Source organism: Peromyscus leucopus, chromosome 12 (genome assembly GCF_004664715.2).
Source record: "Peromyscus leucopus breed LL Stock chromosome 12, UCI_PerLeu_2.1, whole genome shotgun sequence".
Taxonomy (NCBI): Eukaryota; Metazoa; Chordata; class Mammalia; order Rodentia; family Cricetidae; genus Peromyscus; species Peromyscus leucopus.
Window position 1 is genome coordinate 63,876,989 of NC_051073.1, and position 108,208 is coordinate 63,985,196.

General features: G+C 47.5%; 5 protein-coding genes across 10 annotated transcripts in view; 2 read left to right on the top strand and 3 right to left on the bottom strand.

Annotated features, from left to right (window-relative positions):
* Nucleotides 1-272: 272 nt before the first annotated feature.
* Nucleotides 273-39,140, top strand: Senp5 (SUMO specific peptidase 5). Of its 3 annotated transcripts, none has more exons than XM_028894087.2 (10): nucleotides 273-457; nucleotides 10,739-12,266; nucleotides 17,868-17,973; nucleotides 18,104-18,242; nucleotides 18,464-18,511; nucleotides 22,520-22,597; nucleotides 29,882-30,019; nucleotides 32,993-33,076; nucleotides 34,651-34,701; nucleotides 35,371-39,140. In XM_028894087.2, the coding sequence occupies exons 2-10, from the start codon at nucleotides 10,769-10,771 to the stop codon at nucleotides 35,479-35,481; spliced, it is 2,253 nt and encodes a 750-aa protein (XP_028749920.1). In that variant the 5' UTR covers nucleotides 273-457; nucleotides 10,739-10,768; the 3' UTR covers nucleotides 35,482-39,140. The 3 variants fall into 3 exon arrangements, with proteins under 3 accessions (XP_028749920.1, XP_037065695.1, XP_028749921.1); XM_028894088.2 differs by lacking the exon at nucleotides 273-457 and adding an exon at nucleotides 503-832; XM_037209800.1 differs by lacking the exon at nucleotides 29,882-30,019.
* A 2,064-nt stretch (nucleotides 39,141-41,204) lies between these two features.
* Ncbp2 (nuclear cap binding protein subunit 2) lies at nucleotides 41,205-51,002 on the bottom strand. Its single transcript, XM_028894082.2, has 4 exons — nucleotides 50,829-51,002; nucleotides 45,125-45,306; nucleotides 43,349-43,487; nucleotides 41,205-42,894 (listed from the first exon to the last, which is right to left on the bottom strand). The coding sequence occupies exons 1-4, from the start codon at nucleotides 50,904-50,906 to the stop codon at nucleotides 42,823-42,825; spliced, it is 471 nt and encodes a 156-aa protein (XP_028749915.1). The 5' UTR covers nucleotides 50,907-51,002; the 3' UTR covers nucleotides 41,205-42,822.
* Nucleotides 51,003-51,039: 37 nt separating this feature from the next.
* Nucleotides 51,040-51,861, top strand: Ncbp2as2 (NCBP2 antisense 2 (head to head)). Its single transcript, XM_028894083.2, has one exon. The coding sequence runs from the start codon at nucleotides 51,140-51,142 to the stop codon at nucleotides 51,437-51,439; it is 300 nt and encodes a 99-aa protein (XP_028749916.1). The 5' UTR covers nucleotides 51,040-51,139; the 3' UTR covers nucleotides 51,440-51,861.
* A 1,090-nt stretch (nucleotides 51,862-52,951) lies between these two features.
* Pigz (phosphatidylinositol glycan anchor biosynthesis class Z) lies at nucleotides 52,952-70,461 on the bottom strand. 4 transcript variants are annotated; one of them, XM_037209802.1, is made up of 4 exons: nucleotides 69,456-70,461; nucleotides 56,603-56,803; nucleotides 55,330-55,404; nucleotides 52,952-54,780 (listed from the first exon to the last, which is right to left on the bottom strand). In XM_037209802.1, the coding sequence occupies exons 2-4, from the start codon at nucleotides 56,718-56,720 to the stop codon at nucleotides 53,225-53,227; spliced, it is 1,749 nt and encodes a 582-aa protein (XP_037065697.1). In that variant the 5' UTR covers nucleotides 56,721-56,803; nucleotides 69,456-70,461; the 3' UTR covers nucleotides 52,952-53,224. The 4 variants fall into 4 exon arrangements, with proteins under 4 accessions (XP_037065697.1, XP_037065696.1, XP_028749911.1 ...); XM_037209801.1 differs by having other exon boundaries at nucleotides 56,603-56,806; XM_028894078.2 differs by lacking the exon at nucleotides 55,330-55,404 and having other exon boundaries at nucleotides 56,603-56,806; nucleotides 69,456-70,457.
* Nucleotides 70,462-104,889: 34,428 nt separating this feature from the next.
* Meltf (melanotransferrin) overlaps nucleotides 104,890-108,208 on the bottom strand; it is a 22,932-nt gene continuing 19,613 nt past the window's right edge. Inside the window, 2 exon segments of the mRNA XM_028894109.2 lie at nucleotides 104,890-106,797; nucleotides 107,289-107,487. Of these exon segments, the coding sequence (XP_028749942.2) occupies nucleotides 106,712-106,797; nucleotides 107,289-107,487 (285 nt within the window). The 3' untranslated portion in view covers nucleotides 104,890-106,711.

Sequence of the window (108,208 nt, forward strand, 5' to 3'; positions counted from 1 at the left end):
GGGATTGAAAGCGTGCGCCACCACCGCCCGGCTTGTTTTAGCCTTTCTGACCGCAAAAGCTTGAAGGGAGCTGACGACCCGGAAGTCGGAAACCTGCCTTGGGGCGCCTGGGCTAACTCTAGATTGCAGTGCCTCCCCATTTTCCCGTGCCGATCCAGGGAGCAGCTCACCCAGCTTCTAGGAGCAGGCGCCTCTAAGCCACGCCCCTCGCCCTGGGCGTAGGCGGAGCTTCTGGCGGAAGGGCACGGAAGGAGGAGGAGGAGGAGGTGACGCGCAAAGCGGGCGCCCGGCTCGCGCAGCGGCTGGGAGGAAGCTCGGCAGCCCCGCCGGCCGTGAGCAGGCCGGAGTCCGGTCTCTGGCCGGGCTTCCCCCGGTGTGGGCGTGGGCGAGGCGGCGGTCCCGGCCGCTGCGGCGCTCGTGCAGGCCGCGGGTTCGGTGCCGGGAGCAGAGAACGTAGGTAAGCCGGAGCGGGGCAGCCCGGGCGTCCGCAGCGCTGCTGACCAGCCCTTCCCCGCGCCAGCTCAGCGCCGCCCGAGGCCCGCACGCTTCCCCACGGCCGCGCCGCAGGCCGCCGAGTGGGCGCTGGTCTCCGGGGACCGCGGCCCTCCTCCTGCCTCCGCAGCACGAGCCCTGAGGGCCAGCCAGCCAGAAAACCCACTCCTCGGGCCGCTCCTTCCCAAGCCAGGGGAAGCTTTGCCTGAAGATCCGCTGTCAGGCTCCCAGCTCCTGCCGAATCGGAAGTCGAGGGGGGTTGAGTTGATCCGACAGCTCGGCTTGCTCCTTGCTTTGGTTCCTTCCTACCGTGCTTAAGCATGATACTCTTGGGCTTTAGGTTGGTGTGACGCTACTTTTTTATTCTGTCTGTGCTGGGCAGTATTAACTCCGATTCCACTGTGGGGCCATTCAAGTGGGATGCAGAAAGGTCATGGGAGTTCGTACTTAAGAGTCTGGAGAAGCTGAATTGAAGCGTTCCCCTGCCATTTGGTATTGTTTTTAATTCACCACCTGAACATAGGCATGTTCTTATACCTATACAAATTAGTTGGAATAATTGAATGAAATTTTTGGGGGCCCTGGTTAAAACGCCGTTAAAGAATATTCAGGGCACATGGTACATTCCTAATTATGCTTTTGCCTTTTGTCCAGAATAAGCTTAGTATCGAGAAGGGTGCCAGGAGAGATACCAGAATCTTGTGTGTTTGGAACTTAACTGCAATCTGTGCTTTGAGTGTGCAGCATCCAAGAAACCTAGTCACTCAGATGCCTTGTGCTTATTGATAAAACACTGGTATTGCAAGGATAACTCGTAAGTTTCTGTCACATTTCTTTAGAAAAGGCCCGGGAGATGATTGATTGAAATTCCCTCCCATTTAGGAGGCCTTTGCACCTATATCTCAGATTGCCGATACTCTGCTCCTAAAACATTTCGTGTGTAGCTCAGGCTGGGAGGTAGTTTGCTGTGTGGATTATGCTGGCCTTGAACTTGCAGTGGTCCCCCTGTCTCAGCCTCCCTACTGTTGGGATTACTAGCCCAGTTTGTACATCTTCTCTCTTTTGCTCTCATTTCTGCCACCTCACCATCTTTTATATTAAAAACTGTACATGCATATGTTACCTGCATCTGTGTGCACCACATGCTTGTCTGGTGCCTGTGGGGAGCCGAAGAGGGTGTTGGGATCCCCTGGACCTGGTGTTATGCGTGTTTGCGAGGCACTGTGTGGGTGCTGGGAACAGAACAAGTATTCTTAACCCCTGAGCTGGCTCCCCTGCCTTCCCACCTTGTTTTTCTTTGCCTTCTCCCTCTCCTTTAATTTTATTATTGTTATTATTACTGCTGTTGTTATTATTACTTTTGAGTTACCCCAGGGCATTGCACGTGCTAGGTGAGCACTGAGCCTGGTTCCTCAGCCCCTAGTTCCCATGTCTTCTTGCTTTACTCCTTCATTTTGTCATGGTACTTCTTATCTTGTGGCTCTTTGAAAAAGGTATATGGGAGGTATATACTTTGATAAATCACCTGTCTGAAAACCTTTTTCTGTTTTCAGTCATTAGATCTTAGATGGGCCTAAAATTCTCATGTTGAATAATTTTCCCTCAGAACTTGGAAGACTTGAAGACATTTCTTCACTGTTTTCTAGTTTCTAGTCAAGTGGGGTGGGGTGCATGTGTGGGGATGCATAATGTGAAAGTTAGGATATCTTCCTGAATCACTTCTACACGCTATGTATCGAGACAGGACCTCTCACTAAATGTGGGACTCACCCATTTGGCTGACGGGCTGACCATCAAGCCCCTAGGGATCCATCTTCTGTTACTACCCAGTTCTGGGATTATGTGTTGCTGTTCTCAGCTTTTATGTGGATCCTGGGGACCCAATATCAGGTCTTCATGTTTGTGTAGCAACCATTTTTCCCACTGAGGCATCCATCTTCTAGCCTCCTTCCTTTCTTCCTTCCTTCTTTCCTTCCTTCCTCCCTCCCTTCCTTCCTTTCTTTTTTAACTGAGATAGAATCTGGAGATTTAGCTAATCCTGTGATCTGTCTACCTTAGCCTCCTGAGTACTTGGATTATAGGAGTGTAGTTACACCTGACTGAGTCAGTTACTTATTTTATTTTATTTATTTTGGTTTTTTGAGACAGGGTTTCTCTGTGTAGTTTTGGTGCCTCCCCTGGATCTCACTCTATAGACCAGGCTGGCCTTGAACTCACAGAGATCTGCCTGGCTCTGCCTCCGGAGTGCTGAAATTAAAGGTGTGTGCCACCACTGCCTAGCCACTTTTTTTTTTTGGTTTTTCGAGACAGGGTTTCTCTGTGTAGCTTTTGGAGCCTATTCTGGAACTCACTCTGTAGACCAGACTGGCCTCAAACTCACAGAGATCCACCTGCCTCTGCCTCCCTAGTGATGGGATTAAAGGCTGGGGCCACCACTCGAGGTTAGTCAGTTACTTCTTACAGAAATGGCAGATCTTATTTTTTCTATTTCTTTTATTCATTCTGTTTTTGTGTTTGTTTTTTGAGACAATGTTTCTCTGTGTAACAGTCTTAGCTGTCTTGGAACTCACTTTGTAGACCAGCCTGGCCTTGAACTCAGAGGTCCACCAGCCTCTAATCTCTCCATCCCCATCCTCAGTACTGGGATTAAAGGCCTGCACCACCATGCCTGGCTTATTCTGTATTTTGTTTAATTTGAAATTATGTATAAGGAAGATGTCCCTTCTACCAGTTTTGCTACTCTTTAAAATTGTACAGGACATAGTAATACATGTCTTTAATCCCAGCACTCCAGAGGCAGAAGCAAGCTAATCTCTATGAGTTCGAGGTCAGCATGGTCTACATAGCAAGTTTTAGGCCAGCCAAGGCTACATAGTGAAATCCTGTCTGTCTGTCTGTCTGTCTCTGTCACTCAGATTATTTATGTGTATGTTCTGGCACCACAGTGATATTTCAGGTTCATATTCTACTTTCTCTGTTCAGTTCTGAAATCTTTCTTTTTTTTTTTTGGAGACTACAGTTCAGGCTGGCTTTCCAATGGTCTGTGTTACCAGTGATGACTTGATTTCCTTATGTTCCTGTCTCAGCCTCCAGAGTGCTGGGATTTCAGGCTTGAGTCACCACGTTGCCATTTCTTGCCGTAGATGAGTATATTTAGAAACCAAGGTCTGGTTGTCAGGGTGCTCACTTTCTGCTGGGAGTGCGCTGCTTCACTGACAGGTCTGTGTGTGTACACTTCCGTATCTGTATCCAGCTGGGTCCATAGTGGTACCTCCAGTTTGTCTCTCATGTCACAAGTCATTGTTTCTCTAGTGTGGAAAGTCTAGCTTTAACTATCCACAGCATCTTTTACTTATTTGTTCAACTTTGAATACTGATAATATCAGAATTGACTCCTACTTCAATGGAAAAACACATTTGCTGTGCTTTGTGCAGTTTCTGTAAGCACTCTTTGTCTTTAGCTCTTGATGTAGTCAGAATGTTGTTTTCTAAGGTCTGTTCATTTTCTCCTTTTGTGGTGTGGTTGTATTAGTCATTTGAAATCCAGGGGCTAAGAGATACAGCTCAGTGGTGGAGCGCCTGCAGGGCATTCATGAGGCCCTAGTGTAATGTCCAGTACTGTAGAGGAGAAGTAAGCAAGCCAGGTTCATTTGAGATGCGAAGCAGCAGGTTTGTCCTAAAGCCAGACCAGCAGGAACACAACGTACAGAGAAACAGCCCTTCCCTTCTCATTTCCTCCTCTTACCCCCTTTAGAACTCACCTGAATTTCACCTTTGTCATCTAAGGATGGATCCTCTTAAAGCACTGCATGCTGGTTGCTGAAAGAATCCTCACTCCAGTGAAGCTTCATTCATGTCGATAAACTAGTTTATTTAGCCATGCTCTTGCTTGTGGGCATTGATTAAGTATTTGCTATTGTAATCAATATTGCAATAGATAGCCTTGTCATCGTTATAGCCGAGTCTTCTGTTCAGATTGCTTAAAGTAAGCTTGTCAGATTGGAGGATAAATACTTTTGTGGTTTTTATGAAACCTTACCAAATTCTCTTCCAAAATGATTATGTCAGTTTGGAATTCCATCAGCCAAGTTTGAAAATGCCCTTTTCAGTCAGGTGGCAGAGGGAGGAGAATTGTGTATTTGAGGTAGGTCTGGGCTACAGAGTGATACTTCAAAACAAAGTATCTTTTGGCTGGAGAGATGGCCAGCTGTAAAGAAAGTAACATCTCCTGAAGGAGAATGTGCTACTTTTTCTTTTTCTTTGCCAGTGTTGATCAAACCTGGACCTTTGACACATGTGGGTTAATACTATCTTTGAGCATAGCCCCAACCATGACCTCTTTCTTAAGAGTAAAGTGGAAGATATTTTTATGGCTTTTTTTTTTTTTTGTGGGGTGGTGGTGTGGGGAGTGTGTGGGGGAGCGGGGGAGGTTTCGAGACAGGATTTCTCTGTGTAGTTTTGGTGCCTGTCCTGGAACTCACTCTGTAGACCAGGCTGGCCTCGAACTCACAGAGATCTGTCTGCCTCTGCCTCCCGAGTGCTGGGATTAAAGGCATGGGATTAAACAGCCCGTAAGCTTTTTATAGAATTTTCATTGATACAACTTTTGTATTTTCTAAGCTCATCATCTTTGTGGTGGTTACAGTGTGTGTTTCTTAGTGTGTTAGTTGATGGAAGGAACCAGTGCGGTGGCTAGTATTCATTAGAAGACACTTCACATCACATTCTGAAAAGTTAATGCAGGGACTCAGTGGGCTAGCTGATGGGGTTCCAACTTGGGGGATAGCTGTGTTTTGATTTACAGATTTTCTCACAAACTAACCAACTTTTCTAGAGGATGAACCAGCGATTGCCACAGTCTCAGAGGATGAGTTGAACGAGAGTGTGTGTCTCATTGACTGTATCATTCTCCTTCAAATTGTCCTTACATCTGTTTACCCTTTTGAAGGGTAAACTTGTATTCTTGGGGGAGAAAGGAGCAGTGGAATTAGGATCTGGAGTCTAATACATTTCTTTGACGTCAGAAGACATTGAAGAATAGTTGTTCGGCCTTTTGGGGGAGCATTAGATATGACCTTTCCTCTTTAAATGACCTTCTCTTGTCCCGTTGGAGTGGTCTCCTCATGGCAGTGTATCCTTATAGTGTGGTGGTGAGGAGGGCAAGTCACAGCATGAACTCACTTATCTCAGCTCGCTCTGCACTGTGCTTTCCTGCTGGCGTGATTCTCCTGACTCATCTTCACCAAGAAAAGGAACAGGTTCTCTCTCAGGGTAGAAGGCAGGATTGGGGTGGAACTTCCTCCTCAGACTTCCTGGGACCTTCCTTTTTCAGCTCTGTCTGTATTCCTAACCTTCATAGGTATTTGTTACCTCTAATTTGGGGCCTTTCTGAGGTCATGGAGCTTACTTCATGGCATCGCCTTTTTTGACCTGCTGAGTGTGTTACTCATTATCTGCTTTTTATTTTTTGAAACAAGGTCTCACTATATGGCCTTAACTGATCTGAAACTTGCTATGTAGACCAGGCTGGCCTTGAACTCATTAGAGATTTGAATTTGGAGATTCTTCAGACTCTGCTGAGATTTTAAAGGTGTATGCCACCAAGTGTGACTTTCTTTTAGAAATTTAATTAGTCTTGTCTCCTCTTTCATTATCTTTGTCCCTGGGGCTTTTGCTCATTCATTCATTCATTCACCCATTCATTCATGCATTTTTATGATTGACAGGGTCTCATTATATAGCACCAAAACTGGTCTTTAATTTGTGATCCTCTTGCTTCTGCTTCCTGGCTGCTGGGATTATCGGAGTGTGTGCTTGCTGCACATAGTGGAGTTTTGCCTTTTTAAGATCTAACTTCTAACGCCAGCGGTGGTGGCGCACACCTTTAATCCCAGCACTCGGGAGGCAGAGGCAGGTGGATCTCTGTGAGTTCGAGGCCAGCCTGGGCTACCAAGTGAGCTCCAGGAAAGGTGCAAAGCTACACAGAGAAACCCTGTCTCGAAAAACCAAAAAAAAAAAAAAAAAAAAGATCTAACTTCTATCGGGCTGGTGGTGGCCTGTGCCTTTAATACCAGCACTCGGGAGGCAGAGGCAGGAGGATCTCTGAGAGTTCAAGGCCAGCCTATAGAGTGAATTCCAGGACAGCCAGGACTGTTACAGAGAGGAACCTTGTCTCCAAAAACCACATGAACACACACGAAACTCTAACTTCTCGCTGTGCATGGTGGCCTGCATACAACTCCAGCATCTGTGAGGCAGAGGCAGTAGGGATGGCTCATTCAAGGCGAGCCTGGGTAACTTAGAAAGATGTTGCCCCTCCCCCAGCCCAGTGTTTATCAGTGGATTTGGAGAAGGGACCGAGGTAAATATATATTTAGTCCCCCATGTTTTTTCCCCTCACAGCAAAGTGATGTCTAGAAAGGTAATGTGGCGGTGGTAGTGCACACTTTTAATCCCAGCACTAGGGAGAGGCAGAGGCAGGCTGATCTCTGTGAGTTGGAGACCAGCCTGGGCTACACAGCCAGTTCTAGGACAGTCAGGGCTACATAGAGAAACCTTTGTCTCAACAACAACAACAACAACAACAGAGCAGAGTGGGGGGTAATGTGTGTGTGGTGGTATGTGGGGGAGTGGAGATGGGCCCTTTTCTTAATACATTGTTAGCAAACTTAAATTACGTCTCATGTGTTGGTTTCTGGTTCACAATCTGCTGTTTCTTCCACTCCTCTTGGTGGCTAGTGTCTGTAGAACTTTCAGTAATAGGAGACATTATTAATTTCTGAAATTATGTGTTCGGTTTTTCTTTTTCATGTTTGGAAACAGGCTGTATACCCCAGGCTGACTTAGAACTCTGTGGCTGAGGATGACATTTTCTCCTCTTCCTTTATTTACTTGTTTTGAAATTTTAGATACATAAGCACACACAGTATACTTTGATTGTATTCATCTCTCATTATCCTTTCTTATCCCCTGTCATAGAACTCCCTTCTCTGCAAGTCTGACTCCTACTTCATATCTCTCCCTCACCCCCCTCTCCCTCTCCCTCTCCCTCTCCCTCTCCCTCTCCCTCTCCCTCTCCCTCCCCTCCCCTCTCCCTCTCCCTCTCCCTCTCCCTCCCTCCCTCCCTCCCCCCCCCTCCAGGGTTTTTCTCTTTAGTCCTGGCTGTCCTGGAACTGGCTCTGCAGACCAGGCGGGCCTCGAACTCACAGAGATCCTCCTGCCTCTGCCTTCCGAGTGCTGGGATTTCAGGTATTCCCTACCCCCACCCCCGTCCCGTCCCACTACATTTAATTGCAGTTGCTTGCAGGAGCATGGGTGAGGGGTTATTACTTGAGAAAGAATAACTTACCCAGGGGCTGCATTGCTGAAGAATATGATCCCTCGCCCAGTAACCTTTCATTATCTCTAGCTCCTCAGGGCAGAGTGGGTGAGCCTGTCCTCCATTCCTGGTGGAATGTTGACGGGCCCAGTCTCTACAGGTCCTAAGTAGATAACCATCACTGCTGTGAGCTCCTGGGGGCAGCAGCCTCGTCACATCCAGAAGACAGCGTTCCACAGCTCTTACCTTTTGTCCCTTCTTCCTCCGTGTTCCCTGAGCCTTGGAGGGTGTGATACAGATGTCCCTTGGAGAGTCACTTATGCCACTTTGGTCACTTAGGAGTCTGCATTAACTGTTGCCTGCTGGTCTAGAAGCCTCTCTGACCCAGGCTCATGGGTATGGACAGAAGTAGCCAGAAGGCAGTGTGATACCTGTGTGCATTAGTCAGAGCTCTGCTACTTTTCGGGCCTGTCCCCTCCCCAGTCCTGGACCAGGTGCACAGTACCAGGCATGAATTCCCTTCTGTGGGGCAAACCTCAGCTCTCACTGAAAAGTGAGTGGCTGGTGTCCTCACAACCTTCGTGCCGTTCCCGCTCCAGTAGGCATGACTTGCCTGGCAGGCTGTCACTTACAGGGTTCACAGCTGTGTGAGACTCACGAACCTTCTCTCACAGACCTTAAACTGATCTTCCTACCTCTTTCCCTGAGTGTTAGGGTTGATGACATGTGTGTGCCTTTATGGCTGGTTTTATGTGGCACTGGGGATTGAATCATGCTAGGCACTGGGGGCTTCATGCATGCTAGGCAAGAATTCTGTCTGCAGCCCTGTCCTGTCTTGTTGATTGAACAGAGGGCCCTGTGCATGCTAGGCTGGCACTGACTAGGCTGGCTTTGTGTCTGATTTTCATTTATTCCTCCTCACCTCTCACCTCTATGAGCTGTTCCTGAAATTCTGTGTGTGTGTGTGTGTGTGTGTGTGTGTGTGTGTGTGTGTATTTGTCTGTGGTCCTTATATTCACTTGAGAGCCAGTAGAACTGGATGAGAGCAGCGGACATAAAGTCTTCTTCCTTATGGACACTTAGACTCTGACGTGTAAAGCAGAGCCTGGTCTCCTTGAGGGTGAGGGCTATGTGGGCCAAAGATACTTTCCCCTTAAAAAAAATTGTCATCGAAAGTTATTTTTCTGTGGACAAGTTATAAATAGATGTGAAATCTGTCTGAAGTGGTTTCTGGTCCCCCTCGCTTTACTATCTTTCACTTTACACTTGAGAACACAGAATCTGAATGACTTGCTGAAAGTCACTTAGCTAATGAGAAACAGTCAACACAAGAAATTCTGTGACAGCCCAGCAATTCTCTTCTGAATCAAGGCCTGTGTGTTGTATTAGGAACTGGTGTGCAGTGGGCTGAAGAGACGGCTCAGCATTTCAGACCACTCGTTGCTTTTGCAGAGGACCCGGGTTCAATTCCCGGCACCCCGTGGCAGCTCACAACCATCCATAATTACAGTTCCAGAGGATCCAGCATCCTCTTGTGGCCTCCTCGGGCAGTAGGCACGGAAGTGGTGCACCGCATATATGCAGACAAAGTACTCATGCACATAAAATAAAAGTGAATCACAAAAACAAAGACTGGTGTATACTGAGAAATTTTTGCTTGTTTTGTTTTTGTTCATTTGTTTTTCGAGACAGGGTTTCTCTGTTTAGCCCTGGCTGTCCTGGAACTCGCTCTGTAGACCAGGCTGGCCTCGAACTCACAGAGATCAGCCTGCCTCTGCCTCCTGAGTGCTGGAATCAAAGGTGTGTACCACCACTGCCCAGCAAGTTTTGTTTTTTTGTTGCAAGGTGTCACTATACATCCCTGGCTGACTAGAACTCATATGTAGAAGAGGCTGGTCTTGAACTCACAGAGATTGAGGTCCACCTGGCCTCAGCTTCCCCAGTGCCGGTATTAAAGGCATGTGTGACCGTATCCTGCCAGAAATGATTCTTGAAACATCCGCATCAGAGACAGGTATAGAGAAAATGGGGCCTCGTTAAATGCTCACATCTTCCTTCTTCCCAGTTCTCTTGCAGTGGGAACCTCCATCAGGTAGGATTTCTTTTTCTTTTCTTTTCTTTTCTTCCTTTTTTTTTTTTTTAAAAGATTTATTTATTTATTATGTATACAACATTCTGCCTGCATGTATACCTGCATGCCAGGAGGGGGCACCAGATCTGATTATAGTTAGCTGTGAGCCACCATGTGGTTGCTGGGAATTGAACTCAGGACCTCCGGAAGAACAACCAGTGCTCTTAACCTCTGAGCCATCTCTCCAGCCCAAGGTAGGACTTCTTTATGGCTGATAGAATAAATTGGAGTGCATATGTTCTTCTTCTTTTTCTTTTTCTTTTTTCTTTTTTTTTTTTTTTTTTTGGTTTTTCGAGACAGGGTTTCTCTGTGTAGCTTTGCGCCTTTCCTGGAACTCACTTGGTAGCCCAGGCTGGTCTTTTTCATTTTTTAAAATATTTTTTAAAGATGTATTTATTGTGTACATAGTATTCTGCCTACTTGTATTCCTACACACCAGAAGAGGACACCAGATCCCATTACAGATGGTTGTGAGCCACCATGTGGTTGCTGGGAATTGAACTCAGGACCTCTGAAAGAACAGCCAGTACTCTTAACCACTGAGCCATCTCTCCAGCACCGCCCCCTCCCCTTTTTTTTTTCAAGACAGGGTTTCTCTGTGTAGCTTTTGGAGCCTGTCCTGGAACTCACTCTGACCAGGCTGACCTTGAACTCACAGAGATCCACCTGCCTCTGCCTCCCAAGTGCTGGGATGAAAGGCGTGTGCCACCACTGCCCTGTTCAAAATCTTAACTGCTATGTACCTCTATGACATATTTACATTGAAATTTAACTTTACATTTTTTTTTTCTGTATAGGTACATCAGTTCTCATTATGCATCAGAAAAATGAAAAAGCAGAAGAAAATTCTATGGAAAAAGGGAATTCACTTAGCTTTTTCTGAGAAATGGAATACTGGGTTTGGAAGCTTTAAGAAGTTCTATTTTCCTCAAAACTTGTGCTTTCTGAAAGCTAAGGTGGGAAGGCCAGTTGTTTGGGGTGGACAGTTGAAGCATTTCCAGTGTGGTAAGAAGGCTCTTCACATCCAGAAATCGTGGATCCGGGATGTCCCGCCTTGTGCAAGGGCGGGGTCTGGAGGGGCCCCTCACAGTGGTAGTACTTTGTATGCCAAAGTGAAAAGAAAGGACCCCAAGTACTTCGCTTCTTCCTCCAGCCGTCTCCTGAGACATCCAGCAGATAAGGTACTGTCGTCAGCAAAGACCTCGGACCATGAGTACTGCAGAGAGGAAAGTCTCCTGAAGGCGGTTACTGGCCTGTCAGCAAGTACTCTCTTGGGTAAGGCCAGTGGGCACAAACCTCGGACAGGCGCACAAGCGTCCGACTTTCCCATGAAGTTCAATGGGGAGAGCCAGAGTCCAGGGGAGAGTGGCGAGATTGTGGTCTTGAACAAACATAGAAAACGCATTTGCTACGGCTGCTACCAAGGGCTAGAGCACCACAGGAATGGGAAACCATTGATTCCAAAAAAGTTCCAACTTAATCAACATCGAAGAGTCAAAGTGTCTCTTATGATGTATGAGAAATTATCCATGATTAGATTTCGGTATAGGATTTTGAGATCCCAGCACTTCAGAACGAAAAACAGAGTTTGCAAGCTAAGAAAAGCCCAGCGAAGCTGGGTGCAGAAGGTCACTGGGGACCATCAAGAGAACCTTAGGGGTAACACTGAGGGCGGCAGCAGTTGCAGCCCAGTCCCTTCCCCAGAAGCTAAAGACCCTTGTCAGTGCCAGCCATACTTGGCAGACATGGACGCCAGTGTTGCGGTGAAGGGGAAGAACTCCCATGTGCCTGATGGCCACACTAAAGAAAGCCCTTTCTTGGACAAGGAGCACAGTTTAGATGAAGCATTCCCTGACCAACAGAACGGCAGTGCCACATACGCCTGGGACCAGTCCCCCTCTTCTCCTCAGTGGGGGTGCACAGAGCAAGTTCCTGAAACCCCTCCAACCGAGCTTCCTTCTAGCACCCAGTTCCCTCCAGAAACGGGCAGAGCGAGTCTGACTCTGGGTCGGGAAGGCGGGACAAGCGCTGCCGGTGACGACAGAGCTGCGCTGTCCGCGTCTGGAGCAGACGCGTCTGTGAGCCGTGTCGATGGGCCTGTGTCTGAAGAGCCTGCTCAGAGTGAGAACTGCCAGATGGAGGAGGATGGATCTCTCAAGCAGAACATTCTTAGTTCTGAGCTGCTGGACCACCCCTACTGTAAAAGCCCTCTGGACGCTCCCGCGGTGTGCAGTGAACTCAAAGGAGAGAGCCAAGTGGCGGGTGGCAAGAGCAGTCAGAAAGCTTCTCCAGTGGATGATGAGCAGCTCTCCACCTGCCTTTCTGGTATGCGCTGTTCCTTGTTGCCCTCCAGCCTCCGGCCCACGCTTGGTGTCCATTTTCCTTTCCAGAAGAGTCTTGGTCTACCTCCCACACATGGCTTTCCCTTTAAGCCATTCGATGTTGGTGATGCCTTTTACGATGCTCCACTATGGAGATGTTGCTTAGCTCCCTTTTTGGTTTGTTGATGGACAGTTGTATCGATTTTGCTATAAGGATTCAATGAACTCTCTCTTGTCCAATTGTTTAAGTTAAATTTTCATTCTAATTGCCAGTAAAGAATATTGATACTTAAACATTTTAATTGGGTGGCCAAATTACCTTTTAAACTTAAGTTTTACCAGTCAGTCTTACAGATTACAGATGAGAATGTTGTAAGATTGGGTGTCCAGGTAGCCCAGTCTGGCCTCAGACTTGCCATGTAATCGAGGATGAATGTGAACTTGTGATCCTCTCAAGTGCTGGGATTACAGGTATATTACCACCATACACGATCTGGGGGGGGGGGGCTGTGGATTGAACTCAGGGCCTCATGCATGCTAGGCAGACATTCTATCAACTGAGCTCTACCCCAGCCATGATGACTTCTGTGTGTGTGTTTGACTGCATTTTATTGGTACTTAGTTTCTCCTTTCCTAGTTTTCCTTTGCATTGTTTCTCTTTTATTAATATATGAGAAGCTCCTGTATACCAGCCAGTGTTCTGGTTTCTATGAACATAGCAACAAGCAGAATACACTGATCTCTGCTTCCATGGAACACCATATCAGTCTAATTGTGAAGATGCTAAATTAATTGTAATTGCCAAGGATTGTCACTCCCAAAATATAACATTTTTAATACCACAATGTTGTTTATTGTTGCTTTAACAGAAATTTTAGTTGTTCTTCTTGTTTTCTTTTTTAAATAGAGTATTGTTTGTTATTTCCTTGACAATACAGTGTCTTTTTTTTTTTTTTTTTTTTTTTTTTTTTTTTAGTTGGGATCTTACTGTATCTCTTGCTGTCCTGGAATTTGCTATGTAGATCAGGCTAGCCTTGAACTCACAGAGATCCTCCTGCCTCTGCCTCTCAAGTGCTGGGATTAAAGGTGTGCCACCACGTCTGGTGTTCTACAATGTACTTGATCATATACAACCTGACTTTCTCCCCAGCACCCCCAGCAGTCCCCTCTGCCCTCTTTGACCCCCCCCCCCCACTGAGTCCTGACTGGAGAGTGCTGTCTGTCGGCATGTTGACTGATTCTGTTGGCCTGGCCTTGTGCTGGTAACCATAGCTGCAGTGAGCTTGCAAGTGCAGTGGTCATAACTGGTCCAGAAGACAGCATTTCTCAGCATTTCTTCCCATCCTTTGGCCTTACTTTCTTTCCGCCCCCTCTTCCTCAGCGTTCCCTGAGCAGTAGAGGAATAGTGATAGATGTCCCAGTTATGGCTGACTGAGCACGTAAGAGACATTTATTCTCAGCATCATTTTCCCCCCAAGACAGGGTTTCTCTGTGTAGCCTTGGCTGTCCTGGAACTCACTTTGTAGACCAGGCTGGCCTCAAACTCACAGAGATCCACCTGCCTCTGCCTCCCAAGTGCTGGTGTGAGCCACCACCGCCAAGCCTATTCTCAGGATTTTGATCAGTTACGAGTCTCTACGTTAAACACAGTTCACTTCACGGCAAAAAGAATCTTCTTCTCTGAGATGAAGTTCTAATCCGTGGTTCTAAACATAAATATTTAGAAGGCACTTTGACAGCTTGTTCATTTAGAAAACAAACAGTAGGAGGCTCCCCACTAAGCCTTAACCTCCCAGCCCACAATTCCTTTGCTGTGGTGCGGGCTCAGACCCAGCCCGAAAGGCGGTGGTTACATCGTAGCCTTCCTCCGTGCCACTGTTTCACCAGTGGACACATCGGCCGCCTGTCAGTAATGTAGCAGTCAGGGCCCGGGACCAAGTGCTGGCAGGACCACTGATATCTTTTCTTTCCCTGTAGCCTGCACAGCACTCTGAAAGCAGCCAGCAGGAGGAAGTTGTCAGCACAGTCCCAGCTTGATTTCTCTATGAGAAGACTGCTTTTTTTAATTTAAGGAACATCAATCAAGATTGTAGAACCTAAAATTTAATTTTTGTTGTTGTTTGGGATATCCCTCCATTTTTCTTTAGGGTAAAATTTCTTTATGGCTTCATTTTGTAATTTAAAATATTTGTTATAAGTTAGCATACAAACTAATGGGTTTCATTATTACATTTTAAAAATATTTATATATTTTAATTTAATTAATTTTCTGGAGCTGAGGACCGAACCCAGGGCCTTGCGCTTCCTAGGCAAGCGCTCTGCCACTGTGCTAAATCCCCAACCCTATTTTTAATTTATTTTTAATCATGGATATGCATGTGTCTGTGTAAGTATATGCCATGCAAGTGTAGGTGCCAGTAGAGGCCAGAGGCATTAGATTCCCTGGGGCTGGATTCACGGGCGATTGTGAGCCACCCAATAAGGGTGCTGAGAACTGAACTGTGGACCTGTGAAGAAGAATAGACTCTCTTAACCTCTGAGCTTAGCCTTCCAACCTTATTACATTTTAAAACAATTCAAATTTTTATTTTTATTTGTATTTATTTATTTTTATTTTTTTAGAGCTGAGGATACAAACCCAGGGCCTTGCGCTTGCTAGGCAAGTGCTCTACCACTGAGCTAAATTCCCAACCCCCAATTCTTTATTTTAATTTTATTATTGTATATCCATACATGGTGTTTCTATGTGGGCAGGGCATATCCAGGTGAAGGTCAGAGGACAGTTTTGTGGAGTTAATATTCTCTTTCTACCTGTATATAATTCTCCACTTAAATGCAGTCTTTCCAAATATGAAGGTTTCCTGACTTCTGTTGGGGCCGTTCTTTCATGTAGACATAAGACCCCTGGGTAGAAACAAGATGGCTATTAAGATGGACAGGCTGGGAGCATAGCAAACATCAGTACTCCCAGGACTGGAAAACTAGGTCTGTGGTTAACAGACCTGGCTTATGCTGACACCCAGGATATATCCTCCCCCGCCCCCATGACAGCTCACATCTGTAACTCCAGTTCCAGGGGATCTGATACCCTCTTCTGGCCTCCTTGGGTGTCAGGCATGCCTGTGGTGCACAGACATATATACAGACAGAACACCCATATGCATAAAATAATAAAATAAAAATTTAAAAATGTTATGTGTTTTATTCTTAGAACCTCCAGTAGAGTGGGTGGAGAATCAGAGGTAATGCTTTTTGTAAACGTAGGGCTGGGCTGGGGAGATGGCCCCGTGGTGAAGGGTAAAGGCGTTGCCGCCAAGCCTGATGGCCTGAGAGCCATCTCCCACACGCCGTCCTTTGTCCTCTGCCTGTGCTGCTGGCAGGTGTCCCTCACTCTACACACACAGTGAATGAATGTAGTGAAGAGAGGAAGGCAGGGCTGTGGTTTGTCCAGCAGGTTTGCGGCCCTGGGTTGGGTTCCCAGCATTGCAGAAAGTTGGGAGCCACTCTGGTGGGAGATTCACAGAGTTCTCACCTGTGTTTTCCTGTGCAACAGAGTCCTGTCCATTCTGAATTGACAGCCTAGCAGAAACTGCTGTTTGGAGCCACAGGAGGAGCTGGTTACGATTTCCCCTTTTCAGCATCATCCCCCAACCATGTTTCTTCCTCTCTGACCCCCTACACCTTCCTCAGCTCTTGTTACCTGGAGAAGTAATGTGGTTCTATTTCCTGGGGCTTGCTCAGTGGCCATCATTGAAACCATTGAATGAATATATACGTAAATTGACTGGGAGATGGCCTTATAATCTGGCTGAAAGATCCCTTTTGAAATTGTTTCCTTGGCTGTAGATGTAGCTCTATTGGGAGAACTCTTATACCACAGCTAAATAAATAATAAAAAATGTTTTTTAAAAATTCCCTGTTTTAAAACAGGTCTCTTGAGCTGTCCAGCACTTGGGAGGCAGAGGCAGGTGGATTTCTGTGAGTTCCAGGCTAACCTGGGCTACAGAGTGAGTTCCAGGAAAGGCCCCAAAGCTATACAGAGAAATTCTGTCTTGAAAAACCAAACCAAACCAAAACAAAACAAAACAAAAAAAAAAATCCCAGGTCTCTCTAGAGCTAGGCCTGGTCTGTTATCCCAGGTGCCGTGGAGGCTGAGATGGGAGGTCTTAGGCCAGCCTAGGCACCTGAGGGAAAGGCCTTGCTCACTGTTAACCTTGTCAGGCTTCCCTCATAGTAGTTAGTGGGTTTGCTCTTTGGAGACAAGGTCTTACCATGTGGTCTGAAATTTGCTATGTGGATGAAGTTGCCCTCAGACTTGCCAAGATCTTTCTGCCTGGGCCTTCTTAGTGCTGGTATTACAGGCATGTGCCACTGAGACCAATTCGTTTTTGTATTAACAATGATCAATGACAATCATATTTTTTTTTAAAGAAATTACTCCTTTAATTACTGGAGGGAAAAAGGACATATTTAACCAAATGATTAGCCCTCATCCTCCCTTCCTCTTCCTGTTTAAGAGATATAACATCTTGCTATGTTACCGTGGTGTCTTAGTCGCTGTTCTGTGGACCAAGGTAACTTACAAAAGTATTTAATAGGGGCTTGCTTACAGTTTTAGAGGCTTAGTCCATTATGATGAGAAGCATGGTAGCACACAGGTAGACATGGTGCTGGAGAAGTAACTGGGAGTTCTACATCCTGATCTGCAGGCAGCAAGGCATGGCTTGGCATGGGCTTTTGAAACCTCAAACCCCACCTCCAGTGACATACTTCTTCCAGCCTCCTAATCCTTTCAAATACATGAGCTTGTAGGGGCCATTCTTGTGCAAACCACACCTGCTATCCCAGAATTCCTATTCTTCTTATTCTTGTGCACCCATGAAATTTTCTTTCTTTTCTTTTTTTTTAGAGACAGAGTTTCTCTGTGTAGCTTTGCGCCTTTCCTGGAACTCGCTTTGGAGACCAGGCTGGCCTCGAACTCACAGAGATCCGCCTGCTTCTGCCTCCTGAGTGTTGGGATTAAAGGCATGCGCTACCACCGCCCGGCATATCCCAAAATTTTCTAGTGATCCGCCTCTCCAGAGCTGGAACCACAGGAGCATTGCACTGTTTACAAGTCCTAGGAGAGGTTTCTACTTCAAGATCACACGGTGGCAGTGTGTCTCTCTTTACTCTTGACTAGCCCCTCTACGTGTGTCCGTGGTTTAAAAATAGAGTCTCTGCTGGGCATGGTGGCACACACCTGTAACCCTAGCATGCAAGGAGGCCGATGAGATTGAGACCCCGTCTGTTTTATATATGGAACCTGGCTCCAAAAAAGAAAAACAGCCACCCCCCACCTCCACCCCCACCTCCGAACTGCTTGCCCAGCTTTTCGCTAAGACCAACCGTGAAATAACTCAAAACCCAATGTGAAATAATAGTTGCGAGCATTACTTTGTGAATCGCAATGGTGAAGGTCCAAACACGCACCTTTTTAAAAAAATGACGTAACTGTATTTTTACAGATGATGGTTGTATGCTATAACAAATGTAAGTATTATGTGTTATGAGAACAACTTTGCTGAAAAAAATTTCCCATGTTTTTCTTTTTCCTTTATGTAAGGATTCCTAGATGAGGTTATGAAAAAGTATGGAAGTTTGGTCCCACTCAGTGAAAAAGATGTCCTTGGGAGATTAAAAGATGTCTTTAATGAAGACTTTTCTAATAGGTATGTCAGTGATGCAACAGTTAATCCTTAAAGATAGTTACTGCCAAAAATGACTTTTCCCTTAAGAGAAAAGAAATAATTCTATGTTGAAAAAATGCATTTTAACCTTTTCTTTCAAAATCTGTTTTAGAAAACCATTTATCAATAGAGAAATAACTAACTACCGGGCCAGACATCAGAAGTGCAACTTCCGGATCTTCTACAATAAGCACATGCTAGACATGGATGATCTGGTGACCCTGGATGGTCAGAATTGGTTGAATGACCAGGTCAGTGCATCGTGGGCTTTCAGGGTAGAAACTTGCACAGGATGTTGGCCAGCAAAGCCTATCTTTTGGGTCGCCTTTCCATTGATCTTTAGAAAGAAGGTCTCTGATTTCTACTGAAGTGACTCAGGTTTTATTACCTTCACTACTGTCAACCTGTTAACTCATACTGCTGGGGATGTTCTGAATTGTACAAGACTCATCAGCAGGTTTTAATTTTACAGGTTATTAATATGTATGGTGAGCTGATAATGGATGCCGTCCCAGACAAAGTAAGTGGGAGCTCCCTCTTCACCAGTGTGCTTGTGTTATTAATAGTGAGGTGGGTGTTGGGATTTTTTTTTGTTTTTACTTTTTTTTTTTTTTTTTTTGGTTTTTCGAGACAGGGTTTCTCTGTAGCTTTGGAGCCTGTCCTGGATCTCACTCTGTAGACCAGGCTGGTCTCGAACTCACAGAGATCCACCTGCCTCTGCCTCCCGAGTGCTGGGATTATAGGTGTACGCCGCCGCGCGGCTTGTTTTTACTTTTAAACAGTACATGATTATCTGATATCTTTAGATTAAATGGTTGGATTATGTCTTGATTGTACATTAGAGTCTGCCAAATTTTCTATGAGATCATTTTCACTTAAGCTGAGTGCAATTGTATACCACCTTGTATCCCAGCACTTAGGGAGGTAGAGCAGGAAGGTCAGACGTTCAAGATCATCCTTGGGTTCATAGCAAATCTGAGGCCAGTGTGGGCTATAAAAGACTATGTTTCAAAAAAGAACAAAACAAAACATTTTTTCGGGGCTGGAGAGATGGCTCAGTGGTTAAGAGCAGCGCCTGCTCTTCCAGAGGACCTGGGTTCAATTCCCAGCACCCAAATGGCAGCTCACAACTGTCTGTAACTCCAGTTCTAGGGGACCCGACATCCATGGCAAAACACCAATGTACATAAAATAAAGTTTAAAAAAATTTTTTTTGCTTAATATCAGTGTTCTGCCAGGTGGTGGTGGCACATCGCCTTTAATCCCAGCACTCAGGAGGCAGAAGCAGGAGGATCTCTGTGAGTTTGAGGCCAGCCTGGCCTACAAAGCAAGTTCCAGAACAGCCAGAACTGTTACACAGAGAAACACTGTTTTGAAAATACAAAAAATAAAATAAAATAACAGTGTTCATATTTTCTTCCTTATTTACTTGTGTGTGTTTATTTGCACCCAAACTGAGCTTTTTTTTTTTTTTTTAAGATATCTTCAACAAGAGTTATTACAGATTTTAAATAATAGTCTTGGGGCTAGAGAAATGGTTAAGTGCCCTGGTTGCTTTTTCAAGAAACCTGGGTTGAATTCCAAGCACCCACATAGTGTCTTATAACTGTCTATAATTCCAGTTTCAGGAGATCTGATGCCCTCTTCTGACCTCTGTGGACACCAGATGCAGAGGCAGACGGATGTCTTCTGAGTCCCCTCACAGCCAGGGCAATACAGAGAAACTGTCCCAAAAAACCAAAACATCAAAGAATAAAATAAAATCCAATGATAAGCAGAATGGTTCTTTTTTTGTTTTGGATTTGGATTTTTGTGACAGGGTCTTGCTATAAAGCTCTGGCTGGCCTGGGACTCACTATTGTAGGTCAGCTGGCATTGAACTTTAGGCCATCTTCCTGCCCCTGCTGAAATGTTGGATTGATAGATGTACCCCAATGCACCCAACTCTTCTTGTTTGTTTGTTTGTTTGTTTGTTTTTGAGACAGGGTCTTACTATGTAGACCAGGCTGGCCTCAAACTCACAGAAATTCACCTGCCTCTGCCTCCCAATTGCTGGGCTCCTAGCTCTTTTTTAAGGATATATATTTTTTTCTTTTGAGACAGGGTTTCTCTGTCTAACTGTCCTGGAACTCACTTTGTAGACCAGGCTGGCCTTGAACTCACAGATATCCACCTGCCTCTGCCTCCCAAGTGCTGGGATTAAAGGCGTGTGCCACTGCTGCCCAGCTCCTAGCTCTTTTTTTTTTTTTTTTTTTTGAGACAGTGTTCACTGTGTATCTGGATTGGCCTTGGGCTTGGGATCCTCCTGCCTCATCTTCTCCAGTGCTGGGATTAAAGGCTAGAACCACCGTGCCCAGGTTACATAGTTCTTAAAAGAATTTGCTTTAGACTTAACCTGAAGGCATTTAAAAGCAGGTTGCTGTGACCTACCCTGGAGTTTCAGCTTTACTAGGTCTTGGATGGGCCTGAGAGTTTTGATTTTTTTACATTCCCAAGTGATGTGATTATTTTGGTTTGATGACCATACCCTGAGATTCACAAGCACCCAGGGGATGGATAGTTCTATACTAGAAAGGGAGTTAAAGTTCGAGGGAACACTTTAGGAGAACTCTGTGGGACCAGAGATTGAGCTTAGTGATAGAGCTTTTGTCTACTATACACAAGAGCCTGTGTTCAGTCTCCAGCACTCAATACACGGCAACAATTGTAATGAGTATGCCCTCAGATGAGCAGATACTGCTTTAAAACAAGAACTCTAAGTTTAGCATGTAAGACTTGCTGTTTCATTGGCCAAGGTAATTCTTGTAGCTGGAGATGATTGTGCATGCCTTTAATCCCAACACTAGGAGGCAGAGGCAGGTGAATCTCTATGAGTGAGTTTGAGGCCAACCTGGTCTACAGATAGAGTTCCAGGCTGTTACACAGAGAAATCTTGTCTCAAAAATAAAAAAAAAAAAAAAAAAAAAAAAAAGAAAGAAAGAAAGAGAGAAAGAAAGAAAGAAAGAAAGAAAAGAAATGATAGTGTTCATAGGTATTAGAGAGAAATCTCCAAATCTACACCCTTCAGATTGAGTTAGTTTCATAATTCCTACCCTGGAGTTTAAGGTAATCATTAATTCTTTTTGATTGCTTGTTTGTATTTTTGAGACAGAGTCTCTCTGTCTAGCCCTGGCTGTCCTGGAACTTGCTCTGCTCGTCTATAGACCTCGAACTCAGAGAGATCCATCTGCCTCTGCCTCCTGAGTGCTAGGACTAAAGGGGTGCTAATAATCATGTTAATGAACATTTGGAATAGACCCTTCTGTTAGCTGTGTAATCTACTTTCTTCCTCTTGACAGACCTACCTACATTCCTCCCCTCTTCCCTCCCTTGCCCCCCACCTCTCTTATAGCTACATGAGAGGATCTCATGTAGCTTGGACTGACCTCAGACTCTGCTGTAGCTGAGGATGGTTTTGAACTTCTGAACTTCCTGTCTGTAGCTGGAGTTTTCTCTCCAGTCCCGCCAAACCCCGGCAGTCCGACAGCCCACTTATAAAATAAACACACAGACACTTATAATTTACAAACTGTATGGCCGTGGCAGGCTTCTTGCTAACTCTTCTTATATCTTAAATTAACCCATTTCTATTAATCTGTAAGTTGCCACATGGCTCGTGGCTTACCGGTACCTTACATCTTGCTTATCTTGGCGGCGGCTGGCAGCGTCTCTCTCTGACTCAGCCTTTTACTTCCCAGAATTCTCTTCTCTGCTTGTCTCGCCTATTACTTCCTGCCTGGCTACTGGCCAATCAGCATTTTATTTATACAGAGCGATATCCACAGTACCTGTCTCTAAAGGTTAGGATTGCAGGTGTGTGAGGCCGCACCCAGCTTTTGTGGTCCTGGAGATCAAATCCAGGGTTGTGTACCTATGGGGCAAGGACTCTTCCAGTTAGGCCACATTCCTAGGCCTTGAGTTTTTTTCTCATTTGTCTTATTTTATTTTGTTTTTGAGACAGGGTCTCTGTGTAGCCTTAGCTAGCCTGGATATCACTATGTAGATCAGGTTGGACTCTAACTCACAGAGATCCACCTGCCTGTACCTCGTGAGTGTAGGATTAAAGGCATTCATCCACACCTGTCCAGGGCTAGGTTTTTAATAAAAAATAAAACAAAACAACTTTTCATTCAAAAAAAGACAAAGCTGAGCATGGCAGATCACACCTTCAGTCCCAGCGCTGAGGGAGATGAGGGCGAGGGGCAGTGATGGGACAGAGGCAGACGATCTCTGAGTTCCAGGCCAGCCTGGTCTACAGAACGAGTTCCAAGAGACCCCACAGCTACACAGAAACACTGTATCTCAAATTTTAAAAGAAAAGGAAAGGAAAGGAAAAGAAAGAAAGAAGAAAGAAGAGAAAGAAAGAAAAACACTTTTCATTCCTCTTTTGTTCATTTTATGTTTTGCAATTCTTCAGTTCCCATTTTCTTGTGACGTTGAATCTGAGTGTGGCGTAACGTAACCTGGTTGATTGTGTTTGCTCCTCCAGGTCCACTTCTTCAACAGCTTTTTTCATAGACAGCTGGTAACCAAAGGCTATAATGGAGTTAAGAGATGGACTAAAAAGGTATTTGGTTTCCTTTTATACTGAATTTGAAATGGAAAAGCTACTCTTGGTTGGAGGGTCAGAGCTTTAATAACATTATGGTGTCAGTTAGAACCTTCATGTGACTGCTGAATATCTTTTATCTTAATGTTTGATGAATAAGACACTCTGGGTTAGAATGTGCTGTAAGGAAGGAGTACCAGTCTGGGAGTTCATGATTACAGCAATACTCTTAGCCTGCTGGACAACTTGGACAGGACATTTAACTTGTCTAATTAGATTGCTGAGTGTTAGAATAAAATGCTAAAATATCTAAAGTGCCTTCAGTGACTCTATCAGAACCTTTTTTTTTGTGTGTGGTGTGAACTAGGGATTGAACCCAGGGCCTTTTGTAAGCTAGGCAGGTGCTTTGTCATTGAGCTCCAGCTCTAGCCTTGGTTTATGTAGTTCGGGCTGGTCTCTGACTTGCAGTCTTCCTGGTCCAGACTCCCAAGTGTTGGTTACTGGTGTTCTTCATGAGGCCCGAGTGGAAACACTTTTGACAGAGTTACCAGTACATTCAAACTCAAACAATAAATATCGAAATAATTTTGTGTTTTGTTTGTTTTTTTACAGAAGGGCTCAGACTCATGTAGCTCAAGCTGCTCTGACACTCGATATGTAGCCAGAGTTGGCCTGATGGTCTTGCCTCAAACTCCTGAGTACTAGGTAGATGTGGGCCACCGTGCCCGGCATACTTTTCACTTTTAAGCTGATTGGGAGAACTCAGGAAGTAAGGGTGAGTCCTCGCTGGACTCTGTAGCCTGTGTGGAGGTAGAAAGACCAGAAGGTTGAGGCTGGTCTGGGCTGTGTGAACCTCTCTCTGTGTTTGTTGTCATTTTAAAAAGAAGCCAGGCAAGGTGACACACGCCTTTAATTCTAGTACTTAGGAGGTCGAGGCAAGTGGATTTTTGTGAGTTAGGACCAGCCAGGGCTATGCAGTGAGATCCTATCTCAAACCAACCGGACAAAACCAAGAATAACTCGATGGAAATAAGATTTATTTCTTTATTTAGACATCCCAAGCTTGCCTGGAATTCCCTGCATAGCTGGGAATGACCTTGAATTCCTGATCCTTCTGCCTCTACCTCAGACTGCTGGGGTTCCCAGTGCGAGCACCACATCTGCCTTATGTAGTGCTGGGGATCGAATCCAGGGCTTTGTGGATTTGAGGCAAACACTTTACCAAGGGAGCCATGTCCCCAGACCTGGAAATAAATTATATCAAGTACAGTGTCTGAAGTATACAAATCTAAGAGAGAGAGAATTCATATGCCAGTTTGGTGACTTAACTAGCCGTGACTTGAGCACACTTGCTTAATTATCCTGAAAGTCATTCTTCTCTGTAGATCAAGAGGCTTACAAGGTATTTATTCTGTTGGGAGAATAAATGAGATTATATCTAGCAAACCACTAAACACATTGTAAAATACACAGTAAGATGCTGATTGTCATGATGTACATGGAAACTCACCAAGTGCTCATTTCAGTTTTTTGATGATCCAATCACTAGGTCTTTATTCTAAAGAAATCTGGAAAAAGATTTGTAGAAAGATGCTTATGAGATTGCTAATTTTAGTAAAACTAAATTTTTAAATAAACTGGTACTTCAGCTTCATGGAATTTTAGTTTTTTTATGGTTTTTAGTCACTATTTCTTTTCTTTTTTTTTTTAAAGATTTATTTATTTATTATGTATACAGTGTTCTGTCTGCATGTATGCCTGCAGGCCAGAAGAGGGCACCAGATCTCATTACAGATGGTTGTGAGCCACCCTGTGGTTGCTGGGAATTGAACTCAGGACCTCTGAAGAGCAGCCAGTGCTCTTAACTGCTGAGCCATCTCTCCAGCCTCCACTATTTCTTATAGTACATATATACATATATATTTTTGTTTGGTTGGTTGGTTTTGTTTTTTTGAGATGGCGTTTCCTGTGTAGCCCTAACTGTCCTGGAACTCACTCTGTAAATCAGGCTGGCTTCGAACTCCGAGATCTGCCTGCCTCTGCCTCCTGAGTGCTGGGATTAAAGGTGTTTGCTACTGCCACCACTGGGCAATAAATATATTTTAAAATGATAAAAATTTTAACAAAGCCAGAAGTTAAAGACATGCCATTAAATCTTTTTTTTTTTTGTTTGTTTTTTTTTTTGTTTTTTTTTCCGAGACAGTGTTTCTCTGTGTCATTTTGGTGCCTGTCCTGGATCTCGATCTATAGACCAGGCTGGCCTCGAACTCACAGAGATCCACCTATGTCATTAATTCTTAAAGGTTTTTAATTTTAATTTAATTTAATTATTATTTTTAGTGGAACTGGAGCGATAGCTCAGTGGTTTGGTTCCCATCATCCACATGATAGCCTACAACCATCTGTAGCTCCTGTTCCTGGGGATCTGGTGCCTCTCTTGCCTCTGTGGGCACCGGGCATAGATGCAAAACACTTACATTATGCAGGCAAAACACTCACCACACAAAATAAAATAAATAAATCTGTAAAAACAAAGGTGCCCTAGAAGCAGAGTTAGGGGTGGTCAGGAGCCACCATGTGGGTGCTGTACAAAAGCAGTGAGCGCTCCTAATCACTGAACTGTCACACCACGTCATCAGCCTCTGTACCCTGCCTTCTTTCACAGTTGGAAGGCAGCAGTTTTATTTCTGGAATTTGAAAACCAGAGGCTAAATCACACCTCACTTGTACCTCCTTCCTCAGCCCCATGCTGCAGCTCTGTTCGCCTTCTTGAAACACTCGGCTTTGTCCCGGAGACGCCTCACTTCCTGTGAGAAGTGTGTCTGCATACACAGACACACAAACGGCTCATTCTCTCCTTTACTGTCTTCTATCTTCTCCCTCAAACTAGGATCTCTGTGTGTAGCTTAGGCTGGTCTTGAACTCGTCATTCTCTTGGCTTGGCCTCCCAGTGCTGGGATGCCAGGTGCCATCGCTGGCCACCTCCCCTGGCTCCTCTTACCCTTCACTTATTTTCCATCCCAGTATATTTCGCTGCCTGCCTTGTAGAATGCATTTATTGTCCCTTCTCTCTCTTGCGGTGAACTTTTCATGGCAGGCTTTGTTTTAGGTAGTGATGTCAGAGCAGTGAATGCCATGAAGGTAGGCACTGGTAAGAACTGAAAACACACCCAAGGTAACTGGGTATGGTGGCATGGGTCTACCTGCAATCCTAACATGCAGGAGGCCCAAAGCAAGACCTCCGTGCTCATTGTACTAGTAGTGTTTTTCTGGCTCTTACCACTGGAATTCAACTTTCAGTCGTTCAACACTGAGTGAGTCTCACTACCTTGGTTTTTGTGTGTGTGCATGTCTGTAGAGGCCTGAGACAGAATGGGGTATTGTTCTTCCAGGGGCCATCTACCTTGCTTTCTGGTTGCTTTATTTGTCGTTCTTGAGGCAGGCTGTTTATGTTGCCTTGGATGGCCTAGAACTCGGTATGTAGAGATCCACCTGCCTCAGTCTACCTCCTGGTGCTGGGTTTAAAGGCGTGCTCCTGGCCCCCTTTGTATTTTGAGACAGGGCCTCTTACTGGCCGGATCTTGTCAAGTAGGCTGAGCTGTTTGAGCAGTGTGCTTTAAGGATGTAACTCTGTCAGTCTCTCCAGCTGGGACTTGAAATGTGTCTTACACACCCAGCTTCTTCCATGTGGCCTGGAGAGCAATCTCCGAACAAGCACTTGCCTCCTGCCCGCCCCAGCTGAGGGGTGCTGAACACTTTTCTAGGAGTAGATGAGGAAAATAAAGCCCTTGCTCTGTCTCATGGCACTTACAGATCAACCAGGAAAAAAAAGCCAATGAGAGTGGGTAATGCAGTGTGATTGCCTGCGGAGACAGTGAACAGACGCAAGGGGAGTGTCACTTTGGCTTTTGTTTTTTGAGACGTTTCTCTGTGTAGCCCTGGCTGTCCTGGAACTAGCTCTGTAGACCAGGCTGACCTCGAACTCTGCCTGTGTCTGCCTCCCCAGTGCTAGGATTAAAGACATGTTCCACCATGCCTGGCTTTTTTTTTCACATTTTAAAATTTATATTTTTGTGTGTGGATAATTCATGTCACAGGACATGTGTTTTTGTTGTTGGTTTTTTTTTTTTTTTTTTTGGAGACATATAATGCTTGGCTCCTCAAACACTACCATCATTAGAGTCATTATGTAGGCATGATTGCTTAGAGACCATTGGTCATGTTCATAGGAAATATTTGCAAAATAAACATTACTTTGTTAAATGAAAAGATATTATTCTATTCTTTGAATTCTCCAATTAGGGTAACTAAAAATATTCCAGCCATATGCTAAATGCTAAGAAATTAACAAAATAATATGAAAATGAATGTTTGAAAAATAAATGACACTTAACTGATGTTCTGGGCAAACCAAAACAAACTGAAGTAGCAGGAAAGCCGGTGTGGTGATACGTGCCTTTAATCCCCACATGCCCAGCACTCAGACAGAGGCGTGCGGATGGATCCCTGAGAACTGGAGGATAGCCTTGTCTACATGGTACCTTCTGACCCTCTCAGACACCTACACTCACATGCTAATACACACACATATGCTTGTACATAACACACTCAGATACACACTAATAAAAACAAATCTTTTTAAAAAAATACATTGCTAGTGGGAGATGTCTCTCATGAGTAAACCTCGTAGAAAATAAGTTCGAAAAACTTAATACATTTAGTAGACTTGCATAGGTATATTATTAATAGATCGTTATATCCCTTAAAAAGAGAATATGTGGGCCAGTGAGATCGCTCATGAATCGCTCATGGGAAAGGTGATTACCTCCAAGCCTGACAACCTGAGTTCAGTACCTGGAACCCACATTGTAGAAGGAGAGAACTCAGTCTAGAAATGGTCATCTGACCACACATGACCTGTGACTTGCATTGTATACACACACACACACACACACACACACACAGACACACACACACACGTAAATTTTAAAATGTAAAAAAAAAAAGCCCAGCATGGTAGAGCATGTCTTTATTTTTTAATTTATTTTGTTTGTTAAAAAGATTTTATTTATCGTATGTACAGTATTCTCCATACAGGAATGCCTACATGCCAGAAGGGGGCATCAGTTCTCATTATGGATGATTGTAAGCCATCATGTGGTCGCTGGATATTGAACTCAAAAACTCTGGAAAAACAGGCAGCGCTCTTAACCCCTGAGCCATCTCTCCAGCCCCTATCAGTCAGCGCTGTTAACCTCTAAGGCATCTCTCCAGCCCTAGAGCACATCTTTAATTCCAGCACTGGGGAGGCAGAGGCAGGCAGATCTCTGTGAATTCGAGGCCAGCCTGGTCTACAGAGCAAGTTCCAGGACAGGCTCCAAAGCTACAGAGAAACCCTGTCTCAAAAAAACAAAACAAAACAAAAACAAATAAAACAAAAACAACAACAACAACAACAAAAAAAAACCTAAGATTCTCCTGGTGGAGCCATAGGGTCACACCTGTAATCCAAACTAAGCAGGTAGAAGCAGGAGGGTTATAAAGGAGTTCATGGTCGTCATCATCTGTACAGTGAGTTCTTCCCAAACACATGAAGAGAAAAAAATGAATGGCCTTAAATCTCGTTACTATCTAGTAGTCACCGAATTCAATTCCAGAAAGACAAGTAAGTCAACCAGGATTTGAACAGGTGGGAAAGAAGACACAATAAAGTAGTAACAAAATGTGGAAGGAGCTTTGAGTTTAAAGTGGTGTTTCTGTGTGTGTTCCAGTGTGCTCGTTGGGGTGCGCACAGGTGCCTGCACACTACAGCACACACGGGGAGGGCAGGGACAGCTACGGACTAGGGTCTCTTCTCCCACCTTTCGGGTCAGAACTGGTCATCAGGCCCAGCAAGCACCCCCGACGTTTACTTTACCATAGGAGTCCGCAGTGACACGGAGGTGGGGGGGGGGGGGACACGACATGTGTGTGCAGCCCCACTCCAGGCACGTGACACTGCGTCCATTTAGATAGGGTCTCTTGGAGCCCACTCTCCTGGAACTCTCCTGTAGCAGAGGGCGACTTGGGACAACTCTTGCTATCACCTCCCAGAATCTGGGATTACATGATGTGCTGATGTCCAGCTCACTCACTTTTTAAAGGTGTTTATGGAGTACCTACTACTTCGTTATCCTTTGGAATTTTTAATTACACCAATTTCTTTATTATGTGTGAGTGTGTGGGTAGTCAGAGGACAGCTTGTGAGAGTCAATTCTCTTTCTACAGTGTTGGTTCTGGATTGAACTCGGATCATCAGCTTGGTGACAGGTGCCTTTACCTGCAGAACCATCTCACTGTCTCCATCCATTGGAAGTCTGAGCAGAATAGCAATCTTTCCAGATTATAAAAGGCAGGTTTTAGAATATAAAGGGCATGTTAGGAGCTTTTCGTTCGCTTGTTTTTCAAGACAGTTTCTCTGTGTAGCCCTGGCTGTCCTAGAACTCACTCTGTAGACCAGGCTGTCCTGAAACTCACAAGAAATCTACCTGCCTCTGCTTCCCAAGTGCTAGGATTAAAGACATGCGCCACCTCTGCCTGACTATGTTAGGATTTAAGGATTTATTTGAACTAAAAGGTGTATAGTATTATCAAGAATATTTTCTCCCTTTTAACATCAGAGAAAAGACTGCAGGGTTCATGTGTGCTGAAGTACATTTGTATGTGTATTCATGTTCTTCTCGTATTCTTTAGAACTGCATAAAGTAGGTACTGTTGTTTCCTACATGTTACACTCTAGGAAATCAGGGCATAAAGGGCATATAAAACAGATAGAGCCAAAGGAGAAGAATCAGCATTTGAATTCAAGCAGATTTGCTTGAGGTTGCGTCATCTTTACTTTTTAATTTTACTTTTTAAAACTTTGTTGCTTTTTAGTACTATTTAATACTATCCCTAGTATATGCTAGGATCCCTAGCCCTGTTTTAAAACAAAAGCCAGAACCCACATAAAGGTGGAAGAAGAGAACCAACCCCACAAAGTTGTCCTCTGACACACATACGCATTACGCATGTACATTCACACATTAATAATCAATAAGCTAAGTCATATCAGACAAATGACAAAAGTGGTTTTTGTAGATTAAGTGAAAGAGGACATTTTTATATTTGTCTTACTTTTGAGTATTTTCACTTAGTGATTACAGACATGGCTTCAGATGAGGCAGGTTCAAGTTCTGCCTTACCACTTCTTAGCAGGGCAGAGGTCGGTCGATGAGTGCTGTTTGGTCCTGTGGTGATCGCTCCTTTTCTTCCTCTAATCAGGTGGATTTGTTTAAAAAGAGCCTTCTCTTGATTCCTATCCACCTGGAAGTCCACTGGTCTCTCATCACTGTGACACTCTCCAATCGAATTATTTCATTTTATGATTCCCAAGGCATTCATTTTAAATTTTGTGTAGAGGTAAGTTAATATTCTGTCTATTTTATTTTTCATCTGTGATTGACCATGATAGAGCACAGCTCTAGCAGAGCAGTGGACATCAGAGCTGCTTCAGGGTGGTAAGAGGCCATAGGTCAGGGCAGGGCGACTGAGCTGTCAGATCTGGGGCCTCCTTTGGAGACTGAGCATTTTTTAAAAATTAATTAATTAAATTTAGTTTTTTGACAGAGTTTTTCTGTGTAGCCCTGCCTGTCCTGGATCTCACTCTGTAGACGAGGCTGGCTTAGAACTCAGAGATCTGCCTGCCTCTGCCTCCTGAGTGCTGGGATTAAAGGTGTGTGCCACCACCACCCAGCTGGATTCACCTTTTTTTCAAATTTATGTGCATTAGTGTTTTGCTTGCATGAGGGTGTCAGGTTCTTTGGAACTTGAGTTACAGACAGCTGTGAGCTGCCATGTGGGTGCTGAGAATTGAACCTGGGTTCCTTGGAAGAGCAGTCATTGCTCTTAACCACAGAGCCATCTCTCCAGCCCCGAGATTTAGCATTTTTTTTTTTTTCTTTTTTCGAGACAGGGTTTCTCTGCGTAGCTTTGTGCCTTTCCTGGAGCTCACTTGGTAGCCCAGGCTGGCCTCGAACTCACAGAGATCCGCCTGGCTCTGCCTCCCGAGTTCTGGGATTAAAGATGTGCGCCACCACTGCCCGGCGAGATTTAGCATTTTTAAGGAAACACAGAAAAATTCATTTTTTTCCTGCATTTCCTTAAAAACAAAATGCATTGAGTGTGGATAGAAACTATTTTTTCTTCTTTCTCTTAGAGCTAAGGTTGTCTTAGATCTTCAAAATAACTGTTATTCTGGAACAGAATATTAGAGTTCAGGTGAAGACATGATCTTGCATAGCCCAGGCTGGTCTCAGAACTGGCCAGATGACCTTGAACTCTTGCTGGTTTTGTGTCTACTTCCCATATGGGAATTGTAGTGGTGTGGCATCATACCCTGTGGAGCTCATCTAATATCAGTAAGAGTGCAACAAGATGGGGAATCAGAAAAATCAGCTTCCCTGGGTTTTCTGCATAATGAAGAACCAGTTAGAAAAGTATGCCTGGTGCTGGGCGGTGGTGGCACACAACTTTAATCCCAACACTGGGGAGGCAGAGGCAGGTAGATCTCTTAAGTTCAAGGCCAGCTAGGACTACACAGAGAAACCCTGTCTTGGAAAACCAGAAAGAAGCAGGTTCTATTACTAAAGTACTGGAGCCCATCATTTGGGGTTTAGCACTATGGAATGTACAGAGCCTCTAGGGTGAAGAATTTAAAGCTTATTATTTGGAGGAAATCTGAGTAGCTCTAGAAACAAGCAGCCTCAGTACTGAAAAGAGATCCATTTTTACCAGACTAACTTCTAGTAATTTTCATCTCATCAATTCCCCAAGATTTTGTTTTGTCTTGTTCAGAAAAGGACTGCTGTGTAGCCCATGCTCACACCAAACATATGATCACCCTGCCCTCAGCCTCCCAAGTCCTGGGATTATAAGTATACAATACCATGCTTGGTGTTGAGATGAGGTCGAATATAGCCCAGGCTGGCCTTCAGCTTGCTACGTGCCAAGGATATCTTTGAACGCCTGGTTCTGCCCTTACCACCCAAGTGCTGAGATGTTCGGGGTGTGTCACCACATCTGGCTTATATGGTGCTGAATTGAATCCAGAGCTCTATGCATGCTAGGCAAGCACTTCACTGAGCTACATCCCCGCCCATTAAGAGAACTTTGAAAGGCCAGATGAGCTTCTAAAATTCATGTGCATGACCTGGAACTGTAACAGTGAAGGAGACTCATCTGGTAGATGTGAGAGCATGTTATCAAATTTTTAAAATTAAAATGTTACTTATATTGGCTTAGGGATTTAGATTGTTTGGAACATCCACCATCAAGAATCCACAAATAAAAGTGTGTCTGTGTGTAGAATTAATATGTGGTAAAATTGAGAAAAGACCAATTTTTCAGTTATGGCCCTGGGAAAACTAGTTGCTATTTGGAAAAGTTACAGAGGCTTGCATTGTACTGTTGATAAGAACAGATAGAACGTGCCCAAGCTGGGCATGGTGGGCCATGCCTTTAACCCCAGCATTCAGGAGACAGATACAAATGGATTTGCTAAGTTCCAGTTCAGGGCTACCCAGTGAGACCCTAACTCAAAAGAAAAAAAGCATGAAATCTTGGGTAAAATATAGAAAATGTTTTATTCATTCAGGGAGCAGGGATGGCCTTCTTACACAAAGAAGAAGAAAACACCAAGAAACCGCTTGATAAATTTAACTGTATCACAACATCTGTGTCTATGTCAGATTTGGAGTTATAGGTCAGTGGTAGAGTACAGGCTTACCATACACATAGCCCACGGTTCATAAAGTTAACAGACAAGTGGCAGACCTGGAGAAATGTTTGTGATACAAACTGAATCTCTACAAATGAGTAAGGGTTGGGAAAAGGCCTGAGAAAGAGGTAAGAGAGGGGCTGGAGAGACGGCTCAGGGGTTAAGAGCACTGGCTGCTCTTCCAGAGGACCCAGGTTCAATTCCTGGCACCCACATGACAGCTCACAACTGTTTATAACTCCAGTTCCAGGGGACCCGACACCCTCACACAGACAGACATGCGGCCAAAACAATAATGCACATTTAAAAAAAAGAAAAAAGAAATAGACGAGAGCTGTAACGTTCATTTCACTTTCATTATTAATGATTTCAGCATGTTTTTCTTCTGTCTTTAGATGTAAGACAAGGTTTGAGATGTAGCAAGTTGACCCTCATAAAATGCGCTAATACAGTGTCCAAGTCTTGAGTGCCTGCTTCAGTACAGGCTGAGTGGAAACTTGAATACAGGTGTCACGCAGCTGGAGACTGTAGCCTCCACCTTGGTTTCTGTCTGGTGGTGGGCAGTTTCCACCAACTAATGGAACACAAGATGTGTGTTGTGGTTTCTTTTTAACCAGAATATAAGGAAGTATTTGCTGACTGAAGCCAGAGAAAAAAACAGACCTGAATTTCTGCAGGGTTGGCAGACTGCTGTTACAAAGGTAAGAGTGTGATAGAAATGAAACCCCAGCATGTGCATGGGAGGCAGTGACCCAAGTGGGGGTGCCTGCTGAGAGATCTGAAGCCTGGGGATGAAGAGCCTCCAGGAGATTACGGCGACTCAGAATAAAGCTTATCTCACTTAATCATCGTGAGGCTCATTTCCCAGTACTTGCTGGGAGCAGGTAGCATAAATCATGTCATCCTGGTGTGGTTAGTCATCAAGTGGTACTCTGTGGAAAACAGCATTCGGAGGGAGGGACACACCCTGCCTTGTAGTTACATTTCCGTGTGATACATAAAGACTCGAACATACGCTAAAATGACTGTTGGGGCCCACAAAGGGACCAGGAGGGGTACTTTCCACCAATGTAGTTAAGACCCAGTGTGTCTGGCCCGGAGACAGTAAAGCAGCTCTCCGTGGAGCCGAGTGTGCCGGGGCAAATGGAACCCCTCAGTTTTTCCTTGTGATGATCTCATGTGATCCTTACAGCCCGTGTGGTGGGCAGTTCTTTAGGGCTAGGAAGCCTCTTTATTTTATAGACAAGAAAACTGGATATTGGAACTGTTGTTAGAGGTAGGTCCTTGAACTCAGGTCTGTCTAGGTTATTGGCCCAGTTTTAGAGGCAGGGTCTTGACAAATGTTGAACCCAAGCTCAAAAGATGAAGATTAGTTCATCTTTGAACTGAGCCAAATATTAAACTTTAAAACTGAGCCATAGTTTTATGTTTCTAATAATTTACATACTAGTTCACATGAGAAATGAACTTGTAGAGTTTTATTTTTGAAAAACTGTCTGATTCACACATCCTGCTTGCTGGGTATACTACATCCCTCCAGAGTCTTTCATATTCCTGCCTTAGATACAGTAACCAGTTCTTTTGGAAACACATTCTTTGCCTTTATGATTTACTTCAAAGAATAAAACAGACAATTGTATAATCTGAGGTGAAAAGTTAAGACAACAGAGAACTTTATTAGGTAATTTTTTCCATTGCTGTGACAATATACTTGTCAGATAAGGGAGAAAGGTCTTCGTCTGGCTCACAGTCTGAGAGTACAGTCTTCTCGGTGGGGGGATGCCGGCAGCAGAGGTCACATTGTGTCTCCAGCTGGCAGCAGAGGTCACATTGTGTCTCCAGCTGGCAGCAGAGGTCACATTGTGTCTCAGCTGCAGAGGTCACATTGTGTCTCCAGCCAGCAGAGTCACATTGTGTCTCCAGCTGGCAGCAGAGGTCACATTGTGTCTCTACCCAGAGGGATGGAAGTCGGTGTCCCAGCATGTGCTCCCAGATCCCCATTGAATTGAGAGCACAGCTAATTAGCTAGGTCTTTAAAATGATTTTAAAATTTGGTTTTCTCATTCCCCACATTTAAATTGTGGTGGCCACTTGAAAGATCTTTTCATGTGGCCATAGGCCTCCCTTATAAAGGTATTTGGGTAGTGGAGACATAGACCAGCTATCTGGGAGAGAGCGAGTTTTTCCATCTCTTGTTCATTTACCCATGGAAACAGTTTTCTTATGTGAAGAGATACTTGATTTATGTTAATGACCATCTTTTTTTTCTTTTCAGTGTATTCCACAACAGAAAAATGACAGTGACTGTGGAGTCTTTGTGCTCCAGGTAAATACTATTGTTTACTGTGTGTGAATTGGTTGTTTTGTTCTGAGAGAATGGTAGTCCTTTGTATACAGTATTAGGGAAGGCATCCCTTTCCCTTTGTTGTGGCTGTATTTGCATTAGGAAGAGCTCCCCCCCCCCAAGGGCCTTAGTAAGCAGCGTCAGAGAAGTACATGTGTTTATGGGAAAATATATGACCTCAGCTTTACAAGACCTTGGCGGGTAACCCCACTGTACACCTCACACCTTATAAGGAAACTCAAGTTTGCACTTTGTTTCCCTGGGAGGTCCGAGTGCAGACCCAGCACACTGCACTCGGGCAGGGAGGAAGGATGCCCGGCTGTCCACGGGCCTGGAGAGCTGACTCTCATCTGATTCTCAGGTTGAGCACAGCCGCCTAACCCTTTAAACCCGGCACTCGGCGGCAGAGCTCTGTGAGGCCAGCCTGCTCTACAGAGCTCCAGGACAGCCTGGGCTGTTATACAGAAAAACCATCTTGAAAAACAACAACATGATTTTCCAAGAACCAAAAACATTACTCTGCAGCCTTCGACTGTTAGTGTGTGTGTGTGTGTGTGTGTGTGTGTGTGTGTCTACAAGGCAGTGGCGGGGAGCACAGGCGCACATGCCACCCGGGTGTCTCTGGGACAGAGTGCATTTTTTTTTTTCCAGTACTGCAAGTGCCTCGCCTTAGAGCAGCCTTTCCAGTTTTCCCAAGAAGACATGCCTCGAGTGCGGAAGAGAATCTATAAAGAGCTGTGTGAGTGCCGGCTCCTGGACTGAGGCTCAGCAGGGACTCCGCAAGGCTGGCCGTGTTGGAGCAGAGAGCTTGTTACTTGAATCTCCAAACACTTACTGAATTTTTACAGATCTTTCGGATTGGTGGTATCGGGCCACTGTTGTTACCTCAAGTTTATTTTTGCCCTTCTTCATTTCTCCTGCTATCATGTACTTTTTTTAATGTTCAGTTTAGTTTCATTTTAACTTTATGGATTCCATACATCCCTCCCATATTTAATATTTATTATCCAAACGCATGCATATAGACAGAGCATGCAGTAAAGAGTATTAAAAAAAAAGCCTAGTAGATTTGGTGCAGCTTTTGAAACATAGTTAGATGTGAACTGAATACAGGTTTAAAATTTAACCCCAGAACTTAAAACTGCAGGATGTTTTGATGCAGTGTAGCGCAGAATAGATGTTCCCTATGGCATAAAGGGGAGCTCAGAGTGGTTGTGACAAAGCCAGTCACGTTTTACTTTCCCAGCAGCACTTTTCCTGATGTCCCTCAGACGAGTCCCTGAGCATGAGATGCATTCCTTTCGAGGGCGAGAGGGGCTGGTCTGCTTAGGGACACAGTGCTTGCAAGTGCAGTGCTGATTTGAGAAGAGTTAAGGTATGAGAGGGGAAAAAAGCGTCCTTGAAGGCCAGTTAACTTAAAGGTTTCTTTCGTTTTGTTGTTTTGAGACAAGGTCTCACTATGTAGCCCAAGCTGTCCTGGAACTCACGGTAGCTAGGCTGGACTCAAACTCAAGCTAATCCTGTCTCTGTCTCCCCAGGGCTGGTAATATAGGTACATACCAATACACTCTACAATAAGATTTCCATTTTGGTCTTAAGGATTAAAATACATGGATTAAATCTCATAAAGGCTTTTCTTGGGACACTGAATTTTCTTGGATTTTTTTCCTGGGTTTGACTTGTAGGAAAAAAAAAAACAAAACCCTTAGCATCCATCAAACTCATAAACGAGAATTTGGCTTTTCATAAAAGTAATGTGCTAGTCCCACTTGTCTTTGTTGCCTCTCACGCACGCACTCCAGGGTATTTAAGAATTACAGGAATGGCTCTACATTGAAGGTATCTGAAATATGAGCATCACAGTAGAAGACTGGCCAAGTTCTTCTGCAGATGGTGGAGAGAGAGGGGCAACACGGAGGTCGTCTCTGGGGAGAGAGCACACGAGGAATGTTTTCCTCTGTCTTCTCTGGTGGCCCAGCAGCTCGAGGGATCTTTAGCTTCTGCGAGAGCAGTCTGAATCCTGTACTCAAGAGCTCCCTGTTTATTTAACTCCGTCCCCTGGGGATGGCTGTAGAGTAGCCTGTCCTGTGGACTAGGAAGAAAGTGGTAGACCCTGCATCTTTAATCTGGTCTTTTGTAACATGTTTTCAAGAAAAGAAGTAAGATGCAGATTAAGCCTAACCAGTCAGTTTTTTTTTTTTTCTGAATTGAAGGAGGGAGAGCACTAAACTTGTGCAGAAAACTACAAGTAAATGGCAGAAGGTGAGTGCCTCGTTAGGCGCGAGCTGTTTGAAAACCAGAGCAGGTGAAATGGCTGAGCAGGGCTTGCTGCCGCAGGTGAGGGCTGAATCAAACTGCAGTTTGCCTGCAGGATTCCCTGCCGCAGCATGGACACTGGGCAGTGGCCCTGGCCCTCTCCTCTCAGTCATCCAGACTCCAAAGTCCTTCTCATAGAACCAGGCAGTGTTGTGCTTCAGGCTGTTAAAGAGCCTGAGAGTAGAGGTACTTTGTCACAGGTAAGGTGGTCACCACTTGGGAAGATGAAGTTAGATGGGGGAGGTGTCTCTTCCATTCCTGTAGTACTGGGATCGAACCCAGGGTTGTCTGTCTGTATGCTAGGCAGGTGCTCTACCACTGAGCTACCTACCACCTTAGCCCTCTTTGAGCTTTTGTATTTTGAGACATGGTCTCATGAAGTCCTCATTGGTTTTGAATTCACCCTGTGCCTGAGCCTGGCCTTGTTTACACTCCTGACACCTGAGTAGCTAGAATTACAGGCCAGCCCTGCAGGCCAGACTGCTTGAAGATCTCTCTTAGGGAAGGGGCTTGGGAAACAGGGTCTCAATGTCAGGCTAGCCTCAAACTCATTATGTAGCTGAAGATGACCTCGAATTCCCAGTTCTCTCTCGGTGCTAGAATTAGAGATTTGTGTCACCATGCCCAGCTAAAGATGTGGTCTTAAGACTTTCAGACATAATCACACCAACATGAGCATCTTCAAAATGTATATCCGAGATACAGCATGGGTTTTCGCTGCTGTGCCTATCCTGAAATAGCCAGCAATGAGGTGACGGACTCAGTGTCTTGAGTGAGGAATTATCTATCTCACTTCCCCAATAACAGACCCATCAGGAGACGTTACAGTTGTATTCCTTTGAGAATCTTGTTGAAACAGGGTCTTTGTTTAGCCCAGGCTGGCCTTAAATTTACAGTCCTTCCGCCTCAGCCTCCCTGATGTTTGGATTATGTGGGTGCACTAGCATTTTCAATCCTGGGAGAATCTTAATGTCCAGAGCCTGAGTTGCCTCTTCTCCCGACTGAGAAAGGTCATGTCAGCACTGAGGCATGCAGGAACTCAGCCGTCCAGGTCCAGTTACTCTTCCCTTCTAAAGGATAGGGCACTGTCAAGTGTCCTGTTCAGCTTGCTTTAGCCTAAATGCTGGATGTTTTGAGTATGTTCTAAGTCTTTCTGTCATTAGTGAGACTTGGTTTCAGAATACATAGTTGCTCTTTCTCTTTTTGCGACTACGTGTAAATTTCTGTTTAGCTTGCAAGTCCTAGGTTGTAATTTTTTTTGTCTTGATGTTTGCAGGAATGCTTTCTGTCACTGGCTTGGCACCGAACTGTTGATCCCATAAAGTAGGCAGACTGTGTCACTGGGATGAATGTAAACCCTGCACAGACTTAGAGCTATTCATGTAGATAGGATGAGTCTTCAATAAGCTGCCCAGTCCTCACGGCAAACTTACCTGGCTGTAGTTGCTTCTGTCCAGTGGTCTTTCCTTTTGTTAAATTTCTAGTAATGACTATAGGTTTAATTCATCTTTTAGTTTCCTTAGGCATCATGAGAATTAACTTTGAGTTGGCTGCTCAAGGAAGAGCAGAGCAGTTGCTGCCAATAACTTCACAGTGCGGGTTGACTTCGCACTGTACTCTGTTTACTATTGAATATGAATAACATGGTCATCTTGAATTGATCGTTGGAATATGACAACAGACCTAACTGGGGACACAGCCAGTACTTGCCTAATGTGAGTTATCCCTTTTCTCTGCAGTTGTGGTAAACTGCTTCGTCCATGCATTAGAAGCAATCGGGGGTCTGAGTGGGTCAGGGTCAGAAACAGTGAGTTCATACTGTGCTTTAAATACACTGATGATCTGCTCTGCTTCATTGTTAAGAGACCAGGTTAATCAACAGTTATACAGCACATGCTTCTGCTGTGTGCTAGGCTCTGCCTCCTGGCTGGTAGATATCTAAGATCTGGGGAATAGCATCTAAGAAGTGCTATTGTACTTGGGGTTACAAAGCAGGCCTAGACAAGTTGTTCACTTGAAAGATTATGATCATGTAAAATTACAGTCAGTACTCAACCCTTCTAGCAAACTATTTTTTTGAAAAATAAACTAAATGCCTTTATAAACATGTGTTCTCTCGTGTTGAATAACATGTAATGTTTGGTGGATAGTATATCTTGGGGTCATTCCAGTGGTAACGAGGCTCACTGGAGAACAGTGACCATCGGAAGCCCTACCTAGCTCTAGCCATGGAGCTGGGCACTGCAGCAGGAGCGCCTTCCTGGATGGATGCGGCCCAGTTTATCTGATACCATAGCTACTTGCCAACATGCAGCTGCCGAGTACAGAAAATGTGCTTGGTGTGACTGAAAACCCAGGGTTCAGATTCTCTCTTGGTGTGACTGAAAACCCAGGGTTCAATTCTCTTTGCTGACTCGGTTAGTTCTCTCTTGGTGTACTGACTCAGTTCAGTTCTCTTTTTTTTTTTTTTCCTTTTCATTTTTGGTTTTTCAAGATAAGGTTCCTCTGTTTAATAGCCCTGGCTGTCCTAGAACTTGCTTTGTAGACCAGGCTGGCCTCAAAGTCACAGAGACCCACCTGCCTTTGACATGTGCTACCACTCCCCAGCTAATTTTATTCTTTTTTTTTTTTTTTTTAACAGTGTGTGGTGGTGCACGCCTTTAATCCCAGCACCCAGGAGGCAGAGGCAGGAAGACCTCTGAGTTCGAGGCCAGCCTGGTCTACAGAGTGACTTGCAGGCTAGCCAGGACTAACTAGAGAGATATTGTCTCAAAACAACAAAGAATCACAACAATCATTTATTTATTTTGGTTTTTCGAGACAAGGTTTTTGTGTAGCCTTGGCTGTCCTGGAACTCAATTTTCTAGACTCACCTACCTCTGCCTTCCACTAACCCCTAGAGCTGGGATAAAGATGTGCACCACCACGTCTGGTTAAGTCATTACAGTTTCCTTATGTGTGTTCTGCCTGCACATAAGTGTACCATGGCATATGTAGTCAGTACTCATGGGGGCATTGGATCCCATGAAACTAGAGTTACATAGAGTTGTGAGCCACCCCATCAATGTTGGGAAGTGAGCCCAGGTCCTCTGGCAGACAGCAGGTGCCACTGAGCCATTGCTTCAGCCCCCATTCTATGATTTTTAAATAGCCACCCGTGATGTTCTGCCACCATACTGGGTAGCAGAGCTCTAATCCAAGTCTCAAGTTTACACCTCAGCTTACAGTGCATAGGAAGCTATTGACACTCAGGTCTCAGGACGGCTGCTCTGCTCTCCCCTCACACACTGCAGCCTACCTGTCTCTGTGGACTGTACTTCTTTGTAGTTTTATTGCTGTTTGGGCTGGAGATGGGCTGTGCCTTTTGAGATAGGTTCTTGCTGTGTAACCTCAGCTAGCCTTTTTCCCTCAGCTTCCCAAGAATTAGGATTACAGGCATGTGTCACCACGCCCAGCTTAGCATACATCTCTGAGAGCTCACTTTCTTTGATTAAAATGGGATGTAGTTCAGATACTGTGTCTGCAGTAGGAAAGAGTGTGGTGGTTTGAAAGAAAATGGTCCCCATAGGGAGTGGCTGAGGAGGCGTGGCCTTGGTGGAGGAAGTGTGTCACTGTGGGGTTGGGCTTTGAGGTCCCCTATGCCTAAGCTATACCCCGTGTGGAACACAGATTCCTGCTGCCTACGGGTCAAGATAGAGAACTCTCAGCTCCTTCTCCAGCACCATGTCTGCCTGCATGCCACCATGATAATGAACTAAACCCCTGAAACTGTATAAGCCACTCCATTAAATGCTTTCCTTTCTAAGAGTTGCCGTGGTCATGGTGTCTCTGCACAGCAATGGAAACCCTACAACAACAGATGTAATAGAAAAAGACTGTCAAAATTAGCATCCTCAAGCCCAAGAATCATCCTCTTAATTCAGCCCCATCTCCTTCCTGTCCCATCATCTGGAGTCTACATCCTGGGGAAAACTGGCCTCTCTGCCCTCCTCCATCAGAAGTTACTTGGTGCATCTTTGTCTTCACAGGGACCCACACTTCCTCTCTTGCCCTGCCGTCGTAGTTACAAATTTGAGACTGAAATGGACATACGAGTTCTGTACATTATCTCTCCCAGGGTACAGGGCATCAAAACATCCTTTTTTATAGGCAAGGAAATATACACAGAATAAGTTGGTCTAAATTTATTGAAACTTGTTACAGAAGATAAAATGTCCACTGTTTTGGGTCACAAGATTATAGAAATCTGAGTTATATTTTACTACAAAAGAATATGATAAACAGTTCAAACTACAGTACAAAAACCTTTATTTTAAAACTCAAGTGTCTCCTCATTAAGTGTTTGCAAATGGGCTTCCTAAGCTGGTCCATTACAGTAGTTACAGCTCCAAGGAAATCACACTTAATTCAGCCTCAAAGATGTTCTGCCCCAACTTTGAAAAACTAGTGAGAATTAGAAGATGCTTTAGTAAAAAAGTAACAGATGAAAAGATTCCCCCCCCCTTTTTTTGTATCTTGAAAAATTACTCATATGTAGTATTAGAAAGAAAACGCAAAATCCTCTAGACTCTCTCTGTAGAGACCTCCAGCTTACTGTTAATGCACGGGCCTCAGCAAGCACAATTTGAGGGAAAAAAAGAAAACAGACTGAAGGATGTGTACCAGTTACAACAGACATTTCCTGGAGGAGGCTTTCTGTTGTTAAACACTCCCAGTTTCGAACTCTTATTGTTTAGGCAGTCCTAAACCCAGAACCACTCACATAAGTACCTAACCACTGTGCCCCCCCACCCCTTTTCTGTTCCTATTTTGAGGCAGACTCAAAGGTGCCCCAGCTGGCCTTGAACTTTTGACTCTCTTGCTTCAGCCTCCCAAGTAGTCAGGATTATAGGCCTGGCTGAGCCCCCTTTAAAAGCCCATTCTAGTCCAAGGCAGTGTTTGAACTTTCATTCCATTCCCCGCTGACAAGTGTCTTTCCCTGACTTCTTAGGATAACAGAGGCTCTCTGTCTAACAAAGTCCTTGGGGGTTTTTGTTTGTTTCTGGGTTTTCTGTTGTTTCTTGTTTTGTTTTAAACTGTCAGTGAAACATTTGTATTTTTTGAGGAATGTGTTTAGTGACCATTCTTCAAGTCCTGATACTGTCCTGACAATATAAAGCACAGAAGCAGGTAGCATCCTAGGACCTTAATTAAGGCTGACTTTTGTGCCAGCCATATTGAAATATAAAAAGCAAATCCAGTTGAAAGTACTTGTTCCTAATTTAGAGCAAAGCTACAGACTATAGCAAAATCTCAGCAATACACATGCAAACCTAAAATGTAAAAAATGACATCACTCCCCATGAAGATTACCAGACTACTTGTAAAGTCAATTCTTTTTTTTGTCTTGTTTTTTGAACAGGGTTTCTCTGTGTAGCTTTGGTGCCTATCCTGGATCTCACTCCGTAGACCAGGCTGGCCTCGAACTCACAGAGATCCGCCTGCCTCTGCCTCCCAAGTGCAGGGATTAAAGGCGTGCGCCACCATCGCCCAGCTATAAAGTCAGTTCTTAAAATGAAGTGTAGATTCCGGCTGACAGTTTAATCAGCACAGAATGAGTCTGTTGCCCAGGATTACAGTTTTTGACCTCGTAACAGAAAATCAACCTAATAAGACCAGAATTAAAGGCATTCTTTTGGATTCTGTCTTTTAATATTTCAGAAGTGGCTTCCATGCCACAGAGAGCTGCCCGACCCCTGGGTCGCGCTCATCAACAGTCAAGAGGGAGCCGTACTGGGCTCCCTCCACTCACTGTTTTTGTGCCAGTTTGCCATAGCCGCCTCTGCCAGCATCGTAGTCTTCCCGATACTCATCTCGAACCTAATTGAAAACAAACAAGAACAGAGCACCATGGGCTGTTGATAGAACAAACAGTCATGGCAGCACAGCTAAACCCTTTCAGATGTCCACGAACGAGCAGGGCATAAAAATTAAAACTCATTCACGTACATTCTGCTCTTGTTCCAGACCTTGTTGCAGGAGGAAGGCCCCTAGCATGAGTTCAGTAACACTTAAAGAAATGTACACAATATTTCAAAGTCTGAAATTTCCTTATCATTGGCCCTGGTGCACACCCATCAGTGATTTAAAGATTCAGGAGGCAGAGGCAAGAGGGTCTCAAGTTTGATGACAGTCTGGCTACATGGCCAAGATCTTGTCTCAGGAACACCCCATCAATAGTAACAAGCACAAGCTCATAGAAGAGGACTTCCACCCATTGACAGAGCACCTGTATTACAACTGGAACCCCAGGCAGATGAGCTCAGATGCATACCTGACCCCCAGATCGTCCACGTCCATACTGCCTGCCCTCCTTAAAGCCTGCATCCCAGTCTGTGCGGATGAGCCGGTCATCCAGACGAGTCCCGTTTATGTACCGCATGGCATTCTCTGCATCCGCTCTCGAATAGTATCTTAAGTGGAAGTATTAAGGACCACCACCAGCATTGCTTCAAACAAGAGACAGGAAGCAACACATCTAATAATGCAGAGTTGCTAAAAAAAAAATTAAAAGTGAAAAGCTAGCCCAACCACACTAATTACAAAGATACTCATTTTGCAGAAGCCAGTTCAACCTTGTTCCAACAGCACTTAGGGACACACAAAGGATAGGTAAATGACATTTGTCCGGACCTGGGTCAGTCATGATTTCCTAGGTATATCTGCTAATAATTATTTGGTCCATGTTTTGATTTGCAAATAGAAAAATATGGTCAATGTAATATTCGACCACCAACTTCTTATGCTAGAACAATGATAAAGTTGGACGTAGTGGTTCATGTCCATAATCCTAGCACTCAGGAGGCTGAAGCAGTGGGATTGCTGTGAGTGTGAGACCAGCCTGGACTACAGACCAAGATTCTGTCTCAAAACAAAAACAATGTCAAAAGGGGGTGGGGGTGGCGGCTGGAGAGATGGCTCGATGGTTAAGAGCACTTGCTTTTTCTGGGGACCTGGGCTTGATTCCCAGAACCTCTGTGGTGGTTTACAACCAGAACTCCAGTTCCCAGATCTGATGCCTTCTTAGGACCTCAGAGGGCATCAGGTATGCACGTAGTGCACAGACATACATGCAGGCAAAGCACTAACATAGAAAGTTAAATATAATAAAAAGTTTAAGAACCACCAAAAAAGAAAAATCTTACTCATATACATGCATAAATATACATGCTTATACATATATAAATTAAAAAAATCCTAATTACTGACTTAAGCAATTATAATTCACAGCTGGACTTGCTGGTTTAAATTAGTCTTTCCTTGTCTTTAGATAGGGAACTCTTTGGTGAAATTCCAGCACCTGACACCTAGACAATGCCTAGCAAGCAGTAGGCATTTGATGACTTGTTTCATGAATGCTCAACAAAGAGCACACCAGTGAGCAGGAGCAGGCTTCTTTTGTCCACTTATCATGAAATTGTGGTGGCGGGGTGTGTGTGTGGTGTGTGTGGTGTGTGTGGTGGTGCGCGCGCCTGCCTGGAGGCTTATCCCAAGAGTGGAGAGCGAAACAACATAAGATGATGCCCTTTTTTCCCCTTTAGAGACGGTCTGTATCTCCAGCTGTCCTGAACTCATTATAGAGACCAAGCTGAGCCCAAACTCACAGAGACCCACCTGACTACCTTGAGTGCCAGGATTAAAGTGATTCAAGGTGTGTGTTGGCTAGAACTCTTTGGTTTTTCGAGACAGGGTTTCTCTGTGTAGCCTTGGCTGTCCTAGAACACACTAGGTGGACCAGGCTGGCCTCAAACCCAGAGATCCACCTGCCTTTGTCTCCCAAGTGCTGGGATTAGACACTTTTTCTTAAAGATTCATCTGTGAACAAAATTTCTGAACAGAATGCAGTATCAGCTTCACAGTTTACAGAATATGACTCACAGGAAGAACTGAGAGAAAACTGTAGGGATTATAGTGATGGCTAGAGTTCCAGTTAGCCAGGGCCACACAGTGAGACCCTGTCTCAAAAAAAGAAAAGAAAAAGAAAAAGGCAGATCCTCTGGCTCTTGCATCCCGTCCTGGTTCGACAGTTACATCAGATCCCCAAGGATACTCCACAAAACAGAATCCACATGCCGTCTTCTTCATTTTATCCAGACCCATGATGATCTTCTTTATGTCACCACTTTTGCTGAAGAGTTCATAAATCTGTTCTTCAGTTGTATAAAAGGAAAGATTTCCAACATATAATGTACAGCTTTTCTTCAGTAATTTTTCTTGTTCTTCATTGTCACCCTAGAATTTCAAATAGAGACGAAGTTAAACATTACAGCCTAAAAAGAGATCTGCTTAGGCTAGGGCTATCGAATGCTCAGCAGGTAAAGGCACTGGCTGTGCAAGCCTGACAACCAGAGTTTGATCCCTGGAACCCAAGTGAGAAGCTGGATGTGGTGGCATGCACCTGAAATCCCAGAACTCCTACAGCAGATTCTCCTTGAAGCTTGAGGCCAGCCTTGCCTGGAGTACACAGACAGAGCAGAGCCAAGAGTGAATCCTCAGAGAGGTGAAAGGTGAGAAACCATCCCTCAAGTTTCCTGTGCCCTCCGCAAGCATTACACATACATAAAATGAACACCAGACTTAAAGTCCTATTCCTAAGGATAATAAAGAAGCCCGTTCTGATGTGGAAATTAAAGGCTCTCATCACCCTGATTCCTAGCATACTCTTCCTTGCCATGAGAGGTGATTTTGGGGGGTCAGGGGTTGGGGTGGATGCAGAGATGACTATCCCAGAGGACACTGCTCAATTCCCATTGCCCACATGGCAGCTTATGACTGTCTAATTCCAATCCTAGAGGATTCAACGCCCTCTTCTGGCTTCTGGGGTTGGTCACCAGGCATGCAGATGGTGCACAAATGTACATTCAGGCAAATGCTCATGTACATAAATAAAATATATTTTAAAGTGCGGATTGGTTTTGGGTGGCGTTGGAGATTGAACACAAGATGTGGCATATTAGGCAAGAACTCTACCAGCCTGGAAGTATTCCCGTTCTAAAACAGCCTGCTTTTAGTGGAGAAACAGAGCATGTAACTCCTCCTACACCACACTGCCCTAGGAGTGGCATGGAAAGGGAACTCTTTTTCTTTCTTCTTCTTCTTTTGGTTTTTCAAGACAGGGTTTCTCTGTGTATCCTGGCTGTCCTGGATCTCACTCTGTAGACCAGGCTGGCCTCGAACTCACAGAGATCCGCCTGGCTCTGCCTCCCGAGTGCTGGGATTAAAGGTGTATGCCACCACTGCCTAGCAAGACTCACTTTCTTTAAAAGACAGGATGAAGCCAGAAAGCTAGGAATGGGAGTTAATTGGGCTTCAGCCAACACACAACAGTCTCCAGGGATACAGTGGTTCACTGTGGCCCAGAGCCAGTATTTGGTCACTGTGGTGATGGGAGCAAACTCAGGTTAGCATGCTGAACAACAAGCCCAGGCCCAGGTTTGTTTCTCTGTTCTCTAGGACCTTACATTGTAGCCTAGACTACTCCTGAACTTTCAACACCCTGCTTCAGCTCTGAATGCTGTGATCACACACACGAGCTACCACACTCAACTAGCAGGGTATTTTAGGTGCCATGCCTGCGCTTTCTAGCATTCCCGCTGGAAAGGACACAGATATACAGATGTGGTCAACAGGCCCACCAACTGACCAGACATTTTTAGCCTAGTGTGAGGGCCCAGACATTAGCCATATGATGGAATCCAGCTGGAGAGCAGCTGAGAAGACTCATGTTCAGGGCATTCACTCAAGAATACTCCATTTTCCAGTTAGCAGTCCTTAGAAAATGTTGATCCAGTTCCCTTTATTCTGAGAATATGAGTGCATTAATAATCACTTCTGAATTCTTTGTAGCACAGAGCTCAGGCTAGCAGTATTTATTATGTATACAGTGTTCTGCCTGCATGTTTACCTGCAGGCCAGAAGAGGGCACCAGATCTCATTACAGATGGCTGTGAGCCACCACATCATTGCTGGGAATTGAACTTGGGAAGTGGAAGAGCAACCAGTGCTCCTAACCTCCAGCCCAGAATAGTAGGTTTTATGTGAGCAAATTTAGTGGTATATTAGAGAAACATGGAAACACTGACAGGAAACTAAAGAGTCTGGCTTACTTCACCATAGCTTGTTCTAGTTGGGGCTTCAGTCTTCCAGGACTAAGAACTGCTAGAGTTTTGTTTGGTTGGTTTTTTGTTTTTAAAGATTTTTATTTAATGTGTTTTGCCCATATACGTGCACATGAACATGTACCACCTGCATGTAGTACTCATGGAGGCCAGGAGAGGGAGCTGGAACTGCAGTTAGAGATGGTTGTCAGCCACCATAGGACTGCTGGGAACCAAACCCTGGCCCTCTGCAAGAGCAGCAAGTGCTCTTAACCTCTGAGCTATCCCAAGTTGGAGTGCAAAGTGAAAGAAGAGACAGAGTAAGAAGGGTCAATTTAAATGTATGTCTGTATGTTTGTGTGGGGGAACATCCATGTGAATGCAGTGCTTTGGAGGCTAGAATAGGGTGTTGGATCCTCTGGAGCTGGAGTTACCAGCAGTTCTAACCCATGTGGTGTGCATACTGGGAACCAAACCTGGCTCATTTGCAAGAGTAGTGTGTGCTCTTAACCACTGACCCATCTCTCCAGCTTTGTAGTTTTGTTTACTTTTTAAGTTATTCCCTCGGCCAGGCAGTGGTGGCACACGCCTTTAATCCCAGCACTTGGGAGGCAGAGCCAGGTGGATCTCTGTGAGTTCGAGGCCAGCCTGGTCTACAGAGCAAGATCCAGGACAGGCACCAAAACTACACAGAGAAACCCTGTCTGGAAAAACCAAAAAAAAAAAAAAAAAAAAAAAAAAAAAGTTATTCCCCCCCCATGTGTGGGTAGCCCTTGGAAGCCAGAGGCATAGGATTCCCTGTTTGCTATTTTGTTTTTTGAGACAGGGTTTCATGTAGCTCAGGCTTTACTGAACCTACAATGCAACCACGATAACACTGATTTTCTGATCCTCCTGCCTCCACCTTCCAGTAAGCACAGGCATTCACCACCATTCTGGGTTTATGTACAGCTCAAGATCTACCCAAGGGCTTCATGTCTGCATGCCAGGCAAATATTCTACCTACTGAGCTATGTCTGTTAGCCCAATTGGTTTGTTTTGTGTTTTGAGATAGGACCATGGAGCCCAGTCTGGCCTCAAACTTCCAATATTCATGCTACCACCTCCCCCAAATGCATGGATCACCACACCCATCTCCAAGTTACGGTTTTGTGGTTTAGGTTTATTATTATTTTATGCGTATTGGTGTTTTGCCTTCTTGTATGTCTGTGCACCATGTGCGTGGCTCGTGCCTTCAGAGAGCAGAATAGGGCATCGGATCCCCTGGAATTCATTAGAGATGGTTGTGAGTCATGATGTGGGTGCTGGGGACTAAATCCAAGTCCTCAAGAACAGCCTGTGCTAACCTCTGAGCCATCTCTCTAGCCCTCCACTTTACAGTTTTAAAAAGACAGACATGCAGCTGTACATAAGAAAATAGTCATTCTGTTGTAAATAGGTATGGTCATATTCATATGGTAATATTCATATTAAGAGAGTCCTTAGGTTTGATGCAGTTGCATCAGGAGTTTACTGATTTATTTGAAGAGGTTGCATCAAGAGTTTATTGATTTAAGAAAGGGTTTGGTGCAGCTGAGGCTGCTATAGACATCTTAGACCCTTTCAGAAAGGACATTCCATCTTTATCATCCTTTACTCCTTTACTGGGGTGTGTGGCAGTCATAGGGATTGCTGTGGTTGTTCCAACTACTTGCCGGCTCTTAGTGGAAAGCTGATTCAGAGCTGAATAGAGTTAAGGATCCAAATTACTTAGAGTCAGAGAATCTAAGTTTGCTTTACCCAGCAGGGCTGCATAAGGAGATGATTTGACCACAGGCGTGTTTACCAGGTGTTTGGAAGGGTCTACACTGGGCTGTGCAGTGTGCTTTGATCTAGCAAGGGGGAGGTCTTTTGCCCTGCCCCTTGGCATTGTTATAAAAAGCCCTTTTTGAATACATTAAAAAAAAAAAAAAAAAAAAGTCATTCTGCCTGCCCCGGGGAAGGCTCAAAGGACTGCAGGTCAGAAAGCTACATATACGTTGTTTTATTTAATTATCAGAACTATATGTGGTAAGTTCTAATGCATCATTCCCTCCCATTTTACATGTGAGAAAAAACAGTTGGGTCACCTGAGGTGAAACACAGGAGTTATAGCCAGAATTTGAACTTCGTCTTGGGCTGAGCATGGTGGTATACTCTTAATCCCAGCACGTGGCAGGCAGGCAGAAGCAGGTGGGCCTCTGATGAGTTCCAGGCCAGCCTAGTTTACATGTTGAGTTCCAGGCCAGCCAAGGCTATATAGTAAGACCTTGTCTCAAAACACAAAACAAGCACAATTTGGTCTTATCCCTACTGCCACATTGCCTTAGGAGCACTACAGGACTGAACAGGTGAAGTCTATGGAACCATAGTCACTGTGTGCTCAAACAAACAAACAGCCGAGCGGTGGTGGCGAATGCCTTTAATCCCAGCATTTGTGAGGCTGAGACAGGCAGATTTCTGTGAGTTCCAGGCCAGTTGGGTCTACAATGGGAGTTCCAGGACAGCCAGGGCAGTTACACAGAGAAATCCTGTCTCAAAAAAACAAAACAAAACAAAACAAAAAAACACCAAACCAAATGAACATAAGGTCTTAGAACTTTAGATGAGCCATTAGAGAAAACAATCCCTTCACCATTTGCTTTTTACATGTGCAGGCTGGTCTCAAACTCGTTCTCTTTCTGCCTCAGTCTCCAGAACAGCTAGGACTTCAGGCGTCCACCACCACACCTGGCTAGCAGATTTACTTTGCACTGCTGCTCTTTTCTCAGATACAAGAAAAATCCAAACAGTCTACAGCGTCGGTGTAACTTAATTTCACACTCAATACAGCACTGGACATTGCATTCAGAAGACACTAGAAAAAGCACATGACAGAAATTGTTACTGTTGGAAGAGAGCTACAGGCTTTTGACAGAAGAGATGAATGATTCCTCTCCTGGCTTTAACCTTGCATGATGCTTTAAATTCAAAATGGTTAAGTGATTGATGTGGAACTGTTCAAAGTAATGAGAACTGTAAAAAGCGGTAGAAGTGAAACTCATCCCAGACACACAGTATAACATTTTCAAATCCGGCTGGTTGAGTTTCTTTTTGGTTTTGTCTGTTTTTCGAGACAGGGTTTCTCTGTGTAGCCAATGGCTGTACTGGGTTTTGCCATCCAGGCAAGCTTCATGTGACTCGTGTGGCATGTCCATCCTGATGCCTGTCAGACAGTCAAAACAGGACTCAACTTGGAGGCTCCTTACTGCCAACTCTGTAGGACTGTCTCACAACCCAAAGGACTGCAGTGCCAAACGGCAGGGTCTGGCTGATTATAAACACAAAAACGGCTATCGCGTCTAGCTCGGCCGCCGCAGGGACACCTCCTCTTCACGACAGTCACTTTCCCAAGCAAGACAAGCCCACCAAACAGCCACCGTGCTGCCCGCACCTGCCTGCCGTGGTGCTGGTACCAGCAGCGGCATTGAGAGAATGGAAAAACAGGTCTCCAGTTCCCTAGGAGATAAAGTGGCTTTGGTGATCGCCAAACACTGCTAGGACCCCCCACAAGACAGGAAGACCCAGTAAGGCAAGTGCAAGCCGTTTCTCAGCATTCGGGCCCAAGGCTTGCCCCTCTCGTGGCCCGGCCCGCCTCACCCGGAAGTGCTGGTCCCGGTACTCGCTGAGCTCCACGTAGGAGTCGCTGTGCAGCGCCTTCAGGAGGCCACCGGACATGGTGCAGAGAGAGACACGAACCACGACGCGGCCACGGCTGGAAGGACCTGGCGGCGGCAGCGGCGGCGGCGGAAACGGAAGCGTGTGCGGCCTGCTGCGGGAAGCGGACGTGGTCGGGGCCCATCCTGGGGCGGCTGTGTCGTCATCATGCGGCGTCGGCTTGTCCGTCGGCCGGCGTGGCCGGTGGGAAGGCGAGTGCGGCGTGGCCAGGGTTCCGGGGAGCTCGGAGGACGATGGTTTTCCGGCGGTTGCTGGCTGCCCTGCTGCACAACCCGCAGCTGGTGGAGCGGCTTTCCGAGTCGCGGCCCATCCGGCGGGCGGCGCAGCTCACGGCCTTCGCGCTGCTGCAGCTGCAACTGCGCGGCCACGACGCGGCCCGGCGCCTGCGGGCCCTCGCGGATCAGCCCCCGGGCTCCTTGGGTCGCCGCGTCGTGCGGTTCAAGGACACCTTCAGCCAGGAACTCCGCCGCCGCCTCCGGGACCGTCGAGGGCCACCTCCAGGTCATCAGAAGGGCCCGGGCGCCAACGCGTAAGCACAGACTGGGCTCTCCCGGGCCGAAGCCACGTCCCCTCCTCCCTTGAGTGACCTACACCGACCTCAGTGTTCATGAGTTATCTCGGGCACGGTGCACGGCTTCGAATCCTGACTCGGATCGTCAACATGCAGATGCCTACGGTCAAATGAGCCTGTGCGTGCTGGTCCTGTGACTAGACCAGAACATTGCATGACTGAGAGCCATGGATAAACAACCAGAAAGAGCGCCTGCCTTCTACTAGCGGGACTGGAGCTGAATGAATGCTGCTGCATCCGCACTGGTTCAGGAGAATACCAGGGAAGATGATGGATGGAATGACAACCCTAAAGATTGCCAAAATCTGATTAAATATGTAAGCTGGTGATAAGTCTGTAGGATCTTGCTAATAATAGTTAACACGTTAAGCGTCTGTGCTGATATCTGCTGTTGCATTCTGTGTGGTTTATGACTTAAAACCCCATTCGTGTGAGGAAATGGAGGCCCAAAGCCTTGCGGAGTGAGGTGAGCCCAGGCGTGTGACTCCAAGGCCTGTGTTCTTGATCACTCTCTACTCTTTGCAGGATTTACCCTACTCAGGAGCTGCTCTTCCATCACTGCTGAGCACTAAGGCCTCTGATACCGTGGCACATGATGCTTGGTTTCCCCTTCTCTATTTGGAGGGTCTGTCTGGGGTCCTCGCTGTGGTCAGCTAACTGAACTGTGATTAGGGAACCCATGCATGTAACCTGCCTTGTCACTGTGAGACTCCTAACTCAGTTTTTAGACCGGTTTAAGCCCCTCAGTTAACCTTAGCATCTAGAAGGCTTGCAGCTATTGGAAAAGCTTTTAAACTGAGTACCAGATTCTGGGCAGTCTGTGTTCTCGGTTCCCACTGGGGCAGGCTAAGAAGGCCTCACAACAGCACTAAGAAGGGAGAACATCTGGGTTCCATTGTGGGAGAGTGATTTTTTTTTTCTTGGTGCCGGGGGTGGTTCCTACAGCCTTGAGCATGCTAAAAGGAACTCCACCACTGAGCTACATTACCCAGTCTTTGAGAGAATGGCTGGAAAAATCCCTCCACTGCCCTCAAAGGAGCAGAAGAGGCTAGGGAGGTATTTTCTAGAATGGCTTGCTTTGCTTATTCCCAAACACTGAGTCCACAGGCTCCAAGGTGCCGTGAAATAAGACAGGACTACTGTTTCCTAGTTACAGACCCTCGTAGAAATGTGTTTATCAAACTAGGGGACATGCGCTAGAGGCTCCAGGGCTGACACTGACCTCAGGACCCTTCGATCTGTTGTAAGATTGGGTGGTGGGTTGACTGAGTGGAAGGGACTTTCTTAAGATCACAGTTTGTGTGTCACAGACCGGGGACTAGAGCTGAATGTGAGCTACCTGCTGTCTCTACTTCACACTGCCTTTGTTTAGAAAGCCAGATGGGACATCAAAGGATTTCTTGTCATGGTAGCAAGAAGCCAGGCATTGTGGGAGTTGGGAGAGGCCACTCGGGGATGTCATCAGCCGTTCATCGTCTTTGATAAGCAGTGCTACTCTGTATTTGAACCGTGATACAGCGATTGGAGGTGACGGCCTGGGAAGAGACATGTGCCAGTGGGTATTGCCAGGTTGCCTTGGGGACCTTGGCCTTGGGACCGGGACTGGTCAGATCTTTGGTGTCTAAGGGGAAGGGATGTGGGCTCACCTGGAGGAACACCCGTAGCTGTGCCGGGAAGAGACAGCAGGGGGAGGCCTGTTCGGGTGTCCCAGCACAGCAGCCCAGTGTAGAAGGTGGAGTGGCCCCTTCTATGGCTGTCTCCTGGGCCATAGCTCCTCCGTCACGACAGGCTTCCCCTCCAGCTCTATGACGTGGAGGCTAAGGTGATTCCTCCAAGCCCGGCTGAGCAGAGAGGACAGGGATGGAGGGTCCTCCAGGGTCAGGTGGGGGAACAAGAGCGTCTCATTCTTGAGAGGAAAGCTGCACTTCTCCAGAGCATGCCTGTTGGTCCCGGGAGTTACCACAAAGAGTCGGCAGAGCTGTGGCCCGCCAGCCACGCGGCAGGCTGGTTGTCTGCTGAAGTTGTTCAAGGCTTGGCACAGGACCCAGTCCTCAGCGCCACCCATGTCCACCACCTCCACAGGCGACCCCAGGCCGGAGAGGTGTAGGAGGTGCCGGGGAGGCATGTAGGTGTGAGCGAAGAGAAGCGTGTAGCGGGTGGTCGTGCCTGGCAGGACGGGCGTGTGGACTATGTGCTCCAAGTACTTCAGGCCGGGTACCAAACCTCCCTGATGCAGGCAGCCAAAGACGAGAGCCCCTAGAGCATTGAAGAGGACCAGGGTCCCCTTCCAGGGTACAGGGTGGGTTTGTGGACTGCAGAGCAGGACTAGCGGGACTAGGAGGGGAATCAGGAATCTGGCCTCTTGGTGGCTGAAGGCAGAAAGCAGGAGCAGGGGTGTAAAGTAGAGGAGGAGGAGATAAGACTTGGAGCTAGACGGTGCACCCAGCACCCCCAAGAAGCCCGTCTGCGGGAGCGCACGGAGGCAGCGGTGAAGCTGCTGCCATGCAGCCTGCAGGGCCTGAGCATGCAATACCCCAAAGAGCAGGAAGCCATTGACCGCCAGGTGAGTGAGCCGCGCATGCGTGCCGTGCCTTGCAAGGTTTTGGGGATCCAGGTTGTAGGACAAGAAGTTGACAGGCGTGAGGACAAGGCTCCCGGATGTCGAGAGGCTGGAGAAGTACCAGCTGTCCGTGGTTATAAACAGCATGGCAGCAAGGGCAGCCCCCGGCAGCAGCGCCAGGGCCTCCCGGATCAAGGCCTTGACGCCAGGTTCCGAGGCCCTGTGGATGCCCCAGAGAGAGAGGGGGGCCAGAGTAAAGGCTAGAAAGGTTGGCCGATTGAAGAAGCCGGCCGCCACGATAGCGCCAAGAAGGCAGCGGTGCCACCATGGACCTGGGGTAGGCGGCTTTGATTTGGGACTCCGTGCCACGTAAGGGGACACGAGCACCAGCAGCCAGGTGAAGAGCAGTCCCTCGATGGTGTTGGAGAAGGTCCTTGTGTAGAAGACCAGGGTGACATAGGACCCCGACAGCAGGCACATGGCATTCCAGCGATCTGCCCCCCACACGGGGGCCAAATAGTACATAGCCCAGTCCAGGGCAAAGGAGAGGGTAGTGAGGAGGAGTCGGGGCCCCACCAGCAGCATGTAGCCACTCACCAGACCAGGCCAAGGCCCCAGCTCTTCCCAGAGCCTGAGCAACCAGAAGGTAGAGCCAGAGGTCAGCAGTGGAAAGACCACGGTGCGGCAGGAGCTGCTGGGGTAAAACTCCCAGGGCCGCGAAGCCTGAACTCCCAGGATGTCCTCTGCAGAGAGAGAGGCAGGGGTGAGCCACTTCCAAGTTTAGGCTTGTGCCGGGAAGAGTTCTGAGTCGGCACCAGGATTGCACGGCCCCCTAGTGGGCAACCCCTGGAACTGCACGGGGTGGGCTTGACTCATGCTTTGGTAAAGCTACTTCGTGGGAGTCTCAGGTGGCTGTCTTCTCTTCCTAGCCCTTTAACAGCAGAGAGCCTCCACCTGCATGCAGAGGAGACAGGCAGAGACACAAAGCAGGAAAAAGGATTTTATGTGTCCCAGCTGGTTGAGGACGAAGGGGCTGTCAGCGACAATGTGGGTGACCTCTAGAAACACCTAGGGTTCCATAAGCGAAGTGAATAAAATCCTGCCAGCAAGAAGGAGCTTGGAAGCCAGGCATGGTGGCATATGCCTAGAATTCCAGTACGTGGGAGGCAGAGGCAGAAGGATCAAAAGTTTAAGGTTATTAGTGAGTTTGTGACTAGCCTACGCCGTGTGAGAGAGACTCATCTAAAAACAGGAAAGGAGACTGGATTTTCCAACTCACGGTTCAAATCTACCTGTTGAGCCCTGTGGCGGAGTTAGGCCCCCCATGCCATGGTTCTTGTTCTCAAGCTGAGTGTGCTGGTGCGCACCTGTAACATTTGGGGGCCGAGTCACGATTGCTGCAAGTTTGAGGCCTTCCTGGACTGCACAGCGAGTGTGAGGCCAGCCTTAGCCGTCTAGACAGATGCTATCTCAAAAGGGCAAGAAAGCCAAGCCAAGCCAAGGGTCTTTGAACCTTTCTCCTTTGGTCTCTTAGCTGGGCACATGGCCGGATATACAGACTTTATTTCCCAGCTGTTTCTTTAGCTAATGTGGACATGTGATACATTCCAACCAGTGGGATAGAAGTGTTGAACAGGGTCAGGTGTGTGTGATGGCTCCCAAAAACCTTGCTAGGAACAGTGCTGTGAGTTTTAAGGGCAAGCCTGAGCTACAGTCTCAAAAAACAACAACGAAAAACTGCCTGCCCATTGTGTACAAAATCCTGGGCTCAATCCCAAGTACAGCGTAAACCAGGCATGGTGGCATGATCACAGCACTCTAGAAGTGGGGGCCAGAGAATCGGGGGTTCATGGTCCTAGGCAGTTCAAAGCCAGCCTGGGCTGCAGGAGACCTTGTGTAGGAGGACCTTGTTGAGTTTGAGACCGTAGTGAGCTCCAGTACAGCCAGGGCTTCATAGACCATGTCTTAAAAAAGAAAAGAAGGGCTGGAGAGAGGGCTCAGAGCTTAAGAACACTGACTGCCCTTCCAGAGGACCTGAATTCAAGTCCCAGCACCCACACAGTGGCTCACAGCCATCTATAATGAGATCTGATGCCCTCTTCAGGCCTGCAGGCGTACACGCCGGCAGAGCACTCATACCTAAAAAAAAAATACATAAATAGGAAGAAAAAAAGAAAAGAAAAAGAGTTTGTGTGTGACTACTAAACATGGTCTTAAGGGAGGAGACACTTCCTCCTGAGCCTACACGAAACAACTTTACAACTTTCCTATGCCAGGCGAGCTTCCCTAGCCACTGGGAGAGCCTAGCTCTGAAGTCAGTCCGCTGGCAAAGTCCAGCAGAGTCATCATTCTCAATGACTTGTTGGCCCAAGCAGGAAAACAGGAAGAGGCTGGTATTTTATAACCATCCTCCAGAAGGTGAGGAAAATGTCCATCTCCCCACTTCCAGTTCTAATCCCAGAGAGGCTGCAGCTCTGCCCATTCACGCATCCCCACGCGCCATGTCCTTCCCCACCACATAGGGACCGATGCCCCAATCGTATTAGCAGGACATGGGGCTTTTACCTGCCATGACCTCGGGGGACTGGAAGAACTCATCTGGGTGTATGTAGCCAGTCTGGGGAAGGAGACACCACAAGACTCGAAGCAGGCCGAGGCTACCCCAGATCACCCTGGCTGCCATCTTCACATCAGATTGTCAAACACAGGGCTGACAGCCTGGAATGACTTCACGGCCGTCACGGGTACCACTCTGGAGATCTGCATCTGCTGAGAATGACATTCGGTAGTTACCGTGACGGAGACTAGACCACAGTCTGAAGACATCAACGTAAAAATGATAATGATAAGATGTGATTAGTACACATCTGTAACCCCAGCATGGGAGAGGTTGACAGGTTGACACAGAAGGATTTCAAGTTCCAGGTCAGCCTGGGATACATGGGAAATACTGTCTCAAACAAAACAAAACGGAAAAACAAAAAAGTTAGACATGGTAGTGCGCCCAGTAATCCCAGCCCTCAGGCAGACGTAGAAAGCTCAGGTCAGAAACCAGCCAAACAAAAACCACACTACAATGAAAATGAATGTTAGGGGTGGTTAGGAGTACTTCTTGTTCCTCAGGGGGACGGGACCCAGATTGGGTTCTCAGCACCCACAGGGTGGCTTATAACCACCTATAACTCCAGTCTCAGAGGGTCCAACGACCTCTTTTGTGTTGTTTTTGTTTTTGTTTTGTTTTTTCAAGACAGGGTTTCTCTGTGTAGCCCTGACTGTCCTGGAACTCACTCTGTAGACTAGGCTGGCCTCGAACTCACAGAGATCCACCTGGCTCTGCCTCCTGAGTGCTGGGATTACAGGCGTGCACCACCACCACCACCACCCAGTTTCAACAACTTCTGACCTCCACCATGGTACACATGCAGGCAAAACATTCATACACGTAAAAAGAAATAAAATATATAAATTTTTAAGAAAATGAAAATTAGGGGCTGGAGAGATGGCTCAGAGGTTAAGAGCACTGGCAGCTCTTCCAGAGGTCCTGAGTTCAATTCCCTGAGTTCAATTCCCAGCACCCGTATGGTGGCTCACAACCATCTGTAATGAAATCTGGTGCCCTCTTCTGGCCTGCAGGGATACCTGCAGGCAGAACACTGTATCCATAATAAATAAATTAAAAAAAAAAAAAAGAAAATGAAAGGGTTAAAATGGCAAGGTTGGTAAACTGAGGAAGGTGAATAAGAGGGCTTGTATGAGACAGACCAGGTAGGAAGGGCAAGGCTCTACCCAGCAGACTCTGGAAGTGCCACCCCCAGGAAGAACCCCCCCAAGAACAAGAAGTACTCCTAACCACCCCTAACATTCATTTCCATTGTAATGTGGTTTTTGTTTGGTTTTTTTGACCTGAGCTTTCTACGTTGCCTGAGGGCTGGATTACTGGTGCATACCATGTCTAACTTTTTTGTTTTCCGTTTTGTTTTGTTTGAGACAGTATTTCCCAGAAAGTGCCACCCCCAGGAAGAACCCCACCTCCAGGAGCAGGTACAAAACATCACTGTCCTTTCCCTAGTAAATTCTAAGCTTTTGGCGTAGTTAACTTCACATATATATATTCTGCAAGAACCCTTGCCCATTCCATAGTCAGCTTCTCCACTTTATGGCTTGTTGCACCTGTATATGTATTCCTTTAATTGTGTCAGACTGAATTGTGGGAAAGGATGGTTTCTAAGAAAATCTCCACCTCTTCCAGGAAGCATCCCCAAGACAGCCTCAGCGATGGACAATGGGAGGAGCCATGGCGTATAAAGACTTGCAAGTCTCAGCACTGGAGGCCACGCTTTGCTGTGGATTCCGGGCTGGGTCTGTCTGCCTTCCGCTGGAGAGTACACCTCCTGTTCTTCCTTCTCGCCCGCACTCTGGGTCCCCATATGAGTTCTTCAGAACTGAGGCTGCCGATGTTGGGATTAGAGGGCATTTGGGAGGGGGGCATCTCTCCATACCCACACTCCAAGTGTACTGAGTCGTTCTGTGTGTCAACGTGACCCAAGCTGGAGTCATCAGAGAGGAGGGAGCCTCGGGGCTGAGGAAATGTCTCCTCGAGAGCCAGCTGTAAGGCCTTTTCTCATTTAGTGATCGGCGGGGAGGACCCAGCCCTCATCCCTGGACCGTTGGTCCTGCGTGGGTTGAGTGGGCCAGGGAAAACAGGCCGGTAAGCAGCACCCCTCCACGGCCTCTGCACCAGCTCCTGCCTCCTGCCCTGTGTGAGTTCCTGTCCCGACTTCCTTCAGTGATGAACAGTGATATGAAGGTGTAAGCCAAATAAACCTTTTCCTCCCCAACTTGCTTTTTGGTCATGATTTTTATCACAGCAATAGAAACCCTAATTAAGACAGCAAGTCAACAGAGGAATCGGGGAAAGACTGGATTTGTCTTCTTCCTCCTCCTTTTTTTTTTTTTTTTTTTTTTTTTTTTTTTTTGAGACAGGGTCTCCCTGTATAGTACAGTCCTGGCTGTACTCACTAAGTAGACCAGGCTGGCCTCAAACTCACAGAGATGCCTCTGATTCTGCCTCCCAAGTGGAATTAAAGGAATGTCGAAACACTCTTCAGATCTCCAACTCCATTCAGCTTTGTTGACTGCAACACACTTCTTTCTCCCGGGCTGGTTTCACTCCCTGTTAGCAGCTCTCCTCGGCAGGCATCCCACGACTCTGGCATCTCTGACATCTTGGGTTCTCCAAGGCAATCCAGGCTTCAACTTCACACCTTCACGAAATGGCCTCTCTAGACCTCCATTCAGGGACGCCCCTGACACATGCCTGGCTCAGTGGCTTTCTTTAGGCGTGGAGAGAAATTCCACAGTCCGTTTCTTCTATCCTTAACTCTAAAGCCAGGATAACATGGCTGAAGCTGCCAAGTTCTGCTGCTTACTGGGGCTGGAACATGGCCCCCTCTTTCAATTACATCTTCACCAGCTTTGTGTCATTTTTGACTGTCTGGAACTTGCTTTGTAGACCAGGCTGGTCTCAAACTCAAAGATCTGCCTGCCTCTGCCTTCTGAGTGCTGGGATTAAAGTTGTGCGCCCCCACACTGGGCTCTAAGCTTTTTTAGTGCCCTTTCACAAGAGAAGAGCAGGAGAAAGAGGAAGAAGAGGACCACGAACAACAACTCAATCTCAACAAGTCAGAAAATGGCCTGCAAGTTTCCACGCCTCTCTCTACTGTAGCTGGAAGGATGAGGTGGCTGGAGACTAGTGCCCAAACCTCGTCAAACTTGAGGGAGCCTGCTGTGAACATCTGAGAGGGTCTACTGTGAACATCTGAGGGTCTACTGTGAACATCTGAGGGTCTACTGTGAACAACGGAGGGTCTACTGTGAACATCTGGGGGTCTACTGTGAACATCTGGGGGTCTGCTGTGAACATCATCTGAGGGTCTACTGTGAACATCTGAGGGTCTGCTGTGAACATCATCTGAGGGTCTGCTGTGAACATCTGAGGGTCTACTGTGAACATCTGAGGGTCTACTGTGAACATCTGAGGGTCTACTGTGAACATCATCTGAGGGTCTGCTGTGAACATCTGAGGGTCTACTGTGAACATCTGAGGGTCTACTGTGAACATCTGAGGGTCTACTGTGAACATCTGAGGGTCTACTGTGAACATCTGGGGGTCTGCTGTGAACACCTGAAGGTCTACTGTGAACATCTGAGGGTCTACTGTGAACATCTGAGGGTCTGCTGTGAACATCTGGGGGTCTACTGTGAACATCATCTGAGGGTCTACTGTGAACATCTGAGGGTCTACTGTGAACATCATCTGAGGGTCTGCTGTGAACACCTGAAGGTCTACTGTGAACATCTGGGGGTCTACTGTGAACATCTGAGGGTCTACTGTGAACATCTGAGGGGCCTGCTGTGAATGTGGTGAACATCAACTGTAGAGGAATGGGATCCCAAACATTGGAAACTGGGGGAAATGAAAGACAAAGATAGATGGTCGTGAGCTGTCTTTGCTGGTACTTTACTCTGATTAAACCGACTTTGAACTTTTTTTTTTGAGAGAGAGAGGGGGTCTCACTATGCATCCCTGGCTGGCCTGGAACTTGCTGTGTGGTTCCATCTGGTCACACACCTCTGCTCTGGTGATGGTGTCTCCTCACAACAAGGAAACCTTAAGACATGTAGGGTCTTGATATGTAATTCAGGCTGGCCTGGCCTTGGACTCATAGTCTTTCTGCCTTGTCCTCTGGTGTGCTGGATTATAGTCATTATTATATTAGTCAGTGTTCTCTGGAGTCACAGAACTTATAGAATGAACCTCTCTATGTATATATATGTATGTATGTACGTATGCTGCAAGCTGCAGGAAAATGTAGTGCAATCCAGCTACTATCACAAAAGCTGCTACTTGGAAAGGTCAAGGACTTTTCCAAAGGTCAAGTCATGGCTTAAGAAGTCTTGGTGAGCTGGGCAGTGGTGGCGCACGCCTTTAATCCCAGCACTCGGGAGGCAGAGGCAGGCGGATCTCTGTGAGTTCGAGGCCAGCCAGGGCTACCAAGTGAGTTCCAGGAAAGGCGCAAAGCTACACAGAGAAACCCTGTCTCGAATAAAAAAAAGAAGAAGAACTCTTGGTGATATTTTTAGCTTTTGTATATATATTAGCTGATTCCTACAATGGTTTTCTTGTATGCTATGTATGCTTCCAAGAACTCCTAACAGTGTATTTATCTAAAATACCTATCAAGCATCTCCAGAACTAAGGTTTCCCTTATGGAAACATGCCTGTCTCCTAGGTCAGGCAGCTAGCTTTATTTTTTGTGCAATAAGCTGAGACCCTTCTTTCTTATACAACCTTACTAACATTATAGCCTCTTAACTTCTTACCTATCTACTTCTAGGAATGTAGACTGAGCACATAGATCCCCTTTTTGATATAGCTCTCAGTTGACCTCCTCCTTCTACCACTCCCTTTTTGGGTTGTAAAGGAAAGTCTGACGGTCACTGTTGAGGACAATTCTTACCTGCCTTTATGACCCTGTAGGAATTCAAGTCTGGTGACCTAGCTGGAGGAAGAGGATTGCTATTGCTTGGGTTTATAACTGAATACCTCAGAGACTTGGGGAGATCTGAGAGGGATAAGGAGACTTAGAGGAGGATTTTGACGAGAGAACTTGAGGACGAGCCAGAGAGGAGAAAAGAGAACGGAAGAACTAGATGGGTAGGAACTGGTGAGGAATGGACTAGATGGGAAGAACTGGATTGAAGGGCTACAAGAGAGGACTAGAGGAACGAGATGGAAGATGAGGAAGAGCCAGATGGGGAAGAACAAGATGAGGAAAAACAAGATGAGAGAGAAGGAGATGGGAGAGGAGATAAGATGGGAAAGAACTAGATGGATAAGAACTTAGATGAGGCAAAATTAAGATGAGAGAATTAAGATAGAACTTAGAGGAGACAGCAGAAAGATGTAGAGAGAATCAGGCAAGAAAAGGAGCTAGGCATGAGAGCAGAATAGAAGCTGTGTAGAGAGAGAACTGACTCAGAATAAAGTGTATGGACTAGGGGGTTTCATGTACATAGATTCATTTCTTATCATCAAAGATTAGATTTTCAGCTGGTTGTAGATTCTTCCTGGACCCTGGGAGAGGATTATCAAGAAGCAGGACCCCCACAGTCTCCATTATATGTATATACATACATATGTATATATATACATATATATACATACACACACACATATATAATTGGAATGACTTCCTGGCTGAGTCCAACAATGGCTAGCTGTGAATTGAAAGTTCAAGAACACACACACACACACACACACACACACACACACACACACACACACACATGGAATTTATTGGAATGACTTACAGGCTGAGTCCAACAATGGCCAGCTGTGAATGGAAAGTCTAAGAATCTAGTAGTTGCTCACTCCCACGAGGCTGGGAGTCTCAGCTGGTTTTCTGTATGTGCTGGAATCCTGAAGAAGTCGGCTCCAGTGCCAGTGAAGGAATGGACGTGCTAACAAGGTGAGGGCGAGCAGGAGAAGAGTGAACCCTTCCTTCTTCCATTTTCCTTATATAGGCTGCCAGCAGAAGGTGCGGCCTTCCAGCCTCAAAGTCTGGGTCATAAATGTGCCCTCCATTTCTGGATTGTAGTTCATTCCAGATAGAGTCAAGTTGACAGCAAGAACAGCCACCACAGTCATTATGGCCTTTAAACCTACTCAGCCAAGAGAACCCTTCCCCCAAATCCCACAGCCCATTCAGGGAACTCACCCTTAAGTTTCTGCCCCTCTGCAGAGCTTGGTGGCACACACCTGTCATTCCAGGTTTTTGGAAGGTTGAGGCAGGAGGATTGCATATTTGAGGCCAGCCTAGTCTATACAATAAGTAACCCTGGGCAACTTATGAAGACCCTGTCTCCAACCAAATGGTTTTTTAAGGGCCTGGGGTGTAGCTTGATGAGAGGACACTTGCCTAGCAGGCACAAGACGCCAGGTTTAACCCCAGAACCACAGAGATCTGTTCTTCCAGCTCCACCGTTCCGCAGATCTGCCCTGTGTCAGAGAACCACAATAGTGAATGTACCTTCAGACTCATTGTGAGGGACCTCATTAAAAGGGACTGGCTGGACACGTCCGGATCTGTAGGACAGGCCACTGGGAAGTCAGACTGGATGCAATTCTGTGGCAGAACTAAAACTGAAGTTCACGGAGAGAACTGATTGCTGTCTTTGTTGTTGTTGTTGTTTTCAATTTTATGTGCATTAGTGTTTTGCCATGGGTGTCAGGTCCCCTGGAACTGGAGTTACAGACAGTTGTAAGCTGCCACATGGTTGCCGGGAATTGAACTCAGGTCCTCTGGAAGAGCAGGCAGTGCTCCTATTATGTAGCTCAAACTGTCGTTGAAGACACTGTGTTGCCTAGGCTAGCCTTGAACTCCCGATCTTCCTGCCTCAGCCTTCTGAGTGCTGGAGTCAAGGCAGGCGAGCATCAGCTCTTGATGACTTTTAAACTTCTGTTCTTGATTCACATGCTCCAAATCTTTCTCTCTCTAGGCTGTAGGTGTGGCAGGTCCATTCCGTCTCCCATACTCCTAACTATTAAAAAAAAGAGCTGTATCTGCTAAGCCCTGTTTAAGAAGATTTATTTTCATAATTTAATAATGTGCACATATGTATGTCTGTGCAGGGGCTGGCAGAGTCCAGAAGAGGGCATTGGACCCTGAGCTGGGGTTACAGGCGGTTATGAGCTGCCCAATGTGAGTGCTGGGAGGTAAACTCAGGTCCTCTGGAAGGGCAGCTAGTGAAGCAGGCTTGGGGCAGAGGCAGGAGGATCAGGAGTTCAAAGCCAGCTTTGGCTACACAAGAGTTCAGGGCCAGCCTGGGTTACATGAAACAGTGTCTCAAAAAAAAAAAAAAAAAAAAAAAGCTGAACAAACAAATAATGAGGGCAAAACAAGATTTTCAAAGAAACAGATCATCAAATGCAGACCTTTGACTGGTTGGTGGTGGCACACGCCTTTAATCACAGCAATGAGGAGGCAGAGCCAGATGGATCTCTGTGAGTCTGAGGCCAGCCTGATCTACAGAGCGAGATCCAGGAAAGACTCCAAAACTACACAGAGAAACCCTGTCTTGAAAAACAAAAACAAAAAACAAAACAAACAAACAAAAAAGCAGACCTTTGGCTGATTCTAAAGGGTCTGTATCAGACAGATGGAAAAACAAATTTCAAACACATCTGAGATGGAAGCAAAATACAATGATGCTGGACAGTAGCTGAGAGACATCTGGAAAACAGAGGTCAAGGGAGGACCATCCCCTTCCCACTAGGACCATCCTTCCCGTTCCTGGTGATCCGGGCACTGTTCTGAAGGAACAGTTGATGGCATTCAGCAGCTGGCTGTGGGGACAGAGGCAGCTCTGATGCTTTGCCAGTGGCTTTGGGATCTTTGAGCCCAAAGAAAGCACTGTCGTCTTGACTGTAATAGTGCCCGTGGTGGTGAGCTAAGCCCACATTCTCCTATAGGACACAGGGACCGTAGCGCCCCCCCCCCCTGTGGTATTCTAGGAGTTATTTCAGGAGATGCAGCCGAGAGAGAGCTTGGTCATCTCATATAAGTGGCAGTCCTCCACATTCATCTCCTTTATAATTGAAATACGTAGTTGCTGGCAAACAATATCAGCAATGAGAACTCAGAGTCACGCTGTGCTGCCAGGATCGGCCTCTGCATCTAAGGATCCTCTGCTGGTGGCAAGGTGACTGAACCGGTTTCACCATCCTGTGCAGACCGGACCACGTGGAAAAGAGCCTGTGCTGGAGGTTGTCCCCACCCCCCCCCACCCCTTTTGTTGTTTTGTTTTGGCGGGGTCTCACTATGCAGGCCTGACTGGCCCGGATCTCGCTCTGTAGACCAGGGTGGCCTCGAACTCACAGAGATCCGCCTGCCTCTGTCTCCCGAGTGCTGGGATTAAAGGTGTGTGTGTGCTACCATGCCCAGCAAGACCATCTCCTTTTTAAAATAGCTTCATTGGGATGTAGTTAATATACCATACAAAATCACCCACATAAAAATGGCTTTTAGAGTATTCACATAGGCTTGATCACAATGCATAAGCTGTCAGCATGGCCCAAGCTAGAGTCATTAGGGAGAAGGGAGCCTCAGTTGAGGAAAGGCTGCCCTGAGATGCAGCTGTAAGGCATTTTCTCAATTAGTGATCAATGAGGGAGGGCCCAGCCCATGGTGGGTGGGGCCATCGCTGGGCTGCTGGTCCTGGGATCTATAAGAAAGCAGTTTAGGCAAGCCATGAGGAGCAAGCCAGTAAGCAGCACCCCTCCATGGCCTCTATCAGCTCCTGCCTCCAGGTTCTGGCCCTGCTTGAGTTCCTGTTCTGACTTCCTTTGGTAATGAACAGCAATGTGGAAATGTAAGCTGAATAAACCCTTTCCTTCCCAACTTGCTTTTTGGTCAAGGTGTTTCATCATAGCAACAGAATCCCTAACTAAGACACACAGTTTTTAGCTTTATTTTAACTTTACATGTATTGGTGTTTTCCCGCATGTGTGTCTATGCGCCGTGAACATGCAGTGCCCTTGGAGGTCAGAGGAGGACATAGGATCTCCCTGAACCGGAGTTACAGACAATTGTGAGCTGCCATGTGGTTGCTGGGAATTACACCCAGGTCCTCTGGAAGAGCAGCCAGTGCTCTTAACTGCAGAGGCACCCCTCTATCCCCAAACCACCGTCTTAAATGATCTCTTTTATGTTTGTCTTGGAAGATGGTGTTTCACTATAGTGTCCAGGCTGGGCTCGCAACTCCTGCTTCAGCTCTCTAGTTAGCCGGGACTACAGGCACATGCCACCACGCACCGCTCACTATTTCAGTTTATTCTCACATTGTTTAGCCCTGTTATCATCCCCTCCCCCCTTTAAAAACCATGTGTGGGGGTTTTGCTTGCACGTGTCTATGCACCATGAGCATGCAGAGCCCATGGAGGCCAGAAAAGAGTGTGCACCACGTGCATGCATGCAGAGCCCATGGAGGCCAGAAAAGAGCGTGCAGGATGCATGCACCACAGCTGAAGAGTGTCACATGTGCAGATGCAGAGATGAGCGCAGATCTCCACAGCTGAGTTAATGAAGTGTGACCACACGGGTGTCAGGTACCCTGGACTTAGCTAGTTGTCTCATCATTTCTTTGCCCTGCTGGGCTGGGATTCCCTGAGGCCTATGATCTACAGGGATCCAGCTTAGAGCCCCCAGGGTCCTCTGCAAGAGCAGCAGACGCGAGTGTCCTCAACCACTGAGCCGTCTCGGCAGCGCGTTATTCTTTATAAAGAAACCACCGTCTTTTGGCCTGAGCTCCAACAGAACCGTTAAAGTGGTGAAACCAGGACTTGGGCCACATCTGGCTGACTCCACACAGGCCCTCGCAGTCCAGCTGCAGCTTTCTGGACTTCCTTTGAGCACAGCCAGCTCAACAGAGCCTCAGCTTCCCCAAGCAAGTCAACTCGGGCTCCTCCCCTTCTTCACCCCTCACTGATGTTGCTTTAAAGAATCCTCTAACGTGGTTCCTCATCCCACTGCCACTGTCTGAATCCAGGTGTGCTATGACCTTGTTGCACACGTAGCCCGGCACTCCTCAGCCCTGGAGATGGCTAAGCAGGGCTTTGGGTGGCTGAAGCCCTCCTGTGGGTCGCCTGGAGCTGGACTCAGCCTTCTTCTTCATGCACGGCACACAGGCTTGTGTAAGGAGAAAGAGGTGGAGAGGAGCCGAAGCAGACACCGTCCACCTCTTTGCCCTCACTTTCTGCTCCCTCTCTCCTGGCTGTGTCCTCTTTCCCACTGCAGCTAGAGACCAGATCTCTACGGGATCCCTGTGGGAAGCTCAGGGGTTGGGCACAGTGCAGAGCCGAGATTGCTTTCTGGAGAGCCCTTTTAGGTGGAACTGGTGCTCCAGCCACACTATTTTATTTTTTTTTTACAGCTTCTCTATTCTGAGACATTTCTCAAAGCTGTTTTGCTTACTGCTGCTGCCGTTGCTTGTTATACTGATAACATGGAGCATAAAAGCAGCTGTGGCATCGGCAGCTTGGGGTTCAAGTCCCTGCCCTGTCACTTGCTGGTGGTAAAACAAGCATGCAGTCTCAAAACCCCAATTTATATCTCGGCTGTGAATGAGTGCCTACCTCAGCATTGTGGAGAAAAGAAAAAAAGATAAAATAAGGCAGGGGTAACAAGCAGTTGATTTCGGATCCATTTTGCTTCAACTCTGTTAGACGCTTCAAAGCTCCCCGTGCGGAACCCTGCGGCTCACTGCATTTGCCAATCGCCTGGTCATTTCTTTGCCCTACGGGGCTGAGATTCCTCCGAGGTTAGGATCCGCTGGGCTTCAACTTAGACCTAGCCCGGAGTCCAGTTTAGGTGGACCCACTGAGGACATCTGTCAAGAATAACAGGAGGTCCCCAGGAGGAGGTGGCAAGATGGGGGGCACTGACCACAGGCGCCAGAATCTCGAGACCCGGAGCACACCCCCAGCAGCTCCCCAGGTCGACACCAGGTTACAGAAGCGGTCTTAGGGTCTCCCGCAGACATCCTAGGGGCGGAGTCAACGCGGGGGCGGGGGGCGCTGGCAAATCTCACCCAACCCGGGTTAGTCTGCTGGTTCATCGCAACTGAACCCAAACATCTGCCCGAGCTCGGGTCCCAATCCTGCGTCTCCCGTCTCCCGAAGCCCCCCCGGCTGTGAGTCTCCCAGAGAGCAGGGGACATGTTGGGTTAAAGGGACGTGGGAGATGAGACTGCAGGGCGAGAGAGTGGGTGCGTGCGATGACCAAGAAGATGGAGATAGGGCGTCAAGGTGTGGGGCAGGCAGCAGGGAGAGACCATGTTGGTGGCAGGGGTACAGCAAGCGGGGTACCACAGCGCCGGGCACGGGGTGGGGATAGGTGGGGAGGGGGGAGGGGGCTGAGGAAGAGGTCACCATCTGTAGGACCGGAGAAGGGATGAAGCAAGAGACTGCCTGCCGAGTCTGAGACCTGGGTCCGCTTCCTGGTTGGTACCTGGTGTTTCTCTGATGCCCAATGTGTGTGCGGCACCGTACCGGCTCTGGGGGCTGCAATTCTGTGTGGCTCGGTCCAGGGAAAGTCCCCTACCTTCAAACTGAATCTTCCTGACATAGCCGCTGGGTTCTTGCTAATGGGAGGGCGGAGGTCCTTAGGATGGAGCCTCCTGGACCCAGCGTTTGGAGGAATTTTCACGCCGTGGAGAAGGGCCCCAGCGCGATCACCCGATGCTCCTGGTCCTTCAAGGCTAAGAACTCGCTCAGTCTCCAGGATCCATGTCACACACAGAAGGAGACTGACTCTCCTAAGTCCATTTTCCTGTTGGCTGGCATTTCAGTCACCCTCACCTTGACCCTGAGGCTGCATTGAGCTCGGCAGGGGGGCTCTGCCTCTAAAGCCGCCTTCTTTAGGTTGCCAGAAGGGACGGTTTGTTCTTTGATTGACGCGGAACACAACAGTCCGTCTGCGTTCAACACATCAGGAGAGTGGAAGAGAGCGAGGTGGCCCCATCGACGAGGGCATTTAACTATTCACACCCTCGCAGCTCCAGACTAGAAAGCTGGGAGCTCCACTCTGTACCAGGAAAATTCAAGGCCCTGACCATCTTGACAGTGCTTCTCAATGGTTTGAGGTTAAAGGTGTCTGGAAGAGATGTGTGACATTTGAGGACAGGGGAGGATGTCCTCTTCACCAGAAGCAGCAACTGTCCCTGCCATGATGACTGTGTTTCAAAGACCTCCACGACCACCACGAAGAAAGCTTTGCGCTGGCCTACAGGGCTCCCCCTCTCCCTTGTCCTTCCCCCCAAGGGACTCCTGGGTCCCATTCTCTCTGCGGGAAAAGCAGGCTTGGCTTGATTTTCCTCGCTAAAATTAGGGGAAATCTCTCGGTGCACACAGACGCCTTTCTCCACACTTGGCAGCGTATTTAAGTTTCAGTTCCACAGAGACCTTGCTGCTGTGCTATATATAAGTGGGGACGCTGAGACTCAGTATGGCTGTGAAATCACCCAGGAACCCCGGCTCCCCAGACAAGTCTGGTAACAGGAGAGGACGCATACCTAGCTAGGCCTCTCCGGGCCCTAAGCCAGTGCTCTAAAATGGAAAGTACCCTGAGCCTCCCTTTCCAGGAAAATGTCATCATGGGTCCCCTGTTGTCCCCTAGGTTCCTGGCCGGTCAGTGCTCTCACAGCCTGCAGAGCTCTTTGGGGGAAAGCTGCGGGTGGGCTTGCCGGTTCCCCTGCTGGTCTGTGGGCTGCCAGCAAAGATCAGGGGGGATCCGCTTGCCTGCCCCATTGCGCCCTCATCCCGTCCCCAGCCACTCTTCCCAGGCCGGGACTGACTCACCCACGCGCTGCCTCGGGGCTGCACCTGCCGCGCTGGCTACCAGGGTCACCCGGAGCGAGGGCCTGCACCCGAGGAGGCCCTAAGGCCCTGCGCCTGCGGGACAGAGGACCGCGGGGCGGGGTGGGGCGATGGCCTTCCCTCTCCACAGCCGGCTCTGGACTTCCACCAGGGAATTAGGCCAAGAGATCAGGCAGAACTCGCTAGGCGGGGCGGAGAAGGATGGGGACAATTGTGCATGCCCCCGCCCCCAGTCCCGCAGTCTGCAGTGGTCGCGGTGGGGACTCCCGAGGGACTGATCCCACTTTGCCTGTGCTGTGAGTGCGCTCTGTCAGCAGCCCCTCCTCGTCAACCTGTGCCCGATAAGCTTCCTTTTTTAGTGCTAGCATGGTTACGCCAGAGCGTCTCTCGCCGTACATTCTGTTTGGCTTGTTTTGAGACAGGGTCTCGGTGGCCTCGAACTCGCCATCCTCCTGCTCGCCCTCCCGAGAGCTGGATTACAAGGCGTGCGCCACCACACCGGCTTTCGGTCGGTCACACTTCTTTGGTGGTTGGAAACAATCACCTTGTGCTGGGGGGTGAGGGTGGGGGTAGAGAGCTAGCCTAGCGTGTATGGGATCCTGGGCTCCTCTTTAGCCCCTAACAAAAGCAAATCCCACTAAAACCAAACCAAACTAAGATGAACGCCGCGGAGTTTCCCGTGCCAGGCGCGGCGATCGCCTAAGGGAACCGGACTAGTAACCGGCCCTTCCGCACGCTGCTGGTTCAGTTCTCTCAGGATGCTGAGCCCTCCAGGCAATTGCCGGAGGCAGCGCCTTCCATGAGGACGCAGGACCATGCTTGTCCCTTTGTGCATGGTGCAGGCGGGGACGTGCTACTTGCCCAACCGCCGGCTGGAGAGAAAAGGGTCGCAGGAGTCTTGGCCCCGCCTGCGTTGCGGGGCGGTGGGGGGGGGGCTTCGGGGCGACTTGCATCGGTGCCCTATGCGAGAAGAGCCGTGCGCAGAGCGGAGCCACGCGATGCGGTGCCCACCACGCAGGGACGCGTCACAGCCCCGTCACAGCTCCCCCCACCCCCACCCCGGCAGATCTATGCACCACTCGGGATCCGGTAGCTTCCTGTAGCTTCCGGGGGTCCCTCCAATCCCGGCCTACAGCTGGAGGGGCGTGTGGCTCGCAGGCTGTGATGCTGCCCCCTGGCGGCACGCTGTTTCTCTAAGCCTCTCGAGTAACTAAGCTGGTAGGGAGAGGTTGGCTCCACTCTTCCAATTCCTGATTTTGTTAAGGTCTGGACAGTGACCTGCCTGTGCTCCTTTGGTGATCCACAACAGTGTTCACATGAAAAATAAAACAAACAAACAAACAAACAAGCAAACAAGCAAAAAGCAAAGGAAACTAAAGAACTACTGTATTGAGAAATTATTTACATACAAGAAACGCCAGAAATTGTCCATATTGTCTGAGACCTGAGGCTTTTGAGAAATGCCTCAGTTCAAGAAACATGTTTTCATCCCCCACCCCAAGCTCCCTCGTGTCCTCTTTCCAGCCTTCCGACTTCTTCCACTGTTCCAGACATCCACTGCTCTGGTTTCTATTACTGTCCCGTCATTCCCAGAACGACCTCTAAACAGAAGCGGTCAGCCGGGGTAGTTTGTGCCTGGCTCTTTTCATGGAGCGCAATAGCTTTGAAATCCACCCCAGTGGCTGAACACAGCAGACGGCTGTATTCTCTTCTGACTCTGGGTCGAGGTCTGTCACTGGACAGGGTTACATTACCTGGCCTTGGCCTCGTAGAGCCCGGACTTGGACTTAATGTTTACACGGGACAGTGGAGGGCAGCCAGCTGCCTACGTGTGTGACCTATGACCACACGTCCCCATCACAGGAAATTGGTTCACACTGGCAAGTGCCCTTGTGGCTCTTCTCTTACTGGTGTCTAAATTATTCCTAGAAAGACAGCCCTCTCTATAAGAAACCTGGCCCCCTGCCCCTTAAAACACTCGGTCAGGTGTGGTAGGCATGTGAGCCGCAGGGCAGGGACCCCAGGAAACACACTGAATATGGGTGGTGTTTTATAGACCCGAGGGAAGGCAGGGGTGGCTGGACCCTTCCCCTTCACTGTCCTCAACCAGGAGACGGACAGGGAGGCCTTGACCAGAGCCAAGAAGACACCCCAAGGCAACTTCTAATTGTTTAGTTAAAGCAAGCAGACTTGAGTAGGGTACCTAGGAAGCGGGCAGTGTAGGTTAGATGCCTGGGTCACATTAAAGCTAGGAGAGGCAGAGCTGGAAACTGTCAGAGATGATCAACCCTTGCTTGGGAAGGAGTCAGCGCTGGACTCAAAATGGCCTCTGAAGCAACATACAATCTCTAGTCCTTGCTGGAGTGTGTCTCTCTGTTGTCTCCTCTGTCACCGGGGTTTTCCTCTGCCTGGAGACACCACACACTCTTACCCATTTAAACACTCCAGGCCGGTGTTGAGGCACCTTCTCCGAGCCCCAAAGTGAGATACTTGGGGGGGATGCTGTGATTAAGAATGACTTTCATATGTCTTAAAAACTCATTGTATGCACACCTGTTTTCATTTTTTTTTGGGGGGGGGAAAGTACCTAGAAGTGGGTGGGCTGGCTCGTCGGGGCGGGGGGATTTGTTTTATGTTGCAGCGTTGAAGGCTAAAGGTGCGCACTGCGCATGCGCAGACGCTCTGTCACTGAGCTATTAGCAACTCCCCCACCCCCTTTAACTATTTATTATGAGGCAGGGTGTCACTGAGCTGTCCAGGCTGAACTTAAATTCACTCTGTAGCTCAGGCTGACCTTAACCTGGTTAGCCTCCTACAGCCTCCCAAATACTCCCCGTAATTCTAATTACAGGCTCGCGCCAGCAGACCTGCCGAAGTTAGTCCTTCTCTGCAGCTACAGGAAGCTGTCAAATTATTTTGCAAAGCAGTTATACTATTTCTTTTTAAGTCTATGGCAACTTATGGCTTGGCTTTGAGTCTCTGTTCATTCATGTTATCTTTCTCTTTCTCCGTCTCTCTATCTCTATCTATCCATCTGTTGTCTGTCTGTCTATCTCTCTAGGGTCTCACCTAGCCCGGGATGGTCTTGAACTCATTATTCTCCTTACTCCACCGGAGTATGGGTTTACTGGCACTCAACACCATGCCTGGCTCACTTCCTACCTCTCTCCTCTGGATCATGCTGGGTTTGGTATTGGGCTCTGTGCCTGCTAGGCAAGTACTCTATCATTTAGCCACACCCTTATCCCTTAAAATAGGTGTGTACAAATGTGTGTGTGGGGGGGGTGTTTGTGTGTGTGCCCTTATATGTTCATGTATGTGTGTGTGTGTGCCAGGAATGTTAATCACAAAGGGGTATCTCCTCAATGGAGGAGGTAAAAAATCAAATACCCAGCACTTGGGAGGCAGAGGAAGGCAGATCTCTGTGAGTTCGAGGCCAGCCTGGTCTACAGAGAGATAGAATCAAAAAAAAAAAAAAAAAAAAAAAAAAAAAAAAAAAAAAAAAAAAAAAAAAAAAAAAAAAAAAAAAAAAAAAAATCTACAAGAGAGTATGGAATGGCCAGGGCTTACACAGAGAAACTCTGTCTTTGTCTGCCACTGGCTTCTGGCTCTCCAAGTAGGCTGGGCTAACTGGTCAATAAGTCCCAGGGACCTCCTCTTTGCCTCTCCAGTACTGGAATTTCAAGTGCACGCACCTGGCTTTTTACATGAAAAAAAAAAAAAAAAGTGGTGGTTTTTTTTTTTGTTGTTTGTTTGTTTTTGTTTTTGTTTTTCGAGATGGGGTTTCTCTGTGTAGCTTTGCACCTTTCCTGGAACTCACTTGGTAGCCCAGGCTGGCCTCGAACTCACAGAGATCCGCCTGGCTCTGCCTCCTGAGTGCTGGGATTAGAGGCGTGCGCCACCAACGCCCGGCTTGTTTTTTTTTTTTTTTTTTTTTTAAGACAGGGTCTCACTATATAGCCCTGGCTGTCCTGAAACTCACTATGTAGACCAGGCTTGCCTCCAGTTCACAGAGACCCAACTGCCCTTGCTTTCCAAGCGCTGGGATTAAAGGCTTGAGCCCCGACTCCCCTGCCGTACCTGGATTTTTACATGGGTTTTGAGGATGGGATTCTGGTCTTCAAGCTTATGTAGCAAGTACCTTATTCATCTCTCCAGGCCTAAAAATGTTTTTTTCTTTCCTTCTTTGAGACAGGATCTCACTAGGTTATTTAATCTGGCCTTGAGCTCGCTTTATAGTCCAGGCAGGCTTTGAACTGGTGATCCTCTCTTTTAGAATCCCAAGTAGCTAGTACCAGCCTGTACCTTCAGGCCTGGCTTTGAACATGCTTTTGGATTAAAGAAAGTTTTGCCTACTTTATATTTTCCTCCTATGTTTTGGTCTGTAATTGAAGAGGTTGTATCACTGTGTTTGGATGTCTGATACAAGCAAATATATTTTTCCATATGAGATGTGGAGGAGGTCAAGACTCATCTCTTCCTTATGTGCATATCTAGTTTTTTAGCTTAGTTGAAAAGACTTTCTGTTACTGTTTCATTTACATTGATAACCTTCTTAGCATCCAATCCATTAGGCCAGCACTGGTGGGACACACAATGGCCTCTGGACACCTTGAAAAGACATCTGTTACTCCAGGCAGAGGTCTGTTGGCACCTTTGTGAGTTGTGGTGTCTTTTTGTAGGTTGAATTGTGTGGGTGTGGATGTAGGGTGCAGGGGTGTCTTGCTATGAATTATACACTTTATCCTGGGGATGATGAGGGGCTGGTGAAATGCTCTCAATAACAGGACAGTGGCTTGGCCAGATTTTCAGTTCACACAGCTATTATGGCTTCAGAGCAAAGGGGGGAGGTCAGAATGTGGCAGGCAGACAAGTAGGGGGTCATTCACTATACGCCAAGTGGGTCTCCCCGTTAATCTTTTCAACTTGGGTAAGCAGTGTTGTTTTGAGATAGAGTCTGGCTATGTAGCTCGGGCTGACCTTGTGGCTCTTTGCCTCAGACTCACGGAGCTGAGATTAGTGAGTGGCACAGTGCTCCCCAGGATGTCCTGATAATGTCATTGAGAGATGTTGGGGGCGGCGTTGAAGTAGTCCATTTTTTTTTTGAAACAGGGTCTCACTCTGTAGTCCTGGCAGCCTTGAGCTCGTGGCAATCCTCCTGGTTCTGATCCTTAGTGTGGAGATTACAGGTCTGTGTCCCCAAGCCCAGTTTCTGCCATCTTCTTGTTTTTTCTTTTTTTTTTTAATTTTATGTGCATTGGTTTTCTGCCTGCATGTATGTCTGTGTGAGGTGTCAGATCCCCTGGAACTGGAGTTACAGACAGTTGTGAGCTGCCATGTGGGTGCTAGGAATTGAACCCAGGTCCTTTGGAAGAGCAGCCAGTGCTCTTAACTGCTGAGCCATCTCTCCATACCCTCTGCCATCTTCTTCGAGGGCCACTGGCATCTGTGTGGTGGCTCACACTTGTAATCCCAGCAGTATGGCTCGAGTTTTTCTCTCCGGCCGACAAGCCCCAGCAGTCCCGTAGCCCACTTATAACGGAGGTTCAGTCCATTGTCATCATGGCGGGGAGCATGGTTGCAGGCAGGATGGTGCTGGAGAAGCCGCTGGTACAGGCTGATCTGCAGGCAACAGGAAGTAGACTGTGACGCTGGGAGTAGCTTGAGCACAGGAGACCTCAAAGCCACACTCACAGTGACACACTTCCTCCACAAGGCCACACCCACTCCCACAAGGCCACGCCTCCTAATAGTGCCCCTCCCTTTGGGGGCCATTTTCTTCCAAATCACCGCAGCTCCGCAGTGAGTTCCAGGCTGAATGTAAACCTGACACTGTTGTTTAATTCTGATCTCTCACTAATGGCCCCCATCTCATCAACCTAGCGGGGTTAAATGGTTTACACAGGGGATTAAACTTTCCCAGCAACCAGATGCACGCCACTAATCCAGCACTTGGGTGCTGAAGGCGGGAGGATTGGGAGGCATTAAATGCTGTCAGCTAAATGAGACCCTGTCTCAAAAAGGAAAAGAAAGAGCAGGTAGGGCCACAGGATGGCTCAGCAGGAAAGGGTGCTTGCCGCTAAGCCTGATGACCTGAGTTCAATCCACATGGTGGAAGGAGACACCTGACTCATGCAGGCTGTCCTCTGACCTCTGTTTGTACCTGCAGGGTGACCTCTGACCTCTGTGTGCTGTTTTTGTTGTGTGGGTGACCTCTGTGTGTGCCCTGCAGGCTGTCCTCTGACCTCTGTCTGTGCCCTGCAGGGTGACCCCTGACCTCTATCTGTGCCCTGCTGGGTGACCTCTGACATCTATCTGTGCCCTGCAGGCTGTCTGACTCCTGCCCCTTTCCTCTCTGCCTGCGTGACCTCGACCTCTGGCTGCAGCCTGTCTGATCTTGCCCTGTGACCTATGCATTCCTCACATTAAATAAATGTATGGGATAGATCTGTTTAGGAAGAGACATCAGATGAGAAAAGTCTCCACCAGATTGGCCCGTGGGATGTTTTCTTATATTGTGATTGATGATGGAGGGCCCAGGCCATTGTGGGCTGGTGGTCCTGGGTTCTATAAGAAAGCAGACCGTGCAAGCCATGGAGAGCAAGCCAGTGAGCAGCACCCCTCCACCGCCCCTGTGCAGTCTCCTGCCTCCAGGCTCCTGCCCTGTTCCAGTTCCTGTCCTGACTGACTTCCTCAGTGATGGACTCCGCTGTGGCTCTGTAAGTTGCCCAGCTGGTTTTGGTCAGTGGTGATCAATCACAGCAAGAGTAACTCTAAATAAGACAAGAAATAAATGTGAGAAAAGAAAGACATTTTAAAGAACTAGAGAAACCCACAAACAAAACAAGGTAAAAACTTCAATAGCTTTAGGAGAAGACAGATCATAGCAAGGACATTCTCCTGTTTAACCCTTTGTGTGTCGTATTTAAGAATGACCGTGGATGCCGGGCAGTGGTGGCGCACGCCTTTAATCCCAGGACTCAGGAGGCAGGGCAGGTGGATCTCTGTGATTTCGAGGCCAGCCTGGGCTACAGAGTGAGATCCAGGACAGGCACCAAAACTACATGGAGAAACTCTGTCTAGAAAAACAACAATAACAACAACAAAAAACTCAACCAACCAAACAAAAAAAAAAGAATGACCATGGGCCAGGCATGGTGGTGCAAGGATTGCATTGAGATGAATTGGGAAGGCAGGTGTGCAGAGGATTCATTATCTGCCCCAGTTTATGAGCAGCCTACAAGCCTTCCCATGTTCCTTCTTTACCCTTCATCTTCATAAAAAACATGGTTCTGTGTGTGTGTGTGTGTGTGTGTGTGTGTGTGTGTGTGTACTTGTCTATGTGTGTGTGCTCTGTGTGTGTCTGTTTATCTGTGTCTCTCTGTCTGTGTGTGCATGAGTGTCAGCCGATACACGCTGTTATGTGCTAGCCAATCTCATCCTCTTTCTCACTTGGTTGTGGATATCCCATGGTTACCTGAGATGCTGACGTGAAGTGAAACTGTGCCGCCCCTGGAGAGACAACCAGCCCATCTTAGCCGTCTGCTACTTTCCCTGAACTGCTAAACTCCCAGCATGCACCAGTCCCGAAGTGGTGTGGGCCAGAAAGATTAGCTTTCCCAAGTGAGGCGTTACCTCCTACCTAGCACCCTCACAGATCCTTCCAACTCAGAGGCCCTGGTGCTGCACACAGAGACGCTTCCCTCTCCTCAGAGATCCCGTCTCTAGAGTCTGTGAAAGGGATGGCTGTGTTCTCGGGCTGCTGTTGGATCTCTTACCCAGCTTCTCCCACTGCAGGGGCGTTGTTCCCAAAGGATGTTTCACCTGAAATCCACCTCTGTGCGGCTCCCTATCAAACCTGGGAGGAATCCGTATGATTTAAACCATACGATTCTGAAAACTAAAATTATTTCAAAATAAAACTTAAGTGGTAGAACGTGCATTTAGCATTCAAAGGCTCTAGGTTCAATTCTCCAGCAGTATATACATTCTCTCTCTCTCTCTCTCTCTCTCTCTCTCTCTCTCTCTCTCTCTCTCACACACACACACACACACACACACACACACACACCCATATGCACTCACCTATGTATGCACACACAAATGCACACAGAAATAACTTTAAATATATGCATATTTATAAAAATATATTCATGTATGTTTGTATTTTAGGTAATGAGAGAACTGAAGAAATAAAGAAAAAAGTAAAATGAAAAACATTTCTTGTTAGGGTTGGAGAGATGGCTCAGCTGTTAAGAGCTCTGGCTGCTTTTTCAGATTCGATTCCCAGCATCCACATGGTGGTTCATAACTGTCTGTAACTCCAGTTCCGGGGATCCGATGCCTTCTTCTGGCCTCCATGGGTACTGCACACACCAGGCTCAGCGGTTAACAGCACTGGCTGCTCCTGCAGAGGACCCGGGTGCAGATCCCAGCACCCACTTGACAGCTCACGACCATCTGCGACTCCAGTTCCAGGGATCCACTGCCCTCTCCTGGCCTCTGTGGGCACCAGGCACACAAGTGACACCTGAGGAAAGGAAAACCCAACTCAGAAGAATAAAGAAAGGGGGCTGGAGAGATGGCTCAGAGGTTAAGAGAGGCGAGTGCTCTTCCAGAGGACCCGGGTTCAATTCTCAGCACCCACATGGCAGCTCACAACTGTCTGTAACTCCAGTTCCAGGGGACCTGACACCCTCACACAGACATACATGCAGGCAAAACACCAATGCACATAAAATAAAAATGAATAATTCTATGTTTTGTTTTATTTTTTATTTTTAAAGACAGGGTTTCTTCATGTAGCTTTTTGTTGTATTTATTTATTTATTTATTTATTTATTTATTTATTTAGTATACAGAAGAGGGTGCCAGATCTCATTACAGATGGTTGTGAGCCGTGAGCCACCATGTGGTTGCTGGGAATTGAACTCAGGACCTCTGGAAGAACAGTCGGTACTCTTAACCTCTGAGCCATCTCTCCAGCCCTCTTCATGTAGTTTTGGTGCCTGTCCTGGATCTTGCTCTGTAGCCCAGGCTGGCCTCGAACTCACAGAGATCCACCTGGCTCTGCCTCCTGAGTGCTGGGATTAGAGGCGTGTGCCACTGCTGTGGGCTAAAAATAAATAATTTTAAATAAATAAAAAAATAAATAAAAAAGACTGAAGAAAGATACAAGATAAAGGAGAGAACCCTGCCAGGCACAGTGGCTCAAGCCTGAATCTCAGCATCCTGGGGCCTGAGACAAGAAAACTGCAGCCTGTCTGGGACCAGCCTGGACTACATAGCAAGACCCCATCTCAAGAAAAAACTTAAGGGCTGGAGAGATGGCTCAGAGGTTAAGAGCACTGACTGCTCTTCCAGAGGACCTGAGTTCAATTCCAAGCAACCACATGGTGGCTCACAACCATCTGTAATGAGATCTGATGCTCTCTTCTGGCCTGCAGGGATATGTGCTGTATACATAATAAATAAATAAATCTTTAAAAAAAGAAAAAAGAAAAAACTTAAAAAGAGGGATTGCTGAGTAGATAAATGGGAATAATGCATCCAAGTCCCAAAAGCCCTTTAAAAGCTTGACATGGTGGCACATGCCTGCAATCCCAGCACTCAGGAGTCTGAGCAGACAGGTGGACGCTCAAGTTCAGCCTGAGCTTTATAGCAAGACCTTGTCTCAAAAATAAATAACTGTGCACAGTGATTGTACAGATAATATCAAATTTCTCTTCCCTGGAGTCGTCTAGCAGCTTACTGTGCACCATAAAAAACCATCCGCTCCAGCAGGGCAAGCGTCACACACCTGTAACCTCAGCCACCCAGGAGGCAGAGACAGGGGCATTGAGACCAGGCTGGCCTCAAACTCAGAGATCCGCCTGTCTCTGTTCCCAAGCGCTGGGATCAAAGGTGTGCGCCACCATGTCCAGCTCTACTTTTCAGTTTGAGACAGGGTTTTACTCTGCCGGGATCTCTAGTTTTCTTTTTCTGCTTCCCTGAGCACTGGGATTACTGGGGTGTGTCCTGATGCCAAACTTTCAATTTAGTTTTTAACTATGGCAAAATGAGTACACAGTTTAAAAGCTTTAGATAGATACATGAGCTTAAAAAAAGCTTTAGGTAGATAGTCTATGAGTTTTTGAACATCTGGGACGGAGCCTTTCTCCAGGTGAAGAGGGCAGCAGCCAGCTCTGAGGGATTCTCTAGTCAGGCAGTCCAATGTCATCTCCCGTCAATGGTCAGGACCCCTTCTTCCTGTTGGGGAGTCCCTCTCCCCTTCCTCTGTCCTCACTCCCTTTCATCTCCTTCCCAGTCTCACCAGGACTGAGCCCAAAGACGACGTGGCCCTCAGGCAGCTGGAGACTGGCCCAGAGCCCATATGACAGCTGTCTCCCACTGTACCAGGCTTTTCTTTTGGGCCACCAACCAGCTCCCAAATCACAACCCAGAGAGTTCTTATTAGTTATGAATGCTCGGCCTGGCTTAGGCTCATTTCTGGCTAGCTCTTTTAGCTTAAATTAACCTGTTTCTTTCTTTTTGCCTTGGGGCTTTTTACCTTTCTTTCCTTCTATGTATCTTACTTTTATGGCTTCTGGCCCCAGGTGCCTCCCAGGTTCTTGCTTCCTCCTCCTTCTCTTGTTCCTCTTTTTCTCTCCTGAGCCGAGATTGCTCCTCCTATTTATTCTCACTGCCTGCCAACCCCACCTATCCCTCTTCTGCCTAGCTATTGGCCGTTCAGCTTTTTATTAGACCAATCAGGTGCCTTAGGCAGGCAAGGTGAAACAAATGTAACACATCTTTACAGAATTAAACAAACGCAGCAGAAATGAAAGTAACACACCTTTACACAGTTAAAGTAATATTCTGTAGCATAAACAAATGTAAAACATCTTTGCACAGTTAAAATGATATTCTACAACATCCCACCCCTTCTTTCTCTCCCTGGTGGTACAGGGGGATACAAAGGCCTGAGTCATGCCAGGCTCTAGGAACAGCTGACCTCTAGGTTCAGGTCCATTGTGTTTTTCCTGTCTCATCCGGTTGAAAGTAGTAATAGCAGGTCCACCTCCTCCTAGAGGGGCTGGAAGGACTTGGGACAGTGTCAGACCAGGAAATAGGTCCTAGCTCTCCACCAACTACAACTGTGACCCCTAGCAAGCTGTCTTTTCTCTGGGTTCTTGATTTCCCTATCTGCCATACCACACGGTTGCCTTGAGGAATCATATGGCTCCGTGTCCTGGAGACAGACAATGTGACGTAACCCAGACTTTCTTGGGTCATTAGTGCCCTGAGGGGTCAGCCCACAGGATCGCTACAGAGACTGACATATGGCTCTGACTGGACTCTGGGGAGCCCCCTGCCCTAAGCACAGCTTTACCAGGCCGCAGGCAGTCAACCACAGCCTCTTCCCTTTGCCTCTGTGTTTCTCAGGTTGAAGAAGCAGCCACACACACAACACACAACACCAAATGTGTGTGCCTGCCATTCGGTTCAGTGAATGTTTTTTTTTTTTTTTTTTTTTTTTAATCGCCAATAAAAAAATTTCAATTAAGAACATTCAATTTGAATGACACCAAGTTCTGATTAGTCTTTTTTTTTTTTTTCCATCACAGGCAATTTATTTTGTTCTATTCATTCACAGTTAATACAGAAAATACTTGGAAACATTTCCATATAATGTTTGACACAGAAATCATCAAATAGAAGTATACAATGTTGACAGGAGACAGTACATTTATAATTTATAACCCCAAATGTATTTATAAATTAGAAATGGAAAGATCTACAAATGAAATTATGAAGGTTCACCAAAGTCATTTAATCTGTCAGTTTCTCATTCATTTTTATGTCTTAATAATATTCTATTGTATGAATAAGCCACTTTTTATTTCTCTCTAATATTTGATAGCTATTTGAGTTGTTTTAACTTTTTTACTATTAGCAACACACTGCTGTAAACCTTCATGTACATGTTTCATAGGTGCACATTTTCAGTAGTTTGAGGATATATTCCTAAGGGTAGAATTGTTGAGTAACAGAGTAACAATGTTTTGCATTTTGACCAACCACCAAACTGTTTTGCCAAAGTGGCACACCATTTTACAATCTCACCAAAACCTTGTTTTTAAAGCTCTGATTTTTGTACAAAAGCATTCAATCATTCTGTCAGACCAAACCAGGAAAAGTAAGCTATAGTTCAGAGCTGTTCTATTCCATTTACTATGCAAAGCCATTCTTGGCGTTTGCAGCTCTCAGCCCTTTTGAGTATTCTTGCAGTGTTCACCTTTTCCTCCACCACTTTTTTTTCTTCTTTTTTTCTGCTGTATTTCTATCTATTACAAATGTATAAAAAATCCTCCATCAATGCTGCTGATAGCAGCAGAACCTTGAGAAATATACCTTTGGTTTGCCTCAGAAAAGGAACACATATTGCACTGTAAAGTTTATAAAATTGGCACAAAACATTGTGATAAGGTTACAATACCAGTTTTAAGAGTTCAGTGACTAATGGGGAGCCGATGGGATACATGCAGAACTGTGAAAGCGATCTCACTTAGCCAGCTGTACACGTAGACTGTAAATCTACATTCAGATCATTTCTGAACTAAGACTATCATCTCAGTTTATCTATTGAGGTCAACCAGGAAACCCTAGAATATACCTTGATTTTTGCAAAAAAAACAAAATAGGGGGAGGGGTTTCTTCAGCATTTCAGTCCACGAGTAACAGTATCCTAATAGGCAAAGTGTTCTCTCACTGTCAACATAGAATGAACTGCTGCTGGAGGTCAACTTGGGCTTTAATTTGCATTAGCACTTACATGCATAGTAGTCCAAGTTGTTGACCTCATGACTTTTAAAAGTAACTCTAAAAAAGTAAAATGGCCCTTCTTGGAAGACTAAAGAAAGACATTCAGCCTCAGTTGTAAAAAGTCTCATCAAAACAATATACCCTTTTATGAATTACGCCTCAATTAAAAAAAAAAAAAGTAGCCCCAAATAAGAAGCAGCTCTGAAAAAGAAAATATAACTTAAAATATTTGAAAAAATCAAGGTGAATACAGGTTCAAAAGTAATTAAGATACATTTTCTTAAGGCTATCTAGAATTAGGTTTTAAAGAATTCTACCATTTCAAGTTTACCACTAGTTATTAGATACCTATTTACAAACAAGATGTTCACCTTTTTTGTTCCTTTATCAAGAGAAAAATCTACCTTCAGACTATGAGGGTGGTGATGGGGAGGGACTAGAAAACAAGATTCAAACAATCCCATGCAAATATCACATTTTTCAAATGGAAGAACTCCAAACTGCACTAGAAGTTCCAATTACTAAGACACTTTCCATTGAAATGATTTAAGTACAACTACATGGCACCAAGATTTAGGCCTAATATAGGCCTGACAACCAAGTCCTTGTTTTCTGGAAGAAAGGCCTCAAAAGTCCCACTCAATTCCACATAACAATACTTCAAAGATCAATTAGGTTTTCCTTTCCTTAATATTTTTTGTTTTTGACTTCTAATCTTAAAGACTAGATTAAAACTTAGCTCATTTCCCAGAAGGCATTGCTTCCCTTTGCTCTATGAAAGAGTCCACCAAGACCTCTTCCTCAAAACCATCTAGCCCCCAGCCTCCAGCCTGTGCTTGTGATGCATCTTTCTCAACATCCTGAAAAGGTAATGTAGGTAAAATATGCTCATAAACATTAAAAGTAGTTATTAGAAAGACGTAACTAGCTTTATAATTTAAGTTTTAAAGCATACATACTTGCAGCTTAGTCTGCACTGACAATGATTGTCGAAGCCTAGAATTTAACATTTACAAATTCTCATTCACACACACAAAACACAATATTATCACACAACTTGTGTCTTGAGAGAATCTTCTGCTTTTTAAATCTTTGGCCTCCCAGTCAATCCCAAGTTCAACCAACTTTTCTGAGTTCTGGTAGTTACCTGGACCACTGAGGCATTGCCACAAGACTTCTTCCCTTTGGAAACATCCTTTTTCTCTAGATATTAGGATAGCTAAACCAGCTTGTTTCTTCTGTAGTGTATGTTGGTGTGGGATTATCTATTGCTTGATTTTTCATGGATGTGTTTAGCTTCTTTGGGTTGAATTTTCCCTTCTAGTGCTTTCTGTAGGGCTGGGTTTGTAGACAGGTATTGATTAAATCTGGTTTTATCCTGGAATATTTTGTTTACTCCACCTATGGTGATTAAGAGTTTTGCTGGGTATAATAGTCTGGGTTGGCATCCGTGGTCTCTTAGTGTCTGCATGAGATTTGTCCATGATCTTCTAGCTTTCATAGTCTCTATTGAGTAGTCTGGTGTTATTCTGATGGGTTTACCTTTATATGTTACTTGGTCTTTTTCCTTTGCGGCTCTTAATATTTTTTCTTTGTTCTGTGTGTTTAGTGTTTTGATTATTATGTGGCGAGGGGACTTTTTTTTTGGATCCAGCCTATTCGGTGTTCTGTAAGCTTCTTGTATCTTCATATGTATTTCTTTCTTTAGGTTAGGAAAGTTTTCTTCTATGATTTTGTTGAATATATTTTCTGTGCCTTTGAGTTGGTATTCTTCTCCTTCTTCTATCCCTATTATTCTTAGGTTTGGTCTTTTCATGGTGTCCCAAATTTCCTGGACGTTTTGTGTTACGACTTTTTTGTCTTTAGTGTTTTCTTTGACTGACGAATCTATTTTCTCTATCGTGTCTTCAGTGTCAGAGATTCTCTGTTCCATCTCTTGCAATCGGTTGGTTATGCTTGTTTCTGTAGTTCCTGTTCGTTTTGTCAGGATTTCAATTTCCAGCATTCCCTCAGAATGTGTTTTCTTTATTGTCTCAAATTCATTTTTCAGATCTTGGAATGTTTCTTTCATCTGTTTAATTGCTTTTTCTTGGCTTGATTTGATTTCTTCCCATTTTTTGTTCGTTTTTTCTTCCATTTCTTTAAGAGAGTTTTTTATTTCCTCTTTAATGGAGTTTTTCATTTCCTCTTTAAGGGAAGTTTTTATTTCCTCTTTAATAGAGTTTTTCATTTCCTCTTTAAGGAAAGTTTTTATTTCCTCTTTAAGGAAGTTTTTCATTTCCTCTTTAAGGAAAGTTTTTATTTCCTCATTGAGGAATGTTTTATTTCTTCTTTAAGGGCCTCTATCATCTTCTTAAAGTCATTTTTAGGGTTGATCTCTTCTGTTTCTTCTGTCATGGTATGTTTAGGTCTTGCAGGTGTAGAATCACTAGGTTCTGATGTTGCCATATAAGTCTTTATATTGTTGCCTGTATTTTTGCACTGGCGTCTACTCATCTTTTCCTCTGTGCGGTGCAGGTGGTGTCTGTGTCTGAGAGTGCCTCTCTTGTTCTAATTTTTAGTCTTGGTTTAGTAGGGGTTCTTGGTTAAATTGGTGCTATTGGGCTGTTTCTTCAGGGACAGCTGATTTCAGTCGGTGAATTATATACTTATGATTCTGGTGATCTGGTTTAGTGACTGGGTAGCGCCTTCTTCTGTGTTCCCAGGTCACGTTTTGTTCATTTGTCAACTCCTCAGCTGATCTTGTTTCTTCAGACTTCAAACTGTAGGCATCTGAATCCTCTCCCAGATGGGTTTCAGCTGAGCAGGGTAGTCTCACCAACACCTCCAAGTTGTTGGGTTTCACAGGATCAGCAGTTGGGCCCTGGGTTGTCTCCAGACTGAGTGTCCAGACTCGCCCTGGTTCCGACCCACATAGATAGCCTCTTCCCCAGGTGTTGGGGCTAGGGGCGTCCCCGTTCCAAGCTGTGTCTGCCCCTCTCCGTCCCTGGGCCTGTCCACCCCTGTGGCCTGCCGCTGCAGGCCCACCTGCGTCCACTTGTCTCTGCCGCTGGGCCTGTATGTCCCTGTCAGCTGCCGCTGGGTCTGTCTGCCTCTGCGGGCGGCCAACAGGCCTGTATGTCTCTGCTGGTTGCCGCTGGGCCTGTATGTCCCTGTCGGCCGCTGCCACCGGGCCCTTCCACCTCTGCGAGTCGCCGACCTGCGTCTGCCTGTCTCCGCAGCGTGGCCTGTCTATTTCTGTGGGCTGCCGCCGGGCCTGAATGTCTCTGTCGGCCGCTGCCACCGCCGCCGGTCCTGTCCACCTCCGTCTGCTTATCTCCACCGCAGGGCCTGTCCACCTCTGTGGGCCACCGCTGGGCCTGAATGTCTCCGCCAGCTGCCACCGGGCCTAAATGTCCCTGTCGGCCACTGCCGCCGGACCTGTCTACCTCTGCGGGCCGCCGCCACAGGCCTACCTGCGTCTGCTTGTCTCCGCCATCTTCTCGTGTATTCCAGTGCTAACCTCTTCCTGCCTAGCTAGTGCTGTCCTAATTAGTCTTTTAATTAAAGATTTGTTTGTGTTTACCTGAATATATAAAAGAGTACCGCGTGCATGCCTGAAGCATGCAGAAGTTAGAAGGGCATAGGTCCCCTGGAACTGGAGTTACAGATGGTTGTGAACCACCATATGGGTGCTGGACCTCTGCAAGAGCATTACGTGCTCTTATCCATTGAGTCATCTTGCCAGCCCATGTTTTTAAAATTTAAAGAACATTTCCCAAGTGGTGGTGGCACATACCTAATCCCAGCCCTCAGGAGGCAGAGGCAGGAGGATCTCTGTGAGTTCAAGGCTTCAAGGCTAGCCTGATCTACAGAGTGAATTTCAGGACAGCCCAAGGTACATAGAGAAACCCTGTCTCAAAACAAAACAAAACAAACAAACAAACAAACCAGAAAACAAAACAAAAAAAAACCCAACCCAATAAAATAAAAAACAAACAACCAAAAATTAAAAAACCCACTTATTTATTTATTTATAGAATGTGTGTGTGTGTGTGTGTGTGTGTGTGTGTGTGTGTGTGTGTGTGTGTGGTGTGGTTTTGGGGCCTGGAAATCAGATAGTCAGATTTGACAAGAAACACCTTTACCTGCTGAGCCATCTCGCAGACTCTAAAAAACGCTATGAAATGGATTTATTTATTTAATGTGCACGAGCATTTTGCCTGCATGTATATCTGTGCACTACATTCGTGTCTGAAGAGGGAGGAAGAAATCTCGGAACTGGAGTTACAGGCAGTTGTGAGCTACCCTGTAGGTGCTGGGACTTGAACCCAGGTCCTCTGGAAGAGAAATCAGTGCCCTTAACTATGAAGCCATCTCTCCAGTCCCTTCTAAAGCAATTTAATAATACCTGCTTTAGGTCTCTGAGTTCGAGGCCAGTGTGGTCTAGAGAGCAAGCTCCAGGGACAGCTAGGGCTACACAGGGAAACCCTGTCTCACAAAAACAAACAGCACCCGCCTTCATGGTTCCATGTGAAGATATTCAGGTGTGTGTGCCCTCCATGGGGCCTCACAACATTTGGTGTCTGGCTTGGAAGCCTTGAGCTCAAGCCTGGCTCTGCGGGACTGGGCTGGAGGACCTGACCAGTGTCACACATCACTGGAGACTTGATTTTTCTCATCGCTGAAAGGAAACCAACAGGAGTGCCTTCCTTTACCTCAGGAAAGAAGCTTGTATCACCTAAGTGCTGTGGCTGTGCCCAGAGTCCGTGCCCTTTTCAATTAGCTTGTGAAACCCCGTTCCCAGTGGGAGTGCCCCGGGTCAGTTGTTTGTCGCCATCAGTGAAGCAGACCGTTCTCTCGTTAGAGCCACTAGGTGGCACCATGGATCCGCTTCTGTGAGTGTTTCCGTCTCAAAGGCAGCAGTGAGATCTGGTTGAATCTTGCTAGTGATGCTGCTTTTTTTTTTTTTTTTTAAATCGGCCATTTCATACGGTTCTCCTAATGCATGTCTGTCTAGTCTTCTGCCCTGGGCACTTATGTCGGTTAAATGCTGCCCCTTGTCTGCAGATTCACCTGCAGAGATTCCCTTACCAGCCGGCAGGATTCTCTGTGCAGCCCTGGCTGCAGGGTGACCGAAGGCCCAGGGCTGTGTCTGGCATGGGTGGAGATGGATGGAGGGCTCCCTCCTGGAATCCTATGCAACCTGTAACCCTCAGGTCTTGCTGCCAGAAACATGGGGACCCTTGCTGGGCGGAGGGAGCGGAAACGACGGCTGCAGAACTTCGGGTGAGAGCCAGCCAAGGTCGCAGAGGTTTGAGCCACGAAGTGAGGCCTCCTGTTTGTCATCTGGGCAGGTTTCCCTGGCTCCCAGGAGCCTTTCTCATCCAAGGGGAAGCCATGCTCACGTGACACCGACTTTCAGTTCCCTGCTTCTTGGCGCCCACAGGCAGGGCTTTGGGCCCCCAGCGTTGTGAAAGACGCTGAGATACATCAGGAAGGTCTCCAATCATTAACAGGATTGCCCATGACCCTAAGAGTGGGGTGACTCACCCCAGGGCTGGGTGCGCGGCTTCAGCCAGGTCCTCACTAAAGAGCCCCTGGATTGACCTGAAGGTCAAAAGTGCATTTGTCCTGATACAGGAGGTCCGCCGGCCGGTCTCTTCCCCGCAGAGTGGCCGGAAGGCTGAGCGGTTGGTGTTCACACAGCAAGGGCTCAAATAAGAACTTTATTTAGCTGTTGTGAGGTCTCGGTTCACTTGCTGCGGGGGTCACTTTTTCCCTCTAAGGTCCATTGAATTTCTGCTCCTGTGGCCCCCCTTCCTTTCCTTTTTAAAAACCATTTCTTCTATTTTTTGAGATTATAATTACACAATTTTCCTCTCCCCCTTCTCCCTCCAAACCTTCTCATATTCCCCTTCTTGCTCTCTCTTTCAAATTCACGGCCTTGTCTTTTCATTGATTGCTGTTATGTGCACATATGTATATACATAACGTATTACTAAATACAGAGATACAACCTGCTCAGTCCATATAATGTTACTCGTGTGTGTTTTCAGGGCTGACCATTGGCGTTGGATAACCAGTTGGTGTGCTCTTCCTGGGGCAGTCTCTTTCTCTCTCTCTCTCTCTCTCTCTCTCTCTCTCTCTCTCTCTCTCTCTCTCTCTCTCTCTCTCTCTGTTCTTTGTGTAGGGTGAGGCCCCTCGGCCTTGTCCTCATCCACTTTGACATGTCTGTGGCTGTCTTCCCTGTTCAGCTCACGTCTGGACAGTCATGCTGGTGAGACCTTATGTGTCTTCAGACATTACTAGGAGACACAGTCTCACAGCAAACTCCCTCGTCCTCTGGCTCTTCAGGCTTTCCTCCCATTCTTCCTGAGGGTTCCCTAAGGTTTTGTATCTGCTGGGACTCTGCAGCTGCTTTTTTAAGGGCTAAGGGGGAGAAACAAAATTCAATTGTTTTGGTTTGTTTTCTTTAGGAGAGGAGGTCTTCCTGCATAGTGAGGCGGCAGGACTCAGTTTCCCGAGAGCTGGGGTCACAGCCAGGCTCTCAAAGGGATTACAGGGCTCTCTAAGAAATTTTTTTAAAAGTTACCTTAGTCAGGCATGGTGATGTACATCTTTAAAAAAGATCTATTTATTTTTATTTTATGTGCAACGGTGTTTTGCCTACATGTATGTCTGTATCCTCTAGAACTGGAGTTACAGACGGTTGTGAAGCTACTATGTGGGTACTGGGAATTGAACCTGGGTCCTTCTGAGAAGCAGTTGTGTTCTTAACCCCTGAGCCGTCTCTCCAGCCCAGTGACACACACCCTTGAGCCCAGTCTCTGGAGGCAGAGGCAGGTGGATATCTGAATTTCAGGCCAGTCTGGTCTACAGAGAGAGTTCCAGGGCAGTCAGGACTACACAGAGACCCTGTCTCAAAAATAAATAAAAAATGAAATAAATAAAAATAAGTTACCTTGCGGAAATACCAGAATGGTTCAGCTGGGCATGATGGCATAAGCCTGTAATCCTAGCACTTAGGAGGCAGGATGATGAATTTGAGGGTATCCTAGGCTACATAGTGAATTTCAGCCAGCCTGGGTTATAGATTGAAACGCTGTCTCAAAAACAAAATAAAAGCTTCACTACCAGGAAGTTGATGTAATTTATCATACTACCAAATGAGTAAATAAAAGGTCAGGGCTGGGGGATGGGAAGGGTCTGCCGCACAAGCATGGGGCCTGAGTTCGGATCCTCAGCATCCGAGTAAGAAGCCGGGTGTGGCAGCAGGCAGCCTGTAACCCCAACTACTGTGGGGTGGAGGGGAGACAGGTGGATCGGCTGCTCTAGCTGATTCAATGACCACCAGGCTGAGTGAGAGACCCTGTCTCAAAAATAATGAAATAAACCAGGTGGTAGGACACATGCCTTTAATCCCAGCACTCGGGAGGCAGAGGCAGCCAGATCTCTGTGAGTTCGAGGCCAGCCTGGTCTACAGAGTGAGTTTCAGGACAGGCTCCAGAGCTACACAGGAAACCCTGTCTGGGGGGGGGGGGTATGTTTATCATAGTATCAGAGCCAACATCATGCTTTTTGGGCACAAAATAAGAGCGTTCCCTAGTCTGATGTGGGAACAAGAGAGAGATAAGCACCTCACAGGTGTTGTTAGTTAATGTTTTTCTGGATTTGGCAGAAACTAGAACAGAGAGATGCTGACGCCAAAGGAAGAAACGATCCAGACAGCATCGTCTCATACCTGGGAAACCCAAAGTCCCTGAACGAAGAAGCATCCCAAATCTAACGAGGATGAACAGAAGGGCCCGTTTGTTGTCTGTGGGAGGGCGGAATGGCACAGCCGGCCTGGAAGTCTCTTCAGCAATTCCCCACCAAAGTGAGATCCTGTCACCCTGTGGGGCAGCAGCCGAGACCCTCGGTGCTTAGCTAAATGAAACGAAATCTTCGAACCACATGAAACCTGAACAAAAATGTTTGTGTCAGCTTCATCCAAATTGCCAAAGCTTGGTAAATAATGAAGGTGCCTTCAAGGGGTGAGAAGATGGTCCGGACTCTCCAGACGACGGAATATTATCGAGTGCTGAGAAGAAATGAGCTTTCTAGTCTTGGCGACACCGAGAACTCTCGAGTGCATACGACTAGGGGAGAGGGGACAGCAAAGTGTTTGGACAGCCCCTCTGACTGTGGGACCTTCTGGGAAACCCAAAGCTGTGAGACCTTAGAAAGATGAGAGGTTGGCCCGAAGGAAGAGGAAGAGCATGAAGGATTTTTGTCCCATCGGTGAAACCGTTCTATGTGGGATCAATTTGTCCAAAGCCATGCGATGTACAATTCCTAGAGTGAGGCCAAGGTACACACCAGAGCTCAGAGGATGACGGTCTGTCCATTTGGGTCCATGGGTGGAGCAAACATGTCCCTCTGGGGCCAAGTGTGGGGGTGGGCACAGAAGTATGGGGGGGGAAGCAAGGAGTGTGGAGAAATCCCTGAAGAGAGGCAAGGTTTCTCTCTCTGTCTCTCTTTGTTCCTCTCTTCCTTCTTCCTCTCTCTTTTCCTCCTTCCTTTCTCCCTCCTTTTCCCAATATAATATTTTATTGTCTTTTGAGAATTCACGGAATATATTTTGAGCACTGTGGTGATTTGAATGAAAAGGGCCGCACAGGCTCATAGGGAGCGGCACTATTAGGTGTAGCAGCTCCTTCTTGTTGGACTTTCTTTGGACCACCAGCCCCCAAATAATGACACAAAGACTTAGTAGCATGAATTATGAAAACTAGGCCTGAGGCTTGTTTTCAACTAGCTCTTATAACGTCAATTAACCCGTTTCTATTAATCTGTGCTTTACCACCTGGCTCTTTAGGATCCTCAGCCATGTGCCTCCGACTCACTCTGCATCTCACTGGCGAAAGCCCCACGGCTCAGATCCTTCCAGTTCCTCTCTCCCCCCTCTGGAAGTCCCGCCTATCCTCTCCTGCCTAGCTATGGGTCATCCAGCTCTTTACTAAACCAATCAGAAGGCGTCCCAGGCAGATTGGGGCAAAACAGAGACCTGTCTTCACAGTGAAACAGAAAGATCACCCCACAACAGCGAAAAGGTGTGTCCTTGTTGGAGGAAGTGTGTCACTGGGGGTGGGCTTTGAGCTCAAGTCAGGTCCAGTGTTTCTCCACTCTTCCTGCTGCCTGCCGATCCAGATGTAGAACTCTCAGCTCCCCTCCAGCACCGCGTCTTGTTATGTAGTCCTGGCCGGGTCCAGATGTGCTGCAGTTTTCTTGTCTCAGCCCCCAAGATGCTGAGATCCAGGCTTGTGCTACTTGCCCGGCAGCGTTCCCTCATTTACTTTGTCTTGTGAGGTATTCACCACAGCAGAGTTCTCTGACGTGGGTTTAAGCCAATAGGAAGTCTTTATCAGCTGGCTGGCCACTACACCGGGTGTTCAGTACCCCAGTGTAGCCCTGAGCCTTTCACAGGGTGATCTTTTAAACACAAAGCCATGTTCTGGGTTGACATGCTTCAGTTAACGAGAACAGTTAGTCGGAAGCAGAACTGCAGAAGCTGAAAAGCAGGGTTAGTATATTAAAGACTTTCCCAGAACTATGTGGCCTTTGATGGAGTAGGTCTTTGTTTTAGTTTTTGAAGGTGGTGCTGTCTACATCCTGGGTTTTATAACCTGAATGGTACCTCCATCATGGAGTCAGTTGTGCTAAGGTCTGGGGGCTGCTACACCTTGCATCTTTATTCTTCTGAGTCGGGTTTTCCTTCCTCAGGTGCCACTTGTGTGCCTGGTGCCCACAGAGGCCAGGAGAGGGCAGTGGATCCCTGGAACTGGAGTTGCAGATGGTCGTGAGCTGGGATCTGCATCCTTGACCTCTGAGCCACCTCTCCAGGCTAGCGCAGGTTCTCAGGGGCAGACGATCATTTTTCACCGTCACTGGGGAAAGACAGTTTCAAGGGTTTCCAGTGCTAGGCCAACAGTTGTCTCCCATCAACATCTGTACGATTATAGTCATGAGTGTTAATATCCTGAGCCACCCCTTGGAAACTGGCCTCTTGAAAACCGGCTCCTTGGGGCTGCCCTGCGTCCTGATGTAAAAGCCTGGTTTAAGGAAAAACCTCTCCCTTCTCTCTCTCCTTCTCTCTCTTCTCCATTCCCACGAGGTGTGCACCCTTGACCCCCTCCCGCTCTTGCTCTCTCTTCCTTCTGTTTTTTCCCTATCTTTCTCTTCATCTCTCTATTATAATAAACTCATTGCTGAGGATGCAGTGCCTGGGTTGACACGCCGCCTCTGCCACCACATCTGCCCAGCATGTTTTCCCTCACGTTGGGACACCCTGGTCCAGCTAGCAGGAGGTGCCATCGCCCCCCCCCCCCCCCCCCCCCCCCCCCCCCCCCCCGCACCGTGCACAGTGCACAATATCACAACAATGAGCTCCTGTCTTCTTTTGTTGAGAAGGCTGCCAGTTGCCCACCCTTTGTGGGTAACCTCTTCTTTCTCTCTCTTCCCTCTTGTTTTACAGAGGTAAGTGTTGTGTGCGGATTTATTATTTGTTTATTTATTTATTTATTTATTTATTTATTTATTTATTTATAACAGTAAACAGTGTTCATACAATATATTTTGATCATGTTTTCCTCTCCCTCAACTCCTCCCATATTCTCCCAACCTCCCTATCCACCTAACTTTGTGTTCTTTCTCTCTTTCTCTTTAAAGACAAACACAAAACAAGAAGCAAAATCAAAACAGAACAACAACAACAACAAAAAAAAAAAAACTCAAGAAACACAAAAATGAAAATCAAAACAAATAAGTAAAAGACAAAAAAAAAAAAAATGCCAAAATCACTGAGTGGTGGTGGCACATGCCTTTAATCCCAGCACTTGGGAGGCAGAGCCAGGAGGATCTCTGTGAGTTCAAGACCAGCCTGGGCTACAGAGTGAGTTCCAGGACAGCCAGAGCTACACAGAGAAACCCTGTCTTGAAGAAAAAAAATGCCAAAACAAAACAAAATGTTGGCCAACCACTCCCGGGCATAGGGCCTTCCCTGGAATGTGGTTGACATACCCAGTGAGATCCCTCTGACAAACCTGACTTTCCCTTCCCCCCAGCTCTCAGTTCCAGAGAGCTTCTTGGTTAAGGTTGGGACCTCATGTCCACTCCCCTCTCAGAGCTGGGACCCCATCTGGCTCCACCCTGTGCAGGGCTGGGATTGCTACCACAGTCTCCGAATCAGTTCTGCTGTGTCTGGAGGACACCGATTCCTAGGGTCATCCTTCCCCTCTGGCTCTCACTTCTTTCTGATTCTTTGGGTTTTTATTTTTTTATTTTATTTTACAATACCATTCAGTTCTACATATCAGCCATGGGTTCCCCTATTCTCCCCCCTCCCACCCCCTCCCCTTACCCCAAGCACACCCCCCATTCCCACCTCCTCCAGGACAAGTCCTCCCCCGAGGACTGTGATCAACCTGGTAGACTCAGTCCAGGCAGGTCCAGTCCCTTCCTCCCAGCCTGAGCCAAGTGTCCCTGCATAAGCTCCAGGTTTCAAACAGCCAACTCATGCAATGAGCACAGGACTTGGTCACACTGCCTAGTTGCCTCCCAAACTGATCAAGCCAAACAATTCTGATTCTTCTTCCATGTAGATCCCTGATCCCCAAGGGGAGGGGTTTGGTGAAGACATTGGTATGGTGTATTTGTCTTGCTTGCTGTGCATTAGTATTCCTAGACCCATGATATGCATTTCAGTAGCTGTAAATATATATATATATATATATATATATATATATATATATATATATATATATATATTTAATTTTTTTAAGTCTCTTTAATCTGCATCTTGTGTGTGTGGTCTGTCTCTGTCTCTGTCTCTGTCTCTCACACACACACACACACACACACACACACACGCACGACGCACACACACTAGTGCTCCTTTTACATTCCTCACTCCTGTTCTTTTCTCAGGGTTTCACCCTTGGTAGATTATTATCCGGTTTATTTCATTCTCTCTTTATCTGTGTCAGACTGGCAGTTTGAATTTTTCTTTAAACTTTATTTTAGTTTTATGAGTATAGGATTTCTGTGTGCATGTGTGTCTGTGCACCATGTGTGTGCAGTGCCTGTGGAGGCCGGAAGAGGGCATTGCATCCCCTGGACCTGGAGTTGCAGACAGTTGTGAGCTGCCATGTGGGTAGGTGCTGGAAATTGAACCTGGATCCTTTGGAAGAGCAGCCAGTGCTCTTAACAGCTGAGCCATCTCTCCAGCCCTTACACGAAATGTTTTTCATTTTTTCTTTTGTCTTTTCTTTTTGGTTTTTCCAGGCAGGGTTTCTCTGTGTACCCTTGGCCATCCTAGAACTCACTCTGTAGACCAGGCTGGCCTTGAACTCATAGAGATCTGCCTGCCTCTGTCTCCAGAGTGCTGGAATTAAAGGTGTGCGCTGTGGACACCACCACTGGCTAAGAAATGTTTTTCATTTTACTTTTTTCTTTATTTTTTTAGTTCTCTCATTGCCTACAAATATAAACATGCATGAATATATTTTTATAAATATGCATATATATTTAAAGTTCTTTCTGTGTGCATTTGTGTGTGCACACATAGGTGAGTGCATATGGGTGTGTGTGTGTGTGTGTGTGTGTGAGAGAGAGAGAGAGAGAGAGAGAGAGAGAGAGAGAGAGAGAGAGAGAGAGAGAATGTATATACTGCTGGAGGATTGAACCTAGAGCCTTTGAATGCTAAATGCACGTTCTACCACTTAAGTTTTATTTTGAAATAATTTTAGTTTTCAGAATCGTATGGTTTAAATCATACGGATTCCTCCCAGGTTTGATAGGGAGCCGCACAGAGGTGGATTTCAGGGGAAACATCCTTTGGGAACAACGCCCCTGCAGTGGGAGAAGCTGGCTAAGAGATCCAACAGCAGCCCGAGAACACAGCCATCCCTTTCACAGACTCTAGAGAGGGGATCTCTGAGGAGAGGGGAAGCATCTCTGTGTGCAGCACCAGGGGCCTCTGAGTTGGAAGGATCTGTGAGGGTGCTAGGTAGGAGGTAACGCCTCACTTGGGAAAGCTAATCTTTCTGGCCCACACCACTTTGGGACTGCTGCATGCTGAGAGTTTAGCAGTTCAGGGAAAGTAGCAGATGGCTAAGATGGGCTGGTTGTCTCTGCAGGGGCGGCACAGTTTCACTTCACGTCAGCATCTCAGGTAACCATGGGATATCCACAACCAAGTGAGAAAGAGGATGAGATTGGCTAGCACATAACAGCGTGTATCGGCTGAACACTCATGCACACACAGACAGACACATACACACATAGATAAGCAAAATCACACAGGGGCGCGCACGCTCATGCACACACACACACACACACACACACACACACACACACACAGAGGCAAGCGGCACGTGCGTTTTATGCAGATGTAGGATTATCCCAAGCACAGTAGAATGGATGCCTGTGTTGGGAACAGGGAGGGAGAGGAAATTGAAATGGCTGAGAGATGAAGGGAAGATAAGGGATCTGGAAGGGCTTAGGCTGCCATAAACCGAGGCAGATAACGAATCCAGCCTGTGCAGTCCACGGGAACTCTAAATCTCTGCTGTCAGCAGAGAGGTTTGTGTGTGTGACCTGTCACATGGCTGGTGCATGGTCTTCCTGGAAAACTGCAAGCCACTGGGGACCCAGGGGAGAGGCAGATGAGTGACCCACTCTCTCAAGGTGTCAGCTGTCCACCCAGTCCAGTCCAGGTCCCCAAAGCCCGCATCACCGTCTAGAGCAGACACAAGCCACCCATGGAGTCCTGCAGATGCTGCCTCAGCTTGGCCTGGGCTTCTGGATTTTTCAAGAGAATTGACTCGAGGGTCTGGAGAGATGGCACTGGATGCTCTTTCAGAGGACCTGGGTTTGACTGCCAGAACCAACATTGGTGGCTCACAACCATCTGTAACTCCAGTTCCAGAGGATACCATATCCCCTTCTGACCTCCACCGCAAGCACAAACATACATGCAGGCAAAACAACCTCACACATGCAATAAAAACTGAAATTTAGAAAGAAGAAGGCTTGAATCCTGTCAGCGAAGTTCTCCAGTGTGTCCCAAACCTGGCTAGAGTCCTTTTCTGAGTCCCTTCCCTCCCACTTGTGTAGACATATCTGAGTTAGAAGCAAGTCTGGGCCTCGATGCACCACATGAAACCCCAAAGAGAAAGGCTTCAGTGATAACCTTCAGGGCACCAACGGGTTTTATATTAATTATCTTTATGTTTTGGTTTATGAGACAGGGTCTGGCTAGAGCCCTGACTGGCCTGGAGCTCATGATGTCAGTTAAGTTGGCCTCAAACTTGCCGGGACCTTTCTGCTAGGGCCTCGCCAGTGCTGGGGTTACAGGCGCACCACCGCGCCTGTTCCCTAAGGACGAGAAGTTTTAAAGATGTAAAGGAGGTTGCTCAGGGACGGGAAAGCTGTGTCCTTGAAGAAGGTGGAGAAGTGGTGGGAACTGGGAGGAGTAGCGGGAGGGGAAACCATAATCAGGATGTATTGAACAAGAGAGAGAGAGAAGCAACTCATGTCCATACTGTCAACGTACTGTTAAGTGTCCATTGACAGAGAAACAGAATGTTCCGCTAATCACCGGGAAATGTAATCCCAAACCGCAGTCAGGCGATGCCTTTCATCTATTAGGAAGGCTCCTCTCCAGAAAACCACAGGGCTGAGGGTGTGGCTCAGCAGTGAAGCGGGCACTCAGGACCTGTGGGTACCGGGCTGCCTTCCAGCCCTGCCCAAAACAGAACAAAACCAAGAAGCAGTTGTTGACGGTGAGGTGGAGAAACGGGGGACTTGGATGGTGCCCGGGGATGGGAGCGGCCCAAATGCTGGGGAAAACGGTTTGGTGAGTTCTCAGGAAACCAAAATAGAAATACTGTAGGAGCTAGCAATTCTACTTCTGGGCATATACGTGTAAGACTGAAAGGCAAGGTCTGGAACAGATGCTCATGGGGGGAAGAGGGGGCGGGGGGGTACAGGAAGAGACAGCTAAAATTAAGGGCCATTTGAGGGGCAGCGTGGACACCTAATACAGTTGGAGCTTCCTAAAATATGCACATACATGAAGGCGATTTAAATGAAATTGCCAAATAACAGAGGAGACAGAGCCCCAGCTGGACATCCCTTATCACCAAATGCAGCTTCCGGTACTGAGAATGGGTTACATCTAAGGGAGTTGTGGGCCAAAGGGGGTCCCACGGGGAACCCCAAACAACCCAGGCTGTTGCCAAGAGTGTAGGCTGCCCTCCACAAGCTGACATCAAGACCCACCTGCTGAAGACAACAATACACAACTGGTGCCTACCTAGGTCCTTCATCCCACAGGATAGTGTCCTTGGCACCAGAAATGCACGCTGCAGGCTACCAAAGGGGAAAGGTCAACACTAATCCGGCCACCAACCCTTTGGTCTACGATGGTGACCTGCCTGTATGCCACTACAGTGGTGGCACAGAGCTTGTGGGGGTCACCAACCAACCCTTGATTTGACTTAAGGCCCGCTCCATGAGATGGAACCCATACCAGACAGCGCAGGCTAGAGAGCCGTGCTGTGGAATCCTGTCCTCCAGGAGATGAGCTGGCACCCAGCCCATCTATAAAGGGCAGGGCCAGCCCTTCTCTTATCAGGGAAGAACCTCTGCTTCCTTCAGCAAATGCTCACAGGGCCTCTCGGCAGTGGGGGCGCCTGACTCAGTGGCCCCCAGATGATTATGGAGATGGGGAGCAGGAGAGATAAACACAATTGCACCTGGACTTTGGCCAGTGTCCTGGAGGCTACAGGCAGGTAGCCCAGACAGGCCTGCAGAGGACGCTGGTTTCCCAGCAGCCGGTGCTCAAATCCCAGCTGGCTCCTCCAGTCTTCAAGTCTCATTTTTCAAAACCCAGAGGGCAGGAGAACATCACCCAGCTCCCCTGCGGGAGTGTGGGAGGGAGGCCATGGTGCTTCCAGGAATTGGTAATTGGTGGTACACTATGCTTGGGAAGTGCCACCTCTGGATGGACGCACTGGGTCCTAACAACCAGCGCCTGATGCCACAGGACGCTGGAGCTGGAGAGAGCAGGGACAGAAGGGAAGGAGTGAGAGGGGACCGCTGGTGTACCCCTTAAACACTAAACTCTGTGCTAGGAGAACAGGCTTCTTCCCTCTCCCGGACATGAGTCAGCCAGCGCCAGAGAGCTCTCCAGCCGGCCCACTGCAGGTCAGAGCTGCCCGCTCCCTTGACGCTCTCGAGGAAAGGCCAGGGGAAGGTCAGAGCATCTAGACAGTGCTTCACAGGTGGGCGGCCCTTCTCTCGAGTCCAGATTGTCACCGTGTCCTTTGACATTTTATCATAGATGGGAGTAGGGACCAAGAGGGCGTGGTAGAGAGGCTCGGACGTTCTGTGCTCAGCCTAGACCAGCAGAATCACAACAGATGGTGGCAGACTGAATGGCCCCTGCTCAGATTCAAATGTTGAAGGTCTAGTCACCTCTACCTCAGGATTTCTTTATGTAAAATCGGGTTGAGACCCGAGGCGCAATGGTGACGAGGATAAAGGGCCGTCCACTCATCACTTTCCAGCTCTGTAAAACCAGGCTCCCAGAGTCTTAGGGACCATGCTTCTGCGGAGATGGCTTAGCTAAACACTAGGTGTCTGGTTTTGGGCCATGAGTCGGGTGTGGGGGGTGACTGGGGGTGTGGGGTGTAAAGAGGTATGGGGGTGTGCGGGTGGGTGGGGGTGTGAGGGATGGGCTCTGGGAGGGTCCCTGAAGGTGTCCTTCAGGGAAGAGAATTATGCAAAGAGATAAGAATGAAAACCCGGTGCAGATTGACTTCATCAACCTGAATCATCAGACTTCAGGGAGTCCAATGCCAGGCAGTCCGTTGTCAGCATATTTAAAACACAGTACAATTTGGGGAAAGGTTTCCAGGCAACTATCAGTCCAATTCTAGATGCACGATAATGAAAGCTTAAGGTGTGACTACACAGAGACTCCTTTACACAGTACGTGTGACCAGGAGGGTAGGTTCTGTAGCTCAAGGCCTAGAATCTCGTGTGGTCTCTGACCGACAGCACAGAGGTCAGCAGGCCATGAAGTACCTGTGACATCTCCCCTAAGGATGGGTAACGGTCTAGGGAGGGAAGAGTCTGGGGTGATCATTCTGGTGAATTGGGGTGAGGTCTGCCTCTATAGCAAAAGGTGGGTGAGGTCTGCCTCCACAGACAGCAAAAATATCACCAGGTCATTAACAACATCCACTCTCAGCATTCTGGATGGAATTTGGGTATTTGATTTTTATCTTCTCCATTGAGGAGATGCCCCTTTGTGATTAACATTTCCTGATTCTCTTAGTGCTTCTCTGTGAGTACAAGGAGCCCTGTGCCCCCAACAGGGCTACTCTAGCCAGGCCGTATTTCCTGCGTGTGGAAACCCTGAGGATTTGGAGCAGGCAGCCTGAGGGGAAGCCGAGACCCGAGGCAGGTCCTGCTTCCTAGAGTAGTCAGCAGACAATCCCAAAGGCCCTGCAGATCAACAGAGCTGTGTCCCAAACCTTGTCCCCTCCACTGCCGGCCACTGCCAGTGGTCCTGAGCCTTCTGCCAGGCTGTGGGCAGATGGCAGAGAGGTCATCGGGACACAGCGGACTGAAGTGCAAGCTCAGCTGGGTCGGTACCACTGGCCTGGGAGAGGCTGGGAAAAGCCAAGATCTGCCTGATGGCTCAGCAGGCAGGGACACGGGAAACCTCCTCTAGAGCTCTCCAAGCCCACCCCCTGCCTGGCTTATTCCCAATCCCCGGAGCCACCTACGGACTAGGAAGGCAGGGGGGGGCCCTCTTCCCTCCTTCCAGCTAGCCGTGGGGCAGATGCTTAGAAGGGAAGGGAAGCGGAGGGTCTCAAGAGCAGTAACTTCTCCAAGGTCACATGACGACGGCACAACTGCACCTACATCTGGATTGAGAGGCTCCAGGTCTGGGCTCCTTGGGCAGAGACGAGTGCCTGTGTCTGTGACAGTGGAAGGCTTCCCTGTCATTACTGCCATTGCTTATTTGTCCATTCAAGATGAAAAGGATCATTCATTCATTCATTCATTCATTCATTCACTACCGGGCTAGAGTTTGAACCCAGGACCTCCCTCATACGAAGACCAGCACTGTGCTGCTGAGCTACGTCCTCAGCAATTTTACTTTAAGTGTTTTGCAATTCAAAATTTAGAGTTCCAAGAAACTAAAAATAAAGTTTAAAGAAAGTAAAACTCACCCTTAAATCCTACCAACTGGAGAGAGTCACTTTTAACAGTTGGCTGAACAGAATCCCAGACAGCGCTGTGCGTGAGTGGGGGGACTCATGGAGATGGAGTCGCATACTGTTTCATAACATGCTCTTTTTAGTCAACAATATGGCACAGGGATCTTCCCACCTCAGGGAAGGCAGCCCCACCCTTTACATAACGGCTGTCGACCGTCCGCTGCAAATGGAGGTACCAAGGATGCATTGAGATGTTTCCAGAATCTTGCTGTTCCTAAAATTATATGGTGAACGTTATACCATCATCATTGTCACGGCCCCAGCTACTGTTTAAGTATATTTTAGCAGGCTGGCCATTTATCTATTATTGATTTATTTAATTCTATTCAATTTATTTATTTACTTTTTTTTTTGAGCGTGTACACCTTTGCACATGAGTGCAGGTGTCCACAGAGGCCAGAGGCACTGGATTCCCCTGGATCTGGAGTTACAGGCAGCTGTGAGTCCCTGGACGTGGGTGCTGAGACCTGAACTCTGGTCCTTTGCAAGAGCAGCGACTTCTTAACTGCTGAGCCATCTTTCCAGCCCAGAGTTCCAGGGTTTTAATGGGCAAATCTTGCCAATGACTCTATTGCGTAAGGCTCCTAGGTCACCCTTGAGGAGGGTGAAGAGTCCTGGGCTGATAGACACCAGGCTGATGTGGAAACATCTTTCTGAGCCACCAGTTAGGGGTGGCCACTCCAAAGAAGGCATTTGCCAGGCTCTTTACATTCCTCCTTCTTCTTGGGGCCAGGAAGCCTCCTCCCAACTGGAGAACTGCCCGGTGCTTTCAGGATCCACCCGGGTCAGGCTGGAGGGTAGAGCAGGTTGGGGCCCTGTGCCCCATGTCTCACCCTAGAAGTTTGCTCTCTGTCCTCCCTTTTCTTCTCCCCTCAAGCTTTCTATTTCTAGTGGGGTGCCCCGGCCAGCGGGGAGGGCTCTGCCCCACAGAACCAGGCCTAAGTCGATGCACACGTCACTGGCATGGGCTGACTCGTGGTCTGGGGGTCACCCATGCAGGGGTTTCTCTCCAGCATAGCACCAGACCCTGCCCTTCTTGGGCAGTAAAGCACTCCAACAAGATTCCGTTAGCTAGAGGGGTGCAGAGAGGGAGACAGAGCTTTGGGCTTCTTCTAAGACAAATGTGACGTCCTGGGTCAAGGTCAAGGTTAGGGGGATACCTAGAAACACTTGCCTGCTGGGTTAAAGGGCTTGCAACAACTGAGCTATGGGTGACCCCTTGAATTTCATGCCTCGAGATTGTTTTTGTTTAAACAGCAGTCAGATAACTCACAGGACGTCACCACCCCCAAGGTGACTTTCTGTCCTGTCTCTGAGCTCTATCATTTCCAGCATCGTGAGGGAGCCAAACTGGGCATGAGGAAACTCCAGAGGCCTGGTTCATCCTCCCAGACAGGAAACCAGGAAACAGGAGTGTCAGCTGCTCCTGAGTCACAATGGCCTGCTCAAGGCCACGAGTCCACCCAGCACTCTGCGCACCCTTGCCATTTTTAGTGGTGACGAGGGATGCAAAGTGGCCGTTAGATGAGGTCAGCCCAGGCTGCTTGCCCTGGATGCCTCTCTACCATATCATTCTTTTCGTTTCTGTGCCAAGGTGGTCCGTTTTCAGGCCACCATGTCTGCTTTCTGGGCAGGACGCGGTGAAGGGCTTCCCCCCACAGTGTTCCTGGGCTATGTGTGCCCAAACCCAACTGATACATCCCCAGCACAACCCCTACGCCCGAGGCTCAGGGAAAATCACAGAAGAGGAGGCAGAAAGGTGGTAAGAGCCGGAAGACCAGGATGTCTTTGTGAGATCGCATCTTCTGTAAATGACCGGGAAGCGGCCCCCATGGACTTTCAACAACATGGCTTCCAAACAGGGCCAGCACAGAAAACACCAGCTGACTGCCAACCTGGAAGAGGAAATTTCCAGCCCCTAGACGAAGAGCCACAGGTGGACAACGAGAGAGAGAGTCGGTCTCCTGAGAGAACGAGCCCCCACAGAGGTTGTCCAGCCCCAGGACACATGCACACATGAACACCAATGACTGGACTCAGCAGATGATAGACACGTGTGCACATATAAGTGTGTGTGTGTGTGTGTGTGTGTGTGTGTGTGTGTAACAATGATGATTAAGAAGAGACCATGGATTTGGGAGTGGAGGGAGAGTTGGAGGTGGTGGGCGGGGAGCAATGACCTAGATGCAGGGCTCATGCATGAGAGTCTCAGAAAATAAAATTTTCTGAAGCTGACACCCTGTGACCTCCGCTTGGTTTTGTTGGCTTGAACTCAGCTGTCTGGTCAGCCTTAGTGTGTCTGGTTGAGACTGAGAACAGAACCTAGGGCAGTGGTTCCCAACCTTCCTGATGCTGTGACCCCCTCATGTGGCGGTGACCCCCCCAACCATAAAATTATTTTCATTGCTACTTCATACTTCGTGAATCGTAATATAAATACTCTTGGAGACAAAGGTTTGCCAAAGGGGTCTTGACCCACAGGTTAAGAACCACTGACCTCAGAGCCTTGTGTGTACTCTGCAAGTACCCTACCACTGAGCTACCTCCCTAGTCCTGGTCAGCCCTAACTGAATATTTTCTACACTGGGGAGTGAACTTGGGACTTTGGGCATCTAAGCAAGGGTTCTACTGAAGAGCTACCCTCCCCAGGGCCCTTTTCACTTTACGTTTTGAACTAGGGTCTTGTTAACATGTACAGACTGGCCCTGAACTTAGTCTACAACAGTGGCAGGCCTTGAACTTTCGAACTTTCCACCCCAGCCTTGTGAGTCAATGGGCTCACAGGACCGCGTCAGCGGGCCTGACCAAGTGGATATTTTAGCTGGGTATATGGCCATATCCTAGAAGTAATCAGGTTCTGCTAGAAGGAAGATGAGAGAAGGAATCAGGTGACCAGGGAAGTTAGCCAGTGAGGTTGCTTGGATTGAGGTTTTGGCTAAGGACACTTGGTCCAGCAAACCACTGGGCTTTTTCTTCTCTTTGACCCCATGTCTCAATGGTGGGCCCAGCAGAGAATATCAGGTTTGAGCTGCAGGTTTCTGGGGACTTGGGAAGCTAAGGGGAATGAGGGGTAGTCTGAGCACACACACCCCTCCCTGGTGAACCTTTGGGTTCTCTCATCTTCCTACGGGCTGGAGGCAGGTGGCTGGAGGCTGTCCCTTGCAGCTGACTTGTTGGAGTCCACAGATGGCGTCTTTCGGTACATTCCGCCTCCCCCCACAGGATACTGCAGAGGCCACAGTCTTTCTCCAGGTAAGACCCAGATTACTCCATAACGGCCTTTCGACTACTCATCCTCCTGACCGAAGCCCTTAGGCGCTGGTGGGGCAGGCACCCGCTAAACAGCCTCAACCAAAGTCAACTCACATTGCCTCTAACCGCCGTCTTCAGGGTGAGGAAGCCTACCCCACGGCATCAGCTAGAAACGTGTCAGAAATACACACTCTCAGTCCCTACCCCAGACCTGTGGAACGTGATCAACAGGGTGCAGCCGTTTGTTCGACAAGGCCTCTGGGTTATGCAACCGTCAGGCTCCCAGTGTAAGAGGCCCCAAGCGCAGTGACTCTCAGCCCTGAGACTGCTTCTGCCCCCACAGCAGCCACACCAAAGGCTGCTGGGAAAGAAATGAGGGAGACTACCCAACCCTCTGTCCTGCAGTTCGGGCTGTGAAAACTGACTTTTCTTGATCTTGTTTGTTTTGAGACAGAGTCTGGCTGTCTACCCTTCGATGGCCTCAAACTTTCAATTTCTCTGGCTCTGTCTTCTGAATACAGAGTGGGACCACACCTAGCTAAAGTGTTTTGTATATCTAGATTTACATGGTAAAGGGCCATCACCATGAGAGAGAGGAGCACAAGGCCCATTCTGAGTTTCAGTCCAGGCCAGAAGAGCCCACTTCAAGAACCGTGGGCCTTCTCCCCCGCCAGTGAGTTAACAGGGAGCTTGCCAAGGATCAGGTGTGGGCAGCTTATTCTGGCGACCCAGGGCAGGGGCATCGGGGACGTTCTCATCCTCCTCGGCATCCAGTCCCCAGAGAAGCGGACACCCAAGAGGCTGAGGGGGTGGAGGCAGCTGGCATGAGCCAGGGATGGGGATGGCTGAGGCATTGCGGGGGCCAGAGAACCGGTCCAGATGGAGAAGCTAACAGAGGCCTCAATGGCTGGAGCGCCAGAGTGGTCCCTGACTCTGGTTTCCAGTCAACGGGGCACTAAGTGATCTGTGCCATCTTGGGTAAGGCAGGTAGGCTTTTGAACAACAAAGAAAACAATTGAGCCATTGACGGACAGACGCACAGCCTCCTTCACAACCCAGGCCTCTGCATACGCAGGGATGCTTGGCTTTATTTAAAAAGGAGTCAGTGTCTTTCTTTAGCACTAACACAGCGGTGGCCCTTGGCAATCAGACGTCATTTGCACAACACTCTTGGAAGTCACACCTGCGAGGCACACGGCACAGACATCACACTTTGGGCAGCACGAGCGCCCACACAGAATACATTTCTCGCTGCCAAAGTCTCCTTTAAGAAAAATACCAATCCCCAGGTCAGAGCAGAAAGGATGGCCCTGTCCTGAGGGGAGGGGCTTGCTCTCCAAAGCAGCATGGTGACCGAGATTCCCCAGGAAGGTGTGACTCCCGGCTGGGACACTGCCAGGGCCCTTCTCTACGGCTGAGAGATCTGAAGGATCTGTCCGTCGCCCACAGGTGGGGGCGAACCGCTGGGAACCGGGGCCTGTCATCAGCATCCTGAGGCCCCCCACACAGACCAGTACACAAATAGCTCCAGGCCCACGCTGCTTCCAGGGCTGACAAGGGCTGCTTGCTCCTGTTTCTTCTTTTTATTATTTTACAGGAACAAAATTTGGAGTAAAAGCTGGTAGCTCTGGAAAACTTTTTTTTCTGGCTCTTAAGAGAACAATGGCAAAATGGAGCGGAGAGAGAGGATCACCTCGAGACTTCCTGTTGTCTCTCACGGTGTGCAGGAATCGGGGGCCCGTCGATGCCAGGTGCAGGGTTAGGTGGGGAAGGCAGGGCTCTTGCCAACCCCGTGGCTCAGGTGTGTTCCTCAGGCCCAGCTCGTCACAGGGGCTGATTCTGGCCTAGCCCATGCTCCTTCAGACAAGGTATAGAAACGCTCCCACACAGACAAGGTGTGTGTGTGTGTGTGTGTGTGTGTGTGTGTGTGTGTGTGTGTGTGTGGTGTGTCGATGGGGGGCAAGGGGCACAGTGAGGCAGAGAGGAGGATAATGTTGAGACTGACCCCAGAGGAGGGAACAATGGATTCTAGGAAGCATATCTCACTATGCAGTGAGGTTCAGGCAGGGCAGGCAGGAGAGATCCCACTCTCTATCAGGCTCCTCACCCACTAACATTCTTCTGGGGGCGGGGCGGCACTTCCTTCATCTGAGGTTTTCTACAGGACTTCATCCCCACCGTCCAGTCCTGGCCTTTCTCCTATCCCATTCTGGTAGAATCTGCTCTCCAGAGGGTTGGGCTCCTTGGTGTCACAGAAGGTTCAGGTGCCCAGCAACCTTGCTCCTCTGAGGAGGGCTCCTCTGAGCCTTGGTGGGCAGATGTCCTCCGGAGAGAGCGGTTGGGCAGCGAGAGCAGGGGCCGAGGGGTGGGAGTGTGCCACTGAGGTCCTCTAGGTCGGCGGTGGCCCCCTGCCTCGACACCTCTCCAGGCGACTGGCATAGAGGCTGGTGTGGGAAGCCACTCCACGGTTGCCACGGCAGCCTCTCTCTCTCTCTCTCTCTCTCTCTCTCTCTCTCTCTCTCTCTCTCTCTCTCTCTCTCTCTCTCTCTCCCTCCCCCCCTCACCAGCCCGGAGGGCTCCAGGTGGGAGGCCCAGGTTTGCTGCAGGCGCCGCCGCCGCCAGCGTGGGAGGCATGACTGGGCTGCTCGCCAGTCGCCTCAAGGTACCGAGGACTTGGCCTTAACAATCATCCTGATTCCAGAAATTTCTCTTCGGGTTAGACTCGCACATCCGAGGGCTGTGTATGCGAGACCTCACCTTGCCTCTTGCATCCCGCGCTCTCCTGCAGGGTTAGCCGGTTTCCAGGTTGCTTGGGTTGGACTCAGTAGCTTTCCCTGCGCAGGCTGCCGCCGGCCGCAGCCACGTTCAGAGAACGTGCAGCGGGAGGAGACCTGCAGCCAGGCCCAGCAGGAGCAGGGACAGCAGGGGGACTCGATGCACCACCACGGCCACTGGGGGAGGGGGGAGGGGGGATGACAGGTAGTTAAGGCTGGAAGCACCAGGCCTGTGGGAGGCCAGCTTGGTGCTCACACACAGGCAGCCAGTGCTATTTCTGTGTGCTCCGCTGGCTCCAATCTCTTTTCTGCCCCATGACAGTCCTGCCTTTCCCCGGTTTCTTTACATACGCATTCCCTTCCAAATTATGCTGCATGCATATTTATGCCTTTACCTCAGATCCACCAAGGACTATCATTTGCAGCATTCATGTTCATGATCCTGGTCTATTTGGGTGACAGGCCAAAAGCTCCTGACTCAGGTATCTGCAAGCCTCCCTGTTTGGACGTTCCTTGATAGTGTATGAGATAGGGATGTCTTCCTCCGCCTCTCCCAGGCCTGGGATACCCTTCAGCTTCCTCAGAGTTTTAATTCCACACCCCCAGTGGAGATGGGGGTGTCTCGGGGCCCATCACAAGTGTTGGCACAGAAGGCCCTGTTCCCCTACCTGCATCTGAGCACTGCTGAGACAACATCCCCTCCAGGGCCACCACGTAGTCGGGACCCAGCCATTCCAGGTACGTGGTTTTCTTCCCAACGGGCACTGCTCGTACTGTAGCGTCTTTGAAAAGCAGGTCTTGGCTGTGGTACTTGGAGGAGTCAAACATTCGGAACCCATTCTGGTTGTGGTCATCTCCAAACAGGTCCTGGAAATACCAAAAGCAACTGCTAGGCGTGGGCTTACGGAAAATCACAGGGGTCCCGGAGAGCAAGCATTTCAGGGCACCAAGTCTTTCAGCTGAAATCACCTACTTAACCACTGACGAGCCCTCTGTCCTGAAAGGAGCTTGGGGAAAGCTTTGCGTAGAGGCACCGTCCAAAGACGGCCAGAAATGTCACACCCGGCCGGCTCTTGAATGCAGAACGGAAGTGTGAGGTTTAGAGCAAGAAGGACCCAGAACTGAGGGATGGTGCAGATGCAGTGAGTCAGGGCTTGGCCAGGCCCGCTCAGCAGTTCTCCATCTTTTTGGCAACGCTTTCCCGTCAATCTTCCGGGCGTCCTTTCCAACGAGCCAAGACAATCTCACAGAGAGAGGCCTTTGTTCCGTCACCAGGACTAAGAAAATAGGGAGCTGATGATGTCACTACTAAACCCCATCAGTGTCCCCGGCGGTGACCCTGCTACTTGCCTCCCTGATGGGACTCCTTGGAGCGAATGTCTGTTGGACAACTCCAAAGCGTTAGAGAAAGAGGGGACACAATGGCGGAAGCTGTACATATAGCCAGGCATGGCGGTCTATGCTCATGATCCTAGGACTCAGAAGCTATTTATGCCTACCGTGTGGCCACTGTTAAGTAACAACCAAGGGACAAGGAGGAAGTGGCCATGGCCATCAGTTCTTTTGGAGGGAACTTGTAGATTCTCCT

What these genes read in the sequence shown, in the direction of transcription:
- Senp5 (XM_028894087.2), top strand. Translation starts at nt 10,769, where the DNA reads ATGAAAAAGCAGAAGAAAATTCTATGGAAAAAGGGAATTCACTTAGCT. An exon ending in ATTTTAAATTTTGTGTAGAG is followed by an intron (nt 30,020 to 32,992) that starts GTAAGTTAATAT and finishes CTTTTTAACCAG; the next exon opens with AATATAAGGAAGTATTTGCT. An exon ending in GGCAGACTGCTGTTACAAAG is followed by an intron (nt 33,077 to 34,650) that starts GTAAGAGTGTGA and finishes TTTTCTTTTCAG; the next exon opens with TGTATTCCACAACAGAAAAA.
- Ncbp2 (XM_028894082.2), bottom strand. Translation starts at nt 50,906, where the DNA reads ATGTCCGGTGGCCTCCTGAAGGCGCTGCACAGCGACTCCTACGTGGAG. An exon ending in ACCGGGACCAGCACTTCCGG is followed by an intron (nt 45,307 to 50,828) that starts GTGAGGCGGGCC and finishes TTGAAATTCTAG; the next exon opens with GGTGACAATGAAGAACAAGA. An exon ending in TGTGGATTCTGTTTTGTGGA is followed by an intron (nt 43,488 to 45,124) that starts GTATCCTTGGGG and finishes CTTCCACTTAAG; the next exon opens with ATACTATTCGAGAGCGGATG.
- Ncbp2as2 (XM_028894083.2), top strand. Translation starts at nt 51,140, where the DNA reads ATGGTTTTCCGGCGGTTGCTGGCTGCCCTGCTGCACAACCCGCAGCTG.
- Pigz (XM_037209802.1), bottom strand. Translation starts at nt 56,720, where the DNA reads ATGGCAGCCAGGGTGATCTGGGGTAGCCTCGGCCTGCTTCGAGTCTTG. An exon ending in GTCCCCCGAGGTCATGGCAG is followed by an intron (nt 55,405 to 56,602) that starts GTAAAAGCCCCA and finishes CAAATGTTACAG; the next exon opens with GTGCGCACCAGCACACTCAG. An exon ending in TCCGCCACAGGGCTCAACAG is followed by an intron (nt 54,781 to 55,329) that starts GTAGATTTGAAC and finishes CTCTCTCTGCAG; the next exon opens with AGGACATCCTGGGAGTTCAG.